The sequence below is a fragment of the Vigna umbellata genome, chromosome 5 (assembly GCF_029865625.1).
Source record: "Vigna umbellata cultivar VRB3 chromosome 5, Vumbellata_1.0, whole genome shotgun sequence".
NCBI lineage: Eukaryota > Viridiplantae > Streptophyta > Magnoliopsida > Fabales > Fabaceae > Vigna > Vigna umbellata.
In genome coordinates, this window is record NC_142169.1 from 45,547,403 (window position 1) to 45,691,581 (window position 144,179).

The window sequence follows — 144,179 nt, forward strand, 5'->3', positions numbered from 1 at the left end:
TGATTCAATCATAGAAAACCTGGGCAAAACCATTCATGCTTTCAAAGTAATAGCATTCAACAATAACAACTCTGGAGCTCAAAATCTCACATATAAGCTCATTCACATTTGACATACACATCCTGCTTAATTTCACAATCACAATCATAATATCATGCATTTGTTCACAAAGCTTGTGAATCACCTGTATAAGCATTTAATGTGCACATCTATCTCAACATCAATCAATCATAAGCATCATTCAGCATTACTTATCATACAATCACAGTTAATAGCAAACCATCACAAGAAACCAGGTTTCAAATAGAGTACATCAAACCCTAATCTAAAAACAAAAACAAATAAGTTCAGAAAACTTAAACCACAAAGTATAAGCACATGATAGCATTCATCAGTAAATGCTATCTCAACTCCTCATCAATCTGAGCTGTCCTCTGTATCTTTCTCTTCCTCCTCATCTTCATCATCTTCAAATGCATCATCCTCATCAGCTTCATCTTCTTCCATCTCTCTAGCTGAAGCTTCAGCTGCTCCAGCTTCTCCTTCATGCACTGGCTCCTCTGGCCATGCTACCACATTATGGAATTCATCCATAGTCCACCTGTGGGCTGGAGGTGTATCATACATCCTCACAATCATCTCAGCAGTGGCCACCTACCCTCTGTGAATGGACTGCAACTGAGCCCCTATAAGAGACATATACATGTCCCTCATCTGGAATGGCTCTGCTTCATGTGTCTCAGCAGAAGTCTGGCTCTGTGCTGGCCCTCTCTCTCTACGAGCACGGCGTGGTGGAACTGGCTGAGCTGCATCATCACCTCCACAGTACTGTCTATAGTAGGCCTCATCAATAGCTTTTCTTGGCCTCTCAAAAGGTGGAGCAAAAGTGTCCACCCCAGCTATCTTGCAAAGGTGCGTGATCAAAGAAGGATGTCCTAGTGGTGCTTTGTTGTTTGAAGTATTGGCGCACACACTAATCTCATCAGCTATCACCTGCCCAATATTAACATTCAAGTTTCTGATAGCACAGTAAATGAAGAATGCCCTGCTGAGAGTAATATCTGACACATGTGAACATGGCTGAATGTTGGCATGAGAAAACGCCATCTAATACTTTGCAAGAGGAGTCAAATCTGTCCTCCTAATGTTAACCACTGAGCCAGATCGATTCCTTTGGAAGTGTCCTCCAGGTATACACAGTACTCTCTCCACATCCTCATAATCAGCACCTTCCTCCATGCAAAGAGCAAACTGGCACTGCTCACCAGCCCATACAGTGTCCAGGAAGTTATTGATAGAATCAGGATCATACCTGATAGCATGGCCTCTAACATAGCCCAAATAATTCTCAGCTGGATAATCACCAATCTTCTTTGCATTGGTGTAAAATTCCTTAACCACAGCTATGTTGGCAGGTGCAGGATAAGTGGCTAGCTTTCCCCAATCATTCCCTAAAACTTGCTCTCCAAATTGAGGAGCAAGGTTAGGTATCATTCCAACCTTTCTCTCCATCAGAAGTCTCCTGTCCTGAACCACTTTAAAGTGCTTCTCATGTTTCCTAGAGAGGAACCTGCTAGAGTGGGGTTGCTCTGGTTCCTTTTCCTTTCTCTTGGTTGCCATGGTTTTCAATCTTTTTCCTGATGAGGATGCCATTCCTACATTCAAAACATAAACAAAACCACAGAACATGATGTTAATCATTAGTAAAACACAGAACACAACTCCTTTCGAAGCTAAACCACCGCTGAGGGCCAGAATTCCCCCTCAGCGCCACCAATATCACATTCCAGATCACACAAAACCAGAAAAATCAAATCTGGCAGAGTGTCGCTCAGCGGCAGTTTACCCCTCAGCGGTAACTCTGCAGATTTTTGAAAAACCTGTTTTAAAGCTTTCCTAACTCCACCCAAATGCAATTTTCAGTTTTCCAGTTCATAATCATGCAGTTTAATCGGTTCAAACATCAAATATATCATCAAATCATGCCAAGAAATCAAAACCCCTAAACCTTCATGCTTTGACAATCATATTCAAAATCAAAAACCCTAGAATGAACAAAATGCATTTTACTTACTTGGGTGGAGATACTAGATGCAATGAGAATGCTTCCAAGCTAGAATGCTCTCTTCCAACCCCAAACTTTGATGGCACACTAGTGAAAAAATGAGTGGAAGAGAAATTTTCTTAAGAGGGAAGAGTGAAAAGATGTGGAAAACCTTGGAGAAGGTATGTGGGAGTGTTTGTGCAAAGAAAAGTCTGAAAGTGTGAAAGAATGCGCAGCTTAGGGTTTAAAAATACCCTAATGGGCTCGGGTCCCGCTAAGGGGAACTAAAACCCTATTCTGCGAGAGTACCGCTCAGCGGTAAAGTACCGCTCAGCGGCACTTTCGTGAAATGCTCTTCTCCTTCTTTTCTTAACCTACGTGCCTCCTAGACATGCCCCTCACTGGCTCCCTGCAATTCAATGTTCAAAATGTTTATGCAAACCCTAACTAAAACAAACAAACAGAAATATTCAATCAACTGGGTTGCCTCCCAGGTAGCGCTTGTTTAACGTCACGAGCCTGACCCAAAATCCACCAACACCCATCAGTAGGTGTTACAGCCATTGTATCCTTCAGTAGATACTTAACCACCTGGCATCCTTCAGTAGATGCTATATCCAACAAAATAATTACAAAAATAATGTTCACAAATTAAAAATTACAAAACCAAATCAAAAGTTTTTAAATTCACTGGGTTGCCTCCCAGCAAGCGCTCTTTTAATGTCATTAGCTTGACCCAATAAAGTTCAAGTTCCATCTTCTTTGTAGTTGATGTTGTCATTCCACCAACTCCTCAGCTGTTTCCTTTGAACTGTTTTGGCTCTTCGAGAATATGGAGACTCTATCTCTATCATCTCCTTCTCTTTAAAGCCCTTCACAACCCACAACTTGTTCTTGATTCTAACAGGTGTGCCAAGTTGGAGTCTTCTTTTCTTCCAGTCTCTAGGAATTTCTTCTCCTCTTCCAATCTCTTCTTCCTTGGGTACCTGAAACAACAAACAATGGTTACCTGAAACCTCAAGATTTTCATCTTTACGGCTAGTCATGGGTGCATCTCGAAATGCAGCTTTATAACTAGCTTCTTCCTCCTCCTTTGCTTGCATCTCATCTTTGAAGACATCTACCACCACTCTCTCTTCTCTGTCCTGGAGCACCACTATACCTTCATTTACATCTATGATAGCCCTGGCCGTTTTCATAAACGGTCTTCCAAGTATGATAGGTATCTTCTCAGTCTCCATCTTTATCACCACAAAGTCTGCCAAGAACTGAAGTTTGCCAACACAAACTATAATGTCCTCTACAATCCCACATGGCTCCTTTGAAGATCCATCGGCCATTACTATTTTAATCTTTGCATGTTTCATTTTAACATTGCCGATTTGCTCCAGTAAAGAATAAGGTATCAAGTTAACACTTGAACCTAAATCAAGGAGAGCTTTCTTTACCTTTTTCTTCCCTATAGTACAAGGGATAGAAAAACTGCCTGGATCTGACGCTTTAGGAGGGAATGACTCTTTCTTAACAGTTATACACTCTTTTGCCTCATCATCTCTACGTCTCTTCTTTGTAGAAATTTCTTCATCAGATTTTGTGTAAACTGCAATTTTCTGTAAAATCTGTTCCCAGGGTGCTTTATTATCCACCATTCTGAATAATTCTGTGAAATCCATTTGTTTCTCTTGATTTATTGGAAAAGGAAAATTGTTTTTGCTCTCTATTTCTCTTCTTTCTTCTGTTTCTCCTTCTTCTAACTCAATTATCTCTTCATTCACACTCTTTACCACTTTGCACTCTTCTCTAGGGTTAACCTCAGTATTAGCCCCAAAATTTCTATTTGGCCTTTCTTCCAATTGCTTGGTAATCTGACCCATTTGAATCTCCAAATTCTTTATAGCAGCTTCAGTGCTCTTGTGAGAAGATTCGGTTTTCTGTATGAATTGCTGAAGAGTTTCTTCCAACCTTGTTGATTTTTCATTAAGCATAGATAACTGTTGCCAAAAGGTTGGTTGCTGCTGCTGCTTATTATATTGATTTGCTTGCCCAGTTTGTCCTTGACCAATGCTTGGATGTGGTTTCCACCCTTGATTGTAATTCCCTTGACGGTATGGAAATTGATTAGCCATGAAATTAACATCCTCCAAGGCTTCCACTGGAAAAGCACATTGACCATTGATATGATCACCTCCACATAATTCGCACAACTGGGTTTGTACCTGTGCAGCAGTTTTCAACTCTTTAGGTAATTGTGCAAGAGTTTTAGTCAGAGTCTCCAGCTGTTGAGTTAGAATTTTATTTTGAGCTAGCAAGGCATCATGGGTCTGTAATTGGAGAACCCCTTTTTGTTGCATAGGAACTCCTCTTTCACTGTTGAGCTCATTATCACTAGTAGCCATGTTGTCAATGATTTCTATAGCTTCCTCTGGAGTTTTCCATTTAATATTGCCTCCTGCTGAGGCATCAAGCATCATCTTGGTTTGTGAACCAAGCCCCCCAAGGAAAGTTAAGACTACTTCCTGTTCTTCAAAGCCATGCGTGGGTGTTTTTCTTAGCAGACTTTTGTATCTATCCCATGCATGCCCCAGTGATTCTTCCATGCCCTGCTTAAATGAAGATATCTCTTGCTTGCCTTTTGTCACCTTTGATTGTGGAAAGTATTTGTTCAAAAACTTTGTTACCACTCCTTCCCACTCTGTGAAACTTCCTTCTGGAAAAGAGTTCAACCAAAGCTTAGCATTGCCTCCCAATGAGAAAGGAAACAAACTAAGTTTGATTGCTTCGTTTGGCACCCCATTGATTTTCACTGTGTTGCAAATTTCATTAAATGTAGTAAGGTGCTCATATGGGCTTTCATGAGATAACCCATTAAATTGATTACTCTTCACCAGTTGGATCAGTGCTGGTTTGACATCCATATTGGCTGCATTGACTCTAGGTCTAGCTATGCTGTTAAAGTGTTAAGGTCCAGCTATGTTGGTGTAATCAGCAAGAGTTCTTCTGATATTATTATTCTCCATATTTTCTGTGCTATTGTCAGAACCTTGTGGTGATGGTTGCAACAGAGTTTCCGGAGGAGGGAAAAGTTCTCTAGATGTTCTGATTCTTCTCCTCCGTCTACTGTCTTCTAATCCTTCAAGCAGAGGTTCTGTTGTTTTCTTGCTCCTAGTTCGAATTGCCTCCTGCATACACAAGAACACAAAACCCTAGAAAAAAAATTTGGTTAGCACAAAAAGATATAAGAGAAGATATAATATTCAGAAAATAAAAAAAACAGAAAAATAAAATAAAAATTCGAAATTTAAAAATAAAATAAAATAAAAATAAATAAAAAAAATAAGTCAAAGATAATCAATAATCACACAAATTAACCAGTTAAACCACGAGTCCCCGGCAACGGCGCCAAAAACTTGATGGACAAATTTATGAACACCAAAATATGATGTCACAAACTTGTTTTTCAATCGGCAAGTATGACCGAATCGTTCAAGTAATAAAACTTGGTAAGACCAAGTATCGTTCTTCCCAAAGGACTCACGGCCTAGTTTAGTTATGTGGTTTCTTGATTAACTAAGACTTACAAACGAAATATTCGGGGTTTAAAATGCAAGACAGAAAATAAACATGTATGCATGAATTTTGATCAATGGCAAAAATCAAAAGATAAACACTTTCAATGAAATATAGATATGAATATGTTGTTGGGGTTCAATTTCATCTTATCCGCTCTCATATATTTTAAGGAATTCAACAGTCAAATCATCATTGTTAATGCCACTCTCTAATGTACCTTTCCAGAAGGCTTCTCCCTAATCACGAGTTCATACAATTCCTAGCATTCCTAATGATCAGTTCATAAGTACAGGAGCTTAACGACAACCAATATAAAATTGGGAGAAATTCCCCGGATCTAGACTTCCCCGTACGTGCCCGTATCGACAAAACCAATAATCATGCATCGAATGAGTTAAACAATGCAAGCATTAAGATGTAAAAACAGATTCCATATATGAGAGTTTCACAAGACTACATTGATTCCCCAACAAACATACAGAGTTTAGTTCACCATATTCATGGTGAACCCAAATGAATTACAATGAAAGAATGAAAGAATACCCCCTAAAAAGGTGAAGAGGAAGCCTCCGCATCCAAGATCCTCCTTCAAAGGGGTGGAAGAGAAAGTGTTTGCTTCGTTCCAGCCAGAGATACCTAACCCTAGGAAACCCTAAAGCTTATGTATCATTCGTAAATTACAAAAAGTCAAGTCCAAGCCCATTAAAGTGCCGCTCAGCGGTAAACTACCGCTCAACGATGAGTGCGTGACTTGTTTTCTCCCCTCAGCGGCCATTTTGCCCCTCAACGGACCTCCCGCAAGCTCCTGAGTGCCGCTCAGCGGTAAACTGCCGCTGAGCGGTGACTTCGGCTTCTCCTTTTGCACTTTTTATTGTCTTTTCTGATTTCATCTCTCTCCTTCTTCACTTCTTTCACCAAATTCACCTTAAAACCTGCACAAAAACACTAAAATCAAGCATAAACCTGTCCAGCTCTCTTATTTCCAAAAATATAAAGAAAAGCATGATTTCAAGCTAGTTTCTAAGTGTAAAGGTTGCTTTTAGTGTCAATTTTAATCATAAAAATAACAGTTTTTCAACTGTTATCACCATGGTTTTCAATCTTTCTCCTGAAGAGGATGCCATTCCTACAATCAAACACAGATGCAAAACCATAGAACATGATGTTAATCATTAGTAAAACACAGAATACAACTCCTTTCGAAGCTAAGCCACCGCTGAGGGTCAGAGTTACCCCTCAGCGCCACCAGTGCCACATTCCAGAACACAAATTTTCAAAACTTTCAGGTCTGGCAAAGTGCCGCTCAGCGGCAATTTACCCCTGAGCGGTAACTCTGCAGAGTTTTGAAAAACCTCTTTTTAAGTTGTCCTAACTCCACCCAAATGGAATTTTCAGTTTTCCAGATCAAAATCATGCAGTTTAATTGGTTCAAACATCAATTATATCATCAAATCATGCATAGAAATCAAAACCCCTAAATATTCATGCTTTGACAATCACATTCAAAATCAAGAATCCTAGAATGAACAAAATGCTTTTACTTACTTGGGTGGAGATACTAGATGCAATGAGAATGCTTCCAAGCTAAGATGCTCTCTTCCAACCCCAAACTTAGATGAAACACTAGTGAGCAAGTGAGTGGAAGAGAAATTTTTCAAAAGAGAAGAGGTAAAAGATGTGGAGAACCTTGGAAAAAGTATGTGGGAGTGTTTGTGCAGAGAAGAGCCTGAAAGTTAGAGCATTTGCGCAGCTTAGGGTATAAAAATACCCTAATGGGCTCGGGTCCCGCTAAGGGGAAACTAAAGCCCACTTTACGATAGTACCGCTCAGCGGTAACTTGCCGCTCAGCGACACTTTCGTGAAGTGCTCTTCTCCTTCTTTTCTTAACCTACGTGCCTCCTAAACATGCCCCTCACTAATTCCCTGCAATTCAATCCTCAGGTTACTTATGCACAACCCTATTATACTACTACAATGAAACAAACAGAAACATTCAATCAACTGGGTTGCCTTCCAGGTAGCGCTTGTTTAACGTCACGAGCCTGACCCAAAATCCACCAACACCCATCAGTAGGTGTTACAATCTTACCAACACCCATTAGTATGTGCAAAATTTTCTTACCAACACCCATCAGTAGGTGTTACAGACTTACCAACACCCATCAGTAGGTGTTACAAACTTAGTATCCTTCAGTAGATACTTAACCACCTAGCATCCTTTAGTAGATGCTATATCCAATAAAGTATTTACAAAAATAATGTCCACAAATTAAAAGTTACAAAACAAAATCAAAAGTTTTTAAATCACTGGGTTGCCTCCCAGGAAGCGCTCTTTTAACGTCATTAGCTTGACCCAGTAAAGTTCAAATTCCTTCTTCATAGTTGATGTTCTTGTCCCACCAACTCATCAGTTGTTTCCTGTGTACTTCTTTGATTTTTCTAGAATGTGGAGACTCTATCTCTATCATCTCCTTCTCTTTATAGCCTTTCACAACCCACAACTTGTTTTTGATTCTCACAGGTGTACCAAGTTGGGGTCTTCCTTTATTCCAGTCATCAGGAACTTTTCCTCCTCTTCCAATCTGTTCTCCTTTATGCACCTGAAACAACAAACAATGGTTACCTGTAACCTTGGGCTTCTCTTCTTTATGGCTAGTCATGTGTGCATCTTGAAATGCAGCTTTATAACTAGCTTCTTCCTCCTGTGTTTGCGTCTCATATTTAAATACATCTACAACAACTATCTCATCTCGGTCCTGGAGCACCACTATACCTTCGTTTACCTCAATGATAGCTTTGGCCGTTTTCATAAACGGTCTTCCAAGAATGATAGGTATCTTTTCTGTCTCCATCTTCATCACCACAAAGTCTGCCAAGAACTGGAGTTTGCCAACACAAACTATGATGTCCTCTGCAATCCCACATGATTCCTTTGAAGATCCATCGGCCATTACTAAATTAACCTTTACAGGTTTAATATTAACATCGCCGATTTGCTCCAGTAAAGAGTAAGGTATCAAGTTAACACTTGAACCTAAATCAAGAAGAGCTTTTTTAATCCTTTTCTTCCCTATGGTACAAGGGATAGAAAAGCCTCCTGGATCTGTTGCTTTTGGAGGGAATGGCTCCTTTTAAACAGTTTTACACTTCTTTGCCTCATCATCTCTACGTCTTTTCTTTGTAGAGACGTCTTCATCAGATTTAGTGTAAACCGTAATTTGTTGTAGAATCTGCTCCCAAGGTGCATCATTGTCCACCATCCTGAATAATTCTGTGAAATCCAGTTGTTTCCCTTGATGTATTGGAAAAGGAGAAGTATTTTTGCTCTCTATTTCTCTTTTCTCTTCTGTTTCTCCTTTGTCTAACTCAACTATCTCATTTTTAGCACTCTCTACCACCTTGCATTCTTCTCTGGGGTTAACCTCAGTATTAGCCCCAAAATTTCTATTTGGCCTTTCTTCCACCTGCTTGGTGATCTGCCCCATCTGAATCTCCAAATTCTTGATAGCAGCTTCAGTGCTCTTTTGGGTAGACTCAGTTTTCTGTATGAAATTATTAAGAGTGTCTTCCATCCTCATGGACCTTTCATTCAGCATAGAAATCTGCTGCCATAAGGTGGGTTGCTGCTGCTGCTTATTAAATGGACCAGCTTGCCCAGTTTGCCCTTGACCAATGCTTGGGTGTGGTTTCCACCCTTGATTGTAGTTCCCTTGACGGTATTGATTGGTCATGTAATTCACATCCTCCACGGCTTCTGCTGGAAAGGCACATTGACCATTGATATGGTCGCCTCCACATAATTCACACAACTGAGATTGTACCTGTGCAGCAGTTTTCAACTCTTTAGGCAATTGTGCAAGTGTTTTAGTAAGAGTCTCCAACTGTTGAGTTAGAATTTTATTTTGTGCTAGCAAGGCATCATGTGTCTGTAATTGTAGAACTCCTTTCTGTTGCATAGGAGCTCCTCTTTCACTGTGGAGCTTATTATCACTAGTAGCCATATTTTCAATAATTTCTGTTGCTTCCTCTGGAGTTTTCCATTTAATGTTTCCTCCTGCTGAGGCATCAAGCATCATCTTGGTTTGTGAACCAACACCTCCAAGGAAGGTAAGGACTACTTCCACTCATCGAATCCATGCATGGGTGTTTTTCGTAGCAAGCTTTTGTATCTATCCCATGCATGACCCAGTGATTCTTCCATGCCCTGCCTGAATGAAGAAATCTCTTGCTTGCCTTTGTTCACCTTTGATTGTGGGAAGTATTTATTTAGAAACTTGGTTACCACTGCTTCCCATTCTGTGAAACTTCCCTCTGGAAAAGAATTTAACCAAAGCTTAGCATTGCCTCCTAATGAGAAAGGAAACAAGCTAAGTTTGATCGCTTCATCTGGCACCCCATTGATTTTCACTGTGTTGTAGATCTCATTAAATGTAGTGAGGTGCTCATATGGGCTTTCATGAGATAACCCATTGAATTGATTGCTCTTCACCAGTTGGATCAATGCTGGTTTGACCTCCATGTTAGCTGCATTGACTCTAGGTCTAGCTATATTGTTAAAGTGCTGAGGTCCAGCTGTATTGGTGTAATCAGCAAGAGTTCTTCTGATATTATTGTTCTCCATATTTTCTGTGCTATGGTCAGAACCTTGTGGTGATGGTTGCAACAGAGTTTCCGGAGGAGGGAAAAGTTCTCTAGATGTTCGGATTCTTCTCCTCCGTCTACTCTCGTCTAAACCTTCAAGAAGAGGTTCTGCAGTTATCTTGCTCCTAGTTCGAATTGTCTCCTGCATACACAAGAACACAAAACCCTAGAATATTTGGTTAGCACAAAAAGATATAGGAGAAGATATAAGATTCAGAGAATAAAATAAAATAAAATAAAATAAAATAAAAACAGAAAAAATAAAAACAGAAAAATAAAAACAGAAATTCAAAATTAAAGTCAAAGATAATCAATAACCACACAAATTAACCAGTTAAACCACGAGTCCCAGGCAACGGCGCCAAAAACTTGATGACAAATTTATGAACACCGAAATACGGCGCCACAAACTTGTTGAACAATCGGCAAGTATGACCGAATCGTTTCAAGTAATAAACTCGGTAAGACCAAGTATCGTTCTCCCATAGGACTCACGGCCTAGTTTAGTTATGTGATTTGTTGATTATTTAAGACTTAAGAACAAAATAAGTGAAGTTTAATATGCAAAACAGAAAATAAACATGTATGCATGATTGTGATCAATGGCTAAAACAAAATACAAATACTTCAATGGAATATATGGATGAGTATGTTGTTGGGGTTATCAATTTCATCTTGTTCACTCTCATATACTTTAGGAATTCATCATTCTTTTCATCATTGTTAATGCCACTCTCTAAATTACCTTTCAAGAAGGCCTATCCCCAATTACGAGTTCATACGATTCCTAGCATTCCTAATAATTAGTTCTTTTAGCGCAGGAGCTTAACGGCAACCAATATACTATTGGGAGAAATTCCCCGGATCTAGACTTCCCCGTACGTTCCCGTATCGACAAAATCAATAATCATGCATTGAATGAGTTAAACAAAGCAAGCATTGAGTAAAGAGGAAAAACCCTAACTAATGATCAAAGAAAGCATGTATCTCAAATAAGATGTTTAAACACAAATTCCATATATGAGAGTTTCACAAGACTACATTGATTCCCCAACAACAATACAAGGTTTAGCTCACCATATTCATGGTGAAACTAGATGAATAATAATGAAAGAATGAAAGATAAAACCCTAGAAAGGTGAAGAGGTAGCCTGAGCATCCAAGATCCTCCTTCAAAGGGGTGGAAGAGAGAGTGTTTGCTTCGTTTCTGCCAAAGATACAAACCCTAGGACGTCCTAAAGCTTATATACTATTCTAAAATTATAGAAAATTTAGGCCCAAGCCCATAAGTGTGCCGCTCAGCGGTAAGTGCGTGAGTTGGTTTCTTCCCCTCAGCGGCCATTTTGCCCCTCAGCGGATCCCCCGTGAGCTTCTGAGTGCCGCTCAGCGGTAAACTGCCGCTGAGCGGCAGTTGCGGCTTCTCCTTTTGCACTTTTTGATGTCTTTTCTGATTTCATCTCTCTCCTTCTTCACTTCTTTCACCAAATTCACCTTAAAACCTGCACAACAACAGTGAAATCAAGCATAAACCTGTCCAGCTCTCTTATTTCTGAAAATATGAATAAAAGCATGATTTCAAGCTAGTTTCTAAGTTTTAAAGGTTGCTTTTAGTATCAATTTCAAGCATGAAAATAACAATTTTTCAACTGTTATCACATGCTTATGAACCTTGATCGACCCACCAGTATGCAGGGTGCCATCCTTTTCAGAAGCTTTGTTCCTCTACGATGTAGCACACTTATTGCAAAACTCTGCTGAATTCCAATGAGCGAGTAAAGAGTTCCAAATTTGCTCGCCCAACCAGTAAGGACGCTCCCTTGCATGGCGGGCATTCCTAAACATCTTTGACAGCTGATGAGATGTGGAAATTTCTTTGTATTTAAGTTGCATGTTCAGGTTTCCACTGCACCTTCATCTATAATAATAAACAAAACAAACATTGATTAATGAACATACTAAAATAAGAATGACAATTAGTTTAATTGTTGTTCACCTTAAAACACTCCTAGAATGGCTTTTTGTAATCTACAGGTATTGCTCCCCAAGTAGCCCATGGACTCAAATATTGTTGCTTAATGGATCGTGTGATGGCCTAATCAACCCTGGATGGAATAAACCTGCATATAAAGAAATAAAAGTCATTTGAAGTAAGACAATCTTTAAACATCAAAATGGTTAAAAAAGGGATTAAAGTCTTACCCTTTACCATATGGCTCAATCCACAGTCGATCATGGAGGGGCGGGTAAACACCATTACCATCACCAGCTGAATCTGGATCAACAGATGATGTGGCAGTCTCAGAAGGCAGTATAGAAGATGAGGAAGGTATAGAAGTAGGGTTAGGGGGAGCAGTGGGGGTAATAATCACAAGAGAAGGAGTGGGGGTAATAATCATAGGAGGAGGAAGAATGTCTACTGCAGGGGTAGGAGGAAGGTGTACTGCAGGGGTAGGAGAAGGCCCTATTGATGATGGACTGGGGGCAACAGTGATAGGTAGTGTAGCAGGCACCCTAAGTACATACTTTGGTGCCTGTCGTTGCCTCTTTGTAGGCCTTGCTACCCCCTTTTCTTTATCACGATGTTCTGAACCTTCTCCTGTCATGACTACATTGAAATGGTTACATATAAAGCAAAACAATAGAAAAGTCTAAGGAAGGATCAGTACAAATTAAAGTGAATGTAAAATAATTGCATACAACTTTTTAAGATGGTATTTTTCATAACTCAATTGGAATGTTTTTGAAATGCTAGTTAAATTTTCTAATAGATGTCCAACATTCAATCATCGTCATCATGATCTTCATATTCTTCTTCTTCTTCATCATCATCATCATCATCATCATATTCTTCTTCTTCTTCTTTATCTTCTTCTTCTTCTTCTTCTTCTTCTTCTTCTTGTTCTTCTTCTTGTCCTCCTTGTATTAGTGCTTATAAATCATATCCATCACCATCAGGGTCGTGCAATGAGGTTATATGCTCAACTTCAATAATTTGTTGTGCTTGTGACATTTGGTCAAGTTGGTAGGCGACATCTTCCTCAACCTCATTTGAGTCAATGCGACCTCTAGGCTTGGTTTCTATTACAATAGCCCAACCACGTTTGTCAATATTTCGGAATGGTGGATATGGAACATAATAAACCTGTCTGACATTAGTTGGTAGAATGAAAGGATCAAACGGTCGATATCATAATCTCAGGTGGAGTTCGACAATGTTAAACCTAGGATCCACTCTAGTACCACCTCTAGGAGGATCAAACCATTTACAATAAAAAACTACTACTATGTTTGGAGAAGTAGTGATGTTGTACTCTAGGGCATATATTTTATGAATGATGCCGTAGAAATCATCATAAGAACCCTCTGTAAGGCCCTTGACATACACACCACAATTTTTTGTTTTCTTTCCTTTAGACCATTCATGTGTATGGAATTTGTAACCATTGGTGAAGTAAGTGTGTCATTCTTTCACACATCTCATTAACTCTTGAACTATGGGAGTTAATGCCTGAATAAAACCTACAAAGATTGCAACAAAATTTCAATGCAAGAGTCAAATTAACCTTGCTCAAAACATGGGAAAAAGTACGGACCTGATTTTTGAACCATTAAGGAAACTCTGAGTGTATTCGAGCAGAAGTATTTCCTTTTGCGACTTGCTCAGCCATAAGAAATGAGCTGGTACGAGTGAAATGAATTAGTGTATAACAATTTAAGCATTGAAAAGGTAAGAGTTGGATGATGACATACTCAAGGTACGACTTAACTTCACTACAATTGATTAATACATGGACATGAGCAGAGTTGAATTCAACATCAGTTAACCAATGAGTAAATTCTTTCCCTGCATGACGACCTGATTGTCGAAAAACTGACAATTTAACTTGACATGGTTCAGTTTGCCATTGCATTTCATTTCTGACAGTAGTGGGGACAACATGAAGTTTTTGAAATAATGTGAACAAAAATACGTTGTCTCTTTGTGCAAGTTAGCTGCACAAATTGATCCTTTTACTCTAGCTTTATTTTTAACTGAACGTTTGGATTCTCCCATAAACCTTTCAAAGGGATAGATCCACCTATATTGCACCAGTCCCCCAAGCCAAGCTTCATATTCAAGATGAATTGGAAGATGATCCATTGAATCAAAGAATGCAGGAGGGAATATTCTTTCTTTTAATTTGCAGAGAATAATTGGAATATTTTCTTCCATCTTTGTTAGGGAATTTTCCTTTAGTGTCGTGCGGCACAAATCTTTAAAAAAGTTACTGATTTCTATCAGTGGATTTAACATGTGCATTGACAAACAACTGAACGCAAGAGGGATGAAAGTCTCCATGAATACATGACAATCATGACTCTTCAACCCTTGAATAGTAACATTCTGAACATTGGCACATTTGGACAAGTTAGAAGAATATACATGTGGCATTCTAAGATCCTTGGTCCATCCTCAAACTATTCTTGCCTCGTCTTTTGACATGGTGTAATTTGCTTTTGGTTTTAACAATCGGCCGTTAGCTTTCGCCTTCAACTCTAAGTCTTTTCGCCCACAATACAAAGGTAAATCTTTTCTTGCTTTGTCATTATCTTTTGTCTTCCCAATATATGTCAAAGCAATTTTTTTCTATGTGCAGGACATCGAGGTTATGTCTCAGCAAGTTGTCTTTCCAATAAAGAAGATCCCAAAATACGTTTCTTTTAGTCCAATTATGTCACTCCCCAAACCCCTCTATCATATTCTGACCACATTTAGTGACTTTTGGAAAGTCTTTTACTCTTCCCCAAACGTATGATCCAGTCAACTTCGGCGGGGGCATATCCGTTTCAACTTGACATTTGCAAAATTCCTTTTTGTTTCTTCTAAAGGGGTGATCAATGACTAAGAATCGTCGATGGCAGTCAAACCAACTACTTTTCCGACCATAACTCAATTTGAATGACTTTGTATGCTCTGCGCAATGTGGACAAGCTATAGGTTGGGAAGTCGTTAATAGTCCACATCAAAGCTGCCCTCATAATGAAATTTTGCTTCATTGAAACATCATACGTCCAAAAACCATTCCATAGCTTCTTCAAATCATCAATAAAAGGCTCCAAATATACATCAATCGCTGATTTGGGATTAGATGAACTTGGTATTATACACGTTAAAAACATATAAGGCTTTTTCATACACATCATGTTGTAGATTGTATGGGGTAACTATCATTGGCCAACATGAATATGGTGATGCAAACGCCTGAATGTACGGCGTAAACCCATCAAAGCATAGACCAAGTTTCACATTACGCGATTCACTAGCAAAGGATGGATTTTTACGATTGAAGTGCTTCCAAGCTTCACCATCAGAAGGATGACGCAAAACTCCTTCAGTTTTGTTACCATCATGCCATGTCATGTGTTGTGATGTTTGCATTGAAGTAAACCTTCTTTGTAATCTTGGAATTAGAGGCAAGTAGAACATGGACTTTAAGGGAATTGCTTTTTTTTTTCCTCCGTCCTGCATTCAACCAACAATGCATCATTTTTTCCACTGTCATTGTCATAGAATAACATACATCCATTAACACAACAATAAATCTTCTTGGCTTCCAATCCAAGCTTTGAAACACATATCTTTTGGCTTGATAATAATTCTTCGGCATACAATTGTTTGGTGGTGTCAGATCTAACATCAATATTTAAAGAAGTCCAATGCTTGATTGGGAAAGTTCCAATTAGATTTACCAGCCATTAGTCTAATGCATACTGACAATTTTGACTCAGATGAACCTTCAAATACAGGTTGATTTGCCTCTATCAGTAAATTGTAAAACCTCTGAGTTGTTTCATTTGGAGACTCTTCATCATGACTATCATTTTCTTCTTGTTCATCATGTCGATGAAGAGCGTTATCGACCATCTCTTGCATATAGGCAAATTGATCTATCTCAGATGTATGTACAATATTATTCCAACCTGATGCAAGCCGTTTTTCAGCTGTAGTGGAGGTAGAAGAAATTTCTTCACCATGAAATGTCCAAACCGTGTAATTAGGCATGAACCCTTTCTGGTATAGGTGAACTTTGACGACTTCATCTTTCAAAATCCTTGTACATTCGCACTTGATGCATGGGCATCGAATCCCTCTATCAAGAGCATAATATTGATATAGTCGAGCCGTCTCCAAAAACTCTTCAACTTCGATGACAAAAGCTTCCTTCAAACCTCTTCTTTCGCTATAACAACGGTCGTACATCCATCCACAGTGGTTGGGAAAATGGGCCATGTTCTGTGACAAGCTGTATACCGAATCGGCAAGTGTACCGCATCACACAAGTAATATAAAATGGTAAGACCAAGCGTCATATCCCAAACGATTCTCGGCACTAGACAGTCGTGTGATAACTTGATTAATTAAGACTTAAAGAAAATAAGATAATTGGTTTCAGATGCAAAGACAGAAAATTAAATATGAATGCAGTTTGATCAATAGCAGAATAACACAGTGATGAACGGATGTTGTTTAGTGAGATGAGTATGTTGTTAGGGTTAGATTTCACCAAGTTCCCTCTCATGTATGTAAGATTTCTTCTTTATGCATTAATGTTAACGTCACTCACTAAATCACTGAAACCCGATCCCTCGGCGAAATAAGCCTGTCCTTAATCACCAATTCATGCTATTCCTAACATTCCTAGTAATTAAATGTGAAGATCAAGAGTTTTAAGACGACCAAGACTCATACCCTCATCCTGAGAAATATTACTCCTGGGAGTAATTCAACAAGAACCTGAATTGTAAGGAACCTCCTGACACTTATGCAATTCATACATCACGCTATGAGGGAGTTAAACAAAGCATGTAATAATCACAGATGAATTACTCTAACAATTAATGAAAAAGCATATATTATTAAGAATCAATTCAAATACATGAGAGTTCACAAAGTTACATCATTCCCTAAAAACAAATAGAGTTTAGTTCACCATCAACATGGTGAAACTAGATGAACAATGGAGAAGAATGAGATAGAAAAACCCTAAAAGTAGAAGATGGAAGCTCCCGCATCCAAATCCGCCTTTAGAGGGTGAAAGAGTGTGTTGTTGTACTCCTCAAGCCAAAGATACAAAACCTAGGACGTCTGGATCCTTTAAATAGAGCAGAAACAGAAGATAAACGAAGTTTGGCCCATGTCGTCGGCGCTCAAGCGCCCTAGGTGGGGCGCCCGGGCATCGAACAACACTTTCTAGCACTTAAGAGCCCAAAAGGGGCACCCAAGCGGTGTGCGGTGCAATTCTAGCGCTCAAACGCCCTTGAGGGGCGCCCGAGCACGGTGAGGGAAGAAAACTGACACTTTGGACTTTTTTGCACTTTGGTTGACTTTTCTCATTTTGACTCCTTCATACTTTGACTCCTCTTCCAAATCATTTCATTAACCTACTAAAACAAGAGAATTTAGTCATAAAATTATTAAGTTCAACCTCAACTCTCTTATTCAGACAACTTAACAAAAAAATCATGATTTCAAGTAAGTTTCTAAGCAGAAAAGGGTGCATTTAGTATCAAAATTACATCACAAATAACTGTATTTTCAACCGTTATGAGTTGACGAAGAGCATTGTCGACCATCTCTTGCATATAGGCAAGTTGATCTATCTCAGATGTATGTACAATATTGTTCCAACCTGATGCAAGCCGCTTTTCAGCTACAGTGGAGGTAGAAGGAATTTCTTCACCATGAAATGTCCAAACCGTGTAATTAGGCATGAACCCTTTTTGGTATAGGTGAACTTTGACGACTTCATCTTTCAAAATCCTTGTACATTCGCACTTGATGCATGGGCATCGAATCCCTCCATCAAGAGCATAATATTGATATCGTCGAGCCGTCTCCACAAACTCTTCAACTCCAATGACAAAAGCTTCCTTCCAACCTCTCCTTCCGATATAACAACGGTTGTACATCCATCCACGGTGGTTGGGAAAATGGGCCATGTTCTGTGACAAGCCAAACAAAGATAAACTTAGCAAAAACAACAACACTCCATGTGACATAAGTAATCAACCTATTACTATTTAAGTCGAACATGGAAGGCAATTTGACCACTACTGTCATAGGCATACAATAAGGGCATGCAAAGAGAATTCCTCAGTATTGAAATGCCTTAGACATCCTAAGTACTCTTTTAGTACTCTTTTTTAGGTCAATTGGTCTACTTTAGGTCAATTGGCAACTTCTAACCCTTTTAGTACTCTTTTTTAGGTTCAAACTACTCAAACAATGAGTTTTAGGTACTTTATTGCTTTTGAGTAGTTTCCTAGCTTCATTTCACAACTTTAGAATTGTTAGGATGTGTAGAATACACACTCTAATCTTACTTTAGGAGAATTCCCAATGTCTCACCAATTTAGTACACTGTTTTATGTTTTAAGTAGTCAAATTTTAAGATATTGGTACTTGACCCAATTTGACATCTCTCTTAGCTTCATTGAATTACTTTAAAATTGTTAGCATCAAAACATTGTACTTTCTTAGGTTATATTAGGGGAAATTCGAAATTTTTACCTATTTAAAACACTTTTTACGTTTTAAGTACATAACATTTGAGATTTATGTACTACTTCCAATTTCACATGATTATGGGTTTCATCTAAGTACTTCAAAGTTGTTAAGATGTCAACATTGAACATTGTTAGGTGATTGTAGGTGAATTCCCATTTTCTCACCTATTTATTACTCTTTTTAGGTTTTAGGTAGTCAAATTTTGAGATATTGGTACTTGATCCAATTTGACATCTTTATTAGCTTCATTTAAGTACTTTAAACTTGTTAGGCTAAAAAGATTACGCATTGTTAAGTTAGTTTAGGTGAATTTTGAAACTGTCACCTATTTAGAACACTTTTTAGGTTTTAAGTACTTTAATTTTGAGATTTAGGTACTTCTTCTTGTTTGATATGTTTCTTAGCTTCATTTAAGTACTTTAAAGTTGATAGGATATGAAGATTGCACATTGTTGGGTTACTTTAGGTGAATTCAAATTTTCTAACCTATTCGATACTCTTTTTAGGTTTTAGGTAGTCAAATATTGAGATATTGGTACTTGATCCAATTTGACATCTTTATTAGCTTAATTGAAGTACTTTAAACTTATTAGGCCAAGAAGATTACACATTGTTAGGTTAGTTTAGGTGAATTTCGAAATTGTCACTTATTCAGAACACTTTTTAGGTTTTAAGTACTTCAATTTTGAGATTTAGGTACTTCTTCTTGTTTGATATGTTTCTTAGCTTCATTTAAGTACTTTAAAGTTGATAGGATATGAAGATTGTACATTGTTGGGTTACTTTAGGTGAATTCCCATTTTCTCACCTATTCGATACTCTTTTTAGGTTTTAGGTAGTTAAATTTTGAGATATTTGTACTTGATCCAATTTGACATCTTTATTAGGTTCATTTAAGTACTTTAAACTTGTTGGGCTAAAAAGATTACACATTGTTAAGTTAGTTTAGTTGAATTTCGAAATTGTCACCTATTTAGAACACTTTTTAGGTTTTAAGTACTTCAATTTTGAGATTTAGGTACTTCTTCCTGTTAGATATGTTTCTTAGCTTCATTTAAGTACTTTCAAGATGATAGGATATGAAGATTGCACATTGTTGGGTTACATTAGGTGAATTCCCATTTTCTCACCTATTTGGTAATCTTTTTAGGTTTTAGGTAGTCAAATTTTGAGATATTGGTACTTGATCCAATTTGACACCTTTATTATCTTCATTTAAGTACTTTAAACTTGTTATGGTAAGAAGATTACACATTGTTAGGTTACTTTAGGCGAATTTCAAAATTGACACTTATTTTGAAAATTTTTAGGTTTTAAGTACTTCAATTATAAGATTTAGGTAATTCTTCTTCTTTGATATTTTTCTTAGCTTCATTTAAGTAGTTTAAAGGTGATAGGATATGAAAATTATACATTGTTGAGTTACTTTAGGTGAATTCCCATTTTCGCACCTATTCAATACTCTTTTTAGGTTTTAGGTAGTCAAATATTGAGATATTGGTACTTGATCCAATTTGACATCTTTATTAGGTTCAGTTAAGTACTTTAAACTTGTTGGGCTAAAAAGATTACACATTGTTAAGTTAGTTTAGTTGAATTTCGAAATTGTCACCTATTTAGAACACTTTTTAGGTTTTAAGTACTTCAATTTTGAGATTTAGGTACTTCTTCTTGTTTGATATGTTTCTTAGCTTCATTTAAGTACTTTAAAGTTGATAGGATATGAAGATTGTACATTGTTGGGTTACTTTAGGTGAATTCCCATTTTCTCACCTATTCGATACTCTTTTTAGGTTTTAGGTAGTTAAATTTTGAGATATTTGTACTTGATCCAATTTGACATCTTTATTAGGTTCATTTAAGTACTTTAAACTTGTTGGGCTAAAAAGATTACACATTGTTAAGTTAGTTTAGTTGAATTTCGAAATTGTCACCTATTTAGAACACTTTTTAGGTTTTAAGTACTTCAATTTTGAGATTTAGGTACTTCTTCCTGTTAGATATGTTTCTTAGCTTCATTTAAGTACTTTCAAGATGATAGGATATGAAGATTGTACATTGTTGGGTTACTTTAGGTGAATTCCCATTTTCTCACCTATTCGATACTCTTTTTAGGTTTTAGGTAGTTAAATTTTGAGATATTTGTACTTGATCCAATTTGACATCTTTATTAGGTTCATTTAAGTACTTTAAACTTGTTGGGCTAAAAAGATTACACATTGTTAAGTTAGTTTAGTTGAATTTCGAAATTGTCACCTATTTAGAACACTTTTTAGGTTTTAAGTACTTCAATTTTGAGATTTAGGTACTTCTTCCTGTTAGATATGTTTCTTAGCTTCATTTAAGTACTTTCAAGATGATAGGATATGAGATTGCACATTGTTGGGTTACATTAGGTGAATTCCCATTTTCTCACCTATTTGGTAATCTTTTTAGGTTTTAGGTAGTCAAATTTTGAGATATTGGTACTTGATCCAATTTGACATCTTTATTATGTTCATTTAAGTACTTTAAACTTGTTATGCTAAGAAGATTACACATTGTTAGGTTACTTTAGGTGAATTTCGAAATTGTCACCTATTTAGAACACTTTTTAGGTTTTAAGTACATAAATTATGAGATTTAGGTAATTCTTCCTGTTAGATATGCTTCTTAGCTTCACTTAAGTACTTTAAAGTTGATAGGATATGAAGATTGTACATTGTTGGGTTACTTTAGGTGAATTTCCATTTTCTCATCTGTTTGATACTCTTTTCATGTTTGAGATAGTGAAATTTTGACATATTGGTAATTGATCAAATTGTAATTCATCTTGTTAAGGTCCACTAATGTGAAACCTTTGTCATCTGTCATGACACCGAAATTTATATCAACCCATTGACACTTCATAACTTGGACTCTAAAACTACCATAATCAACTTCTCATATTTCTTGTATTATTCCAAAATAATTCATGGATACTATGATTGAATTTTTGTCTTTAAAAGTAGCAAAGACTACAGCCTCAGCTTGTAGTGCAACCCACTATTTTGAATTCTACTTTTGTCATCTTCTACCTTTGTCTAAAAAGAAATATTATTTACACAGTACCCACCATATGTAATGACATCTGTGTTCGGCCCCCGACATAGCCTCAATAGACTTTCAGAAACATCTAGAGTCGCATAAATCTTTTCCTTATACCATTGTAAGAAGGTTTTGACATGTTCATTAAGATGCAATTTTTCACTCATTTTCTGGTGTGCTGCCTTTATTTCATTAACATGTTCAGAAATGTAAGGAATCACATCAACTGTGTTGTTTAAGATGTACAGATGAGCTTGATCAACTTATTTTCTACTAACACTTTCAATTCTCACACCTCGAACACCCTTACCTTCACATTTTTCTTTATGTCTGCTTTTACGAAGACCCACTGGTTCACAACTTGGCATATAACTTAAACAAAATTCAATGGCTTCTTTTGCAACGTACCACTCTATGATTAAAGCTTCTGGTCGATACTGATTCTTGACATATCCCTTTAAGATCTTCATGTATCTTTCAACAGGGTACATCCACCTTAAGAAAACTGGCCCACATATTCGAATTTCTCTTACTAGAGCAACAATCAAATGAACCATGATATCAAAAAAAGAAGGTTGAAAATACATCTCCAATTCACACAGTAGTCTTATTCCTTCGTTTTCCAATTGATTTAAACCTCAAGGATCAACAACTTTCTTGCAAATGTCATTAAAGAACAAACTCATATGTGTTAGAATACCTCTAACAGAAGCAGGTAATATGCCTCGAATAATAACTGGTAACAATTGTTGCATCAATACTTGACAATCGGGAGACTTTAAACCAATTAAGTTTAACTCTTGCATAGAAACAAGGTTACTAATATTTGAAGAATAACTTTGTGGAACCTTCACACTTCTTAAAGAGTTACAAAAACTTAGTTTTTCTTTTTTAGAAAGAGTGTGATAGGCTGGGGGCAGATAGGTTCGTCTTCCAATTGACTGTGGATGTAACTTACAACGGATTCCCAAGTCAGCCAAATCTTGTCGTGCTTTAATTCCGTCTTTGGTATTCCCTTTCACATTTAATAAAGTTCCAATGACACTATCACAAACATTTTTTCAACGTGCATCACATATATACAATGTCTAACATCAAGTTTACACCAGTATGGAAGATTAAAAAATATTGATCGTTTCTTCCAAATGTTTTTTGCAAAGGTAGTTTTATGATGTTTTCCAAAGACAATGTCAATGTTTTTGACTTCATTATACACTTCTTCACCATTGTAGGGTCTAATCACAACCTTATCCTCAACACTTCCATTAAATGCTTTTTTCAATCTACGGTAAGGGTGATTACGAGGAAGGAATTTTCGATGTCTTGTATATATTGTCTTTTGACCATGCTTCAATTGAAGGTTTCAAGTAAACATCAATGTCATTTCCAGGTTGTCTAGAACCTAATATCATCATGGACAACATCACATATTTTCTCTTCATGCACAACAAAGGAGAAAGATTGTATATCATCAACATAATTGGCCATGAACTGTGTTTGCTACTTATGTTGTCATAAGGATTCATACCATCAGTTGCAAGTGCAAGTCTTAAGTTTCTTGGATCTGCACCAAATTCTGGAAATGTTTCATCGATCTTCTTCCATGTGGTGAATCAGTTGGGTGTTGAAGAAGATTATCACACTTTCTTCCGGCAACGTGCCATTTAAGGTTCTTTGCATCTTCTTTAATAGAGAACATACGTTTCAACTTAGGTATTATAGGCAAATACCACATCACCTTAGCAGGTGCACCATCATTACCTTCATCAACAATGATTCTATCATTTTTCTTTTTAAAACGAGATAAACCACATGTTGGACAATACTTTAGCGAAGCAAACTCCTTTATGTACAAAACACAATCATTAGGACAAACATGTATCTTTTGATATTCGAGACCCATTGGACATAAAATTTTCATTGCCTCGTAATTACGAATAGGTAGAGTATTATTTTCTGGAAGCATCTCCTTCAACAACTCCAACAACTCTATGAAACTTATCGGTCCATTCATTCCTTGCTTTTAAACTAAACAACTTCAAAGTTGCAGACAAACGTGTAAAGTTCGAGCATCCTGGGAACAACAGTTGCTCTGAATCATGTATAAAAGAATCATACAAATTAGCTCTTTCAAAATTATCTTCACCAACATAACATATCATGTCCTCTAAATGATCACTCAACCATTCTTCCTCATAATTCGTTCCTCGTGACGTGGTAGGCTGGTCCAGTACTTCTCCATGCCAAGTCTAAAGGGTCTAAGTTCTCATTATGCCGAACATGAATAGAAGATGGTCACGCATATTGCCTAAGTCTTGGAGTCTTGGATTAAGACAACGAACACTAGGACAATAAAATGTCCCGTTCACAGACTTTGCATCTTGTTCAACATAGTGCAAGAACTCTGAAACACCCTTCTCATATTCGTCACCAATGCGATGTTCATTCATCCAACTTCGATCCATACTATGTTCATAACATACTTCATCAGTTTCAATTTTTTAAGTCTTACAAGGTTAGGCCCTACCCATTCAGAAAAATTATTTTTCATAATTTGCTAAGACACGTGCAAAGAAGTCTAACATGATAAGTTTGATAAGATTTCGGCAGCATTTCGCATTGGTCTCCGAAATACACGAAATGAGAGTGGTCAGGAATGACCATAATCAAATAGCATCCGGAGAAAAAAATGACTTTTAGAATTCTGTGTTGACCATTTTGGCGTCTCATAGGATGAATGGGACGTCTAAGGCCTATTTAGACGTCCGGGTATTACGGTCGGACGTCTAAATGTCGTCAAAAAAATGCTTTTGGGATTTGGGCCCGACCATTTTGGCGTCAAATGGTGTAATCAGACGTCTAAATAGGAATTAAACGTCAACGACTCTTAAGTCGGACGTCTAAAAGGAACAAAAAATTAATTTCTACCATATTTTTGGCATCCATTTTGGGGGAGCTGGAGTTTTAGTCAATTTAGACGTTAGGGGTCCCCGAAATTGGATGTCCAAATATGAATTTTATTAACAAAAATGCCATCGGTCATTTTTTACGTTGGATATTTGGTGGTCAGACATATAAGGGGTGACATTAAAGGTCATTTCTACACTAGTGAAAAACTTGTGTTGTAGGACCTAGCTGTGAGAACGTCACTCCCCAAAGGCAATTTGAGTGAGACAACATGTTGTCAACTTTGACCTTTGCTGAATATTTTAATGATAACTTTTCCTACTGACCTCTAAATGATGCGATTCTTTTTTTTATTAGAAACTAGATTCAAAAAGCTTTCTATTGACTACTAATTTGTTGATTCTTGTTTTGTTGGAATCTATACTCAAAGAGCTTTCAAATGACTACTAACCCATAATTTTTAGACCATTGTGCTAGATGCAGTTAATTTCCCAAAAACAACGTTTTTCTAAGCTACCTAAATGAGTTTACTTTCGAGTTATTGTTTCATGCACTAGTACAGTAAAGAGAAACGATAGCGGTTATTTTCGTCTATCCGTAACGGTTCTGCAACCGAGATATATACAGGCAATACAAAAAGTGGTAGGCCTTTTGCCTCGGTTCTATACCGAGGCAAAAAGATGAATGTTTTTGCCTCGGTTCAAATGCAACCGAGGCAGTAGAGGGTGTTCCTTTTTTAATTATTTTTTTGCCAGACTTTTGAACTCAGTTGTTAGTGAACCGAGATAGAACTCGGTTGTTAGTGAACCGTTGTTAGTGAACCGAGATAGTATTGAGAAATTTTATGCCTCAGTTTAGAGTTGAATCGAGGCAATAGAGGTTTTTTTTTTAACAATGGGTCATATGAGTTCTTTAATGCTTTGCATGGCCACAAGTTCTGAGAGATTATAGGCTTTGCACCTTGGATTGAAAACTTTGGTATTGAAATTAATTTGAGAGGGTCTTTTAGTTGGAGCAAACGTGCAATTGAGGAAAACAAATTACTTAATCATAATACAAACATCATCATTAAACTCAAAAGAAAAGTGCAGTGAAATTATCTTAACCATTTGTGAAAATTATCCTTAATTCACCATCACAGAACTACGTAAATTTTGCGGTGCTTAGGTAGCTAAAATGTTTTAAACTCGAATCCTGTGTCTTGCTTTTATTTAGCTATTATAATGGAAAGAGGATATGAATGAGAAAAGAAAGGGTGAAACCTCCAAAGCGTGTTTGTAACGTTGAGATCTTCGAAGCTCTTTGGAAATATCTCGAAGCTGAGAGAGTGTAACAGGATTCCCTTGAAGGACCCATTTCTGAAAAATGTTTGTGGCGCTTCGCTTGGGGAGCCTTAGCCTTAAGATTCTGCTCCTTAGGTCATCACCTTCCACACTCTCTTCAACTAAATCACTTCTCACAGCACCCGAAAACGCAAATCTTGTTCTGTTCTGAACATAAGTAAAGCGGCTACTTCTGCAAGATGAGAAGATGCAATTTTCAGATAAATTACCCATACCCAAACACTCAATTATGATGGTTGACAAGAAAGTATGATCAGAAAAATCAGTTAAGATGCAGAATCATAAAAGATTGGTAGAGAATAGAATTGAAATTTATGATGCAGACTTCTCACTATCACAGGCTTTATTATTGAAAAATAAACAAGACACGAATAGCTTTTATGCCCACATAATTAGCAAATATGATGGGTGAGATATGCAAGAGAGGGGTTTAAAACCTACTTAAACCGACAATAAAGTAATTAATATAGTACCTCTTACATATGCAGTATGATATGCAGACACACGTAACAATTTGCAGAGACACGTATCATATGCAGTATCATATGCAGAAGGACATATATAAGTGTAAGGATCAACATTTGATGAGCACGAGACACATAACAATTTCAGACGAGCTACTTATACTTGCTACAATTTCAGACGTGCACGTAACAATTGTGAGTGTAAGACCCATGAAAAATATTTACAATTTTATTACTAGTAAAAATATATTTCTTTAGGAATGGAAAATATAATAAGTTTATAATATAAAATGTGGAAAGTTAAATAAGAAATTTTGGTAGCTTAATTGGTAGAAAATTTTGGTGATGGGTTCAAACTCTTTTCTACCTTTTTGTAAAAAAAAAAAAAAGAAGTAAAATAAAATTTAAAATATTGATAATGGAGAAAGCATTCAGATTTGAAGGCATTATTGAGGAATCCATTATGGAAGTGGTGATTAAGAAATTAATATTGTAAAGTAATATTAAAATAATAAATAATATTAAAAAAATTGATGAATAGTGAAATATTTGGACTATAAATAGCCATGAGGGGGAAGGCTATTTTGCACAAAGAGAGGAAGAATCAAGTGAGAAACCTTGAGAAATAGAGAGTTAGGAAGAAATTTTTAGTTGCAAGAAGAGTAGAGGCTCTGGAGGATTTTTTGGGGAAACAAATTCGGAGCAAGAGAAGTCTGGAATAGAGGTAAGGGGAACTAGTTATGTTTTGTTTGAACTATATGATGCGTATGCTTGATAATATATGATTATTTACTGTTGAGTTATATTTTTGTGGATAGCATGTTGATTTGTATTTTTTGAATATGTGAAAGTTGTGTAACCATGGTATACTGAGTATTCTCTGACTTGGATGAGCTTGTTGGTTGTATTGGATTACTGGTTTGGAGTAAGAATGCTGTAAAATAGTTAATATGGATGGTGAATGGGTGTACGAATATTGTTTTCGGTTACTAAGAAGGAAAGTGAAGTATTGTAATTGGTCAATAGGACTCTAGAACACCATAGGACAGTTTGGATGACTTAGATAAATAAATGGTGACTTATTGAGAGTAGTTTGTTGGTAGGATAGAGGAACCTTAAAAACTTGAGTTGGCACATCCCTGATCATAGACCAGCCCTGGTCTGATCCAGTCAGTTGTGACTAGTCATATGTGCTGGCGTCGAAGGTGAGTTTGATGCGTTCAGACACTGGGTTCTTCTCCGATGACCAATTGGGCAAGTTGGGCTAGTCTAGATGAGTAAATTAGAACTCGTTAGGGTCAAAAAACTGAGTAAAGTCATTAGCAACAAGGTAGAATTGAAATTGGGTCCTTAGTTTAATAACATTAGAGTTTTAATGAAAAGTTTGGTAGTGATCACTTTAGAATCATGTTAATGTCACTTTAGGAGCGCTTAGACAAGTTTAACGAGGTATGAAATATGAGTTAGGGGCATTAGAAATTGGAAGAAAGGTCTAGAAGTGGTAAGGAATGGTTGAGTAGATAATTCTGCAGAAATTTCGTTCTACTGATTATGTAGAGTCGCTATGCGAGTTGTCTCGCATAGCGAGACCCTGTAGAGGGAGCTCACTGTTTGGGAAATTCGATGTGCGACCTGCGTGCGCTATGGGAGAGGTTTGAAGTCTGATGTATGCTGCGACTTAATTCGCTATGCGAATTAAGGTGTGCGCTGTGCGAGATCCTCCTGTCTCGCCTTGCGAATAGGATGCGATGTGCGACTCCTGTTGGGTCAAGTCTCTTCTTTTGATATCTTTGATTGGATCAATTGCTTGGAATGCATAATATGATGTGATTTATGTGGGAAGTATGGGAATGTATGAGATATGTTGGATTCACTGTGATAATATGATGGTATCTGGTTATTCATGTCTTGGGTTAAGTTTCAAAGTGACAGTATGGTTCATGGACGTAATTCCATGATCCTCAAGGAGAGGATACATGGTGGTGCCCTGGTGGTGTGTAGAATGATTCACATGGTAGCTCAGTCTTGGGGGTTTTCTTGACGCTCCAATGGTCTTTCATTCTCAAGTAGAGAGGATTGATCCATGTGGTGAGGAGTAGCAGGAGGTCCTAGTCTTGGGTGCTTCCAGTATGGCCCAAGGTGAGTGATAACGGACTAACCTCGTGAGTGTGGTAGGGTGAAACCCATTGGCAATGGCTTTGCAAAGCAGTAGAGGCCACCATGAGTGCATAACCCGCCATAGCTCGGTAATCATTCTAGTCTGGACGAGTCAGTTTATAAAGTAACAAGTCTTGTGATGTCAGTTTACCGTGTTTGGTTGACTTTTGTATGTCGTGTGAGGTTGTATAACATGCTTTTTATATCTAGCACACCCTTGCTTGTTTGTGTTGCTTGTGTATGTTTCTTTTGTGGTGATCATCCACTTGGATGAGAGCAGATGGTGACGAAGATACTTTGGAAATAGCTCTTGTGGAGATGGCAGCGCTGCAGCTTAGAACGTTAGCTTTTATTTGCTAGCTTTGAAGAACTTTTGTGCATCTAAAGTTTTAAATTCTCCATAATTTCCAGGGAGAAATTCTAATACTCTAGTTGTCAATTCCACACTATTCTAAGGATGACTGTAATCCTTAATTACTCTTGACTGCTTTTCTATATTATGCAATGATGACGTCTTTATTATATATGCTTTTTATATATAATTGGGATGTCACAGTGAGCACTTGGTTCAATTATAAATAAAATCAAAATTCAAATATTAATTTATACTCCTATCGAAATTCACAAAACGTTATATTTGATAAAATCAAATACAAAATTTGATTTACACACTCATATCTCATCTCTTTATCTGTACAACAATCAAACTCGATTTTACTAGAAAAATCTAATTAACTTAAATATTATATTCACTATTATTTTAATCAATCAAATAATTAAGAGATTTATTGGAAAAAATGGCAATAAAGGAATATAAAGCCAACTTGAAACGATACACAAGCATATGCAACCAAAATCAATTTCAGTTACTTTTACTTTGATAAAGTAGAAAAAAGTTCAATATTCAATACGAGTTAAGGTCAACTTTTAAAAATAAGATTAATGATGCACTATAAATATCTTTCCATTAATATATGAAAAGGTCTTTTCTCGATAATATACCAAACATCTTAATTTATTAATATAATTCTTCTCAAATAAATCTATTTTTATAGAAATTTAAGCAAATAAATTTGTTCAAACTTCATTTATATAAATCAACTCATTTAGTATTTCACATGTTAATTTTGACCTATGAATCATGTACATCTATCTATAACCATGTGTTGAGAGGGTCGCACCTCACACAAAAGTTGATTGCAAAATTAATGCAGTATAGTTACTAGGAAGTGACTCCTAGGTCGTCTCTCAAGGACCAAATGTGGGTTCAGTCTCAGATCAAACACGAAGTGGGGGGGGGGGAGTTTTGAAAAGTTTGTGAATGCAAATGAACTACATTAAAACACGAATATAAACACAAATGTAAATACATAATTAAAACGATTGGTCACTAAAGTTAACATTACAACTAAATTAAATGAAAACACTAAAATAAAACATTCAATGTAAAAGTGCGTGAACTAAGTGTAATGCAATAAATAAATAAGAAAACTCATCTACTTAAATTAAAACACAATGCGTTAACACTAGAAACCCAATGCAACGGAAATAAAATAAAAACAATGCTGAATGCAACTTAATATATAGAATAAAAAAAACTGGGCATCTTAGTTCAAGCAAGAAGAAGAAAGAAAATCAGGAAATCTTCTAGAACAAACCGTGTGCACCTTCTCCTAAATTGAATCAGCATTTCCTAAATGAAAGAAAATAAAATAAAATGACTTCCTAAGGAGTAGCAGCTGCACTCCCCAATAACGAAGCACTGCTACTGCTCCCAACGTGCTTCACGCACAATTCCCGTGCACCACAAAAATACCAAACTCCTAAAAGCATTCACCGCATTTGCAAGTCACTGTGTGCTTCTCTCCATGCCGTGACAGCACTTCTTTTCTTGAAATCACCGAGCTTTATCTAAATTGAAAGGTGAATCAGCACCTTTTCCATTCATCAAACCACTCTCCTATTCCCGTGATGAACATTGCACATGCTTCATTCTCCAAGACATATGAATGAAATTTCTTCTCTCCAAATTATCACCGTACACCTACCCCATCTAATCACTTCTTCATTCTCAAACAAATGAAAAAAACAATTCTCTTTTCTTCCAGCAGCCGTGAATCATGCTCCCACTACCTACTCCCATCAAATCAACGAGCTCCTTGCTTAAATCAAAAACCATTCTCTATTCTTCTAGCAGCTGTGACCCCTACTACCATGACACCTACGTGCTGCTACTTCCCCTCTCCAACTCAGCGTCCGTGCCTCTTCTTCTATCTAAGGTGAATGAACGGCTACATTCTCCACGCAAAAATCAAGCCTCTCCGTGATGGAACACTGTTGTTCTTGAATGAAAACTCCAATAAAAAAAAATGCTAAAACCAAAAGAAATGAAAAGGGCCATGTATAATCAATAACATAAAATCAAAGTAGATGCTTTTCATTCAATCGTAATAGCGTTTTCAAAATAAGAAATGGAGAAGTAAAAATGTGCTTTCATTTTCTCATCCCCCGTGACAGTGTAAACTTGTTCCAGCATAAGCATCGAAGCTCTCCAAAAAAAAATGTTTAAAAGTAAAAGCCTCCAAGAAAAATCTGTGAGTGAGTGGCGGCTTGAAGCATCTCCAAGGCCGTGAGTTTCTTATAATGAGGGTGGGGTCCACACAATAAAACCCTTGGGTGCCAAGTCATCCACCGTCATTTTTTGTCTAGTTCATTTTGCCAAAAATTGGCTAAATCTACTAAAGTTAATCCAAAAACATTCTACATTACTAAATTACAATTTAATTAATTCTAGATGCATATGTGGAGAGTCTTGAATTTATTTGTTTTCTTCTTGATGTCTCAAAATGTATCTCCAAAATTCTTCCTGTAATCAAAAATGCACTTAATCAGCTCAGAAAACCCAAATTAGCACAATTACAAATTTCCGACCAAATTAAGCAGAATTCGGAAAACAGGGAAATAACAAATAATTAAACACAATTCTCTGGTTTATTTAAGAAATAACGACTCATCAAAATAGACCACACTTAGTCTTTTGCACTCCTGGGCAAAACCAAGACGAAAACCAGGGAACTACTCAAACATCAGGGAGGTGACACAGACTCGACAGACAGACAACAAAGACTCCAAAACAGGAACACAGTTGCACAATTCTCACAAAATCTGGACATTAAAAGGTATTGGCAAAATCCCACACCGAGTCAATGAAAGCAGATACTCAAAGAATCATCCAAACAGTTAAGTACAAGGAAAACAGTCAATCAGTTCAAGAGATGAATCAAAAGCAACAGAGCCTCACAGATGCACACAATCAGTGTTTCTCTCAAGTGTTTAAGGTAAATCAATGTCACTCAATGCACTCAAGAAAGCAAACACAAATAGAGTTGGCAAGCCTCTAATATCAACACTCAAGCGCATACGCATGTTCAAATAAAAAGGTCTTTTTCATTGTTGTAATGGGGCCAAGGACAAGGGAGGATATATCTGGATAAGAAGCTACAAACCATAAGGAACAGAGGAGCAATGGGGAACAACAAGTGTAAACACATTCAAACACACCCACAACCTCTAATTCCATCCTCTTCTTGACTCCATTATTCACAATTATTCACAATTTTTTTTTTCATTTTTTACTGTTTTTCTGCTCTCTTTTTTTTTTCTTTAGCACGCAACTGTAAGAGACAATATATAAATCATATTTCTAAACACAAAACAAGAAGAGGAACCAACCAGCCAATTCATCAGAAACTCCCAGGAGACCACACTTATTCCCAAAACAATTCCCAAAGCTCCAAAATTCCCTAAGGCTAAGGTAATAATGGTTTTTCACTTAGGGCTAGTGTATGAGCTTTAAAACAAAGAAATGAGGGAAAGTATAGGCTCAAAAGGGGTTATCAAAGGATCAAAACAAGGTAAGCTTATTTGGCTAGAGAGGCTCAAGAACAAAATGACTTTATCACTTTCAAACATGCGTATCAATCAAGAATCATCAAAAAGAGTCAAGCCAAGACCTATGTGCAAGCAATCAAGAGACATATCACGCACAAGAAAGATCATCAAATGGTTCAAATCTCACAGGTAATATGGTCACCATCAATTCAACTCTTCAAACATCATGATCATCTTCCAAGCAAAGAAAAACAAGGATTTCAAACCAAGTATCAATGAAGTGAAGGACATATCTACAACCTACACAAAGTCCAGAAATCAAGAGAAACATGCAAATTGTACACAAAACAAAACAAACACTACCTAGAAAAGAAAAAAAATAAATTTAACCAAGAAAACAAAAACTAACAAAGAAAAATAAAAATCTCCCCCAATAGACCACACTTAAACTACACAGTGTCCTCAATGTGTCATAAGCATAAGATTAGAAATCAAATCAGTGAACAGATCATGGACAAGTGCAATAAAAGTAGGAAAAGGGGCAGAAGAGAGAAAGAAAACTCCCCTGGTTATGGTGGCAGTTGCCAATTTTGGACTATCAGGGAGATGTCGTCCACCACAGGATCCAGCAAGGAAGTTTTGAGGAGGAACACCTTCATGAGTACTGCCATATCATCCAAAACGAGATGTTTCTTCTTTCTTCTCCCAGCAAACTGTTCCATCAGTAGCTTTCCTTCTACTGGCAGTTGTTGAGTGTGTGTGTTGAGAGGGTCGCACCTCCCACAAAAGTTGTGCATAAAAGAATGCAGTATAGTACTAGGAAGTGACTCCTAGGTCGTTTCTCAAGGACCAATATTGTGGTTCAGTCTCAGATTAAACACGTAGTGGGGGGGTTTGTAGTGTTTTTGGTTGCGGATAAAATTAAAATTTGAAATCAAACACAACCTAATACGACTGAAAACATTAAAATGAAAATTGCTTAGAACAAATTAAACTTGCAACAAAGAGCTGAACAATTTTAATGCAACCTGAGAGTGGCGGCAATTGAATTGAATGAGAACATTTATCATTGAATGCTTGAATGAGTAAGGAAACATAAAACCCCTTCCGTGACACCATTTCTTTTCTCCTTAGGATTTAATGTACCGTATGCTTGATGGACAAATTTATGAACACCAAATTATGATGTCACAAACTTGTTTCACAATCGGCAAGTATGACCGAATCGTTCAAGTAATAAAACTTGGTAAGACCAAGTATCGTTCTTCCCAAAGGACTCACGGCCTAGTTTAGTTATGTGGTTTCTTGATTAACTAAGACTTACAAACGAAATATTTGGGTTTAAAATGCAAGACAGAAAATAAACATGTATGCATGAATTTTGATCAATGGCAAAGACAAAAGATAAACACTTTCAATGGAATATATGAATGAATATGTTGTTGGGGGTCAATTTCATCTCATCCACTCTCATACATTTTAGGAATTCAACATTCAAATCATCATTGTTAATGCCACTCTCTAAAGTACCATTCTAGATGGCTTCTCCCTAATCAAATAGTTCATACAATTCCTAGCATTCCTAATGATTAGTTTATTTTGCGCAGGAGCTTAAGGCAACCAATATACTATTGGGAGAAATTCCCCAGATCTAGACTTCCCCGTACGTGCCCGTATCGACAAAACCAATGATCATGCATTGAATGAGTTAAACAATGCAAGCATTAATCAAAGAGGAAAAACCCTAACTAATGATGAAAGAAAGCATATGTCTTAATTGAAAGATGTAAACAACAGATTCCATATATGAGAGTTTCAAAAGATTACATTGATTCCCCAACAAACATACAAGATTTAGTTCACCATAGTCATGGTGAATCTAGATGAATAACAATGAAAGAATGAAAGAATAAACCCTAAAAAGGTGAAGAGGAAGCCTCAGCATCCAAGATCCTCCTTCAAAGGGGTGGAAGAGAGAGTGTTTTTCTCGTTTCTGCCAAAGATGCCTAACCCTAGGAAATCCTAAAGCTTATATATCATTCGTAAATTACAAAAAGTCAAGTCCAAGCCCATTAAAGTGCCGCTCAGCGGTAAAATACCGCTCAGCGGTGAGTGCGTGACTGGTTTTCTCCCCTCAGCGGCCATTTCGCCCCTCAGCGGACCTCCCGCAAGCACCTGAGTGCCGCTCAGCGGTAAACTGCCGCTGAGCGGTGACTTCGGCTTCTCCTTTTTGCACTTTTTGTTGTCTTTTCTGATTTCACTTCTCTCCTTCTTCACTTCTTTCACCAAATTCACCTTAAAACCTGCACAAAAACACTGAAATCAAGCATAAACCTGTCCAGCTCTCTTATTTCTGAAAATATCAATAAAAGGCATGATTTCAAGCTAGTTTTTAAGTGTAAAGGTTGCTTTTAGTATGAATTTTAAGCATGAAAATAACAGTTTTTCAACTGTTATCACAACCCCAAACTTAGAACTTTGCTTGTCCTCAAGCAAACAAGATGTAACTCCATCTTCAACCAATTCATATGATGGTTCACTCATTCAAAAATCCTCTTTTTCAAGATAAGTAACAACTTCACTCAAACTTATGACCAAGAGTTCAATCAAGAAGTGCACATGCTTTAGTGTTCACAAAGTCATTTAAATTCCAACAAATGTTATTTTTCATGAATGATCAATCAATTAAGCATGGATGTTCATGTGTTAATGGAATATCTCCTCACTAGGTAAAGTGTTTCACTCACACATAAGTGTATAAGAGGTAATCACTCATTCACTCTACTATTACAATGTCACATGAATTAACTTTGCCTTTCATTTTACCACAATCAAAAACATTCACAAGCATGCATCATCTCAAGGACTTTTCTATGGCTTATAATGTGGCTGGGCTAACAAGAAAATTGGTTTTTCTGGATCACAAAATCCTTGAGTTAAGAGAATCATAACAACACAATCATCTTATTCTTTCCCAACTTTCTTTTGCCTTTGCATTGAGCTTTGCTTCTTTTTCTTTTCTTTTCTTTTTCTTTGCACATTCTTACTTTTTAGCTCTTAGCTCAATGCTTTTCATGTTTTCCCAACAACCCCAAACTTGAACATTTAACAATACTACACAAGATCTTCTACTTAACTCAAGGTAAGATTTTCAATCAAGGGTTTCAGTGTATGTTCAAGGCTAAGGGTTCAAAGGATAGAACACAAAGTGTTCTCTTTTAGTGGGCTAATTTTACAAATTTGGCCAATAATAAGGTTTCCAACAAACGGCCTTGATCATATGATGCAAAACAAGCAATTGATTCAATCATAGAAAACCTGGGCAAAATCATTCATGCTTTCAAAGTAATAGCATTTAACAATAACAACTCTGGAGCTCAAAATCTCACATATAAGCTCATTCACATTTGACATACACATCCTGCTTAATTTCACAATCACAATCATGATATCATGCATTTGTTCACAAAGCTTGTGAATCACCTATATAAGCATTTTAATGTGCACATCATCTCAACATCAATTAATCATAAGCATCATTCAGCATTACTTATCACACAATCACAGTTAATAGCAAACCATCACAAGAAACCAGGTTTCACATAGAGTACATCAAACCCTAATCTAAAAACAAAAAAAAAAATACTTACAAGATACTAGGTTGCCTCCCAGTAAGCGCTTGTTTAACGTCCCGAGCCTGACCCAAACTTTCAAGGATCAACCAACAACATCATTGTGGAAAATTGTTGCACCTCTCCCCCTAGATAAGGCTTGAGACGTTGACCATTTACCACCCAACTTCTCTGTGGATCATCAGCAGATGGATTAAATATTTCAATTGCTCCATGCGGATGCACTTCTTTTATCACAAATGGTCCTGTCCATTTTGACTTCAGCTTCCCAGGAAATATCTTCAATCTTGAATTGAACAATAATACCTGTTGTCCTGGGTTGAAAACTCTATTCACCAACTTCCTGTCATGATAAAATTTCATTTTGTCTTTGTAAGCCTTGGATGAATCATATGCATGTAAACGCATTTCTTCAAGCTCCAAAATCTGCCGTCTGCGTGTACATTGAGTGTCATAAGGATCAAAATTCAAAAATTTCAAAGCCCATAATGCTCTATGCTCCAATTCGACTGGCAAATGGCATGCTTTCCCATAGACTAATTGAAATGGTGATAATCCCATAGACGTCTTCATTGCTGTCCTATAAGCCCAAAGAGCATCATCCAATTTGAGAGACCAATCCTTTCTTGATGAAGTCACAGTCTTTTCCAGGATTCTTTTTATCTCCCTGTTAGACACCTCAGCTTGTCCATTGGTTTGTGGATGATAAGGTGCAGCTACCTTATGCTTTACTCCATAGTGTTTGAGTACTTTCTCTAGCTGATAATTGCAAAAATGAGATCCTCCATCACTGATCAACACTCTCGGAGTGCCAAAACGTGAAAATATCTGCCTCTTCAGGAATTTAATTACCGTGCTAGCATCATTTTTAGGACAAGCCAATGCTTCCACCCATTTACTCACATAATCCACTGCTACTAAAATATATTCATTGTTGAAAGATGGAGGGAAGGGTCCAACAAAGTCAATACCCCAACAATCAAAAACCTCAACCTCTAAAATACCTTGTAAAGGCATCTCATGACGTTTAGTGATTGTCCCTGCTCTTTGACATTTATCACAATTCCTGGCATGATTATGGGCATCTTTAAATAAAGTTGGCCAATAAAACCCTGATTGAAGGACTTTTGCTGCTGTTCTTTCTCCATTAAAATGTCCTCCATAAAGAGAATCATGACAATGCCAGAGAATTCCTTCTGCTTCTTCATTTGTAACACATCTCCTTAGAAGATTATCTGCTCCAATTTTGAACAAATACGGATCATCCCACACAAACTGCTTGGCATCATGCAGAAATTTCTTTCTCTGTTACCAAGTTAAGTCTTCTGGCATGACTCTTGCAGCTTTGAAATTTGCCATATCAGCAAACCAGGGCCTCTGCTGAATATACATGAGTGATTCCCAGATTTCAGACTCCTTGCTAGTAACCTCATTGTTGACTAACCGTGACAAATGATCAGCAATTAAGTTCTCACTTCCTTTCTTATCACGGATTTCTACATCAAATTCTTGCAACAGTAGTACCCATCTAATCAGACGTGGCTTAGAATCTGGTTTTGTCAACAAGTATTTGATAGCTGCATGATCTGTATAGACAATCACCTTAGACCCAATAAGATAAGGTCTAAATTTCTCTAGAGCATATACAATGGCAAGAAATTCTTTCTCTGTGGTAGCATAATTCAATTGAGCATCATTCAACACCTTGCTAGCATAATAAATTGGATGAAACTTTTGTTCTTTCCTTTGACCAAGGACAACTCCTATTGCATAATCACTTGCATCACACATCAATTCAAAATTCTGATTCCAATCTGGTGCTACAATTACTGGAGCTGACACTAGCTTCTGCTTCAATATATCAAAAGCTTTCAGGCAGTCTTCATTCATCACAAAAGGAGCATCCTTCATTAAAAGATTACTCAATGGTTTAGCAATTTTTGAGAAATCTTTGATGAATCTTCTATAGAACCCAGCATGACCAAGAAAACTCCTAATCCCCCTTACATTTGTTGGTGGAGGCAGTTTCTCAATGACTTCTACTTTGGCTTTATCCACCTCAATTCCTTTAGCAGAGATTTTATGCCCCAGTACAATCCCTTCAGTTACCATGAAATGACATTTCTCCCAATTCAAAACCAGATTTGTCTGAACACATCTTTTGAGGACAGTGTTCAAATTAGCTAAACATCTTTGGAAAGAATTTCCAAAAACTGAGAAGTCATCCATGAATACTTCAATGCATTTTTCTAAAAGATCAGAAAAGATTGCCTGCATACACCTCTGAAACGTAGCTGGAGCATTACATAATCCAAAAGGCATCTTTCTATATGCAAAGATACCAAAAGGACAAGTAAAAGCCGTCTTCTCCTGGTCTTTTGGATCTACCACAATTTGATTATATCCAGAATATCCATCTAGGAAACAATAGAAAGCCTGCCCTGATAACCTTTCTAGCATCTGATCCATGAAGGGAAGAGGAAAATGATCTTTCCTAGTAGCTTTATTCAGCTTCCTGTAATCAATGCACATACGCCAGCCAGTAACTGTCCGAGTAGGAATAAGTTCATTCTTATCATTATAAATTACTGTCATCCCACCTTTCTTTGGAACCACCTGTACTGGACTCACCCATTCACTGTCAGAGATTGGATAGATGATACCAGCTTCTAGCAGTTTCAACACTTCTTTTCTGACCACCTCCTTCATGACAGGATTTAACCTTCTCTGCGGTTGAGCACTTGGTTTATAATCTTCTTCCATAAAAATCTTGTGCATGCAATAAGTTGGGCTAATACCTTTGAGATCTGATATTGACCACCCAATTGCTTCTTTGTTGGCTTTCAGACTTTCTATCAACTGCTCTTCTTCTTGTAAAGATAAAGAGTTATTGATGATGACTGGCTTTGTTCCATCTTCTTCTAGAAAAACATATTTCAGATGTGAAGGCAATCTTTTTAATTCTGGTATCTGTGCTTTGACTGCTTCTTCCTTATCAATTATTTCGAATTTTGGATCTTCCTCTGGAATCTTTTTCAATGTTTCCAAGTCCATCAGACATTCATCAATCAGTTTCTCTTCTTCTTCATCTAAATCTTCACATGCATCAATGAGAGTTTTTTCCAATGGGGAAATATTTCGCACCATTCTTTCTTGAACCAGACAAACTTCATCAAGTTCATCAAATTGAAAACATGCTTTGTCATCATTTGGATATGTCATGGCCTTGGATACATCAAAAGTGACTTCTTCATCATCAACTCGCAATTTAAGCTTACCATTCTCTACATCAATCAAAACTCTAGCAGTCTTCATAAAAGGTCTCCCCAGAATAAGAGGAACATCACTAGCTCCTTCCATCTCCATCACAATGAAATCTACTGGGAAGACAAATTTGTCAACCTTCACTAAAACATCTTCAACCACTCCATATGGATATTTAAGAGACCTGTCTGCCAATTGAAGAGCCATTCTGGTTGGTTTAATTTCCAGCCCCTGAATTGTTCTGCACATGGATAGCGGCATTAGGTTAATGCTAGCTCCCAAATCAATCAATGCCCTTCCAACTTTCACATCTCCTATGGTGCATGGAATGGTGAAGCTTCCTGGGTCTTTAAGTTTAGGAGGTAATTTCTGTATGATTGCACTGCAATTGCCCTGTATATTGATAGTTTCCTTCTCAATGTACTTGTGTTTCTTTGTGAGAAGTTCCTTCAAAAATTTTGCATATGCTGGCATCTGTTGCAATGCTTCAGAGAATGGTATGGTAATCTCCAACTTCTTAAACAGTTCCATGAATCTTTCCAACTGCTTTTCTTTCTCCTTCCTTGAATAACCCTTTGGATAAGGAAGTGGCTTTTCATACTCTTTTTCTTTCTGTCTCTCTTCTCTCTCATTTTTTTCTCTCCTCTCCTCTTCTTCTTTTCTCTTTTTCTCTCTCTCAACTCTTTCTTTCCACTCACTTGTTTCTTTTTCACTCTCACTCTCATTTTCTTTCTCCTTTCTCTCTTTTTTTCTCTCCTCTAACACTCTACCACTTCTAGTCACAACAGTTTTACATTCCTTTCCGAGATTATCATGTTTAATCTCGTCAACTATTCTCTCAACATAGACCTCCATTTTTTTAAATGCAACATCCACATTATGACAATAGGACGCATTTGTCTTCAAGAATCTCTGGAAAGTCTCTTCAAGCTTTGTTGTTTTCTCAACTGGAGTAAATTGCATCTGCCATTTTTGTTGCTCTTGAACCATTGAGACCTGTTGTATTTCCTGTGGTATTTGAGAAAGTTTCATGGTCACTTCTTCAAGCTGTTGAGAAAGAGTTCTATTTTGAATAAGCAAAGCCTCATTTAATTGTAACAACTCCTTCTGATTAAGGTCTCCTTTTTCAATATTGAATTCGTTGTCACTAGTAGCCATATTTTCAATAATTTCAGTTGCTTCCTCTGGAGTTTTCCTTTTGATATTGCCTCCTGCTGAGGCGTTCAGCATCATCTTAGTTTGTGAACCAAGCCCTCCAAGGAAAGTTAGGACTACTTCTTCTTCTTTGAAACCATGCATGGGAGTTTTACGTAACAAGCTTTTGTATCTATCCCATGCATGTCCCAGCGATTCTTCCATGCCCTGCTTAAATGAAGATATCTCTTGCTTGCCTTTTGTCACCTTTGATTGTGGAAAGTACTTGTTCAAAAACTTTGTTACCACTGCTTCCCACTCTGTGAAACTTCCTTCTGGAAAAGAGTTCAACCAAAGCTTAGCATTGCCTCCCAATGAGAAAGGAAACAAACTAAGTTTGATTGCTTCGTCTGGCACCCCATTGATTTTCACTGTGTTGCAAATTTCATTAAATGTAGTAAGGTGCTCATATGGGCTTTCATGAGATAACCCATTAAATTGATTACTCTTCACCAGTTGGATCAGTGCTGGTTTGACCTCCATATTAGCTGCATTGACTCTAGGTCTAGCTATGCTGTTAAAGTGTTGAGGTCCAGCTATATTGGTGTAATCAGCAAGAGTTCTTCTGATATTATTATTCTCCATATTTTCTGTGCTATTGTCAGAACCTTGTGGTGATGGTTGCAACAGAGTTTCCGGAGGAGGGAAAAGTTCTCTAGATGTTCTGATTCTTCTCCTCCGTCTACTGTCTTCTAATCCTTCAAGCAGAGGTTCTGTTGTTTTCTTGCTCCTAGTTCGAATTGCCTCCTGCATACACAAGAACACAAAACCCTAGAAAAGATTTGGTTAGCACAAAAAGATATAAGAGAAGATATAAGATCCAGAAAATAAAAAACAGAAAAATAGAATAAAATAAAATAAAAACAAAAATAAAACAGAATATAAAATAAAATAAAAATAAAAACAGAAAACAGAAAACAGAAAACAGAAAAATAAAATAAAATAAAATCAAATCAAATACAAACTGAAAAATATAAACAGAAACATAAAATAAAAAAAATTCGAAATTTAAAAATAAAATAAAAAAAGAAAATAAGTCAAAGATAATCAATAATCACACAAATTAACCAGTTAAACCATGAATCCCCGGCAGCGGCGCCAAAAACTTGATGGACAAATTTATGAACACCAAATTATGATGTCACAAACTTGTTTCACAATCGGCAAGTATGACCGAATCGTTCAAGTAATAAAACTTGGTAAGACCAAGTATCGTTCTTCCCAAAGGACTCACGGCCTAGTTTAGTTATGTGGTTTCTTGATTAACTAAGACTTACAAACGAAATATTTGGGTTTAAAATGCAAGACAGAAAATAAACATGTATGCATGAATTTTGATCAATGGCAAACACAAAAGATAAACACTTTCAATGGAATATATGAATGAATATGTTGTTGGGGGTCAATTTCATCTCATCCACTCTCATACATTTTAGGAATTCAACATTCAAATCATCATTGTTAATGCCACTCTCTAAAGTACCATTCTAGATGGCTTCTCCCTAATCAAATAGTTCATACAATTCCTAGCATTCCTAATGATTAGTTTATTTTGCGCAGGAGCTTAAGGCAACCAATATACTATTGGGAGAAATTCCCCAGATCTAGACTTCCCCGTACGTGCCCGTATCGACAAAACCAATGATCATGCATTGAATGAGTTAAACAATGCAAGCATTAATCAAAGAGGAAAAACCCTAACTAATGATGAAAGAAAGCATATGTCTTAATTGAAAGATGTAAACAACAGATTCCATATATGAGAGTTTCAAAAGATTACATTGATTCCCCAACAAACATACAAGATTTAGTTCACCATAGTCATGGTGAATCTAGATGAATAACAATGAAAGAATGAAAGAATAAACCCTAAAAAGGTGAAGAGGAAGCCTCAGCATCCAAGATCCTCCTTCAAAGGGGTGGAAGAGAGAGTGTTTTTCTCGTTTCTGCCAAAGATGCCTAACCCTAGGAAATCCTAAAGCTTATATATCATTCGTAAATTACAAAAAGTCAAGTCCAAGCCCATTAAAGTGCCGCTCAGCGGTAAAATACCGCTCAGCGGTGAGTGCGTGACTGGTTTTCTCCCCTCAGCGGCCATTTCGCCCCTCAGCGGACCTCCCGCAAGCACCTGAGTGCCGCTCAGCGGTAAACTGCCGCTGAGCGGTGACTTCGGCTTCTCCTTTTTGCACTTTTTGTTGTCTTTTCTGATTTCACTTCTCTCCTTCTTCACTTCTTTCACCAAATTCACCTTAAAACCTGCACAAAAACACTGAAATCAAGCATAAACCTGTCCAGCTCTCTTATTTCTGAAAATATCAATAAAAGGCATGATTTCAAGCTAGTTTTTAAGTGTAAAGGTTGCTTTTAGTATGAATTTTAAGCATGAAAATAACAGTTTTTCAACTGTTATCAATGCTTTTCTAATGACCACTTGCTACCATGAATCAACATTCTACCTCTTTTACTGTAAAAGTGTCTCCCAAAAATCAATCAATCATAAGCCCCTTAGTTAAAAACCGTGACCATGTGTGTGATTCAATGCTCCCAACCGTGACATGGTCACTACTAATAATGCTAATGTTATGCTACTCCAAATGAAATGCCTTTCTATTGTTATAGCCAAACGAATCAATCCTCATGTGCTTCCCCTATTTCCGTGAATGACTTTGGAGTAAACCCTTATCACGTGACAGCAGTAGCTCTTCGCGGTGACACCCCTCCATCCAATCTCAAATCATGCAAGAGCTCTCTTTGCTCCCAGCCGTGGCAACTCAAGCTTCCAACACATAACCATGCACACCATATCACCTAACACATTCAACCGTTCACCTCCAATTCATTCTCTGCATGAAGCCAAATTAAAAATTCTATTCTAATGCAAAATCAATGTTGCATTTTCATGTGCAATTCTATACGGCTTTTTACTTCCAGCTACCATTCTCCCATCAAATCAACAAGCTTTACATCCACTAAAGAAAGAAATAGAATAAACAAATGAAACCTTACCTATTAACGTGTTGCACCATGAGCTTCACAAGGGATTAAAATACACTTCTTTTCTCTCCCCAAAAAACCGTGAACTACTCTAAGAAAGGGAATAGGAACCATGCAATATTCAAAGCCAAGACCCACTTCCTTTTCTCTTCCAAAACCGTGACACATACTTCAATTTAGTTTCCACCTTCATTTTTTATTCATCACCATATGAGCTATACTTCTAGACAAACCTTTTTCTCATTTTTTATGCAAATGAATGTTCTTTTCAGCAGGCATGCCGTGACCACTCCTCTCACACATTATACTTTATTCAAGCACACCAAAGACTTATCCCTTCCTAAGACAATTAAACAAATATCATATCCCAACAATTATTGAACATGGCCGTGTAGTGACAGTTGCTGAACGAATAAAATAAGATGCAGCAAAGACGTTAGTGGAATAACATACATAAACACGTTAACAGCAATTCATAGTGGAAATAACATACATAAACACGTTAACAGCAAAGACGATAAAGCTACTTCAATCAATGTTTTCCAACGTGTAGAATAAGATTGGTTCAAGCATTAAGATACAAACAACACCTATTGAAGCTAAGCTCTTTTCCTTCCCTTCTGGACACCGTCTACAATGAAAGCTCAACCAGAAACTCTTCTCAGTGGCAGCCAAACGTCTTCTCCTGCACGTTGCCCTCCAACCAATTCGGTTCTGGAACTCCAGCAGCAAAAGCTTCCCAGTAGCTTTCCAAAACGTTCCCTAGAGAGTGTGTGTATCCGTGAGTGTCTATAACTAAGAGTAGTGTCCAGACTCCCAGTTGCCTTCCATTTTCCGTCACAGCTGCTGCCTTCTCTGTTCCAGCCGTCCAGCCCTCAAGAAAAAGTTCCGAATACAATCGTCTCCCCAAAACTCAAAAGACCTAGAGCGTAAAAAAATGTGTGGCAAGTGGCGGCTGACTCCCTCCCTTAGGCCGTGAGTTCCCTTTTAATAAGGGTGGGGTCCACACAAAAACCCTAAGATGCCAAGTCATCTTTCTCTACTTTTGGGTCTAGTCTACTTTACCAAAAATTGACCCAAAATGTAAGAGTTGATTCAAAAATTCTAAACTACTGAATTACAATTTAATTAATTCTAAAATATCTGTGTGGAGAGTCTTGAATTTAATTGCATTTTTCCTCATGTCCCAAAATGTATCTCCAAAATTCTTCCTGTAATAAAAAATGCACTTAATCACCTCAGAAAACCCAAATTAGCACAATTACAAATTTCTGACCAAATTAAGCTGAATTCGGAAAATGGGGAAATAACAGACAATTAAACACAATTCCCTGGTTTATTTAAGTGCAATAAACTAAATATAATTCAAGAAATAACGACTCATCAAAATAGACCACACTTAGTCTTTTGCACTCCTGGGCAAAACCAAGACGAAAACCAGGGAACTACTCAAACATCTGGGAGGTGACACAGACTCGACAGACAGACAACAAAGACTCCAAAACAGGAACACAGTTGCACAATTCTCACAAAATCTGGACAGTAAAAGGTATAGGCAGAATCCCACACAGAGTCAATGAAAGCAGATACTCAAAGAATCATCCAAACAGTTCAGTACAAGGAAACAGTCAATCAGTTCAAGAGATGAATCAAAAGCAACAGAGCCTCACAGATGCACACAATCAATGTTTCTCTCGAGTGTTTAAGGTAAATCAATTTCACTCAATGCACTCAAGAAAGCAAACACAAATAGACTTGGCAAGCCTCCAATATCAACACTCGAGCACATACGCATGTTCAAATCAAAAGGTCTTTTGAAGGTTGTAATGGGGCTAAGGACAAGGGAGGATATATCTGGATAAGAAGCTACAAACCATAAGGAATAGAGGAGCAATGGGGAACAAGTGTAAACACAATCAAATCACATCCAAAACCTCTAATTCAATACTCTTCTTGACTCCATTATTCACAATTTTTTTTTCATTTTTCTGTAAATGTTTTTTTTCTTTTCTTATCTTGTCTATTTTTCTTTTCTCTCTTTTCAGAACAAAATTATAAAAGACAAGATACACATATATTTACAACAACAAAACAAGAAGAGGAACTAACTAGCCAATTCATCAGAATCCCCAAGGAGACCACACTTTCCAAAACACTTCCAAAGCTCCAAAATTCCTTAAGGTTAAGGTAATCATGGTTTTTCACTTAGGGCTAGTGTATGAGCTTCAAAACAAAGTTCAAAAGGGGTTATCAAAGGATCAGAACAAGGTAAGCTTATTTGGCTAGAGAGGCTCAAAAACAAAACTGCCTTTATCACTTCCAAACATGCATATCAATCAAGAATTATCAACAAGAGTCAAGCCAAGGCATATACGCAAGCAATCAAGAGACATATCACACACAAGAAAGAACATAAAGTGGCTCAAATCTCACACAGGGTAATTCTGTCACAATCAATTCAACTCTCAAACATCCTGATCATCTTCCAAGCAGAGAAAAGCAAGAATTTCAAACTAATCAGAGTATCAATGAAGTGAAAAAAAAAACTACAACCCAAACAAAGTCCAGAAATCAAGAAAAGCATGCAAAACTGTACACAAGGCACAACAACTACATAAAAATCGAAACATGAACAAAGAAACAACCTCCCCTAATAGACCACACTTAAACGACACAATGTCCTCAATGTGTCACAATCAACAGATCAAACAATCAGAACAGTCATCAGATATCGATAAAGTGCAATAAAAGTGAGGAGGGAAGGAGAAAAGAAACTCCCTAAGTCAGATGGAAGGGTAGGTGGGGTGAGTGGTGAGAGGGTCGCACCTCCCACAAAAGTTGTGCATAAAAGAATGCAGTATAGACTAGGCAGTGACTCCTAGGTCGTCTCACAAGGACCAATATTGCGGTTCAGTCTCAGATCACACACGGAAAAAGGGGGGGTTTTGTGATTTTGTTTGCGGATAAAAATTACATACAACTGAATATAAATGAAAGCATTAAAGTGCATGAAAACTTTTAAAGAAAACAATACAATAGATAAATATTCAAACACAATTCACCACCAAAAAGAAGAAAATCATTTCAACATATAATATAAAATATTTTAAGGCAAAAGAAATAAAAGAAAATAAACTTCTCTACCATTAACCACTCATTTTTGCAAAAGGAATTTAAAGCAATTAAAATTGATGCTATCACCGTACCTTGCTACTCCTAAGTTATCCATTCATGCTAAAAAAAATAAAGGAAATGCATCCAATACCCGTGGACCACTCTTCCAGCCATCACCGTGCACACCACCAATTTTTGCTACTTTTTTTCATTCTCACACAATTGGAAAAACAATTCTCTTTTCTTCTAGAAGTCGTGCCCTCGCTACTGTGATGCTTCCTCCCTTTAATGCTTCCAGCCGTGCCCTCTCTTTTCTTCTCCGTTCCAGCAAGAAACACTTGAAGCTTTAATAACAAAAAATATTGGAATGTGTGCATCCTAGAATGCCTCCGTGACACCACATCCTTTTTCATTTTAGATGATTAAACATTGCTGCCAACGTCCCATCTTCTCCCACCTAATGTACTTCTCATTTCATAAAAACAAAGATCATTCTCTTTTCTTCCAGCAGGACCGTGCCTCATCTTCCAGGATGTTGCTTCCAGCTCACACGTGAACATGCTTATCTTCTCCCATTAAAATAAAATAAACTTTGCTAAAAGCATGTGCTGCTCCAGATTCCCATCCCAAGGCTGCGTGTTTCTCCCACGCTGTGACACCTACTGCTACCATTCCTTTTGCTGCTGCATCCAACACATTACCACTTCACTCTTTATCCGAGAAAATCAATACACCGTGTGCTTACTTCCATCCGTGTCACTTCCAGCTTCAATGCTTCCAATTAAAATGTTTGAACTAAAAAGAAAATAAAAATAAAGGCCCATGTGCAATCAGCAAAGTAAAAAAAAATGAAACCTTTTCTTTCATTCATCATGAAAAATTCGTAAACATCCCCCTCCCCCAGGATCACAAGCCGGGAGAAAAACTAGTAAACAGTGCAAAAAAAAAAAAACTAGCATGAGTGTGAATAAATCTGTAACAGTGCACAAGCAAAGCAAAAACCGAGAATCATCATTTCATTCTTGCTGGCGTAGCTGGCCTCCTCTATGCTTCCTTCTTTTTCATCCTCCCAAAAATGTTCAAGCAAAAGGCAATAAAATCCAAAACCGAGAGCCTCCTCGAAGTGAGTGGCAAGTGGCGGCTGGACCCTAGACTATCCAGCCCTCGGTCGAGACACCTCAACACAGCTGGAGCTCCCTTGCTGGATGCCACCTCCTAAGTGTGGGTCGTGTGCTTCAATTCCCGTGGAGACCTAGTTTCGTGTGTGTTCTTCTCTTCTTGCTGGATCAAGGCCGTAAGTGCCTCTTCCCAAATGAATCCAGCTTCTATGTGCACCCCTTGCTGCCAGTGTGTGGGCTGTGACACTTCCAAGAAAACGTGGCAGCACCTCCAATTCATTTTCTTGGCTGGACCATGTGCTTCTATGTGGGCCCTTCCATTTTGCTTCTTAAAATTCAAGAATTAAAGGACTTGGTTAAGAGTGTTGGGAGGTCTTAGCATCATCCAATGATCAATTCCAGCCACCACAATTACTAAACAACAAGCAAACAATGCAACAGATTAGAAATCACTCAAACAACAAGCATTGGAATGACATAGGGGAGTAAAAAAAATACTGGGAACAACACAGAACGAATTTGAACAAAATAAAAACTATACGTTAAAATAGACATCCAGACGAAACTATGAAAAAAAATTGCATGGAAAACGGATAAGAATTGAACTCAAACGAAGACACACAAGTTGACACAACATTCACGCGGCAGCCAGCGAAAATAAAAATGGCTAAGATGCATTGGCTCAATTTCCATTTCTCATTTAGCTTTCTAATGTCCCAAAAAGTTATCCAAAATTTTCCCATAATTAATAATGCAAAACAATAAGCTCAGATAATTCAAATTAGTTAAAATAAGAATTTCCGATCAAATTAAGCACAATTAGGAAAAAACAGGAAAATACCGGACGTTTAAGCATAATTCCCCGACTAATTCTAGCACATTAAACTAAGTGAAGTGAGGAAAATATTGGTTCATCAAAATAGACCACACTTAGTCTTTTGCACTCTTGGGCAAAATCAAGACGCAAATCAGGGAATAGTTCAAAGGGCTTTTAAGAAGGTGACACAACGTCGACACACAGAAAATAAAGACTCACAAGGAAACAAACAGAATTACACATTCCTCAAGAAATCTGGACAAAGAAAAGAAGTAGACAATATCCAACACAAAATCAAAGAAAGTAGATACTCATGAAACTATCCAAGCACTTCCAAGCATGACAAAATAATCAATCAGTTCAAGAGGTGAATCAAAAGTAACAGAGCCTCACAGATGCACACAATCAGTGTTTCTCTCAAGTGTTTAAGGTAAATCAATGTCACTCAATGCACTCAAGAAAGCAATCACAAATAGACTTGGCAAGCCTCTAATATCAACACTCAAGCACATACGCATGTTCAAATCAAAAGGTCTTTTCATGGTTGAAATGGGGCCAAGGACAAGGGAGGATAAATATGGATGAGAGCTACAAACCAAAAAGAATAGAGGAGCAATGGGGAACAAGTGTAAACACAATCAAACTCACCCACAACCTCTACTTCCATCCTCTTCTTGACTCCATTATTCACAATTATTCACAATTTTTTTTTTCATTTTTTTTTTACTGTTTTTCTGCTCTCTCTTTTTTTTTTTTTTCAAAACAGAACTGTAAAAGACAAGATACACGTATATTTACAAAAACAAAACAAGAAGAGGAACCAACTAGCCAACTCATAAGAATCCCCAAGGAGACCACACTTGTTCCCAAAACACTTCCAAAGCTCCAAAATTCCCTAAGGTTAAGGTAATCATGGTTTTTCACTTAGGGGTAGTGTATGAGCTTCAAAACAAAGAAATGAGGAGAGTATAGGCTCAAAAGGGGTTATCAAAGGTTTAGAACACGGTAGGCTTATTTGGCTAGAGAGGCTCAAAAACAAAACTGCCTTTATCACTTCCAAACATGCATATCAATCAAGAATTATCAACAAGAGTCAAGCCAAGGCATATGTGCAAGCAATCAAGAGACATATCACACACAAGAAAGAACATCAAGTGGCTCAAATCTCACACAAGGTAATTTATGTCACAATCAAATCAACCTCTCAAACATCATAATCATCTTCTCAAGCAGAGAAAAGCAAAGATTTCAAACAAATCAGAGTATCAATGAAGTGAAAGATACATCTACAACCTAAACAAAGTCCAGAAATCAAGAGAAACATGTAAAACTGTACACCAGACACGACAAAAATAACCTAGAAAAGAAAAAATTTAACACGAAAAACAAAAACTAACGAAGAAAATTAAAAATCTCCCCCAATAAATAGACCACACTTAAACTACACAGTGTCCTCAATGTGTCACAATCAGCAGATCAAACAATCAGAACAGTCAACAGATCATGGACAAGTGCAATAAAAGTAGGGAAAGGGGGAGAAGAGAAAAAGAAAACTCCCCTGATCATGGTGGCAGTTGCCAATTTTGGACTTTCAGGGAGATGTCTTCCACCACAGTATCCAACAAGAAGGTTTTGAGGACGAACTGCTTCATCCTCCAGATTTGATCTAGCAGGGAGATATCATCCACAGCTGGATTTAAGAAGCAAAGATTGTTGATGAGCAGGTTCAGCTGGTGCCTATTGATCTTGAAGCTTTTGTCAGTGTTAGCACCTTTATTTTCCACTGTGGGTGTTTGTCTATCAAATTCATGTGTACCTCCTGCAACATGGTTAGTGCGATGTGTTTCCAAAGAAATGATATGCAGGGGTATAACACCCAATCCCAGTGTAACAGGCTGAACAACAGATATACTCTCAGAACATGAATCAATTTCAAATTCAAAAGCAATATCAACAACAGACTCAGATTCATGTTCAGTGCATGGAGAATAAACATTTGGATGTGATAGCAAAAAGTGGTTCTCATCATGCAGAGAAGGACAATTAAGAACAGACTCATCAACAATATAATCATCAACACACCTATCAACATCATAATCATGCATCGCACAATCATCAACAGAATAATCAATTTGAGGTATGTTTACCTCCACTTCCCTAAAGATTGGAATAGTGGTGGAGGATGAAAGTGGTCTACCTGGCTCAAAATTGCTGCTTATACCTGCCTGCTCCTCAAAATACTCATCACTCTCCTCAGGTGCAAGAGTAGGGACATAGGATGATGGGAAAGTAGATGGCACCATAGTAAGTTCATGACTCTTCTCCCCATCTTCTATGTTGATGCCACTATCATCATCATCTGGAATCTGAACAGTCTGAAATGGTAACTCTGAATCTTGAGACTGTTCCTCAGTGAGTTGAGTGGCCATCTGCCCTATCTGATCAGTCATACTCTGAATGGCAGCTCCTATTTCTTGCTGGAACTGCATGTTCTCTTGCCGAAACTGAAGGTTCTGCATGGTCATCTGCTCCAACAACTCCTGCAATGTAGGCTCAGAAGTAGAAGGCTGAGGAGTTATTTGGGCAGGAGCATCATATTGCTGACTTTGGTATTGCTGGACTGGTGGAGGCATAAAAGTACTCTGGAATGGTGGTTCTTGATATTGATGCTGTGGAGCATCATACCATCCCAATGTAGGGTCATTCCATCCAAGACCGTTGCTGTAAGCATATTGCACAGGGGAAAATTTGCTCAGAAACTGGTGCTCAAGATATCCCCAATCGGTAACGGACCTCAGAGGAAGAGAGTCTTTCCAATCCTTAGCTGCTCCTTGTAATGAATGCGGAAATGCGCTCAAGAAAATGTAATCAAGAGGGACATCTGGAGGCTTCATTGAAGAGCACATGATGTGAAGCTCCTCCAAATGTCTGTGTGGGCATTCTCCTGCAAAACCATGAAACTTAGGCAGCAAATGTATCAGTCCAGGGGTGAGATCGCAATGAAGATCATCCTCCTTAAGTGAAACCGGCTCACAAAGAGCACTCTCATAAATTAGAGGATGAGTCATATTGTTCTCAACATAGAAATCAGCAGAATATGAATTACAATCAGAGTAACATGCAGAAGGAGAATCATAATCAGAGGCACTAGCAAAACAAGCAGTATTCACGAAATCAAAATAGGTAGACATGGAAAAAGAATAATACTAAAAATCACGAAACAAATAAAACACAACACATTTATACATGCAACACACACACACAACAGAACATCACGTCACGTCACATCACAACACAAGACAAAACACAACACATACTAACACAACAGAAAGACCTAAGACCGAACCATTGGTCCCCGGCAGCGGCGCCATTTTGATGAGAGGGTCGCACCTCCCACAAAAGTTGTGCATAAAAGAATGCAGTATAGACTAGGAAGTGACTCCTAGGTCGTCTCTCAAGGACCAAATGTGGTTCGGGACTTAGATCAAACACGTAGTGGGGGGATTTTGGAAGTGTTTTTGAATGCGGATAAATTTAAATTTAAAATGAAAATTAAACTCAACCGATTTAAAAGCGTTGAAGTGAAAGCAAACCGTAAAAGCAAAAATTAAAACATTAAAAACACAAACTCGCGGGAACTAAAAGAAAATATGCAAAAAGCGCTTGAACCAATTTTAAACGAGGAAAATACATTTAATCATAAAATGCACGTGCTAGCTAATAATAAAATGTAGATTGCGGTTTTGAAGCACAACAGCTGAAATCAAAATTTAATGCAATAAAATAATGCTTGAACCAAACTAAAGTAGCGAGAACTAACTTCAAGAAAACTCATTCAATGCTATTAGAATTCAACTTTTGAGCTAGAAGTAAAATGTCATTTTGCAGCAGTCATCAATGCCATTCATTCGGCAATAATGCAAAGACAAGAAAAATGTAAACACTTCAGGAATCAAAATCAAATAAGTGGCAGCCAGCGAAAATAAAAATGGCTAAGATGCATTGGCTCAATTTCCATTTCTCATTTAGCTTTCTAATGTCCCAAAAAGTTATCCAAAATTTTCCCATAATTAATAATGCAAAACAATAAGCTCAGATAATTCAAATTAGTTAAAATAAGAATTTTCGATCAAATTAAGCACAATTAGGAAAAAACAGGAAAATACCGGACGTTTAAGCATAATTCCCCGACTAATTCTAGCACATTAAACTAAGTGAAGTGAGGAAAATATTGGTTCATCAGTGAGCCAAAGACATCTCCTCCACCACTGCATCCAACAAAGAAGGATTGCTGAGGAAAGGCTTCAGTCTGTGCCTGTTCACCTTGAAGCTTTTAGCTGCAGATGGACCTTGGATCTCTGCTGCACCATAAGGATAAACATTAGTCACAACAAAAGGTCCAGTCCACTTTGATCTCAACTTACCACCCATGAGGCCGAGTCTAGAGTTATACAACAAAACCTGTTGGCCAACCTCGAAGTCCTTTCTAACAATGGAGCTATCATGGAACCTCTTGGTCCTTTCCTTGTAAAACTTCGAGTTCTCATAGGCATCCAATCGGATCTCATCCAATTCACTCAATTGCAACTTTCTTTCCTCTCCAGCTTGGTCCATGGAGAAGTTGCAAGTCTTCACAACCCAATATGCCCGATGCTCAATCTCAACTGGTAAATGACATGCCTTTCCGAAGACAACCCGATAGGGAGACATCCCAATGGGTGCTTTGTAGGCAGTCCTGTGGGCCCAAAGAGCATCGTCCAACCTATTACTCCAATCTTTCCTGTTGGGCTGGACAATCTTCTCCAAAATCCTCTTAATCTCTCTGTTGGAGATCTCAGCCTGCCCATTTGTTTGGGGGTGGTAAGGTGTAGAAACTCTGTGCGTCACTGATGGACAAATTTATGAACACCAAAATATGATGTCACAAATCTGTTTTTCAATCGGCAAGTGTGACCGAATCGTTCAAGTAGTAAACTTGGTAAGACCAAGTATCGTTCTTCCCAAAGGACTCACGGCCTAGTTTAGTTGTGTAGTTTCTTGATTAGCTAAGACTTAAAGACGAAATATTTGGATTTTATATGCAAAAGACGAAAATTAAATATGTATGCATGAAGTTTTGATCAATGGCAAAAAGCAAAAGATAAACACTTTCAATGAAATATATGTATGAATATGTTGTTAGGGGTCAATTTCATCTTATCCACTCTCATATACTTTAGGAATTCAACATTCAAATCATCATTGTTAATGCCACTCTCTAAAGTACCTTTCAAGAAAGCTTCTCCCTAATCACGAGTTCATATAATTCCTAGCATTCCTAATGATCAGTTCATAAGTGCAGGAGCTTAACGACAACCAATATGATATTGGGAGAAATTCCCCGGATCTAGACTTCCCCGTACGCGCCCGTATCGACAAAACCAATAATCATGCATCGAATGAGTTAAACAATGCAAGCATTACGCAAAGAGGAGAAACCCTAACTAATGATGAAAGAAAGCATAAGTCTTAATTAAAAGATGTAAAAACAAATTCCATATATGAGAGCTTCAAAAGATTACATTGATTCCCCAACAAACATACAGAGTTTAGTTCACCATATTCATGGTGAACCTAGATGAATTACAATGAAAGAATGAAAGATAGAACCCTAAAAAGGTGAAGAGGAAGCCTCAGCATCCAAGATCCTCCTTCAAAGGGGTGGAAGAGAGAGTGTTTGCTTCGTTCCAGCCAAAGATACCTAACCCTAGGAAACCCTAAAGCTTATATAGTATTCGTAAATTACAGAAAATTAGGTCCAAGCCTATTAAAGTGCCGCTCAGCGGTAAGTGCGTGTCACGTTTCTTCCCCTCAGCGGCCATTTTGCCCCTCAGCGGTCCTCCCGTGAGCTCCTGAGTGCCGCTGAGCGGTAAACTGCCGCTGAGCGGTGACTTCGGCTTCTCCTTTTGGACTTTTTGATGTCTTTTCTGATTCCATATCTCTCCTTCTTCACTTCTTTCACCAAATTCACCTTAAAACCTGCACAAAAACACTGAAATCAAGCATAAACCTGTCCAACTCTCTTATTTCTGAAAATATGAAGAAAAGCATGATTTGAAGCTAGTTTCTAAGTATAAAGGTTGCTTTTAGTATCAATTTTAAGCATGAAAATAACAGTTTTTCAACTGTTATCACAACCCCAAACTTAGAACTTTGCTTGTCCTCAAGCAAACAAGATGTAACTCAATCTTCAACCAATTCTTATGATGGTTCACTTATTCAAAAGTCTTCTTTTCAAGATAAGTAAAAACTTCAATCAAACTTATGACCAATATTTCAATCAAGATGTGCACATGCTTTAGTGTTCACAAAGTCATTTAAATTCCAACAAATGTTATTTTTCATGAATGATCAATCAATTAAGCATGGATGTTCATGTGCTAATGGAATATTTCCTCACTAGATAAAGTGTTTCACTCACACACAAGTGTATAAGAAGTAATCACTCATTCACTCTATTATCACAATGTCACCTGAATCAACTTTGCCTTTCATTTTACCACAATCAAAAACATTCACAAGCATGCATCATCACAAGGACTTTTCAATGGCTTATAATGTGGCTGGGCTAACAAGAAAATTGGTTTTTCTGGATCACAAAATCCTTGAGTTAAGAGAATCATAACAACACAATCATCTTATTCATTCCCAACTTTCTTTTGCCTTTGCATTGAGCTTTGCTTCTTTTTCTTTTCTCTTCTTTTTCTTTGCATATTCTTATTTTTTAGCTCTTAGCTCAATGTTTTTCATGTTTTTCCCAACAACCCCAAACTTAAACAATTAACAATATCACACAAGATCTTCTACTTAACTCAAGGTAAAGATTTTCAATCAAGGGTTTCAGTGTATGTTCAAGGCTAAGGGTTCAAAAGATAAAACACAAAGTGTTCTCTTTTAGTGGGCTAACTTTATGAATTTGGCCAATAAAAAGGGTTTCCAACAAACGGCCTTGATCATATGATGCAAAACAAGCAATTGATTCAATCATAGAAAACCTGGGCAAAATCATTCATACTTTCAAAGTAATAGCATTCAACAATAACAACTCTGGAGCTCAAAACCTCACATATAAGCTCATTCACATTTGACATACACATCCTGCTTAATTTCACAATCACAATCATGATATCATGCATTTGTTCACAAAGCTTGTGAATCACCTGTATAAGCATTTTAATGTGCACATCATCTCAACATCAATCAATCAATAAGCATCATTCAGTATTACTTATCACACAATCATAGTTAATAGCAAACCATCATCAAACCAGGTGTTCAATAGAGTACATCAAACCCTAATCTAAAAACAAAAACAAATAAGTTCAGAAAACTTAAACCACAAAAGCATAATCATATGATAGCATTTATCAGTAAATGCTATCTCAGCTCCTCATCAGTCTGAGCTGTCCTCTGTATCTTCTTCTTCTTCCTCATCTTCAGCATCTTCAAATGCATCATCATCATCAGCTTCATCTTCTTCCATCTCTTTAGCTGAAGCTTCAGCTGCTCTAGCTCCTCCTCCATGCACTGGTTCTTCTGGCCAAGCTACCACATTATGGAATTCATCCATAGTCCACCTGTGGGCTGGAGGTGTATCATACATCCCCACAATCATCTCAGTAGTAGCCACCTGCCCTCTGTGAATGGACTGCAACTGAGCACCTATAAGAGACATATACATATCCCTCATCTGGAATGGTTCTGCTTCATGTGCATTAGCAGATGTCTGGCTCTGTGCTGGCCCTCTCTCTCTACGAGCCCGGCGTGGTGGAACTGGCTGAGCTGCATCCTCACCTCCACAGTACTGTCTGTAATAGGCCTCATCAATAGCTTTTCTTGGCCTCTCAAATGGTGGAGCAGAAGTGTCCATCCCGGCTATCTTGCAAAGGTGCGTGATCAAAGAAGGATGTCCTAGTGGTGCTTTGTTGTTTGAGGTATTAGCACACACACTAATCTCATCAGCTATCACCTGCCCAATATTAACATTCAAGTTTCTGATAGCACAGTAGATGAAGAATGCCCTGCTGAGAGTAATATCTGACACATGTGAACATGGCTGAATGTTGGCATGAGAAAACGCCATCCAATACTTTGCAAGAGGAGTCAAATCCGTCCTCCTAATGTTAACCACTGAGCCAGATCTATTCCTTTGGAAGTGTCCTCCAGGTATACACAATACTCTCTCCACATCCTCACAATCAGCACCTTCCTCCATGCAAAGAGCAAACTGGCACTGCTCACCAGCCCATACAGTGTCCAGGAAGTTATTAATAGAATCAGGATCATACCTGATAGCATGGCCTCTGACATAGCCCAAATAATTCTCAGCTGGATAATCACCAATCTTCTTAGCATTGGTGTTAAATTCCTTTACCACAGCTATGTTGGCAGGTGCAGGATAAGTGGCTAGCTTTCCCCAATTATTCCCTAACACTTGCTCTCCAAATTGAGGAGCAAAGTTAGGTATCATTCCAATCTTTCTCTCCATCAGAAGTCTCCTGTCCTGAACCACCCTAAAGTGCTTCTCATGTTTCCTAGAGAGGAACCTGCTAGAGTGGGGTTGCTCTGGTTCCTTTTCCTTTCTTTTGGTTGCCATGGTTTTCAATCTCTTTCCTGAAGAGGATGCCATTCCTACATTCAAACACAATTACAAAACCACAGAACATGATGTTAATCATTAGTAAAGCATATAACACAACTCCTTTCGAAGCTAAACCACCGCTGAGGGCCAGAATTTCCCCTCAGCGCCACCAGTACCACATTTCAGATCACAAAAAACCAGAAAAACCAAATCTGGCAGAGTGCCGCTCAGCGGCAGTTTACCCCTCAGCGGTAACTCTGCAGATTTTTGAAAACCTTGTTTTAAAGTTGTCCTAACTCCACCCAAATGCAATTTTCAGTTTTCCAGTTCATAATCATGCAGTTTAATCGGTTCAAACATCAAATATATCATCAAATCATGCATAGAAATCAAAACCCCTAAATATTCATGCTTTGACAATCACATTCAAATTCAAGAACCCTAGAATGAACAAAATGCATTTTACTTACTTGGGTGGAGATACTAGATGCAAAAAGAATGCTTCCAAGCTAGAATGCTCTCTTCCAACCCCAAACTTTGATGGCACAATAGTGAAAAATGAGTGGAAGAGAAATTTTCTTAAGAGGGATGAGTGAAAAGATGTGGAAAACCTTGGAGAAGGTATGTGGGAGTGTTTGTGCAGAGAAAAATTCGAAAGTGTGAGCAAGTGCTCAACTTAGGGTTTAAAAATACCCTAATGGGCTCGGGTCCCGCTAAGGGGAACTTAAAACCCATTTTGCGAGAGTACCGCTCAGCGGTAAATTACCGCTCAGCGGCACTTTCGTGATGTGTTCTTCTCCTTCTTTTCTTAACCTACGTGCCTCCCATACATATGCCCCTCACTGGTTCCCTGCAATTCAATGTTAAAAATGTTTATGCAAACCCTAACTAAAATAAACAAACAGAAATATTCAATCAACTGGGTTGCCTCCCAGGTAGCGCTTGTTTAACGTCACGAGCCTGACCCAAAATCCACCAACACCCATCAGTAGGTGCAAAATTTTTTTTACCAACACCCATCAGTAGGTGTTACAACCCTAGTATCCTTCAGTAGATACTTAACCACCTTAGCATCCTTCAGTAGATGCTATTTCCAACAAAATAATTACAAAAATAATGTTCACAAATTAAAAATTACAAAAACCAAATCAAATGTCTTTAAATCCACTGGGTTGCCTCCCAGCAAGCGCTCTTTTAACGTCATTAGCTTGACCCAATAAAGTTCAAGTTCCATCTTCTTTATAGTTGATGTTGTCATTCCACCAACTCCTTAGATGTTTCCTTTGAACTGTTTTGGTCCTTCTAGAATATGGAGACTCTATCTCTATCATCTCCTTCTCTTTAAAGCCCTTCACAACCCACAACTTGTTCTTGATTCTTACAGGTGAGCCAAGTTGGAGTCTTCTTTTCTCCCAGTCGCTATGAATTTCTTCTCCTCTTCCAGTCTCTTCTTCCTTAGGTACCTGAAACAACAAACAATGGTTACCTGCAACCTGGGGATTTTCATCTTTATGGCTAGTCATGGGTGCATCTCGAAATGCAGCTTTATAACTAGCCTCTTCCTCCTTTGCTTGCATCTCATCTTTGAAGACGTCTACCACCACTCTCTCCTCTCTGTCCTGGAGCACCACTATACCTTCATTTACATCAATGATAGCCCTGGCCGTTTTCATAAACTGTCTTCCAAGTATGATAGGTATCTTCTCTGTCTCCATCTTCATCACCACAAAGTCTGCCAAGAACTGAAGTTTGCCAACACAAACTATAATGTCCTCTACAATCCCACATGGCTCCTTTGAAGATCCATCGGCCATTACTATTTTAACCTTTGCAGGTTTCACTTTCACATTGCCGATTTGCTCCAGTAAAGAATGAGGTATCAAATTAACACTTGAACCTAAATCAAGGAGAGCTTTCTTTACCTTTTTCTTCCCTATGGTACAAGGGATAGAAAAACTGCCTGGATCTGATGCTTTAGGGGGGAATGGCTCTTTTTTAACAGTTATACATTTCTTTGCTTCATCACCTCTACGTCTTTTCTTTGTAGAGATGTTCTCATCAGATTTTGTGTAAACTGTGATTTTCTGTAGAATCTGCTCCCAAGGTGCATCATTATCCAACATCTTGAATAATTCTGTGAAATCCTATTGTTTCTCTTGATTTATTGGAAAAGGAAAAGTATTTTTGCTCTCTATTTCTCTTCTTTCTTCTATTTCTCCTTCTTCTAACTCAATTATCTCTTCATTCACACTCTTTACCACCTTGAACTCTTCTCTGGGGTTAACCTCAGTATTAGCCCCAAAATTTCTATTTGGTCTTTCTTCCAATTGCTTGGTAATCTGACCCATTTGAATCTCCAAATTCTTTATAGCAGCTTCAGTGCTCTTTTGAGAAGATTCAGTTTTCTGTATGAATTGCTGAAGAGTTTCTTCCAACCTTGTTGATCTTTCATTAAGCATAGATAACTGTTGCCAAAAGGTTGGTTGCTGCTGCTGCTTATTATATTGATTAGCTTGCCCAGTTTGTCCTTGACCAATGCTTGGATGTGGTTTCCACCCTTGATATTAATTCCCTTGACGGTATGGAAATTGATTAGCCATGAAATTAACATCCTCCATGACTTCCACTGGAAAAGCACATTGACCATTGATATGGTCACCTCCACATAATTCGCACAACTGGGTTTGTACCTGTGCAGCAGTTTTTAACTCTTTAGGTAATTGTGCAAGAGTTTTAGTCAGAGTCTCCAGTTGTTGAGTTAGAATTTTATTTTGAGCTAGCAAGGCATCATGTGTCTGTAATTGAAGAACCCCTTTTTGTTGCATAGGAGCTCCTCTCTCACTATGCAGCTCATTATCACTAGTAGCCATATTGTCAATGATTTCTATAGCTTCCTCTGGAGTTTTCCATTTGATATTTCCTCCTGCTGAGGCGTCAAGCATCATCTTGGTTTGTGAACCAAGCCCTTCAAGGAAAGTTAAGACTACTTCCTGTTCTTCAAAGCCATGCGTGGGTGTTTTTCTTAGTAGACTTTTGTATCTATCCCATGCATGCCCCAGTGATTCTTCCATGCCCTGCTTAAATGAAGAAATCTCTTGCTTGCCTTTTGTCACCTTTGATTGTGGAAAGTACTTGTTCAAAAACTTTGTTACCACTGCTTCCCACTCTGTGAAACTTCCTTCTGGGAAAGAATTCAACCAAAGCTTAGCATTGCCTCCCAATGAGAAAGGAAACAAACTAAGTTTGATCGCTTCATCTGGCACCCCATTGATTTTGACTGTGTTGCAAATTTCATTGAATGTAGTAAGGTGCTCATATGGGCTTTCATGAGATAACCCATTAAATTGATTACTTTTCACCAGTTGGATCAATGCTGGTTTGACCTCCATGTTAGCTGCATTGACTCTTGGTCTAGCTATGCTGTTAAAGTGCTGAGGTCCAACTGTATTGGTGTAATCAGCAAGAGTTCTTCTGATATTATTGTTCTCCATATTTTCTGTGCTATGAACAGAACCTTGTGGTGATGGTTGCAACAGAGTTTCCGGAGGAGGAAAAAGTTCTCTAGATGTTCGGATTCTTCTCCTCCGTCTACTGTCTTCTAATCCTTCAAGCAGAGGTTCTGTTGTTTTCTTGCTCCTAGTTCGAATTGCCTCCTGCATACACAAGAACACAAAACCCTAGAAAAAATTTGGTTAGCACAAAAAGATATAAGAGAAGATATAAAATTCAGAAAATAAAAACAGAAAACAGAAAAACAGAAAACAGAAAAATAAAATAAAATCAAATAAAATACAAACTGAAAAATATAAACAGAAAAATAAAATAAAATAAAAAAATTCGAAATTTAAATTAAAAATAAAAAAAATAAGTCAAAGATAATCAATAATCACACAAATTAACCAGTTAAACCACGAGTCCCCGGCAACGGCGCCAAAAACTTGATGGACAAATTTATGAACACCAAAATATGATGTCACAAATCTGTTTTTCAATCGGCAAGTGTGACCGAATCGTTCAAGTAATAAACTTGGTAAGACCAAGTATCGTTCTTCCCAAAGGACTCACGGCCTAGTTTAGTTGTGTAGTTTCTTGATTAGCTAAGACTTAAAGACGAAATATTTGGATTTTATATGCAAAAGACGAAAATTAAATATGTATGCATGAAGTTTTGATCAATGGCAAAAAGCAAAAGATAAACACTTTCAATGAAATATATGTATGAATATGTTGTTGGGGGTCAATTTCATCTTATCCACTCTCATATATTTTAGGAATTCAACATTCAAATCATCATTGTTAATGCCACTCTCTAAAGTACCTTTCAAGAAGGCTTCTCCCTAATCACGAGTTCATACAATTCCTAGCATTCCTAATGATCAGTTCATAAGTGCAGGAGCTTAACGACAACCAATATGATATTGGGAGAAATTCCCCGGATCTAGACTTCCCCGTACGCGCCCGTATCGACAAAACCAATAATCATGCATCGAATGAGTTAAACAATGCAAGCATTACGCAAAGAGGAAAAACCCTAACTAATGATGAAAGAAAGCATAAGTCTTAATTAAAAGATGTAAAAACAAATTCCATATATGAGAGCTTCAAAAGATTACATTGATTCCCCAACAAACATACAGAGTTTAGTTCACCATATTCATGGTGAACCTAGATGAATTACAATGAAAGAATGAAAGATAGAACCCTAAAAAGGTGAAGAGGAAGCCTCAGCATCCAAGATCCTTCTTCAAAGGGGTGGAAGAGAGAGTGTTTGCTTCGTTCCAGCCAAAGATACCTAACCCTAGGAAACCCTAAAGCTTATATAGTATTCGTAAATTACAGAAAATTAGGTCCAAGCCCATTAAAGTGCCGCTCAGCGGTAAGTGCGTGTCACGTTTCTTCCCCTCAGCGGCCATTTTGCCCCTCAGCGGTCCTCCCGTGAGCTCCTGAGTGCCGCTCATCGGTAAACTGCCGCTGAGCGGTGACTTCGGCTTCTCCTTTTGCACTTTTTGATGTCTTTTCTGATTCCATATCTCTCCTTCTTCACTTCTTTCACCAAATTCACCTTAAAACCTGCACAAAAACACTGAAATCAAGCATAAACCTGTCCAGCTCTCTTATTTATGAAAATATGAAGAAAAGCATGATTTGAAGCTAGTTTCTAAGTATAAAGGTTGCTTTTAGTATCAATTTTAAGCATGAAAATAACAGTTTTTCAACTGTTATCAGTCACCCCATATTTCTTGAGCAAAGCTTGCATGGATCTGTTGCAAAAATGGGTTCCCTGATCACTAACAATTGCTCTGGGTACTCGAAACCTGCAAAAGAGGTGAGATCTAACAAAATCTACAACAACCCGAGCATCATTAGTCTTGGTGGCTCTAGCTTCCACCCATTTTGAAACATAATCCACAGCAAGGAGAATATAAGAGAAACCAAAAGAAACAGGAAAATGACCCATGAAATCTATACCCCATACATCAAACACCTCACAAAACAGAATAGGCTGTTGAGGCATCTCTTGTCTCTGTGAAATGGATCCTCCTGCTCTCTGACAAGGCTCACAAGTGCTGCAAATCCTCTCCGCATCTTTGAAGATGGAAGGCCAATAGAAACCACAGTCAAGAACTCTGCGAGCTGTTCTCTGTATCCCCAGATGACCACCAGGTGAGGAGGCATGACAAAACTGCAGGACCGAGTCAATCTCATGGTCCGGAATGCATCTCCTAGTAACCTGGTCACTGCACAACTTCCACAAATATGGATCATCCCAAACATAATACTTAGCATCACTCTTAATTTTAGCAATCTGAGCACGTGATGCTAAGGGAGGAAAAACAGAAGCAACCAAATAATTTATAATGTGTGCAAACCAAGGAGTGGGGTGAGAATAAGAAATCATCAACAAACTCTCGTCAGGAAAGGCATCTTGGATGGGCAACACATCAGCTTCATTCCCAGCTCTCTCAATCCGGCTGAGGTGGTCTGCAACCAAATTCTGTGCTCCACTCCGGTCTTTGATCTGCAAGTCAAACTCCTGGAGCAGTAGCATCCACCTGATCAATCTAGGCTTTGACTCAGCCTTTTTCAACAGAAACTTTAGAGCTGCATGGTCAGTATACATAATAACAGGTGATCCAAGCAAATATGACCTAAACTTATGAAGGGCAAAAACAATTGCCAACAACTCTTTTTCAGTGGTCGTATAATTTGCTTGGGCAGCATCCAAAGTGTGTGAAGCATAGTAGATCACTCTCGTCAGCTTGTCAATTTTCTGTGTCAAGACAGCCCCCAATGCATAATTAGACGCATCACACATTAGCTCAAATGGGGCTGTCCAATCTGGTGCCTGAATGATAGGTGTGGTGGTCAAAGCTTCCTTCAGGCAATCAAACGCCTGCTTTCATCTGTCATCAAAAGCAAAGTCAATATCCTTCTACAGTAGTCTGGACAAGGGGAGCGCCTTCTTGCTGAAATCTTTGATGAAGCGCCTGTAGAAACCTGCATGTCCAAGAAAAGATCGCACCTCTCGCACGCAAGAGGGGTAAGGCAACTGCGAAATCACAGATATCTTAGCAGGGTCTACCTCTATTCCCTTTTCAGAAATGATATGCCCTAGAACCAAACCTTGTTCAACCATGAAGTGACATTTCTCAAAATTGAGAACATGGTTTGTTTCTATGCATCTTTTCAAAACTTTTTTCAGACTGTCTAAACATGCATCAAAAGAGGATCCATACACGGTAAAATCATCCATAAACACCTCTATGCAACTCTCAAGAAAGTCGCTAAAAATTCTAAGCATACACCGTTGGAAGGTGCCAGGGGCATTGCATAGACCAAAGGGCATCCTCCTATAGGCAAAAGTGCCAAAGGGGCATGTGAATGTGGTTTTCTCTTGATCCTCAGGCACAATATTTATTTGAAAGTAACCAGAAAAACCATCAAGAAAACAATAATGAGATTTACCTGCCAGGCGCTTCAGCATCTGATCAATGAATGGCAGGGGGAAATGATCCTTCCTGTTGCTTGGTTGAGCCTCCTATAGTCAATGCAAACTCTCCAACTGCTCTGCACTCTAGCTGGGATAAGCTCATCCCTCTCATTCTTCACCACAGTGAGGCCAGTTTTCTTGGGCACAACATGGATGGGGCTCACCCACTGACTGTCTGAAATAGGGTAGATGATCCCAGCTTGCAAAAGCTTGGTCACCTCCTTCTTGATGACGTCCATGATCACGGGGTTTTGCCTTCTTTGTGGCTGTCTCACTGGCTTTGCCCCATCTTCCAAAAGAATTCTATGCATGCATGTGGATGGGCTAATACCAGGTATGTCAGCCAAACTCCAACCAATGGCCTTCTTGTGCTTCCTCTGCATACCAATTAACTTCTCCTCTTGAACAGAATCAAGGGAGGTAGAAATGATCACCGATTTCTTCTCATCATCCTCCAAGTAAGCATACTTGAGGTTATCTGGAAGCTGTTTCAACTCAAGAGTAGGTGCCTGCAAGTCAGATTCATTCGTACTTCCTACAAAGTGGTTAGTGCATTCTGACTCCAAGGAATTCACAAGTAAAGGCGGAACACCTATCTCATCAGGCTCCAATTCCATATCCATGACCATTACATTATCAACATCATCAATATCAAGAACTTCATCAACATCATTCTCACATTCAGATTCAATGCATGTATGTAGAGAAGATAGAAAAGAATGCTCTTTCTCATGCAACGAATCAAACTCATCAACAGCATATTTATCAATAATGTCATCCAACATGTCAATCTTAAAAACAGAATGGTCCTCAGCTAGGAACTTCATTGCATCAAGAATATTAAAGTGAACCATAATATCAGCAAATTCCATGGATAAAGTTCCAGCATACACATCAATCTTGGTTCGGGCAGTTTTCAAAAAGGGTCTGCCTAAGATTATGGGAGCGGATCCATGAGAGAATCCCTCCTCCATTTCCAAAACATTAAAGTCGGCAGGAAAAATCAGCTCACCAACCCTAACCAAGACATCCTCTATGTAACTTGTTGGGTGGGTAACACTCCTGTTTGCCAACTGAATGACCACACCCGTAGGTTGTAAAGGGCCAAGAGACAAAGATTTAAAAATTGAAAGAGGCATGACATTTATGGAAGCACCCAAATCAAGCATGGCATTTTCAAATTTACTATTTCTAATCATACAAGGAATGCAAAACGTACCTGGGTCCTTCCACTTTTCAGGAACGTGCGGGACCGACTTACCAATGAGCGCGAATACATTCCTGCCCATGCTGATTCTTTCATCTCCTTTCATTTTCCTCTTATGCGTGCACAGGTCCTTCAGGAATTTTGCATATCTAGGAATCTGCTTTATGGCATCAAGTAGAGGTATGTTCACCTCTACCTTCCTGAAGGTCTCCAATATTTCTTTGTCCACCTCTTCCATCTTTTTGCTAGGCATCGCCTTTGGAGGGAATGGAAGAGGAATCTGGTGGGGCAAGGTAGGAGATGTGCTGGTGGTGGTAGAAGAACAAGAACCACCGGAAGTAGAAGGTCCACTTGCCTCAAATGTCTTGCTTGGACCAGCCTGGTCCTCTTTTATGTGGGAAGTAGCAGGTTTAAGTTTAGGAGGTTCAGGTGCCTGAGATGGCATGGTGGGCACAAAAATTTGCTTCCCAGATCTGAGGGTGATGGCACTAACATTCTTAGGATTCTGCACAGTTTGGGACGGCAATTTATCAGAATTCTGAGACTGTGCCTGATTCAGCTGTGTAGCCATCTGCCCCATCTGATTCGTCAAGCTCTGGATGGAAGCTTTTGTCTCCTGCTGAAATTGCATGTTTTGAATAGTCATCTGCTTCACCAACTCCTCCAAGGTAAGCTCAGAAGAAGAAGTGGAAGGTTGGGAAGATGGTTGGGCAGGAATCTCTTGCTGCTGTTGTTGATGTTGCCTCTGGTGTTGTTGCATAGGTGGAGGCACATATCTGTTAGGTGCTCCAGCATGCTGGAAAGGTGGCGCCTGCTGCTGATGCTGTGGCGCATTGTTCCATCTAAGATTGGGGTGATTCCTCCACCCTGGGTTGTACCTGTTGCTAGACAAGTCATGATTTTGCTGTTGTGGCTGCCTGTTAGTGTAGATTTTCGTAGCATAAGCCTGAGGCGCATCAGAGGCAGCAGGATGCTGCAAAGAAGGACATGCATCTGTATAGTGGTCACTGGAAGGACAAATAGCACATAGTCGTGCAACAAATGCAGATGGAGCTGCAGATCTCTGGTTGGTAGTCAACTGTGTCACCAACTTCGTAAGAGAGTCAATCTTGCCTTCCAACTTGCTTTCAACAGCTGATAAAGACTGGGCAACAACAACATGTACGCCCCTCACCACAATGGCATCATTCCTGGTGCTAAATTGCTGGGAGTTGGAAGCCATCTTCTCAATCAATTGCCTAGCCTCAGCAGGTGTGGTGTCTCCAAGAGCTCCACCACTGGCAGCATCAATCATACCTCGATCCATGTTGTTCAAACCCTCATAGAAATACTAGATAAGGAGTTGTTCAGGTATCTGATGGTGGGGGCAGCTAGCACAAAGTGTCTTGAATCTCTCCCAATACTCATACAAGTTCTCTCCACCAAGCTGCCTAATCCCAGTTATGTCTTTTCTGATAGCTGTGGTCCGGGATGCTGGGAAAAGTTTATCCAAGAACAGCCTCTTCAGATCATCCCAGCTAGTGACGGATCTAGGCGCCAAACCATACAACCAATCCTTAGCAACATTTTCCAATGAATGAGGGAATGCTTTCAAGAAGATGTGCTCTTCAGGAACATCATGTGGTTTCATACTGGAACAGACAATGTGGAATTCCTTCAAATGCTTATGAGGACTCTCACCTGCAAGACCATGAAACTTGGGCAACAAATGGATCAGTCCAGTCTTGAGAACAAATGGAACGTCCTCATCAGGATATTGGATGCACAAGCTTTCAATATCGAAATCAGGTGCAGCCATCTCCCTAAAAGTCCTCTCACGAGGTGGAGGTTGTGCCATATTGTTCTCAGTGTGAAAAACAACAGAATCAGAATCAAAATCAAGTGCAGATGCAACAGATGTAATAGATGCAGTATGCACAAAGTACTCAACAGTGGGATGCACAGTATCCAATGGAACAGACTCAAAAACAGACTCTAAAGATAAATTTCTAGAATGTCTAGCTAACCTATGAAAAGTTCTATCAATCTCAGGTTCAAAGGGTGGTATAGGCCCAGGATTTCCCCTAGTCATGCACTAAGTCACAACACCCTAAAATCATGGAATGATAACACAAAAATTTCGAACACACAAAACAACCTAAGCAAACAAATCACACATACTCAAACATACAAGACAAAACAGATACAAACACTCAAACAACACATTAACAACACAAAAAACCTAAAACCGAACCGTTGGTCCCCGGCAGCGGCGCCATTTTGTTGAGAGGGTCGCACCTCCCACAAAAGTTGTGCATAAAAGAATGCAGTATAGTACTAGGAAGTGACTCCTAGGTCGTTTCTCAGGGACAAATATTGTGGTTCAGTCTCAGATTAAACACGTAGTGGGGGGGTTTGTAGTGTTTTTGGTTGCGGATAAAATTAAAATTTGAAATCAAACACAACCTAATACGACTGAAAACATTAAAATGAAAATTGCTTAGAACAAATTAAACTTGCAACAAAGAGCTGAACAATTTTAATGCAACCTGAGAGTGGCGGCAATTGAATTGAATGAGAACATTTATCATTGAATGCTTGAATGAGTAAGGAAACATAAAACCCCTTCCGTGACACCATTTCTTTTCTCCTTAGGATTTAATGTACCGTATGCTTTTCTAATGACCACTTGCTACCATGAATCAACATTCTACCTCTTTTATTGTAAAAGTGTCTCCCAAAAATCAATCAATCATAAGCCCCTTAGTTAAAAACCGTGACCATGTGTGTGATTCAATGCTCCCAACCGTGACATGGTCACTACTAATAATGCTAATGTTATGCTACTCCAAATGAAATGCCATTCTATTGCTATAGCCAAACGAATCAATCCTCATGTGCTTCCCCTATTTCCGTGAATGACTTTGGAGTAAACCCTTATCACGTGACAGCAGTAGCTCTTCTCGGTGACACCCCTCCATCCAATCTCAAATCATGCAAGAGCTCTCTTTGCTCCCAGCTGTGGCAACTCAAGCTTCCAACACGTAACCATGCACACCATATCACCTAACACATTCAACCGTTCACCTCCAATTCATTCTCTGCATGAAGCCAAATTAAAAATTCTATTCTAATGCAAAATCAATGTTGCATTTTCATGTGCAATTCTATACGGCTTTTTACTTCCAGCTACCATTCTCCCATCAAATCAACAAGCTTTACATCCACTAAAGAAAGAAATAGAATAAACAAATGAAACCTTACCTATTAACGTGTTGCACCATGAGCTTCACAAGGGATTAAAATACACTTCTTTTCTCTCCCCAAAAAACCGTGAACTACTCTAAGAAAGGGAATAGGAACCATGCAATATTCAAAGCCAAGACCCACTTCCTTTTCTCTTCCAAAATCGTGACACATACTTCAATTTAGTTTCCACCTTCATTTTTTATTCATCACCACATGAGCTATACTTCTAGACAAACCTTTTTCTCATTTTTTATGCAAATGAATGTTCTTTTCAGTAGGCATGCCGTGACCACTCCTCTCACACATTATACTTTATTCAAGCACACCAAAGACTTATCCCTTCCTAAGACAATTAAACAAATATCATATCCCAACAATTATTGAACATGGTCGTGTAGTGACAGTTGCTGAACGAATAAAATAAGATGCAGCACATAAACTAAACAATCCAATACAATTCATAGTGGAAATAACATACATAAACACGTTAACAGCAAAGAGGATAAAGCTACTTCAATCAATGTTTTCCAACGTGTAGAATAAGATTGGTTCAAGCATTAAGATACAAACAACACCTATTGAAGCTAAGCTCTTTTCCTTCCCTTCTGGACACCGTCTGCAATGAAAGCTCAACCAGAAACTCTTCTCAGTGGCAGCCAAACGTCTTCTCCTGCACGTTGCCCTCCAACCAATTCGGTTATGGAACTCCAGCAGCAAAAGCTTCCCAATAGCTTTCCAAAACGTTCCCCAAAGAGTGTATGTATCCGTGAGTGTCTGTAACTAAGAGTAGTGTCCAGACTCCCAGTAGCCTTCCATTTTCCGTCACAGCTGCTGCCTTCTCTGTTCCAGCCGTCCAGCCCTCAAGAAAAAGTTCCGAATACAATCGTCTCCGCAAAACTCAAAAGACCTAGAGCGTAAAAAAATGTGTGGCAAGTGGCGGCTGGCTCCCTCCCTTAGGCCGTGAGTTCCCTTTTAATAAGGGTGGGGTCCACACAAAAACCCTAAGATGCCAAGTCATCTTTCTCTACTTTTGGGTCTAGTCTACTTTACCAAAAATTGACCCAAAATGTAAGAGTTGATTCAAAAATTCTAAACTACTAAATTACAATTTAATTAATTCTAAAATATCTGTGTGGAGAGTCTTGAATTTAATTGCATTCTTCCTGATGTCCCAAAATGTACCTCCAAAATTCTTCCTGTAATCAAAAATGCACTTAATCAGCTCAGAAAACCCAAATTAGCACAATTACAAATTTCCGACCAAATTAAGCAGAATTCGGAAAATGGGGAAATAACAGACAATTAAACACAATTCCCTGGTTTATTTAAGTGCAATAAACTAAATATAATTCAAGAAATAACGACTCATCAGTGTGACACCGGAATGGAGATCTCTGGCTTAGTCAAAGAAGTAGCAATACACTCTCCTTCATTAATCATGATTTCCTTAATGTCAGCACCTGTATTTTCATTTAATTCTGCAGCATGGTCATCAAACTCACAATTAATAGCATCTGTTATATGCTTAGAATCTGTCTGTAACACATAATCAATTTCAATACAAATCGGGCAAGAACCAGATTCACAATCACATTCAAAGTTCTTAGAGAACTATGTCGGATCAAAGTTCTGTCCTAACTCCATAGAGTTATTAGATTGCACAGTGTCTACCTCAAAATCAATATTGATATATGCATCATCAACAGAATCAAAGGTCAGTTCAAGGCTATTATCATTCAAAATTTCATCACGGCAATCATGTCCATTCAAAACAACCTTTATACCAATGGGTTCAATGGCTGATACTGAATCAAAAATTTTAGAATGGTGATGGACAAATTTATGAACACCAAATTATGATGTCACAAACTTGTTTTTCAATCGACAAGTATGACCGAATCGTTCAAGTAATAAACTTGGTAAGACCAAGTATCGTTCTTCCCAAAGGACTCACGGCCTAGTTTAGTTGTGTGGTTTATTGATTAGCTAAGACTTAAAGACGAAATATTTGGATTTTTATATGCAAAAGACGAAAATTAAATATGTATGCATGAAGTTTTGATCAATGGCAAAAAGCAAAAGATAAACACTTTCAATGAAATATATGTATGAATATGTTGTTGGGGGTCAATTTCATCTTATCCACTCTCATATATTTTAGGAATTCAACATTGAAATCATCATTGTTAATGCCACTCTCTAAAGTACCTTTCAAGAAGGCTTCTCCCTAATCACGAGTTCATACAATTCCTAGCATTCCTAATAATTAGTTCATAAGTACAGGAGCTTAACGACAACCAATATAATATTGGGAGAAATTCCCCGGATCTAGACTTCCCCGTACGTGCCCGTATCGACAAAACCAATAATCATGCATCGAATGAGTTAAACAATGCAAGCATTAAGCAAAGAGGAAAAACCCTAACTAATGATGAAAGAAAGCATAAGTCTTAATTAAAAGATGTAAAAACAGATTCCATATATGAGAGCTTCACAAGATTACGTTCATTCCCCAACAAACATACAGAGTTTAGTTCACCATATTCATGGTGAACCTAGATGAATTACAATGAAAGAATGAAAGAATAAACCCTAAAAAGGTGAAGAGGAAGCCTCAGCATCCAAGATCCTCCTTCAAAGGGGTGGAAGAGAGAGTGTTTGCTTCGTTCCAGCCAAAGATACCTAACCCTAGGAAACCCTAAAGCTTAAATACCATTCGTAAATTACAAAAATTTAGGTCCAAGCCCATTAAAGTGCCGCTCAGCGGTAAGTGCGTGTCTTGTTTTCTCCCCTCAGCGGCCATTTTGCCCCTCAGCGTATCTCCCGTAAGCTCCTGAGTGCCGCTCATCGGTAAACTGCCGCTGAGCGGTGACTTCGGCTTCTCCTTTTGCACTTTTTGATGTCTTTTCTGATTTCATCTCTCTCCTTCTTCACTTCTTTCACCAAATTCACCTTAAAACCTGCACAAAAACACTGAAATCAAGCATAAACCTGTCCAGCTCTCTTATTTCTGAAAATATGAAGAAAAGCATGATTTCAAGCTAGTTTCTAAGTATAAAGGTTGCTTTTAGTATCAATTTTAAGTTTAAAAATAACAGTTTTTCAACTGTTATCAAATGGTCAATCAAATCTGTATCAGTATCAGTCATGAATCCTATAGAATTAGTGTGCATCAAATCACAAGCATTTGAATGTATAGGCAAATCAGGTAAAGTGTTTGGAATTTCAAGTTCAGAATAAACCTGTTTTTGCTCATTGAAAATTTTCTTACCAATCTCCAAGTCATCAGCTGCATCCTCAAGGCTATCATTTAAATCAAGATCAGTGCAAGGATAGTGAACATCAGGTATGTCAATGTGCTCTACAGGGAATAATGAATCCACAACATGAGTGTGCACATGTATATCAATATCAGAATCCATAACAGGCTTAAATGGTTCAAGTTTTACCAATTCAAAAACATTAAAATTTACTTGAACCTCAGATACATGAGTAGGGATTCCAAGTTTACAGTAAACCTGCTCAGGTTTTTCCTTTACTACCTCACTTGGATTTTGACCCGCCAGCTTGCAGAGCAACTTCTTTGCCTCTGTTGGAGTTCTGTCCATCAAAGATCCACCAGCAGCTACATCCACTAATATCCTTTCAATGTCCAGGAGCCCTTCATAAAAGTAAATCAAGAGCAAATGCTCTGAAATTTGGTGGTTTGGACAGGTTGTGCAGAGCCTGTTAAACCTCTCCCAATAATCTGCCAGGCTTTTTTCTTGAAATTGTTCAATGGCAGTGCTCTTCCTCCTAATGCTGACTACCTTTGCTGCTGGAAAGAACTTGTTGAGGAATCTCTGTTGTGTTTCCTGCCAACTATCAAAAGAATACTGGTATAGGAACTAGTCTCTTGCTGCACCTTGAAGGGACATTGGAAACACTTTCATCAACACTGTCTCCTTCAGGCCTCATCGACAAACACACCAAACAAAACTCCTTGAGGTGCATGTATGGATCTTCATGTGCCAACCCATGGAATTTGGGAAGACTCTTGATCAGCTCGTATATCCAGTCTTGAGAATTTGTCATCTCCTCTATTGTAGTGCAAAACCTGTCTCAGACCTGGACTTCCACTTCAAACAAAGATTAAACCAAACATATAGAAACATAACATGGGGGAAAACCATTATTTACATAATTTGAAACTTCCAGAAACAACAACTAAATGCACAAAATACAAAAATGATAAAAATCTAAACACACAAAAATTGATAAAAGAAGTAAACCCAAACAAGACTAACTAAACATCCTAAAACACATCACACAACACAACACTAACACAACAAAAGACCTAAGACTGAACCGTTGGTCCCTGGCAACGGCGCCATTTTGTTGAGAGGGTCGCACCTCACACAAAAGTTGATTGCAAAATTAATGCAGTATAGTTACTAGGAAGTGACTCCTAGGTCGTCTCTCAAGGACCAAATGTGGGTTCAGTCTCAGATCAAACACGAAGTGGGGGGGAGTGTTGAAAAGTTTGTGAATGCAAATGAACTACATTAAAACACGAATATAAACACAAATGTAAATACATAATTAAAACGATTGGTCACTAAAGTTAACATTACAACTAAATTAAATGAAAACACTAAAATAAAACATTCAATGTAAAAGTGCGTGAACTAAGTGTAATGCAATAAATAAATAAGAAAACTCATCTACTTAAATTAAAACACAATGCGTTAACACTAGAAACCCAATGCAACGGAAATAAAATAAAAACAATGCTGAATGCAACTTAATATATAGAATAAAAAAAACTGGGCATCTTAGTTCAAGCAAGAAGAAGAAAGAAAATCAGGAAATCTTCTAGAACAAACCGTGTGCACCTTCTCCTAAATTGAATCAGCATTTCCTAAATGAAAGAAAATAAAATAAAATGACTTCCTAAGGAGTAGCAGCTGCACTCCCCAATAACGAAGCACTGCTACTGCTCCCAACGTGCTTCACGCTCAATTCCCGTGCACCACAAAAATACCAAACTCCTAAAAGCATTCACCGCATTTGCAAGTCACCGTGTGCTTCTCTCCATGCCGTGACAGCACTTCTTTTCTTGAAATCACCGAGCTTTATCTAAATTGAAAGGTGAATCAGCACCTTTTCCATTCATCAAACCACTCTCCTATTCCTATGATGAACATTGCACATGCTTCATTCTCCAAGACATATGAATGAAATTTCTTCTCTCCAAATTATCACCGTACACCTACCCCATCTAATCACTTCTTCATTCTCAAACAAATGAAAAAAACAATTCTCTTTTCTTCCAGCAGCCGTGAATCATGCTCCCACTACCTACTCCCATCAAATCAACGAGCTCCTTGCTTAAATCAAAAAGCATTCTCTATTCTTCTAGCAGCCGTGACCCCTACTACCATGACACCTACGTGCTGCTACTTCCCTTCTCCAACTCAGCGTCCGTGCCTCTTCTTCTATCTAAGGTGAATGAACGACTACATTCTCCACGCAAAAATCAAGCCTCTTCGTGATGGAACACTGTTGTTCTTGAATGAAAACTCCAATAAAAAAAATGCTAAAACCAAAAGAAATGAAAAGGGCCATGTATAATCAATAACATAAAATCAAAGTAGATGCTTTTCATTCAATCGTAATAGCGTTTTCAAAATAAGAAATGAAGAAGTAAAAATGTGCTTTCATTTTCTCATCCCCCGTGACAGTGTAAACTTGTTCCAACATAAGCATCGAAGCTTCTCCAAAAAAAAATGTTCAAAAGTAAAAGCCTCCAAGAAAAATCTGTGAGTGAGTGGCGGCTTGAAGAATCTCCAAGGCCGTGAGTTTCTTATAATGAGGGTGGGGTCCACACAATAAAACCCTAGGGTGCCAAGTCATCCACCCTCATTTTTTGTCTAGTTCATTTTGCAAAAAATTGGCTAAATCTACTAAAGTTAATCCAAAAACATTCTACATTACTAAATTACAATTTAATTAATTCTAGATGCATATGTGGAGAGTCTTGAATTTATTTGTCTTCTTCCTGATGTCTCAAAATGTATCTTCAAAATTCTTCCTGCAATCAAAAATGCACTTAATCAGCTTAGAAAACCCAAATTAGCACAATTACAAATTTCCAACCAAATTACGCAGAATTCGGAAAACAGGGAAATAACAAATAATTAAACACAATTCCCTGGTTTATTTAAGTGCAATAAACTAAATATAATTCAAGAAATAACGACTCATCACCATGCCAATCAAATCAATTATTACAGTTGGAATTGATATTTATGGTACAATGCTTCCAATTATTCATGCAAAAAAGCAATTAAGACAAATGTTCAACCACATCAATAATTGATCAATAGTGAAAAGATGCATGGACTTTTCAAATCATGGGAAAAAGAAGTATTGTTCTTCCAATTCGGTTAATCCAAGGCTTTTAGATTCCGGAACAGGGACGCATGCAATAGCACTTATATAAGACCATAGTTTTCGAAACATCATCCAATTCAATTCAATCAAATCACCCAAAACATTCACAAACTCTACATAACACATAAGCCCTTGTTATTTCCAATTAAAATTTCAACTTATACGAATTAATATGGCTTTTGCTTCATCCAAATGAAACTACCAATAACATAATCCTGAAAGCAAACCATAAAAGTTCTCAAAGCAGTGGTGAACAAAGAATCATACCAGGGTCATCAAAGAAGCAATCAATTTCGGTTGTTGAGATTCTAATAGCATGTGCTTCAAGGTACAACACCTATCCAAGAACTCCAGTTTCCAAAAATAATCGTGGATACATCTAGACATTCTTTTCACGCAAAGTAGGTTCCATACGGGCCAACATACCAAGGCTGAAGCAACCATCACTTGCAATGTCCTTCAAGAACGTGATACACTTTTAAAACAGGATATACAATATTCGTGGAGTATCAGTTCAGATTCTAATTAGAAATAAGACTGATATTAGTGTTATACAATTAATGGTATAATATCATATTGTACATTAGACTTATCAATATATAGAATCAATCAAAAGCTAAACCAATTTTGTACCTCAACCAGTAGATCTTAAGATAATAAAGCACAGAAATAAGTCAAAGCTTTGATACCCAGATACACAAATCCCATACTATGATGTTATTAGGAATAAACAACAGTCTGTTCACTTATTCAGTAGAGACAAAACTACCAGACAACATGTGATAATTGTGAAGCGGAAGGATATATTATTACTTTATACAAACCAAATAAACTGTGTTTAAATAATAATTCCTACTTCAAAGCAAAATCCAAATTTAACATAGTTATCTATTAAAAACAGTAGCATAAACCCTGACTTTCATCCTAATAAAGACATCTCTCATCTCCTCAATGACTATGTTTCATTTCACAATCTAACTAGAAAACTATTTGATCATGTCACTAGTACAAAAACAACGTATTACGTCGGTTATTTTTGGCTTTTAACGATGAATTCGCGACCGACATCATAGCGGGTGACGTAAATTTTACGTCGAATATCACCGGGTGACGTTAATAAGACAATTTGACATAAGTCTAACGTCGCTTTTGTGCAACGACGTGAGGTTACGTCCTTTAGTAAAGAGAATGACGTCCAATATTTGAATAAATATTTACATTTATAGTCAGATTTGTCGTCTGACGTACGAGGGAAGTGACATAAAGTTAACGTCGATACGGAGGATAAAGGACGTAATGTTCACGTCGAAGTTCGAAGAGAACGTCAATTTTTGAGTAATATTTGAATAAATATTTATATTTAAAGGAATATTTGACGTCAAGTATAAGGGAATGGACGTAAGGTGAACATCGAACGGTGTATACTTCGACGTTACCTTCAGTGTTTTTTTTTTAAATTTCATTCGGTTTAGCTCATTTAACCAAACCTGAAATACAGAAACCAGTTTTCCAATTCATATATATTCACAGAATTAATTAATTTAAACGATGCTACCATCAATTAATCAATTCCAGTTAAATAGTAAAACTAAAAGACGTTAATGCTATCATCAAAACTTAAAAGAACCTAGTTTTCCATTCATCTATTCACAATAATCTATTCACAATTTAAAAGCTGCACAAGTAAGCAAATGCTACTATCATGAAAGGAAAAACCTAAAGCTATAGCTATTTAAAATGTTTATTCAAATATCCTGCCCAATCCTCTCTTATCGTCTTTATTAATGAAGTGGACAATGAAGAGGTAGTGTTGAACCGCTGCATAATCAAGGAAACTTTACTATTATATTCATTTTAATGTCAAAAGTTTATTGATATTTGTAAGATTTTTAAATGTAAATTTCTACCTCAGTCCATTCCCCTCTGATTTCTGCTCAGATGATTGCCTTTATCCATGACATGATGTAGTAGCCACATGCCCAGGAATCATTCTGCCTATTACACTAAACATGTGAAAGAACTTAGTCAAATGTAATGGTTTAAATTTGACTACAAAAATTAAAGGTTAAAGATCAACGAATTCCAACCTTAGGATATATAATTTCAAGTTGTGTTCCTCTGGTCCTAGTCACAACTCTAAACAAATGTGAAACATTTGAAACATTAGAAATATAAGTTAATATATTAATATCATAATGAATTGAAAAGAATGAAGAGAACAAAACCATACAACTTGTGCTTTTTTCAGAATGGTCACCATGAGTTGCCAATGGCCCCTATCATGTACCAACAACTAGTGAGTTAGTTTATTGATTAAAAATTGATAAAAGTTGACAATATTGGGAAACACATACGCATCAATCTATGGCGCGATATATATATCTCTTTTAGACTCAGTCATCCATGTTTGAATATATGATTTTCTGGAATCTAATGTGTTTCTAGATGGTTAAATGGTCTGAGGTTTAAGAAAGCCATAAACTAACGCCCGACCTGATTCCACTACGATGGTGTCCATGTACCTGTACGAATAAAGTTAAGTATATTTATTAAAAAGTAATAATACTAATATACAAATTGGAAAATAACACATAAAAAACTTACATGCACCATAGTTGTATGTGATAAACAAAGTTTTAATCCTCGGCAATGGCGCCAAAAACTTGTTAACCCTTGGCAAGTATACCGAATCGTATCAAGTAATAATAAAATGGTAAGACCAAGTATCGTTTCCCAAAGGACTCACGGCCTAAACAGTTATGTGATTTGTTGATTAGCTTAGACTTGTAACCGAAAATATTGTTATTGAACTATGAAAAATAAACATGAATGCAAAGTTTTGAAGAATATGAATGATTATGTTGTTGGGGTTTCCGATTCATCCTATCCACTCTCATGCAATTGAATGAGTTAAACAAAGCATGCATAGAGTATAGAAGAAAAACCCTAACAATTAATGAAAGAAAACATATAGATTAAAGAACCAATTCAATACATGAGAGTTTCAAAGGATTAGATCGGTTCCCCAATGATGAGAGGGTCGCACCTCACACAAAAGTTGATTGCAAAATGAATGCAGTATAGTTACTAGGAAGTGACTCCTAGGTCGTCTCTCAAGGACCAAATTGGGTTCAAGTCTTAGGTCAAACACGAAGGGGGGTTTTGGAAATTTTGTTTTGATACGAAAAAAATTTAATTAAACTGGAAATTAAATAAAACCGTAACCAGAATTGAAAGCATTAAAGTGCATGAAAACATTAAACTGAACACTGCAACAGATGAATATCCAAACACAGTTCAAACTATAGAAATGCAACATTCAAGCTAAAACATCAAATGCACAATGTTGTAAGCTAAACATAAACATAAAAAAAAAAAACAATTCATCACAGAAATAACAAGAAGAAACGCTTGGAGATAATTAAAATTAAACCGTGTGCTTCCAAAATGAAAAACCTAATAAGCCCTTAAATGCCGTGACATCTCTATTGCTGGAACGTAATGTACTTCTCATACTCAAGCAATTGGTTAATGTGCTCCCCATTCCAGCAAAGATAATCTACTTCATCATTTCTCAAAGTAAATAAATCTTCACAATGTTTAATCCAAATAAAATGAAAGTGGGGTAGCCTTTCTCTGTGGCCTTCCCGTGGCAGCAACTTTCAAATCAGCTTTCTCCTCTATTCTCTATCAATCAATACACTCCCTTTCCTTACTCCACTAAAACAAATCAACCTTCTCCTCTTTGCTTCCAGCCGTGGCAGTAGCTTTCAACACGTAACCGTGCACACCACTCTCTCCCTCTCGGTGGCTATTGGAGCACACCTTATTCCATCCAACAATGCCTCCCAAAATTACGTTACCATCCTATTCTAAAGAAAAGAAGAATTGAAAAAAAAATGAAAGCTTTTATTTATGAATGACCTTGTATTTGTAACGTGCAGCGCTGGACCATCTCCAATTTAAAGCAAAATGAAATCACCGCTTCTTCACTCTAATAGAAAAGTAAATGCATCGTGCAACGCTTCTCTTCCAGCATGTGCGAAAATGAAATTGCTTATTCAAAAATGCGTGACAGTAAAAAGAGAATAACTACTAGCTTGCAATCAAACATTCAGTAAACAATGTGATGAGAGGGTCGCACCTCCCACAAAAATTGTGCATAAAAGAATGCAGTATAGACTAGGAAGTGACTCCTAGGTCGTCTCTCAAGGACAAAATTGGGTTCAGTCTCAGATCAACACGTAGTGGGGGGGGTTTGAAAAATGTTTTTGGTTGCGGATAAATTAAAAATTGGAATTCAAGCATAATCGACTAAACATGAAAACATTAATTTGAACACTATAACATATAAATATGCAAACGTAAATTACCAGCAAAAAGAAGAAATTCAATACACAAAAAAAAAATTGCTTCTGAAAGTCCTCTGCCGTGGCTCTTCAAGCTTCCCACACGTAACCCTACACACTACTTCACCTACATACATCCAACCAATTACCTCCAAGGTATTCTTCCCAATCAAACCAAAATGAATATTCTATCCTAATGCAAAAAGTTGATGTCACATCTACACGGCTTTTTCTTCTTCCAGCCACCATCCTCCCATCACCTCTTGGTTTTGTTTATTTTGTTATGGAAAGCAAATAGAAATTTCTATCCACCTAAACCATCAACGTAGCTTAACACTCATGGGAGCCGTGCCTTCTTCATACTTCTCATTCTTCAACCGAAAAGAATAAAACTTGAAGCATTACATTCAATAAAAACGTTAAAACCAATCCTAATCCCTGTAAGAAAACCGAAAAGAAGAAACTAGTCTTCCTTCAATTACCCATCAAGTTGCAGCTGGTCTTCCACTAAGAAAGAATAAAAAAAAACAATTTAATCTCTACCCCAAAACCAAAACCGTGACACCTACTCTAATTTGGTTTCCACCTTCATCACTTTTTAAATCCATCACGGCATGTGAATCTAAAGAAAGAAAGAAAAAAAAAACTAGTTTTGCACGTTGCTACCCTATGAAATCAGCGCTTCCATTCTTTAAAAGCAAATAAAAAAAACGAATTCTCCTCCTAATAATGCTAGACGTGACAGCCGCTGGACCATCCATGATTAAAAGCCAAATGAAATTAACACTTTTCCAAAGCAATTGAATCATCACTTTTTAATTCCTAAAAATAAAACTTTCACCGCTTATGCATAAAGGAAGAAAATTGTATCACTTTTTCTCTCAAAGCAAACGAAGGTGCTTCTCCCATGCCATCATCATTAAGCCATCAACGTGTTGGAATCAAAAGAAGACAACAGACATTCAATAAAAAGTATTAAACCAAAATTACAGCAGCATCCTCTGTGTGCCTCCACGTGCTGCTGTTGCTCCCTTTCCCCGAAAACAGTGTTCAAAAGCCAAAGAAAATAAAACAGTAACCAGTGGCGGAAACCAGAGAAGAGTGGCAGCTGCACCAGCTCCAGGCCGAGAGCTTCTAAAAGAATTCACCTAATGTGCTGCTGCTAAGAGCCATCTGAGAGAGTGGCGGCTGGATTCCCCCCCTCCTTTTTTTTTTCTTTAATATAACATGCCCTATTCACTTTGGACACGTCACTCCTGCTGGATGCTTCTCCTAGACGTGTTGGACCTGCACCGAGAGGAAGCTCCTGGACGCGTGGTGATGGAGGCCGTGAACTCCCAATTGCTGCTACGTGGCTCCTCCAAATTGCTGTGCACACCCCCTGCTTCTCATGTGCTACTGGACTCCCGTGTGCGTGGACCGGTTTCCCATTTCTCTCCCCGCACCTCCTAAGATGATTCCCAAGAACTCCTTTAACCATTGTGGGCCGTGTGCACCCCCAAAAATAAATCCATACCTCCTTTCTCTTTTTAGCTTAAAATAAAATTTTTAGCTTAAAATAAAATGGATGTGGCATTTCTCTAAATCCCAAAATATTGTCGAAAATTTCCCTACAATCAATAATGCAAATAATTAGTCTCAAACAACTCAAATTAATTAAAATAAGAATTTCTGATCAAATTGAGCACAATTAGGAAAAATGGGGAAATAGTGGACATTTAAGCACAATTCCCTGATTAATTCTATCACACTAAACTAAGTGAAGTGAATAAAATATTGACTCATCAAAATAGACCACACTTAGTCTTTTGCACTCCTGGGCAAAATCAAGACGCAAATCAAGGAATAGTTCAGAGGACATCCAGGGAAATGACACAACTCAGCAAACACAAAACAAAGACTAACAATGACAGAAACAGAATTACACAGTTCTCAAGGAATCTGGACCAAGAAAGGAAGTAGACAATATCCAACACAAAATCAAAGAAAGCAGATACTCATGAAATCATCCAAGCAATTCAAAACATGGCAAAATGATCAATCAGTTCAAGAGGTGAATCAAAAGCAACAGAAACTCACAAATGCACACAATCAGTGTTTCTCTCAAGTGTTTAAGGTAAATCAATGTCACTCAATGCACTCAAGAAAGCAATCACAAATAGACTTGGCAAGCCTCTAATATCAACACTCAAGCACATACGCATGTTCAAATCAAAAGGTCTTTTCATGGTTGTAATGGGGCCAAGGACAAGGGAGGATATATCTGGATAAGAAGCTACAAACCATAAGGAACAGAGGAGCAATAGGGAACAAGTGTGAACACATTCAAACACACCCACAGCCTCTAATTCCATCCTCTTCTTGACTCCATTATTCACAATTTTTTTTTCTCATTTTTCTCTATTTTTTTTTCATCCTGTCTCTTTTCTTTTCCCTCTTTTCAAAACAAAATTGTAAAAGACAAGATACACATATATTTACCAAAACAAAACAAGAAGAGGAACCAACTAGCCAACTCATCAGAATCCCCAAGGAGACCACACTTGTTCCCAAAACACTTCCGAAGCTCCAAAATTCCCTAAGGTTAAGGTAATCATGGTTTTTCACTTAGGGCCAGTGTATGAGCATTCGAAATAAAGAAATGGGGGAAAGTATAGGCTCAAAAAGGGTTTTCAAAGGATTAGAACAAGGTAAGCTTATTTGGCTAGAGAGGCTCAAAAACAAACTGCCTTTATCACTTCCAAACATGCATATCAATCAAGAATTATCAACAAGAGTCGAGCCAAGGCATATGTGCAAGCAATCAAGAGACATATCACACACAAGAAAGAACATAAAGTGGCTCAAATTCTCACACAGGGCATTTGTGTCACAATCAATTCAACTCTCAAACATCATGATCATCTTCCAAGCAAAGAAAAGCAAGGAATCCAACATCTCAGAGTATCAATGAAGTAAAGGAAAACTGACAACCTGACCACAATCCAGAATTCACGAAAAGCATGCAAAACTGTACACAAGACACAACAAAAACTACCTAGAAAAGAAAAAAATAATTAACCAAGAAAACAAAAACTAACAGAAAAATCAGAATCTCCCCCAATAGACCACACTTAAACTACACAGTGTCCTCAATGTGTCATAAGCATAAGATCGAAAATCAAAACAGTGAACAGATCATGGACAAGTGCAATAAAAGTAGGGAAAGGGGGAGAAGAGAGAAAGGAAACTCCCCTGATCATGGTGGCAGTTGCCAATTTTGGACTTTCAGGGATGTCTTCCACCACAGGATCCAGCAAGGAAGTTTTGAGGAAGAATTGCTTCATCCTCCAGATTTGATCTAGCAGGGAGATATCATCCACAGCTGGATCTAAGAAGCAAAGATTGTTGATGAGCAGGTTCAGCTGGTGCCTATTGATCTTGAAGCTTTTGTCAGTGTTAGCACCTTTATTTTCCACTGTGGGTGTTTGTCTATCAAATTCATGTGTACCTCCTACAACATGGTTAGTGCAATGTGGCTCCAAAGAAATGACGTGCAGAGGTATAACACCCAATCCCAATTTATCAGACTGAACCTCAGATACATCCTCAGAACATGAATCAATTTCAAAATCACAAGCAATATCAACTATAGACTCAGATTCATGTTCAATGCATGGAGAATAAACATTCGGATGCGACAGCAAAAATTGGTTCTCATCATGCATAGAGGGAAAATTAAAATCAGACTCAACAACAATATAATCATCAGCATACCTCTCAACAACATAATCATCAATATAATCATCATTGACATAATCATACTGAGGTATGCTTACCTCCACTTCCCTGAAGATTGGAAGAGTGGTGGAAGCTGATGATGGTCTACCTTTCTCAAAAATGTTGCTCATATATGCCTGGTCCTCAAAATCTTTCTCGGTCTCCTCAGGTGCAAGAGTGGGACCATCTGAAGGTGGGAAAGTATGTGGCGCAGTAGTAAGCTCATGACTCTTCTCCCCATCTTCTATGTTGATGCCACTATCATCATCATCTGGAATCTGAACAGTCTGAAATGGTAACTCTGAATCTTGAGACTGTTCCTCAGTGAGTTGAGTGGCCATCTGCCCTATCTGATCAGTCATACTCTGAATGACAGCTCCTATTTCTTGCTGGAACTGCATGTTCTCTTGCTGAAACTGAAGGTTTTGCATGGTCATCTGCTCCAACAACTCCTGCAATGTAGGCTCAGAAATAGAAGGCTGAGGAGCTGTTTCGGCAGAAGCATCATATTGCTGACTCTGATATTGCTGGACTGGTGGAGGCATGAAAGTACTCTGGAATGGTGGTTCTTGATATTGATGCTGTGGAGCATTATACCATCCCAAGGTAGGGTCATTCCATCCAAGACCGTTGTTGTAAGCATATTGCACAAGGGAAAATTTGCTCAGAAACTAATGCTCAAGATATCCCCAATCGGTAACGGATCTCAGAGGAAGAGAGTCTTTCCAATCCTTAGCTGCTACTTGTAATGAATGCGAAAATGCGCTCAAGAAAATGTAATCAAGAGGACATCTGGCGGCTTCATTGAAGAGCACATGATGTGGAGCTCCTCCAAATGTCTGTGTGGGCATTCTCCTGCAAAACCATGAAACTTAGGCAGCAAATGTATCAGTCCAGAGGTGAGATCGCAATGAAGATCATCCTCCTTAAGTGAAACCGGCTCACAAAGAGCACTCTCAGAAATTAGAGGATGAGTCATATTGTTCTCAACATAGAAATCAGCAGAATATGAATTACAATCAGAGTAACATGCAGAATGAGAATCATAATCAGAGGCACTAGCAAAACAAGCAGTATTCACGAAATCAAAATAGGTAGACATGGAAAAAGAAGAATACTAAATATCACGAAACAAATTAAACACAACACATTTATACATGCAACACGCACACACAAAACAGAACATCACATCACATCACATCACAACACAAGACAAAACACAACACACACAAACACAACAAAAAGACCTAAGACTGAACCGTTGGTCCCCGGCAACGGCGCCATTTTGATGAGAGGGTCGCACCTCCCACAAAAATTGTGCATAAAAGAATGCAGTATAGACTAGGAAGTGACTCCTAGGTCGTCTCTCAAGGACCAAATTGGGTTCAGTCTCAGATCAACACGTAGTGGGGAGGGTTTGAAAAATGTTTTTGGTTGCGGATAAATTAAAAATTGGAATTCAAGCATAATCGACTAAACATGAAAACATTAATTTGAACACTGTAACATATAAATATGCAAACGTAAATTACCAGCAAAAAGAAGAAATTCAATACACAAAAAAAAAATTGCTTCTGAAAGTCCTCTGCCGTGGCTCTTCAAGCTTCCCACACGTAACCCTACACACTACTTCACCTACATACATCCAACCAATTACCTCCAAGGTATTCTTCCCAATCAAACCAAAATGAATATTCTATCCTAATGCAAAAAGTTGATGTCACATCTACACGGCTTTTTCTTCTTCTAGCCACCATCCTCCCATCACCTCTTGGTTTTGTTTATTTTGTTATGGAAAGCAAATAGAAATTTCTATCCACCTAAACCATCAACGTAGCTTAACACTCATGGGCCGTGCCTTCTTCATACTTCTCATTCTTCAACCGAAAAGAATAAAACTTGAAGCATTACATTCAATAAAACGTGAAAACCAATCCTAATCCCTGTAAGAAAACCGAAAAGAAGAAACTAGTCTTCCTTCAATTACCCATCAAGTTGCAGCTGGTCTTCCACTAAGAAAGAATAAAAAAAAAACAATTTAATCTCTACCCCAAAACCAAAACCGTGACACCTACTCTAATTTGGTTTCCACCTTCATCACTTTTTAAATCCATCACGGCATGTGAATCTAAAGAAAGAAAGAAAAAAAAACTAGTTTTGCACGTTGCTACCCTATGAAATCAGTGCTTCCATTCTTTAAAAGCAAATAAAAAAAACGAATTCTCCTCCTAATAATGCTAGACGTGACAGCCGCTGGACCATCCATGATTAAAAGCAAAATGAAATTAACACTTTTCCAAAGCAATTGAATCATCACTTTTTAATTCCTAAAAATAAAACTTTCACCGCTTATGCATAAAGGAAGAAAATTGTATCACTTTTTCTCTCAAAGCAAACGAAGGTGCTTCTCCCATGCCATCATCATTAAGCCATCAACGTGTTGGAATCAAAAGAAGACAACAGACATTCAATAAAAAGTATTAAACCAAAATTACAGCAGCATCCTCCGTGTGCCTCCACGTGCTGCTGTTGCTCCCTTTCCCCGAAAACAGTGTTCAAAAGCCAAAGAAAATAAAACAGTAACCAGTGGCGGAAACCAGAGAAGAGTGGCAGCTGCACCAGCTCCAGGCCGAGAGCTTCTAAAAGAATTCACCTAATGTGCTGCTGCTAAGAGCCATCCGAGAGAGTGGCGGCTAGATTCCTCCCCTCCTTTTTTTTTCTTTAATATAACATGCCCTATTCACTTTGGACACGTCACTCCTGCTGGATGCTTCTCCTAGACGTGTTGGACCTGCACCGAGAGGAAGCTCCTGGACGGGTGGTGATGGAGGCCGTGAAATCCTAATTGCTGCTACGTGGCTCCTCCAAATTGTTGTGCACACCCCCTGCTTCTCATGTGCTACTGGACTCCCGTTTGCGTGGACCGGTTTCCCATTTCTCTCCCGCACCTCTTAAGATGATTCCCAAGAACTCCTTTAACCATTGTGGGCCGTGTGCACCCCCAAAAATAAATCCATACCTCCTTTCTCTTTTTAGCTTAAAATAAAATTTTTAGCTTAAAATAAAATGGATGTGGCATTTCTCTAAATCCCAAAATATTGTCAAAAATTTCCCTACAATCAATAATGCAAATAATTAGTCTCAAACAACTCAAATTAATTAAAATAAGAATTTCTGATCAAATTGAGCACAATTAGGAAAAATGGGAAAATAGTGGACATTTAAGCACAATTCCCTGATTAATTCTATCACACTAAACTAAGTGAAGTGAATAAATATTGACTCATCACAATGCAAAAGTGAACTTCCTGATGATGAGCATTNCTTCTAGTCACAACAGTTTTACATTCCTTTCCGAGATTATCATGTTTAATCTCGTCAACTATTCTCTCAACATAGACCTCCATTTTTTTAAATGCAACATCCACATTATGACAATAGGACGCATTTGTCTTCAAGAATCTCTGGAAAGTCTCTTCAAGCTTTGTTGTTTTCTCAACTGGAGTAAATTGCATCTGCCATTTTTGTTGCTCTTGAACCATTGAGACCTGTTGTATTTCCTGTGGTATTTGAGAAAGTTTCATGGTCACTTCTTCAAGCTGTTGAGAAAGAGTTCTATTTTGAATAAGCAAAGCCTCATTTAATTGTAACAACTCCTTCTGATTAAGGTCTCCTTTTTCAATATTGAATTCGTTGTCACTAGTAGCCATATTTTCAATAATTTCAGTTGCTTCCTCTGGAGTTTTCCTTTTGATATTGCCTCCTGCTGAGGCGTTCAGCATCATCTTAGTTTGTGAACCAAGCCCTCCAAGGAAAGTTAGGACTACTTCTTCTTCTTTGAAACCATGCATGGGAGTTTTACGTAACAAGCTTTTGTATCTATCCCATGCATGTCCCAGCGATTCTTCCATGCCCTGCTTAAATGAAGATATCTCTTGCTTGCCTTTTGTCACCTTTGATTGTGGAAAGTACTTGTTCAAAAACTTTGTTACCACTGCTTCCCACTCTGTGAAACTTCCTTCTGGAAAAGAGTTCAACCAAAGCTTAGCATTGCCTCCCAATGAGAAAGGAAACAAACTAAGTTTGATTGCTTCGTCTGGCACCCCATTGATTTTCACTGTGTTGCAAATTTCATTAAATGTAGTAAGGTGCTCATATGGGCTTTCATGAGATAACCCATTAAATTGATTACTCTTCACCAGTTGGATCAGTGCTGGTTTGACCTCCATATTAGCTGCATTGACTCTAGGTCTAGCTATGCTGTTAAAGTGTTGAGGTCCAGCTATATTGGTGTAATCAGCAAGAGTTCTTCTGATATTATTATTCTCCATATTTTCTGTGCTATTGTCAGAACCTTGTGGTGATGGTTGCAACAGAGTTTCCGGAGGAGGGAAAAGTTCTCTAGATGTTCTGATTCTTCTCCTCCGTCTACTGTCTTCTAATCCTTCAAGCAGAGGTTCTGTTGTTTTCTTGCTCCTAGTTCGAATTGCCTCCTGCATACACAAGAACACAAAACCCTAGAAAAGATTTGGTTAGCACAAAAAGATATAAGAGAAGATATAAGATCCAGAAAATAAAAAACAGAAAAATAGAATAAAATAAAATAAAAACAAAAATAAAACAGAATATAAAATAAAATAAAAATAAAAACAGAAAACAGAAAACAGAAAACAGAAAAATAAATAAAATAAAATCAAATCAAATACAAACTGAAAAATATAAACAGAAACATAAAATAAAAAAAATTCGAAATTTAAAAATAAAATAAAAAAAGAAAATAAGTCAAAGATAATCAATAATCACACAAATTAACCAGTTAAACCATGAATCCCCGGCAGCGGCGCCAAAAACTTGATGGACAAATTTATGAACACCAAATTATGATGTCACAAACTTGTTTCACAATCGGCAAGTATGACCGAATCGTTCAAGTAATAAAACTTGGTAAGACCAAGTATCGTTCTTCCCAAAGGACTCACGGCCTAGTTTAGTTATGTGGTTTCTTGATTAACTAAGACTTACAAACGAAATATTTGGGTTTAAAATGCAAGACAGAAAATAAACATGTATGCATGAATTTTGATCAATGGCAAACACAAAAGATAAACACTTTCAATGGAATATATGAATGAATATGTTGTTGGGGGTCAATTTCATCTCATCCACTCTCATACATTTTAGGAATTCAACATTCAAATCATCATTGTTAATGCCACTCTCTAAAGTACCATTCTAGATGGCTTCTCCCTAATCAAATAGTTCATACAATTCCTAGCATTCCTAATGATTAGTTTATTTTGCGCAGGAGCTTAAGGCAACCAATATACTATTGGGAGAAATTCCCCAGATCTAGACTTCCCCGTACGTGCCCGTATCGACAAAACCAATGATCATGCATTGAATGAGTTAAACAATGCAAGCATTAATCAAAGAGGAAAAACCCTAACTAATGATGAAAGAAAGCATATGTCTTAATTGAAAGATGTAAACAACAGATTCCATATATGAGAGTTTCAAAAGATTACATTGATTCCCCAACAAACATACAAGATTTAGTTCACCATAGTCATGGTGAATCTAGATGAATAACAATGAAAGAATGAAAGAATAAACCCTAAAAAGGTGAAGAGGAAGCCTCAGCATCCAAGATCCTCCTTCAAAGGGGTGGAAGAGAGAGTGTTTTTCTCGTTTCTGCCAAAGATGCCTAACCCTAGGAAATCCTAAAGCTTATATATCATTCGTAAATTACAAAAAGTCAAGTCCAAGCCCATTAAAGTGCCGCTCAGCGGTAAAATACCGCTCAGCGGTGAGTGCGTGACTGGTTTTTCCCCTCAGCGGCCATTTCGCCCCTCAGCGGACCTCCCGCAAGCACCTGAGTGCCGCTCAGCGGTAAACTGCCGCTGAGCGGTGACTTCGGCTTCTCCTTTTTGCACTTTTGTTGTCTTTTCTGATTTCACTTCTCTCCTTCTTCACTTCTTTCACCAAATTCACCTTAAAACCTGCACAAAAACACTGAAATCAAGCATAAACCTGTCCAGCTCTCTTATTTCTGAAAATATCAATAAAAGGCATGATTTCAAGCTAGTTTTTAAGTGTAAAGGTTGCTTTTAGTATGAATTTTAAGCATGAAAATAACAGTTTTTCAACTGTTATCAATGCTTTTCTAATGACCACTTGCTACCATGAATCAACATTCTACCTCTTTTACTGTAAAAGTGTCTCCCAAAAATCAATCAATCATAAGCCCCTTAGTTAAAAACCGTGACCATGTGTGTGATTCAATGCTCCCAACCGTGACATGGTCACTACTAATAATGCTAATGTTATGCTACTCCAAATGAAATGCCTTTCTATTGTTATAGCCAAACGAATCAATCCTCATGTGCTTCCCCTATTTCCGTGAATGACTTTGGAGTAAACCCTTATCACGTGACAGCAGTAGCTCTTCGCGGTGACACCCCTCCATCCAATCTCAAATCATGCAAGAGCTCTCTTTGCTCCCAGCCGTGGCAACTCAAGCTTCCAACACATAACCATGCACACCATATCACCTAACACATTCAACCGTTCACCTCCAATTCATTCTCTGCATGAAGCCAAATTAAAAATTCTATTCTAATGCAAAATCAATGTTGCATTTTCATGTGCAATTCTATACGGCTTTTTACTTCCAGCTACCATTCTCCCATCAAATCAACAAGCTTTACATCCACTAAAGAAAGAAATAGAATAAACAAATGAAACCTTACCTATTAACGTGTTGCACCATGAGCTTCACAAGGGATTAAAATACACTTCTTTTCTCTCCCCAAAAAACCGTGAACTACTCTAAGAAAGGGAATAGGAACCATGCAATATTCAAAGCCAAGACCCACTTCCTTTTCTCTTCCAAAACCGTGACACATACTTCAATTTAGTTTCCACCTTCATTTTTTATTCATCACCATATGAGCTATACTTCTAGACAAACCTTTTTCTCATTTTTATGCAAATGAATGTTCTTTTCAGCAGGCATGCCGTGACCACTCCTCTCACACATTATACTTTATTCAAGCACACCAAAGACTTATCCCTTCCTAAGACAATTAAACAAATATCATATCCCAACAATTATTGAACATGGCCGTGTAGTGACAGTTGCTGAACGAATAAAATAAGATGCAGCAAAGACGTTAGTGGAATAACATACATAAACACGTTAACAGCAATTCATAGTGGAAATAACATACATAAACACGTTAACAGCAAAGACGATAAAGCTACTTCAATCAATGTTTTCCAACGTGTAGAATAAGATTGGTTCAAGCATTAAGATACAAACAACACCTATTGAAGCTAAGCTCTTTTCCTTCCCTTCTGGACACCGTCTACAATGAAAGCTCAACCAGAAACTCTTCTCAGTGGCAGCCAAACGTCTTCTCCTGCACGTTGCCCTCCAACCAATTCGGTTCTGGAACTCCAGCAGCAAAAGCTTCCCAGTAGCTTTCCAAAACGTTCCCTAGAGAGTGTGTGTATCCGTGAGTGTCTATAACTAAGAGTAGTGTCCAGACTCCCAGTTGCCTTCCATTTTCCGTCACAGCTGCTGCCTTCTCTGTTCCAGCCGTCCAGCCCTCAAGAAAAAGTTCCGAATACAATCGTCTCCCCAAAACTCAAAAGACCTAGAGCGTAAAAAAATGTGTGGCAAGTGGCGGCTGACTCCCTCCCTTAGGCCGTGAGTTCCCTTTTAATAAGGGTGGGGTCCACACAAAAACCCTAAGATGCCAAGTCATCTTTCTCTACTTTTGGGTCTAGTCTACTTTACCAAAAATTGACCCAAAATGTAAGAGTTGATTCAAAAATTCTAAACTACTGAATTACAATTTAATTAATTCTAAAATATCTGTGTGGAGAGTCTTGAATTTAATTGCATTTTTCCTCATGTCCCAAAATGTATCTCCAAAATTCTTCCTGTAATAAAAAATGCACTTAATCACCTCAGAAAACCCAAATTAGCACAATTACAAATTTCTGACCAAATTAAGCTGAATTCGGAAAATGGGGAAATAACAGACAATTAAACACAATTCCCTGGTTTATTTAAGTGCAATAAACTAAATATAATTCAAGAAATAACGACTCATCAAAATAGACCACACTTAGTCTTTTGCACTCCTGGGCAAAACCAAGACGAAAACCAGGGAACTACTCAAACATCTGGGAGGTGACACAGACTCGACAGACAGACAACAAAGACTCCAAAACAGGAACACAGTTGCACAATTCTCACAAAATCTGGACAGTAAAAGGTATAGGCAGAATCCCACACAGAGTCAATGAAAGCAGATACTCAAAGAATCATCCAAACAGTTCAGTACAAGGAAACAGTCAATCAGTTCAAGAGATGAATCAAAAGCAACAGAGCCTCACAGATGCACACAATCAATGTTTCTCTCGAGTGTTTAAGGTAAATCAATTTCACTCAATGCACTCAAGAAAGCAAACACAAATAGACTTGGCAAGCCTCCAATATCAACACTCGAGCACATACGCATGTTCAAATCAAAAGGTCTTTTGAAGGTTGTAATGGGGCTAAGGACAAGGGAGGATATATCTGGATAAGAAGCTACAAACCATAAGGAATAGAGGAGCAATGGGGAACAAGTGTAAACACAATCAAATCACATCCAAAACCTCTAATTCAATACTCTTCTTGACTCCATTATTCACAATTTTTTTTTCATTTTTCTGTAAATGTTTTTTTTCTTTTCTTATCTTGTCTATTTTTCTTTTCTCTCTTTTCAGAACAAAATTATAAAAGACAAGATACACATATATTTACAACAACAAAACAAGAAGAGGAACTAACTAGCCAATTCATCAGAATCCCCAAGGAGACCACACTTTCCAAAACACTTCCAAAGCTCCAAAATTCCTTAAGGTTAAGGTAATCATGGTTTTTCACTTAGGGCTAGTGTATGAGCTTCAAAACAAAGTTCAAAAGGGGTTATCAAAGGATCAGAACAAGGTAAGCTTATTTGGCTAGAGAGGCTCAAAAACAAAACTGCCTTTATCACTTCCAAACATGCATATCAATCAAGAATTATCAACAAGAGTCAAGCCAAGGCATATACGCAAGCAATCAAGAGACATATCACACACAAGAAAGAACATAAAGTGGCTCAAATCTCACACAGGGTAATTCTGTCACAATCAATTCAACTCTCAAACATCCTGATCATCTTCCAAGCAGAGAAAAGCAAGAATTTCAAACTAATCAGAGTATCAATGAAGTGAAAAAAAAAACTACAACCCAAACAAAGTCCAGAAATCAAGAAAAGCATGCAAAACTGTACACAAGGCACAACAACTACAAAAATCGAAACATGAACAAAGAAACAACCTCCCCTAATAGACCACACTTAAACGACACAATGTCCTCAATGTGTCACAATCAACAGATCAAACAATCAGAACAGTCATCAGATATCGATAAAGTGCAATAAAAGTGAGGAGGGAAGGAGAAAAGAAACTCCCTAAGTCAGATGGAAGGGTAGGTGGGGTGAGTGGTGAGAGGGTCGCACCTCCCACAAAAGTTGTGCATAAAAGAATGCAGTATAGACTAGGCAGTGACTCCTAGGTCGTCTCACAAGGACCAATATTGCGGTTCAGTCTCAGATCACACACGGAAAAAGGGGGGGTTTTGTGATTTTGTTTGCGGATAAAAATTACATACAACTGAATATAAATGAAAGCATTAAAGTGCATGAAAACTTTTAAAGAAAACAATACAATAGATAAATATTCAAACACAATTCACCACCAAAAAGAAGAAAATCATTTCAACATATAATATAAAATATTTTAAGGCAAAAGAAATAAAAGAAAATAAACTTCTCTACCATTAACCACTCATTTTTGCAAAAGGAATTTAAAGCAATTAAAATTGATGCTATCACCGTACCTTGCTACTCCTAAGTTATCCATTCATGCTAAAAAAAATAAAGGAAATGCATCCAATACCCGTGGACCACTCTTCCAGCCATCACCGTGCACACCACCAATTTTTGCTACTTTTTTCATTCTCACACAATTGGAAAAACAATTCTCTTTTCTTCTAGAAGTCGTGCCCTCGCTACTGTGATGCTTCCTCCCTTTAATGCTTCCAGCCGTGCCCTCTCTTTTCTTCTCCGTTCCAGCAAGAAACACTTGAAGCTTTAATAACAAAAAATATTGGAATGTGTGCATCCTAGAATGCCTCCGTGACACCACATCCTTTTTCATTTTAGATGATTAAACATTGCTGCCAACGTCCCATCTTCTCCCACCTAATGTACTTCTCATTTCATAAAAACAAAGATCATTCTCTTTTCTTCCAGCAGGACCGTGCCTCATCTTCCAGGATGTTGCTTCCAGCTCACACGTGAACATGCTTATCTTCTCCCATTAAAATAAAATAAACTTTGCTAAAAGCATGTGCTGCTCCAGATTCCCATCCCAAGGCTGCGTGTTTCTCCCACGCTGTGACACCTACTGCTACCATTCCTTTTGCTGCTGCATCCAACACATTACCACTTCACTCTTTATCCGAGAAAATCAATACACCGTGTGCTTACTTCCATCCGTGTCACTTCCAGCTTCAATGCTTCCAATTAAAATGTTTGAACTAAAGAAAATAAAAATAAAGGCCCATGTGCAATCAGCAAAGTAAAAAAAATGAAACCTTTTCTTTCATTCATCATGAAAAATTCGTAAACATCCCCCTCCCCCAGGATCACAAGCCGGGAGAAAAACTAGTAAACAGTGCAAAAAAAAAAAACTAGCATGAGTGTGAATAAATCTGTAACAGTGCACAAGCAAAGCAAAAACCGAGAATCATCATTTCATTCTTGCTGGCGTAGCTGGCCTCCTCTATGCTTCCTTCTTTTTCATCCTCCCAAAAATGTTCAAGCAAAAGGCAATAAAATCCAAAACCGAGAGCCTCCTCGAAGTGAGTGGCAAGTGGCGGCTGGACCCTAGACTATCCAGCCCTCGGTCGAGACACCTCAACACAGCTGGAGCTCCCTTGCTGGATGCCACCTCCTAAGTGTGGGTCGTGTGCTTCAATTCCCGTGGAGACCTAGTTCCGTGTGTGTTCTTCTCTTCTTGCTGGATCAAGGCCGTAAGTGCCTCTTCCCAAATGAATCCAGCTTCTATGTGCACCCCTTGCTGCCAGTGTGTGGGCTGTGACACTTCCAAGAAAACGTGGCAGCACCTCCAATTCATTTTCTTGGCTGGACCATGTGCTTCTATGTGGGCCCTTCCATTTTGCTTCTTAAAATTCAAGAATTAAAGGACTTGGTTAAGAGTGTTGGGAGGTCTTAGCATCATCCAATGATCAATTCCAGCCACCACAATTACTAAACAACAAGCAAACAATGCAACAGATTAGAAATCACTCAAACAACAAGCATTGGAATGACATAGGGGAGTAAAAAAAATACTGGGAACAACACAGAACGAATTTGAACAAAATAAAAAACTATACGTTAAAATAGACATCCAGACGAAACTATGAAAAAAAATTGCATGGAAAACGGATAAGAATTGAACTCAAACGAAGACACACAAGTTGACACAACATTCACGCGGCAGCCAGCGAAAATAAAAATGGCTAAGATGCATTGGCTCAATTTCCATTTCTCATTTAGCTTTCTAATGTCCCAAAAAGTTATCCAAAATTTTCCCATAATTAATAATGCAAAACAATAAGCTCAGATAATTCAAATTAGTTAAAATTAAGAATTTCGATCAAATTAAGCACTAATTAGGCAAAAACAGGAAAATACCAGGACAGTTTAAGCATAATTCCCTGACTTAATTCTAGCACAATAAACTAAGTGAAGTGAGGAAAATATTGGACTCATCAAAATAGACCACACTTAGTCTTTTGCACTCCTGGGCAAAATCAAGACGCAGATCAGGGAATAGTTCAAAGGACTTAGCCAGGGTATGACACAACTTAGACACACAGAAAACTAAAGACTCGCAAGGAAACAAACAGAATTACACAGTCCTCAAGAAATCTGGACAGAGAAAAGGAAGTAGACAATATCCAACACAGAATGAATCAGAGAAAGCAGATACTCATGAAATCATCCAAGCAATTCAAGACATGGCAAAACTGATCAATCAGCTCAAGAGGTGAATCAAAAGTAACAAAATCTCACAGATGCACTATCAGTGTTTCTCTCAAGTGTATAAGGTAAGCAATTTCAACTCAATGCACTCAAGAAGAGCAAAGCAACAACAGACTTGACAAGCCTCTAATATCAACACTCAAGCACATACGCATGTTCAAATCAAAAGGTCTTTCATGGATGTAATGGGGCCAAGGACATAGGAGGATAACATATGGATGAGAAGCTATAAACCAAAAGAAATAGAGGAGCAATGGGGAACAAGTGTAAACACATTCAAATCACACCCACAACCTCTAATTCAATCCTCTTCTTGACTCCATTATTCACAGATTTTTTTTTCATTTTTTTTCTATCTTTTTTTTCTCAGCCTGTCTCTTTTCTTTCTCTCTTTTAGGACACAACTTATAAGAGACAAGATACACAACATATTTACAAACATAAAACAAGAAGAGGAACCAACCAGCCAATTCATCAGAAACCCCAAGGAGACCACACTTGTTCCCAAAACACTTCCAAAGCTCCAAAATTCCCTAAGGTTAAGGTAATCATGGTTTTTCACTTAGGGCTAGTGTATGAGCTTCAAAACAAAGAAATGGGGAAAGTATAGGCTCAAAAGGGGTTATCAAAGGATCAAAACAAGGTAAGCTTATTTGGCTAGAGAGGCTCAAGAACAAAACTGCCTTTATCACTTCCAAACATGCATATCAATCAAGAATTATCAACAAGAGTCAAGCCAAGGCATATGCTGCAAGCAATCAAGAGACATATCACACACAAGAAAGAACATCAAGTGGCTCAAATCTCACACAGGGTAATTTATGTCACAATCAAATCAACCTCTCAAACATCATAATCATCTTCCCAAGCAGAGAAAAGCAAGGGATTTCAAACCAATAAGTATCAATCAAGTGAAATGAAATGACGAGTCTACAACTTAAACAAAGTCCAGAAATGAAGAGAATCATGCTAAAACTGTACTACAAGACACGACAAAAACTACCTAGAAAAGAAAAAATTTAACCAAGAAAACAAAAACTAACAAAGAAAAATAAAAATCTCCCCCAATAGACCACACTTAAACTACACAGTGTCCTCAATGTGTCATAAGCATAAGATCAGAAATCATAACAGTCAACAGATCATGGACAAGTGCAATAAAAGTAGGAAAGGGGGAGAAGAGAGAAAGAAAACTCCCCTGATCATGGTGGCAATTGCCAATTTTGGACTATCAGGGAGATGTCTTCCACCACAGTATCCAGCAAGAAGGTTTTGAGGACGAACTGCTTCATCCTCCAGATTTGATCTAGCAGGGAAATATCATCCACAGCTGGATTTAAGAAGCAAAGATTGTTGATGAGCAGGTTCAGCTGGTGCCTATTGATCTTGAAGCTTTTGTCAGTGTTAGCACCTTTATTTTCCACTGTGGGTGTTTGTCTATCAAATTCATGTGTACCTCCTGCAACATGGTTAGTGCGATGTGTTTCCAAAGAAATGATATGCAGGGGTATAACACCCAATCCCAGTGTAACAGGCTGAACAACAGATATACTCTCAGAACATGAATCAATTTCAAATTCAAAAGCAATATCAACAACAGACTCAGATTCATGTTCAGTGCATGGAGAATAAACATTTGGATGTGATATCAAAAATTGGTTCTCATCATGCATAGAGGGAAAATTAAAATCAGACTCATCAACAATACAATCATCAGCATACCTCTCAACAACGTAATCATCAACATAATCAAATTGAGGTATGCTTACCTCCTCTTCCTTGAAGATTGCTAAAGTGTGGGAAGATGAAGGTGGTCTACCTGGTTCAGGATCACTGCTTAATTCTGCCTGCTCCTCAAAATACTCATCACTCTCCTCAGGTGCAAGGGTAGGGACATAGGATGATGGGAAAGTAGATGGCACAATAGTAAGTTCATGACTCTTCTCCCCATCTTCTATGTTGATGCCACTATCATCATCATCTGGAATCTGAACAGTCTGAAATGGTAACTCTGAATCTTGAGACTGTTCCTCAGCGAGTTGAGTGGCCATCTGCCCTATCTGATCAGTCATACTCTGAATGGCAGCTCCTATTTCTTGCTGGAACTGCATGTTCTCTTGCCGAAACTGAAGGTTCTGCATGGTCATCTGCTCCAACAACTCCTGCAATGTAGGCTCAGAAAGTAGAAGGCTGAGGAGCTGTTTCGGTAGAGAGCATCATACTGCTGACTCTCGTATTGCTGGACTGGTGGAGGCATAAAAGTACTTTGGAATGGTGGTTCTTGATATTGATGCTGTGGAGCCATCATACCATCCCAAGGTAGGGTCATTCCATCCAAGACCGTTGCTGTAAGCATATTGCACAGGGGAAATTTGCTCAGAAACTGATGCTCAAGATATCCCCAATCGGTAACGGATCTTAGAGGAAGAGAGTCATTCCAATCCTTAGCTGCTCCTTGTAATGAATGCGGAAATGCGCTCAAGAAAATGTAATCAAGAGGGACATCTGGAGGCTTCATTGAAGAGCACATGATGTGGAGCTCCTCCAAATGTCTGTGTGGGCATTCTCCTGCAAAACCATGAAACTTAGGCAGCAAATGTATCAGTCCAGGGGTGAGATCGCAATGAAGATCATCCTCCTTAAGTGAAACCGGCTCACAAAGAGCACTCTCATAAATTAGAGGATGAGTCATATTGTTCTCAACATAGAAATCAGCAGAATATGAATTACAATCAGAGTAACATGCAGAAGGAGAATCATAATCAGAGGCACTAGCAAAACAAGCAGTATTCACGAAATCAAAATAGGTAGACATGGAAAAGAATAATACTAAAAATCACGAAACAAAATAAAACACAACACATTTATACATGCAACACACACACACAACAGAACATCACGTCACGTCACATCACAACAAAGACAAAACACAACACATACTAACACAACAGAAGACCTAAGACCGAACATTGGTCCCCGGCAAGCGGCGCCATTTTGATGAGAGGGTCGCACCTCCCACAAAAGTTGTGCATAAAAGAATGCAGTATAGACTAGGAAGTGACTCCTAGGTCGTCTCTCAAGGACCAAATGTGGTTCGGGACTTAGATCAAACACGTAGTGGGGGGATTTTGGAAGTGTTTTTGAATGCGGATAAATTTAAATTTAAAATGAAAATTAAACTCAACCGATTTAAAAGCGTTGAAGTGAAAGCAAACCGTAAAAGCAAAAATTAAAACATTAAAAACACAACTCGCGGGAACTAAAAGAAAATATGCAAAAAGCGCTTGAAACAATTTTAAACGAGGAAAATACATTTAATCATAAAATGCACGTGCTAGCTAATAATAAATGTTAGATTGCGGTTTTGAAGCACAACAGCTGAAATCAAAATTTAATGCAATAAAATAATGCTTGAACAAACTAAAGTAGCGAGAACTAACTTCAAGAAAACTCATTCAATGCTATTAGAATTCAACTTTTGAGCTAGAAGTTAAAATGTCATTTTGCAGCAGTCATCAAGCCATTCATCGGCAATAATGCAAAGACAAGAAAAATGTAAACACTTTCAGGAATCAAAATCAAATAAGTGGCAGCCAGCGAAAATAAAAATGGCTAAGATGCATTGGCTCAATTTCCATTTCTCATTTAGCTTTCTAATGTCCCAAAAAGTTATCCAAAATTTTCCCATAATTAATAATGCAAAACAATAAGCTCAGATAATTCAAATTAGTTAAAATAAGAATTTTCGATCAAATTAAGCACATTAGGAAAAAAACAGGAAAATACCGGACGTTTAAGCATAATTCCCGACTAATTCTAGCACATTAAACTAAGTGAAGTGAGGAAAATATTGGTTCATCAGTGAGCCAAAGACATCCCTCCCACTGCATCCAACAAAGAAGGATTGCTGAGGAAAGGCTTCAGTCTGTGCCTGTTCACCTTGAAGCTTTTTAGCTGCAGATGGACCTTGGATCTCTGCTGCACCATAAGGATAAAACATTAGTCACAACAAAAGGTCCAGTCCACTTTGATCTCAACTACCACCCATGAGGCCGAGTCTAGAGTTATACAACAAAACCTGTTGGCCAACCTCGAAGTCCTTTCTAACAATGGAGCTATCATGGAACCTTTGGTCCTTTCCTTGTAAAACTTCGAGTTCTCATAGGCATCCAATCGGATCTCATCCAATTCACTCAATTGCAACTTTCTTTCCTCTCCAGCTTGGTCCATGGAGAAGTTGCAAGTCTTCACAACCCAAATGCCCGATGCTCAATCTCAACTGGTAAATGACATGCCTTTCCGAAGACAACCCGATAGGGAGACATCCCAATGGGTGCTTTGTAGGCAGTCCTGTGGGCCCAAAGAGCATCGTCCAACCTATTACTCCAATCTTTCCTGTTGGGCTGGACAATCTTCTCCAAAATCCTCTTAATCTCTCTGTTGGAGATCTCAGCCTGCCCATTTGTTTGGGGGTGGTAAGGTGTAGAAACTCTGTGCGTCACTGATGGACAAATTTATGAACACCAAAATATGATGTCACAAACTTGTTTTCAATCGGCAAGTATGACCGAATCGTTCAAGTAATAAACTTGGTAAGACCAAGTATCGTTCTTCCCAAAGGACTCACGGCCTAGTTTAGTTGTGTGAGTTTCTTGATTAGCTAAGACTTAAAGACGAAATATTTGGATTTTATATGCAAAAGACGAAAATTAAATATGTATGCATGAAGTTTTGATCAATGGCAAAAAGCAAAAGATAAACACTTTCAATGAAATATATGTATGAATATGTTGTTAGGGGTCAATTTCATCTTATCCACTCTCATATACTTTTAGGAATTCAACATTCAAATCATCATTGTTAATGCCACTCTCTAAAGTACCTTTCAAGAAGGCTTCTCCCTAATCACGAGTTCATACAATTCCTAGCATTCCTAATGATCAGTTCATAAGTGCAGGAGCTTAACGACAACCAATATACTATTGGGAGAAATTCCCCGGATCTAGACTTCCCCGTACGCGCCCGTATCGACAAAACCAATAATCATGCATCGAATGAGTTAAACAATGCAAGCATTACGCAAAGAGGAAAAACCCTAACTAATGATGAAAGAAAGCATAAGTCTTAATTAAAAGATGTAAAAACAAATTCCATATATGAGAGCTTCAAAAGATTACATTGATTCCCCAACAAACATACAGAGTTTAGTTCACCATATTCATGGTGAACCTAGATGAATTACAATGAAAGAATGAAAGATAGAACCCTAAAAAGGTGAAGAGGAAGCCTCAGCATCCAAGATCCTCCTTCAAAGGGGTGGAAGAGAGAGTGTTTGCTTCGTTCCAGCCAAAGATACCTAACCCTAGGAAACCCTAAAGCTTATATAGTATTCGTAAATTACAGAAAATTAGGTCCAAGCCTATTAAAGTGCCGCTCAGCGGTAAGTGCGTGTCACGTTTCTTCCCCTCAGCGGCCATTTTGCCCCTCAGCGGTCCTCCCGTGAGCTCCTGAGTGCCGCTGAGCGGTAAACTGCCGCTGAGCGGTGACTTCGGCTTCTCCTTTTGGACTTTTTGATGTCTTTTCTGATTCCATATCTCTCCTTCTTCACTTCTTTCACCAAATTCACCTTAAAACCTGCACAAAAACACTGAAATCAAGCATAAACCTGTCCAAGCTCTCTTATTTCTGAAAATATGAAGAAAAGCATGATTTCAAGCTAGTTTCTAAGTATAAAGGTTGCTTTTAGTATCAATTTTAAGCATGAAAATAACAGTTTTTCAACTGTTATCACAACCCCAAACTTAGAACTTTGCTTGTCCTCAAGCAAACAAGATGTAACTCAATCTTCAACCAATTCTTATGATGGTTCACTTCATTCAAAAGTCTTCTTTTCAAGATAAGTAAAAACTTCAATCAAACTTATGACCAATATTTCAATCAAGATGTGCACATGCTTTAGTGTTTCACAAAGTCATTTAAATTCCAACAAATGCTTATTTTTCATGAATGATCAATCAATTAAGCATGGATGTTCATGTGCTAATGGAATATTTCCTCACTAGATAAAGTGTTTCACTCACACACAAGTGTATAAGAAGTAATCACTCATTCACTCTACTATCACAATGTCACCTGAATCAACTTTGCCTTTCATTTTACCACAATCAAAAACATTCACAAGCATGCATCATCACAAGGACTTTTCAATGGCTTATAATGTGGCTGGGCTAACAAGAAAATTGGTTTTTCTGGATCACAAAATCCTTGAGTTAAGAGAATCATAACAACACAATCATCTTATTCATTCCCAACTTTCTTTTGCCTTTGCATTGAGCTTTGCTTCTTTTTCTTTTCTCTTCTTTTTCTTTGCATATTCTTACTTTTTAGCTCTTAGCTCAATGTTTTTCATGTTTTTCCCAACAACCCCAAACTTAAACAATTAACAATATCACACAAGATCTTCTACTTAACTCAAGGTAAAGATTTTCAATCAAGGGTTTCAGTGTATGTTCAAGGCTAAGGGTTCAAAAGGATAAAACACAAAGTGTTCTCTTTTAGTGGGCTAACTTTATGAATTTGGCCAATAAAAAGGGTTTCCAACAAACGGCCTTGATCATATGATGCAAAACAAGCAATTGATTCAATCATAGAAAACCTGGGCAAAATCATTCATACTTTCAAAGTAATAGCATTCAACAATAACAACTCTGGAGCTCAAAACCTCACATATAAGCTCATTCACATTTGACATACACATCCTGCTTAATTTCACAATCACAATCATGATATCATGCATTTGTTCACAAAGCTTGTGAATCACCTGTATAAGCATTTTAATGTGCACATCATCTCAACATCAATCAATCAATAAGCATCATTCAGTATTACTTATCACACAATCATAGTTAATAGCAAACCATCATCAAACCAGGTGTTCAATAGAGTACATCAAACCCTAATCTAAAAACAAAAACAAATAAGTTCAGAAAACTTAAACCACAAAAGCATAATCATATGATAGCATTTATCAGTAAATGCTATCTCAGCTCCTCATCAGTCTGAGCTGTCCTCTGTATCTTCTTCTTCTTCCTCATCTTCAGCATCTTCAAATGCATCATCATCATCAGCTTCATCTTCTTCCATCTCTTTAGCTGAAGCTTCAGCTGCTCTAGCTCCTCCTCCATGCACTGGTTCTTCTGGCCAAGCTACCACATTATGGAATTCATCCATAGTCCACCTGTGGGCTGGAGGTGTATCATACATCCCCACAATCATCTCAGTAGTAGCCACCTGCCCTCTGTGAATGGACTGCAACTGAGCACCTATAAGAGACATATACATATCCCTCATCTGGAATGGTTCTGCTTCATGTGCATTAGCAGATGTCTGGCTCTGTGCTGGCCCTCTCTCTCTACGAGCCCGGCGTGGTGGAACTGGCTGAGCTGCATCCTCACCTCCACAGTACTGTCTGTAATAGGCCTCATCAATAGCTTTTCTTGGCCTCTCAAATGGTGGAGCAGAAGTGTCCATCCCCGGCTATCTTGCAAAGGTGCGTGATCAAAGAAGGATGTCCTAGTGGTGCTTTGTTGTTTGAGGTATTAGCACACACACTAATCTCATCAGCTATCACCTGCCCAATATTAACATTCAAGTTTCTGATAGCACAGTAGATGAAGAATGCCCTGCTGAGAGTAATATCTGACACATGTGAACATGGCTGAATGTTGGCATGAGAAAACGCCATCCAATACTTTGCAAGAGGAGTCAAATCCGTCCTCCTAATGTTAACCACTGAGCCAGATCTATTCCTTTGGAAGTGTCCTCCAGGTATACACAATACTCTCTCCACATCCTCACAATCAGCACCTTCCTCCATGCAAAGAGCAAACTGGCACTGCTCACCAGCCCATACAGTGTCCAGGAAGTTATTAATAGAATCAGGATCATACCTGATAGCATGGCCTCTGACATAGCCCAAATAATTCTCAGCTGGATAATCACCAATCTTCTTAGCATTGGTGTTAAATTCCTTTACCACAGCTATGTTGGCAGGTGCAGGATAAGTGGCTAGCTTTCCCCAATTATTCCCTAACACTTGCTCTCCAAATTGAGGAGCAAAGTTAGGTATCATTCCAATCTTTCTCTCCATCAGAAGTCTCCTGTCCTGAACCACCCTAAAGTGCTTCTCATGTTTCCTAGAGAGGAACCTGCTAGAGTGGGGTTGCTCTGGTTCCTTTTCCTTTCTTTTGGTTGCCATGGTTTTCAATCTCTTTCCTGAAGAGGATGCCATTCCTACATTCAAACACAATTACAAAACCACAGAACATGATGTTAATCATTAGTAAAGCATATAACACAACTCCTTTCGAAGCTAAACCACCGCTGAGGGCCAGAATTTCCCCTCAGCGCCACCAGTACCACATTTCAGATCACAAAAAACCAGAAAAACCAAATCTGGCAGAGTGCCGCTCAGCGGCAGTTTACCCCTCAGCGGTAACTCTGCAGATTTTTGAAAACCTTGTTTTAAAGTTGTCCTAACTCCACCCAAATGCAATTTTCAGTTTTCCAGTTCATAATCATGCAGTTTAATCGGTTCAAACATCAAATATATCATCAAATCATGCATAGAAATCAAAACCCCTAAATATTCATGCTTTGACAATCACATTCAAATTCAAGAACCCTAGAATGAACAAAATGCATTTTACTTACTTGGGTGGAGATACTAGATGCAAAAAGAATGCTTCCAAGCTAGAATGCTCTCTTCCAACCCCAAACTTTGATGGCACAATAGTGAAAAATGAGTGGAAGAGAAATTTTCTTAAGAGGGATGAGTGAAAAGATGTGGAAAACCTTGGAGAAGGTATGTGGGAGTGTTTGTGCAGAGAAAAATTCGAAAGTGTGAGCAAGTGCTCAACTTAGGGTTTAAAAATACCCTAATGGGCTCGGGTCCCGCTAAGGGGAACTTAAAACCCATTTTGCGAGAGTACCGCTCAGCGGTAAATTACCGCTCAGCGGCACTTTCGTGATGTGTTCTTCTCCTTCTTTTCTTAACCTACGTGCCTCCCATACATATGCCCCTCACTGGTTCCCTGCAATTCAATGTTAAAAATGTTTATGCAAACCCTAACTAAAATAAACAAACAGAAATATTCAATCAACTGGGTTGCCTCCCAGGTAGCGCTTGTTTAACGTCACGAGCCTGACCCAAAATCCACCAACACCCATCAGTAGGTGCAAAATTTTTCTTACCAACACCCATCAGTAGGTGTTACAACCCTAGTATCCTTCAGTAGATACTTAACCACCTTAGCATCCTTCAGTAGATGCTATTTCCAACAAAATAATTACAAAAATAATGTTCACAAATTAAAAATTACAAAAACCAAATCAAAATGTCTTTAAATCCACTGGGTTGCCTCCCAGCAAGCGCTCTTTTAACGTCATTAGCTTGACCCAATAAAGTTCAAGTTCCATCTTCTTTATAGTTGATGTTGTCATTCCACCAACTCCTTAGATGTTTCCTTTGAACTGTTTTGGTCCTTCTAGAATATGGAGACTCTATCTCTATCATCTCCTTCTCTTTAAAGCCCTTCACAACCCACAACTTGTTCTTGATTCTTACAGGTGAGCCAAGTTGGAGTCTTCTTTTCTCCCAGTCGCTATGAATTTCTTCTCCTCTTCCAGTCTCTTCTTCCTTAGGTACCTGAAACAACAAACAATGGTTACCTGCAACCTGGGGATTTTCATCTTTATGGCTAGTCATGGGTGCATCTCGAAATGCAGCTTTATAACTAGCCTCTTCCTCCTTTGCTTGCATCTCATCTTTGAAGACGTCTACCACCACTCTCTCCTCTCTGTCCTGGAGCACCACTATACCTTCATTTACATCAATGATAGCCCTGGCCGTTTTCATAAACTGTCTTCCAAGTATGATAGGTATCTTCTCTGTCTCCATCTTCATCACCACAAAGTCTGCCAAGAACTGAAGTTTGCCAACACAAACTATAATGTCCTCTACAATCCCACATGGCTCCTTTGAAGATCCATCGGCCATTACTATTTTAACCTTTGCAGGTTTCACTTTCACATTGCCGATTTGCTCCAGTAAAGAATGAGGTATCAAATTAACACTTGAACCTAAATCAAGGAGAGCTTTCTTTACCTTTTTCTTCCCTATGGTACAAGGGATAGAAAAACTGCCTGGATCTGATGCTTTAGGGGGGAATGGCTCTTTTTTAACAGTTATACATTTCTTTGCTTCATCACCTCTACGTCTTTTCTTTGTAGAGATGTTCTCATCAGATTTTGTGTAAACTGTGATTTTCTGTAGAATCTGCTCCCAAGGTGCATCATTATCCAACATCTTGAATAATTCTGTGAAATCCTATTGTTTCTCTTGATTTATTGGAAAAGGAAAAGTATTTTTGCTCTCTATTTCTCTTCTTTCTTCTATTTCTCCTTCTTCTAACTCAATTATCTCTTCATTCACACTCTTTACCACCTTGAACTCTTCTCTGGGGTTAACCTCAGTATTAGCCCCAAAATTTCTATTTGGTCTTTCTTCCAATTGCTTGGTAATCTGACCCATTTGAATCTCCAAATTCTTTATAGCAGCTTCAGTGCTCTTTTGAGAAGATTCAGTTTTCTGTATGAATTGCTGAAGAGTTTCTTCCAACCTTGTTGATCTTTCATTAAGCATAGATAACTGTTGCCAAAAGGTTGGTTGCTGCTGCTGCTTATTATATTGATTAGCTTGCCCAGTTTGTCCTTGACCAATGCTTGGATGTGGTTTCCACCCTTGATATTAATTCCCTTGACGGTATGGAAATTGATTAGCCATGAAATTAACATCCTCCATGACTTCCACTGGAAAAGCACATTGACCATTGATATGGTCACCTCCACATAATTCGCACAACTGGGTTTGTACCTGTGCAGCAGTTTTTAACTCTTTAGGTAATTGTGCAAGAGTTTTAGTCAGAGTCTCCAGTTGTTGAGTTAGAATTTTATTTTGAGCTAGCAAGGCATCATGTGTCTGTAATTGAAGAACCCCTTTTTGTTGCATAGGAGCTCCTCTCTCACTATGCAGCTCATTATCACTAGTAGCCATATTGTCAATGATTTCTATAGCTTCCTCTGGAGTTTTCCATTTGATATTTCCTCCTGCTGAGGCGTCAAGCATCATCTTGGTTTGTGAACCAAGCCCTTCAAGGAAAGTTAAGACTACTTCCTGTTCTTCAAAGCCATGCGTGGGTGTTTTTCTTAGTAGACTTTTGTATCTATCCCATGCATGCCCCAGTGATTCTTCCATGCCCTGCTTAAATGAAGAAATCTCTTGCTTGCCTTTTGTCACCTTTGATTGTGGAAAGTACTTGTTCAAAAACTTTGTTACCACTGCTTCCCACTCTGTGAAACTTCCTTCTGGGAAAGAATTCAACCAAAGCTTAGCATTGCCTCCCAATGAGAAAGGAAACAAACTAAGTTTGATCGCTTCATCTGGCACCCCATTGATTTTGACTGTGTTGCAAATTTCATTGAATGTAGTAAGGTGCTCATATGGGCTTTCATGAGATAACCCATTAAATTGATTACTTTTCACCAGTTGGATCAATGCTGGTTTGACCTCCATGTTAGCTGCATTGACTCTTGGTCTAGCTATGCTGTTAAAGTGCTGAGGTCCAACTGTATTGGTGTAATCAGCAAGAGTTCTTCTGATATTATTGTTCTCCATATTTTCTGTGCTATGAACAGAACCTTGTGGTGATGGTTGCAACAGAGTTTCCGGAGGAGGAAAAAGTTCTCTAGATGTTCGGATTCTTCTCCTCCGTCTACTGTCTTCTAATCCTTCAAGCAGAGGTTCTGTTGTTTTCTTGCTCCTAGTTCGAATTGCCTCCTGCATACACAAGAACACAAAACCCTAGAAAAAATTTGGTTAGCACAAAAAGATATAAGAGAAGATATAAAATTCAGAAAATAAAAACAGAAAACAGAAAAACAGAAAACAGAAAAATAAAATAAAATCAAATAAAATACAAACTGAAAAATATAAACAGAAAAATAAAATAAAATAAAAAAATTCGAAATTTAAATTAAAAATAAAAAAAATAAGTCAAAGATAATCAATAATCACACAAATTAACCAGTTAAACCACGAGTCCCCGGCAACGGCGCCAAAAACTTGATGGACAAATTTATGAACACCAAAATATGATGTCACAAATCTGTTTTTCAATCGGCAAGTGTGACCGAATCGTTCAAGTAATAAACTTGGTAAGACCAAGTATCGTTCTTCCCAAAGGACTCACGGCCTAGTTTAGTTGTGTAGTTTCTTGATTAGCTAAGACTTAAAGACGAAATATTTGGATTTTATATGCAAAAGACGAAAATTAAATATGTATGCATGAAGTTTTGATCAATGGCAAAAAGCAAAAGATAAACACTTTCAATGAAATATATGTATGAATATGTTGTTGGGGGTCAATTTCATCTTATCCACTCTCATATATTTTAGGAATTCAACATTCAAATCATCATTGTTAATGCCACTCTCTAAAGTACCTTTCAAGAAGGCTTCTCCCTAATCACGAGTTCATACAATTCCTAGCATTCCTAATGATCAGTTCATAAGTGCAGGAGCTTAACGACAACCAATATGATATTGGGAGAAATTCCCCGGATCTAGACTTCCCCGTACGCGCCCGTATCGACAAAACCAATAATCATGCATCGAATGAGTTAAACAATGCAAGCATTACGCAAAGAGGAAAAACCCTAACTAATGATGAAAGAAAGCATAAGTCTTAATTAAAAGATGTAAAAACAAATTCCATATATGAGAGCTTCAAAAGATTACATTGATTCCCCAACAAACATACAGAGTTTAGTTCACCATATTCATGGTGAACCTAGATGAATTACAATGAAAGAATGAAAGATAGAACCCTAAAAAGGTGAAGAGGAAGCCTCAGCATCCAAGATCCTTCTTCAAAGGGGTGGAAGAGAGAGTGTTTGCTTCGTTCCAGCCAAAGATACCTAACCCTAGGAAACCCTAAAGCTTATATAGTATTCGTAAATTACAGAAAATTAGGTCCAAGCCCATTAAAGTGCCGCTCAGCGGTAAGTGCGTGTCACGTTTCTTCCCCTCAGCGGCCATTTTGCCCCTCAGCGGTCCTCCCGTGAGCTCCTGAGTGCCGCTCATCGGTAAACTGCCGCTGAGCGGTGACTTCGGCTTCTCCTTTTGCACTTTTTGATGTCTTTTCTGATTCCATATCTCTCCTTCTTCACTTCTTTCACCAAATTCACCTTAAAACCTGCACAAAAACACTGAAATCAAGCATAAACCTGTCCAGCTCTCTTATTTATGAAAATATGAAGAAAAGCATGATTTGAAGCTAGTTTCTAAGTATAAAGGTTGCTTTTAGTATCAATTTTAAGCATGAAAATAACAGTTTTTCAACTGTTATCAGTCACCCCATATTTCTTGAGCAAAGCTTGCATGGATCTGTTGCAAAAATGGGTTCCCTGATCACTAACAATTGCTCTGGGTACTCGAAACCTGCAAAAGAGGTGAGATCTAACAAAATCTACAACAACCCGAGCATCATTAGTCTTGGTGGCTCTAGCTTCCACCCATTTTGAAACATAATCCACAGCAAGGAGAATATAAGAGAAACCAAAAGAAACAGGAAAATGACCCATGAAATCTATACCCCATACATCAAACACCTCACAAAACAGAATAGGCTGTTGAGGCATCTCTTGTCTCTGTGAAATGGATCCTCCTGCTCTCTGACAAGGCTCACAAGTGCTGCAAATCCTCTCCGCATCTTTGAAGATGGAAGGCCAATAGAAACCACAGTCAAGAACTCTGCGAGCTGTTCTCTGTATCCCCAGATGACCACCAGGTGAGGAGGCATGACAAAACTGCAGGACCGAGTCAATCTCATGGTCCGGAATGCATCTCCTAGTAACCTGGTCACTGCACAACTTCCACAAATATGGATCATCCCAAACATAATACTTAGCATCACTCTTAATTTTAGCAATCTGAGCACGTGATGCTAAGGGAGGAAAAACAGAAGCAACCAAATAATTTATAATGTGTGCAAACCAAGGAGTGGGGTGAGAATAAGAAATCATCAACAAACTCTCGTCAGGAAAGGCATCTTGGATGGGCAACACATCAGCTTCATTCCCAGCTCTCTCAATCCGGCTGAGGTGGTCTGCAACCAAATTCTGTGCTCCACTCCGGTCTTTGATCTGCAAGTCAAACTCCTGGAGCAGTAGCATCCACCTGATCAATCTAGGCTTTGACTCAGCCTTTTTCAACAGAAACTTTAGAGCTGCATGGTCAGTATACATAATAACAGGTGATCCAAGCAAATATGACCTAAACTTATGAAGGGCAAAAACAATTGCCAACAACTCTTTTTCAGTGGTCGTATAATTTGCTTGGGCAGCATCCAAAGTGTGTGAAGCATAGTAGATCACTCTCGTCAGCTTGTCAATTTTCTGTGTCAAGACAGCCCCCAATGCATAATTAGACGCATCACACATTAGCTCAAATGGGGCTGTCCAATCTGGTGCCTGAATGATAGGTGTGGTGGTCAAAGCTTCCTTCAGGCAATCAAACGCCTGCTTTCATCTGTCATCAAAAGCAAAGTCAATATCCTTCTACAGTAGTCTGGACAAGGGGAGCGCCTTCTTGCTGAAATCTTTGATGAAGCGCCTGTAGAAACCTGCATGTCCAAGAAAAGATCGCACCTCTCGCACGCAAGAGGGGTAAGGCAACTGCGAAATCACAGATATCTTAGCAGGGTCTACCTCTATTCCCTTTTCAGAAATGATATGCCCTAGAACCAAACCTTGTTCAACCATGAAGTGACATTTCTCAAAATTGAGAACATGGTTTGTTTCTATGCATCTTTTCAAAACTTTTTTCAGACTGTCTAAACATGCATCAAAAGAGGATCCATACACGGTAAAATCATCCATAAACACCTCTATGCAACTCTCAAGAAAGTCGCTAAAAATTCTAAGCATACACCGTTGGAAGGTGCCAGGGGCATTGCATAGACCAAAGGGCATCCTCCTATAGGCAAAAGTGCCAAAGGGGCATGTGAATGTGGTTTTCTCTTGATCCTCAGGCACAATATTTATTTGAAAGTAACCAGAAAAACCATCAAGAAAACAATAATGAGATTTACCTGCCAGGCGCTTCAGCATCTGATCAATGAATGGCAGGGGGAAATGATCCTTCCTGTTGCTTGGTTGAGCCTCCTATAGTCAATGCAAACTCTCCAACTGCTCTGCACTCTAGCTGGGATAAGCTCATCCCTCTCATTCTTCACCACAGTGAGGCCAGTTTTCTTGGGCACAACATGGATGGGGCTCACCCACTGACTGTCTGAAATAGGGTAGATGATCCCAGCTTGCAAAAGCTTGGTCACCTCCTTCTTGATGACGTCCATGATCACGGGGTTTTGCCTTCTTTGTGGCTGTCTCACTGGCTTTGCCCCATCTTCCAAAAGAATTCTATGCATGCATGTGGATGGGCTAATACCAGGTATGTCAGCCAAACTCCAACCAATGGCCTTCTTGTGCTTCCTCTGCATACCAATTAACTTCTCCTCTTGAACAGAATCAAGGGAGGTAGAAATGATCACCGATTTCTTCTCATCATCCTCCAAGTAAGCATACTTGAGGTTATCTGGAAGCTGTTTCAACTCAAGAGTAGGTGCCTGCAAGTCAGATTCATTCGTACTTCCTACAAAGTGGTTAGTGCATTCTGACTCCAAGGAATTCACAAGTAAAGGCGGAACACCTATCTCATCAGGCTCCAATTCCATATCCATGACCATTACATTATCAACATCATCAATATCAAGAACTTCATCAACATCATTCTCACATTCAGATTCAATGCATGTATGTAGAGAAGATAGAAAAGAATGCTCTTTCTCATGCAACGAATCAAACTCATCAACAGCATATTTATCAATAATGTCATCCAACATGTCAATCTTAAAAACAGAATGGTCCTCAGCTAGGAACTTCATTGCATCAAGAATATTAAAGTGAACCATAATATCAGCAAATTCCATGGATAAAGTTCCAGCATACACATCAATCTTGGTTCGGGCAGTTTTCAAAAAGGGTCTGCCTAAGATTATGGGAGCGGATCCATGAGAGAATCCCTCCTCCATTTCCAAAACATTAAAGTCGGCAGGAAAAATCAGCTCACCAACCCTAACCAAGACATCCTCTATGTAACTTGTTGGGTGGGTAACACTCCTGTTTGCCAACTGAATGACCACACCCGTAGGTTGTAAAGGGCCAAGAGACAAAGATTTAAAAATTGAAAGAGGCATGACATTTATGGAAGCACCCAAATCAAGCATGGCATTTTCAAATTTACTATTTCTAATCATACAAGGAATGCAAAACGTACCTGGGTCCTTCCACTTTTCAGGAACGTGCGGGACCGACTTACCAATGAGCGCGAATACATTCCTGCCCATGCTGATTCTTTCATCTCCTTTCATTTTCCTCTTATGCGTGCACAGGTCCTTCAGGAATTTTGCATATCTAGGAATCTGCTTTATGGCATCAAGTAGAGGTATGTTCACCTCTACCTTCCTGAAGGTCTCCAATATTTCTTTGTCCACCTCTTCCATCTTTTTGCTAGGCATCGCCTTTGGAGGGAATGGAAGAGGAATCTGGTGGGGCAAGGTAGGAGATGTGCTGGTGGTGGTAGAAGAACAAGAACCACCGGAAGTAGAAGGTCCACTTGCCTCAAATGTCTTGCTTGGACCAGCCTGGTCCTCTTTTATGTGGGAAGTAGCAGGTTTAAGTTTAGGAGGTTCAGGTGCCTGAGATGGCATGGTGGGCACAAAAATTTGCTTCCCAGATCTGAGGGTGATGGCACTAACATTCTTAGGATTCTGCACAGTTTGGGACGGCAATTTATCAGAATTCTGAGACTGTGCCTGATTCAGCTGTGTAGCCATCTGCCCCATCTGATTCGTCAAGCTCTGGATGGAAGCTTTTGTCTCCTGCTGAAATTGCATGTTTTGAATAGTCATCTGCTTCACCAACTCCTCCAAGGTAAGCTCAGAAGAAGAAGTGGAAGGTTGGGAAGATGGTTGGGCAGGAATCTCTTGCTGCTGTTGTTGATGTTGCCTCTGGTGTTGTTGCATAGGTGGAGGCACATATCTGTTAGGTGCTCCAGCATGCTGGAAAGGTGGCGCCTGCTGCTGATGCTGTGGCGCATTGTTCCATCTAAGATTGGGGTGATTCCTCCACCCTGGGTTGTACCTGTTGCTAGACAAGTCATGATTTTGCTGTTGTGGCTGCCTGTTAGTGTAGATTTTCGTAGCATAAGCCTGAGGCGCATCAGAGGCAGCAGGATGCTGCAAAGAAGGACATGCATCTGTATAGTGGTCACTGGAAGGACAAATAGCACATAGTCGTGCAACAAATGCAGATGGAGCTGCAGATCTCTGGTTGGTAGTCAACTGTGTCACCAACTTCGTAAGAGAGTCAATCTTGCCTTCCAACTTGCTTTCAACAGCTGATAAAGACTGGGCAACAACAACATGTACGCCCCTCACCACAATGGCATCATTCCTGGTGCTAAATTGCTGGGAGTTGGAAGCCATCTTCTCAATCAATTGCCTAGCCTCAGCAGGTGTGGTGTCTCCAAGAGCTCCACCACTGGCAGCATCAATCATACCTCGATCCATGTTGTTCAAACCCTCATAGAAATACTAGATAAGGAGTTGTTCAGGTATCTGATGGTGGGGGCAGCTAGCACAAAGTGTCTTGAATCTCTCCCAATACTCATACAAGTTCTCTCCACCAAGCTGCCTAATCCCAGTTATGTCTTTTCTGATAGCTGTGGTCCGGGATGCTGGGAAAAGTTTATCCAAGAACAGCCTCTTCAGATCATCCCAGCTAGTGACGGATCTAGGCGCCAAACCATACAACCAATCCTTAGCAACATTTTCCAATGAATGAGGGAATGCTTTCAAGAAGATGTGCTCTTCAGGAACATCATGTGGTTTCATACTGGAACAGACAATGTGGAATTCCTTCAAATGCTTATGAGGACTCTCACCTGCAAGACCATGAAACTTGGGCAACAAATGGATCAGTCCAGTCTTGAGAACAAATGGAACGTCCTCATCAGGATATTGGATGCACAAGCTTTCAATATCGAAATCAGGTGCAGCCATCTCCCTAAAAGTCCTCTCACGAGGTGGAGGTTGTGCCATATTGTTCTCAGTGTGAAAAACAACAGAATCAGAATCAAAATCAAGTGCAGATGCAACAGATGTAATAGATGCAGTATGCACAAAGTACTCAACAGTGGGATGCACAGTATCCAATGGAACAGACTCAAAAACAGACTCTAAAGATAAATTTCTAGAATGTCTAGCTAACCTATGAAAAGTTCTATCAATCTCAGGTTCAAAGGGTGGTATAGGCCCAGGATTTCCCCTAGTCATGCACTAAGTCACAACACCCTAAAATCATGGAATGATAACACAAAAATTTCGAACACACAAAACAACCTAAGCAAACAAATCACACATACTCAAACATACAAGACAAAACAGATACAAACACTCAAACAACACATTAACAACACAAAAAACCTAAAACCGAACCGTTGGTCCCCGGCAGCGGCGCCATTTTGTTGAGAGGGTCGCACCTCCCACAAAAGTTGTGCATAAAAGAATGCAGTATAGTACTAGGAAGTGACTCCTAGGTCGTTTCTCAGGGACAAATATTGTGGTTCAGTCTCAGATTAAACACGTAGTGGGGGGGTTTGTAGTGTTTTTGGTTGCGGATAAAATTAAAATTTGAAATCAAACACAACCTAATACGACTGAAAACATTAAAATGAAAATTGCTTAGAACAAATTAAACTTGCAACAAAGAGCTGAACAATTTTAATGCAACCTGAGAGTGGCGGCAATTGAATTGAATGAGAACATTTATCATTGAATGCTTGAATGAGTAAGGAAACATAAAACCCCTTCCGTGACACCATTTCTTTTCTCCTTAGGATTTAATGTACCGTATGCTTTTCTAATGACCACTTGCTACCATGAATCAACATTCTACCTCTTTTATTGTAAAAGTGTCTCCCAAAAATCAATCAATCATAAGCCCCTTAGTTAAAAACCGTGACCATGTGTGTGATTCAATGCTCCCAACCGTGACATGGTCACTACTAATAATGCTAATGTTATGCTACTCCAAATGAAATGCCATTCTATTGCTATAGCCAAACGAATCAATCCTCATGTGCTTCCCCTATTTCCGTGAATGACTTTGGAGTAAACCCTTATCACGTGACAGCAGTAGCTCTTCTCGGTGACACCCCTCCATCCAATCTCAAATCATGCAAGAGCTCTCTTTGCTCCCAGCTGTGGCAACTCAAGCTTCCAACACGTAACCATGCACACCATATCACCTAACACATTCAACCGTTCACCTCCAATTCATTCTCTGCATGAAGCCAAATTAAAAATTCTATTCTAATGCAAAATCAATGTTGCATTTTCATGTGCAATTCTATACGGCTTTTTACTTCCAGCTACCATTCTCCCATCAAATCAACAAGCTTTACATCCACTAAAGAAAGAAATAGAATAAACAAATGAAACCTTACCTATTAACGTGTTGCACCATGAGCTTCACAAGGGATTAAAATACACTTCTTTTCTCTCCCCAAAAAACCGTGAACTACTCTAAGAAAGGGAATAGGAACCATGCAATATTCAAAGCCAAGACCCACTTCCTTTTCTCTTCCAAAATCGTGACACATACTTCAATTTAGTTTCCACCTTCATTTTTTATTCATCACCACATGAGCTATACTTCTAGACAAACCTTTTTCTCATTTTTTATGCAAATGAATGTTCTTTTCAGTAGGCATGCCGTGACCACTCCTCTCACACATTATACTTTATTCAAGCACACCAAAGACTTATCCCTTCCTAAGACAATTAAACAAATATCATATCCCAACAATTATTGAACATGGTCGTGTAGTGACAGTTGCTGAACGAATAAAATAAGATGCAGCACATAAACTAAACAATCCAATACAATTCATAGTGGAAATAACATACATAAACACGTTAACAGCAAAGAGGATAAAGCTACTTCAATCAATGTTTTCCAACGTGTAGAATAAGATTGGTTCAAGCATTAAGATACAAACAACACCTATTGAAGCTAAGCTCTTTTCCTTCCCTTCTGGACACCGTCTGCAATGAAAGCTCAACCAGAAACTCTTCTCAGTGGCAGCCAAACGTCTTCTCCTGCACGTTGCCCTCCAACCAATTCGGTTATGGAACTCCAGCAGCAAAAGCTTCCCAATAGCTTTCCAAAACGTTCCCCAAAGAGTGTATGTATCCGTGAGTGTCTGTAACTAAGAGTAGTGTCCAGACTCCCAGTAGCCTTCCATTTTCCGTCACAGCTGCTGCCTTCTCTGTTCCAGCCGTCCAGCCCTCAAGAAAAAGTTCCGAATACAATCGTCTCCGCAAAACTCAAAAGACCTAGAGCGTAAAAAAATGTGTGGCAAGTGGCGGCTGGCTCCCTCCCTTAGGCCGTGAGTTCCCTTTTAATAAGGGTGGGGTCCACACAAAAACCCTAAGATGCCAAGTCATCTTTCTCTACTTTTGGGTCTAGTCTACTTTACCAAAAATTGACCCAAAATGTAAGAGTTGATTCAAAAATTCTAAACTACTAAATTACAATTTAATTAATTCTAAAATATCTGTGTGGAGAGTCTTGAATTTAATTGCATTCTTCCTGATGTCCCAAAATGTACCTCCAAAATTCTTCCTGTAATCAAAAATGCACTTAATCAGCTCAGAAAACCCAAATTAGCACAATTACAAATTTCCGACCAAATTAAGCAGAATTCGGAAAATGGGGAAATAACAGACAATTAAACACAATTCCCTGGTTTATTTAAGTGCAATAAACTAAATATAATTCAAGAAATAACGACTCATCAGTGTGACACCGGAATGGAGATCTCTGGCTTAGTCAAAGAAGTAGCAATACACTCTCCTTCATTAATCATGATTTCCTTAATGTCAGCACCTGTATTTTCATTTAATTCTGCAGCATGGTCATCAAACTCACAATTAATAGCATCTGTTATATGCTTAGAATCTGTCTGTAACACATAATCAATTTCAATACAAATCGGGCAAGAACCAGATTCACAATCACATTCAAAGTTCTTAGAGAACTATGTCGGATCAAAGTTCTGTCCTAACTCCATAGAGTTATTAGATTGCACAGTGTCTACCTCAAAATCAATATTGATATATGCATCATCAACAGAATCAAAGGTCAGTTCAAGGCTATTATCATTCAAAATTTCATCACGGCAATCATGTCCATTCAAAACAACCTTTATACCAATGGGTTCAATGGCTGATACTGAATCAAAAATTTTAGAATGGTGATGGACAAATTTATGAACACCAAATTATGATGTCACAAACTTGTTTTTCAATCGACAAGTATGACCGAATCGTTCAAGTAATAAACTTGGTAAGACCAAGTATCGTTCTTCCCAAAGGACTCACGGCCTAGTTTAGTTGTGTGGTTTATTGATTAGCTAAGACTTAAAGACGAAATATTTGGATTTTTATATGCAAAAGACGAAAATTAAATATGTATGCATGAAGTTTTGATCAATGGCAAAAAGCAAAAGATAAACACTTTCAATGAAATATATGTATGAATATGTTGTTGGGGGTCAATTTCATCTTATCCACTCTCATATATTTTAGGAATTCAACATTGAAATCATCATTGTTAATGCCACTCTCTAAAGTACCTTTCAAGAAGGCTTCTCCCTAATCACGAGTTCATACAATTCCTAGCATTCCTAATAATTAGTTCATAAGTACAGGAGCTTAACGACAACCAATATAATATTGGGAGAAATTCCCCGGATCTAGACTTCCCCGTACGTGCCCGTATCGACAAAACCAATAATCATGCATCGAATGAGTTAAACAATGCAAGCATTAAGCAAAGAGGAAAAACCCTAACTAATGATGAAAGAAAGCATAAGTCTTAATTAAAAGATGTAAAAACAGATTCCATATATGAGAGCTTCACAAGATTACGTTCATTCCCCAACAAACATACAGAGTTTAGTTCACCATATTCATGGTGAACCTAGATGAATTACAATGAAAGAATGAAAGAATAAACCCTAAAAAGGTGAAGAGGAAGCCTCAGCATCCAAGATCCTCCTTCAAAGGGGTGGAAGAGAGAGTGTTTGCTTCGTTCCAGCCAAAGATACCTAACCCTAGGAAACCCTAAAGCTTAAATACCATTCGTAAATTACAAAAATTTAGGTCCAAGCCCATTAAAGTGCCGCTCAGCGGTAAGTGCGTGTCTTGTTTTCTCCCCTCAGCGGCCATTTTGCCCCTCAGCGTATCTCCCGTAAGCTCCTGAGTGCCGCTCATCGGTAAACTGCCGCTGAGCGGTGACTTCGGCTTCTCCTTTTGCACTTTTTGATGTCTTTTCTGATTTCATCTCTCTCCTTCTTCACTTCTTTCACCAAATTCACCTTAAAACCTGCACAAAAACACTGAAATCAAGCATAAACCTGTCCAGCTCTCTTATTTCTGAAAATATGAAGAAAAGCATGATTTCAAGCTAGTTTCTAAGTATAAAGGTTGCTTTTAGTATCAATTTTAAGTTTAAAAATAACAGTTTTTCAACTGTTATCAAATGGTCAATCAAATCTGTATCAGTATCAGTCATGAATCCTATAGAATTAGTGTGCATCAAATCACAAGCATTTGAATGTATAGGCAAATCAGGTAAAGTGTTTGGAATTTCAAGTTCAGAATAAACCTGTTTTTGCTCATTGAAAATTTTCTTACCAATCTCCAAGTCATCAGCTGCATCCTCAAGGCTATCATTTAAATCAAGATCAGTGCAAGGATAGTGAACATCAGGTATGTCAATGTGCTCTACAGGGAATAATGAATCCACAACATGAGTGTGCACATGTATATCAATATCAGAATCCATAACAGGCTTAAATGGTTCAAGTTTTACCAATTCAAAAACATTAAAATTTACTTGAACCTCAGATACATGAGTAGGGATTCCAAGTTTACAGTAAACCTGCTCAGGTTTTTCCTTTACTACCTCACTTGGATTTTGACCCGCCAGCTTGCAGAGCAACTTCTTTGCCTCTGTTGGAGTTCTGTCCATCAAAGATCCACCAGCAGCTACATCCACTAATATCCTTTCAATGTCCAGGAGCCCTTCATAAAAGTAAATCAAGAGCAAATGCTCTGAAATTTGGTGGTTTGGACAGGTTGTGCAGAGCCTGTTAAACCTCTCCCAATAATCTGCCAGGCTTTTTTCTTGAAATTGTTCAATGGCAGTGCTCTTCCTCCTAATGCTGACTACCTTTGCTGCTGGAAAGAACTTGTTGAGGAATCTCTGTTGTGTTTCCTGCCAACTATCAAAAGAATACTGGTATAGGAACTAGTCTCTTGCTGCACCTTGAAGGGACATTGGAAACACTTTCATCAACACTGTCTCCTTCAGGCCTCATCGACAAACACACCAAACAAAACTCCTTGAGGTGCATGTATGGATCTTCATGTGCCAACCCATGGAATTTGGGAAGACTCTTGATCAGCTCGTATATCCAGTCTTGAGAATTTGTCATCTCCTCTATTGTAGTGCAAAACCTGTCTCAGACCTGGACTTCCACTTCAAACAAAGATTAAACCAAACATATAGAAACATAACATGGGGGAAAACCATTATTTACATAATTTGAAACTTCCAGAAACAACAACTAAATGCACAAAATACAAAAATGATAAAAATCTAAACACACAAAAATTGATAAAAGAAGTAAACCCAAACAAGACTAACTAAACATCCTAAAACACATCACACAACACAACACTAACACAACAAAAGACCTAAGACTGAACCGTTGGTCCCTGGCAACGGCGCCATTTTGTTGAGAGGGTCGCACCTCACACAAAAGTTGATTGCAAAATTAATGCAGTATAGTTACTAGGAAGTGACTCCTAGGTCGTCTCTCAAGGACCAAATGTGGGTTCAGTCTCAGATCAAACACGAAGTGGGGGGGAGTGTTGAAAAGTTTGTGAATGCAAATGAACTACATTAAAACACGAATATAAACACAAATGTAAATACATAATTAAAACGATTGGTCACTAAAGTTAACATTACAACTAAATTAAATGAAAACACTAAAATAAAACATTCAATGTAAAAGTGCGTGAACTAAGTGTAATGCAATAAATAAATAAGAAAACTCATCTACTTAAATTAAAACACAATGCGTTAACACTAGAAACCCAATGCAACGGAAATAAAATAAAAACAATGCTGAATGCAACTTAATATATAGAATAAAAAAAACTGGGCATCTTAGTTCAAGCAAGAAGAAGAAAGAAAATCAGGAAATCTTCTAGAACAAACCGTGTGCACCTTCTCCTAAATTGAATCAGCATTTCCTAAATGAAAGAAAATAAAATAAAATGACTTCCTAAGGAGTAGCAGCTGCACTCCCCAATAACGAAGCACTGCTACTGCTCCCAACGTGCTTCACGCTCAATTCCCGTGCACCACAAAAATACCAAACTCCTAAAAGCATTCACCGCATTTGCAAGTCACCGTGTGCTTCTCTCCATGCCGTGACAGCACTTCTTTTCTTGAAATCACCGAGCTTTATCTAAATTGAAAGGTGAATCAGCACCTTTTCCATTCATCAAACCACTCTCCTATTCCTATGATGAACATTGCACATGCTTCATTCTCCAAGACATATGAATGAAATTTCTTCTCTCCAAATTATCACCGTACACCTACCCCATCTAATCACTTCTTCATTCTCAAACAAATGAAAAAAACAATTCTCTTTTCTTCCAGCAGCCGTGAATCATGCTCCCACTACCTACTCCCATCAAATCAACGAGCTCCTTGCTTAAATCAAAAAGCATTCTCTATTCTTCTAGCAGCCGTGACCCCTACTACCATGACACCTACGTGCTGCTACTTCCCTTCTCCAACTCAGCGTCCGTGCCTCTTCTTCTATCTAAGGTGAATGAACGACTACATTCTCCACGCAAAAATCAAGCCTCTTCGTGATGGAACACTGTTGTTCTTGAATGAAAACTCCAATAAAAAAAATGCTAAAACCAAAAGAAATGAAAAGGGCCATGTATAATCAATAACATAAAATCAAAGTAGATGCTTTTCATTCAATCGTAATAGCGTTTTCAAAATAAGAAATGAAGAAGTAAAAATGTGCTTTCATTTTCTCATCCCCCGTGACAGTGTAAACTTGTTCCAACATAAGCATCGAAGCTTCTCCAAAAAAAAATGTTCAAAAGTAAAAGCCTCCAAGAAAAATCTGTGAGTGAGTGGCGGCTTGAAGAATCTCCAAGGCCGTGAGTTTCTTATAATGAGGGTGGGGTCCACACAATAAAACCCTAGGGTGCCAAGTCATCCACCCTCATTTTTTGTCTAGTTCATTTTGCAAAAAATTGGCTAAATCTACTAAAGTTAATCCAAAAACATTCTACATTACTAAATTACAATTTAATTAATTCTAGATGCATATGTGGAGAGTCTTGAATTTATTTGTCTTCTTCCTGATGTCTCAAAATGTATCTTCAAAATTCTTCCTGCAATCAAAAATGCACTTAATCAGCTTAGAAAACCCAAATTAGCACAATTACAAATTTCCAACCAAATTACGCAGAATTCGGAAAACAGGGAAATAACAAATAATTAAACACAATTCCCTGGTTTATTTAAGTGCAATAAACTAAATATAATTCAAGAAATAACGACTCATCACCATGCCAATCAAATCAATTATTACAGTTGGAATTGATATTTATGGTACAATGCTTCCAATTATTCATGCAAAAAAGCAATTAAGACAAATGTTCAACCACATCAATAATTGATCAATAGTGAAAAGATGCATGGACTTTTCAAATCATGGGAAAAAGAAGTATTGTTCTTCCAATTCGGTTAATCCAAGGCTTTTAGATTCCGGAACAGGGACGCATGCAATAGCACTTATATAAGACCATAGTTTTCGAAACATCATCCAATTCAATTCAATCAAATCACCCAAAACATTCACAAACTCTACATAACACATAAGCCCTTGTTATTTCCAATTAAAATTTCAACTTATACGAATTAATATGGCTTTTGCTTCATCCAAATGAAACTACCAATAACATAATCCTGAAAGCAAACCATAAAAGTTCTCAAAGCAGTGGTGAACAAAGAATCATACCAGGGTCATCAAAGAAGCAATCAATTTCGGTTGTTGAGATTCTAATAGCATGTGCTTCAAGGTACAACACCTATCCAAGAACTCCAGTTTCCAAAAATAATCGTGGATACATCTAGACATTCTTTTCACGCAAAGTAGGTTCCATACGGGCCAACATACCAAGGCTGAAGCAACCATCACTTGCAATGTCCTTCAAGAACGTGATACACTTTTAAAACAGGATATACAATATTCGTGGAGTATCAGTTCAGATTCTAATTAGAAATAAGACTGATATTAGTGTTATACAATTAATGGTATAATATCATATTGTACATTAGACTTATCAATATATAGAATCAATCAAAAGCTAAACCAATTTTGTACCTCAACCAGTAGATCTTAAGATAATAAAGCACAGAAATAAGTCAAAGCTTTGATACCCAGATACACAAATCCCATACTATGATGTTATTAGGAATAAACAACAGTCTGTTCACTTATTCAGTAGAGACAAAACTACCAGACAACATGTGATAATTGTGAAGCGGAAGGATATATTATTACTTTATACAAACCAAATAAACTGTGTTTAAATAATAATTCCTACTTCAAAGCAAAATCCAAATTTAACATAGTTATCTATTAAAAACAGTAGCATAAACCCTGACTTTCATCCTAATAAAGACATCTCTCATCTCCTCAATGACTATGTTTCATTTCACAATCTAACTAGAAAACTATTTGATCATGTCACTAGTACAAAAACAACGTATTACGTCGGTTATTTTTGGCTTTTAACGATGAATTCGCGACCGACATCATAGCGGGTGACGTAAATTTTACGTCGAATATCACCGGGTGACGTTAATAAGACAATTTGACATAAGTCTAACGTCGCTTTTGTGCAACGACGTGAGGTTACGTCCTTTAGTAAAGAGAATGACGTCCAATATTTGAATAAATATTTACATTTATAGTCAGATTTGTCGTCTGACGTACGAGGGAAGTGACATAAAGTTAACGTCGATACGGAGGATAAAGGACGTAATGTTCACGTCGAAGTTCGAAGAGAACGTCAATTTTTGAGTAATATTTGAATAAATATTTATATTTAAAGGAATATTTGACGTCAAGTATAAGGGAATGGACGTAAGGTGAACATCGAACGGTGTATACTTCGACGTTACCTTCAGTGTTTTTTTTTTAAATTTCATTCGGTTTAGCTCATTTAACCAAACCTGAAATACAGAAACCAGTTTTCCAATTCATATATATTCACAGAATTAATTAATTTAAACGATGCTACCATCAATTAATCAATTCCAGTTAAATAGTAAAACTAAAAGACGTTAATGCTATCATCAAAACTTAAAAGAACCTAGTTTTCCATTCATCTATTCACAATAATCTATTCACAATTTAAAAGCTGCACAAGTAAGCAAATGCTACTATCATGAAAGGAAAAACCTAAAGCTATAGCTATTTAAAATGTTTATTCAAATATCCTGCCCAATCCTCTCTTATCGTCTTTATTAATGAAGTGGACAATGAAGAGGTAGTGTTGAACCGCTGCATAATCAAGGAAACTTTACTATTATATTCATTTTAATGTCAAAAGTTTATTGATATTTGTAAGATTTTTAAATGTAAATTTCTACCTCAGTCCATTCCCCTCTGATTTCTGCTCAGATGATTGCCTTTATCCATGACATGATGTAGTAGCCACATGCCCAGGAATCATTCTGCCTATTACACTAAACATGTGAAAGAACTTAGTCAAATGTAATGGTTTAAATTTGACTACAAAAATTAAAGGTTAAAGATCAACGAATTCCAACCTTAGGATATATAATTTCAAGTTGTGTTCCTCTGGTCCTAGTCACAACTCTAAACAAATGTGAAACATTTGAAACATTAGAAATATAAGTTAATATATTAATATCATAATGAATTGAAAAGAATGAAGAGAACAAAACCATACAACTTGTGCTTTTTTCAGAATGGTCACCATGAGTTGCCAATGGCCCCTATCATGTACCAACAACTAGTGAGTTAGTTTATTGATTAAAAATTGATAAAAGTTGACAATATTGGGAAACACATACGCATCAATCTATGGCGCGATATATATATCTCTTTTAGACTCAGTCATCCATGTTTGAATATATGATTTTCTGGAATCTAATGTGTTTCTAGATGGTTAAATGGTCTGAGGTTTAAGAAAGCCATAAACTAACGCCCGACCTGATTCCACTACGATGGTGTCCATGTACCTGTACGAATAAAGTTAAGTATATTTATTAAAAAGTAATAATACTAATATACAAATTGGAAAATAACACATAAAAAACTTACATGCACCATAGTTGTATGTGATAAACAAAGTTTTAATCCTCGGCAATGGCGCCAAAAACTTGTTAACCCTTGGCAAGTATACCGAATCGTATCAAGTAATAATAAAATGGTAAGACCAAGTATCGTTTCCCAAAGGACTCACGGCCTAAACAGTTATGTGATTTGTTGATTAGCTTAGACTTGTAACCGAAAATATTGTTATTGAACTATGAAAAATAAACATGAATGCAAAGTTTTGAAGAATATGAATGATTATGTTGTTGGGGTTTCCGATTCATCCTATCCACTCTCATGCAATTGAATGAGTTAAACAAAGCATGCATAGAGTATAGAAGAAAAACCCTAACAATTAATGAAAGAAAACATATAGATTAAAGAACCAATTCAATACATGAGAGTTTCAAAGGATTAGATCGGTTCCCCAATGATGAGAGGGTCGCACCTCACACAAAAGTTGATTGCAAAATGAATGCAGTATAGTTACTAGGAAGTGACTCCTAGGTCGTCTCTCAAGGACCAAATTGGGTTCAAGTCTTAGGTCAAACACGAAGTGGGGGGTTTTGGAAATTTTGTTTTGATACGAAAAAAAATTTAATTAAACTGGAAATTAAATAAAACCGTAACCAGAATTGAAAGCATTAAAGTGCATGAAAACATTAAACTGAACACTGCAACAGATGAATATCCAAACACAGTTCAAACTATAGAAATGCAACATTCAAGCTAAAACATCAAATGCACAATGTTGTAAGCTAAACATAAACATAAAAAAAAAAAACAATTCATCACAGAAATAACAAGAAGAAACGCTTGGAGATAATTAAAATTAAACCGTGTGCTTCCAAAATGAAAAACCTAATAAGCCCTTAAATGCCGTGACATCTCTATTGCTGGAACGTAATGTACTTCTCATACTCAAGCAATTGGTTAATGTGCTCCCCATTCCAGCAAAGATAATCTACTTCATCATTTCTCAAAGTAAATAAATCTTCACAATGTTTAATCCAAATAAAATGAAAGTGGGGTAGCCTTTCTCTGTGGCCTTCCCGTGGCAGCAACTTTCAAATCAGCTTTCTCCTCTATTCTCTATCAATCAATACACTCCCTTTCCTTACTCCACTAAAACAAATCAACCTTCTCCTCTTTGCTTCCAGCCGTGGCAGTAGCTTTCAACACGTAACCGTGCACACCACTCTCTCCCTCTCGGTGGCTATTGGAGCACACCTTATTCCATCCAACAATGCCTCCCAAAATTACGTTACCATCCTATTCTAAAGAAAAGAAGAATTGAAAAAAAAATGAAAGCTTTTATTTATGAATGACCTTGTATTTGTAACGTGCAGCGCTGGACCATCTCCAATTTAAAGCAAAATGAAATCACCGCTTCTTCACTCTAATAGAAAAGTAAATGCATCGTGCAACGCTTCTCTTCCAGCATGTGCGAAAATGAAATTGCTTATTCAAAAATGCGTGACAGTAAAAAGAGAATAACTACTAGCTTGCAATCAAACATTCAGTAAACAATGTGATGAGAGGGTCGCACCTCCCACAAAAATTGTGCATAAAAGAATGCAGTATAGACTAGGAAGTGACTCCTAGGTCGTCTCTCAAGGACAAAATTGGGTTCAGTCTCAGATCAACACGTAGTGGGGGGGGTTTGAAAAATGTTTTTGGTTGCGGATAAATTAAAAATTGGAATTCAAGCATAATCGACTAAACATGAAAACATTAATTTGAACACTATAACATATAAATATGCAAACGTAAATTACCAGCAAAAAGAAGAAATTCAATACACAAAAAAAAAATTGCTTCTGAAAGTCCTCTGCCGTGGCTCTTCAAGCTTCCCACACGTAACCCTACACACTACTTCACCTACATACATCCAACCAATTACCTCCAAGGTATTCTTCCCAATCAAACCAAAATGAATATTCTATCCTAATGCAAAAAGTTGATGTCACATCTACACGGCTTTTTCTTCTTCCAGCCACCATCCTCCCATCACCTCTTGGTTTTGTTTATTTTGTTATGGAAAGCAAATAGAAATTTCTATCCACCTAAACCATCAACGTAGCTTAACACTCATGGGAGCCGTGCCTTCTTCATACTTCTCATTCTTCAACCGAAAAGAATAAAACTTGAAGCATTACATTCAATAAAAACGTTAAAACCAATCCTAATCCCTGTAAGAAAACCGAAAAGAAGAAACTAGTCTTCCTTCAATTACCCATCAAGTTGCAGCTGGTCTTCCACTAAGAAAGAATAAAAAAAAAACAATTTAATCTCTACCCCAAAACCAAAACCGTGACACCTACTCTAATTTGGTTTCCACCTTCATCACTTTTTAAATCCATCACGGCATGTGAATCTAAAGAAAGAAAGAAAAAAAAAACTAGTTTTGCACGTTGCTACCCTATGAAATCAGCGCTTCCATTCTTTAAAAGCAAATAAAAAAAACGAATTCTCCTCCTAATAATGCTAGACGTGACAGCCGCTGGACCATCCATGATTAAAAGCCAAATGAAATTAACACTTTTCCAAAGCAATTGAATCATCACTTTTTAATTCCTAAAAATAAAACTTTCACCGCTTATGCATAAAGGAAGAAAATTGTATCACTTTTTCTCTCAAAGCAAACGAAGGTGCTTCTCCCATGCCATCATCATTAAGCCATCAACGTGTTGGAATCAAAAGAAGACAACAGACATTCAATAAAAAGTATTAAACCAAAATTACAGCAGCATCCTCTGTGTGCCTCCACGTGCTGCTGTTGCTCCCTTTCCCCGAAAACAGTGTTCAAAAGCCAAAGAAAATAAAACAGTAACCAGTGGCGGAAACCAGAGAAGAGTGGCAGCTGCACCAGCTCCAGGCCGAGAGCTTCTAAAAGAATTCACCTAATGTGCTGCTGCTAAGAGCCATCTGAGAGAGTGGCGGCTGGATTCCCCCCCTCCTTTTTTTTTTCTTTAATATAACATGCCCTATTCACTTTGGACACGTCACTCCTGCTGGATGCTTCTCCTAGACGTGTTGGACCTGCACCGAGAGGAAGCTCCTGGACGCGTGGTGATGGAGGCCGTGAACTCCCAATTGCTGCTACGTGGCTCCTCCAAATTGCTGTGCACACCCCCTGCTTCTCATGTGCTACTGGACTCCCGTGTGCGTGGACCGGTTTCCCATTTCTCTCCCCGCACCTCCTAAGATGATTCCCAAGAACTCCTTTAACCATTGTGGGCCGTGTGCACCCCCAAAAATAAATCCATACCTCCTTTCTCTTTTTAGCTTAAAATAAAATTTTTAGCTTAAAATAAAATGGATGTGGCATTTCTCTAAATCCCAAAATATTGTCGAAAAATTTCCCTACAATCAATAATGCAAATAATTAGTCTCAAACAACTCAAATTAATTAAAATAAGAATTTCTGATCAAATTGAGCACAATTAGGAAAAATGGGGAAATAGTGGACATTTAAGCACAATTCCCTGATTAATTCTATCACACTAAACTAAGTGAAGTGAATAAAATATTGACTCATCAAAATAGACCACACTTAGTCTTTTGCACTCCTGGGCAAAATCAAGACGCAAATCAAGGAATAGTTCAGAGGACATCCAGGGAAATGACACAACTCAGCAAACACAAAACAAAGACTAACAATGACAGAAACAGAATTACACAGTTCTCAAGGAATCTGGACCAAGAAAGGAAGTAGACAATATCCAACACAAAATCAAAGAAAGCAGATACTCATGAAATCATCCAAGCAATTCAAAACATGGCAAAATGATCAATCAGTTCAAGAGGTGAATCAAAAGCAACAGAAACTCACAAATGCACACAATCAGTGTTTCTCTCAAGTGTTTAAGGTAAATCAATGTCACTCAATGCACTCAAGAAAGCAATCACAAATAGACTTGGCAAGCCTCTAATATCAACACTCAAGCACATACGCATGTTCAAATCAAAAGGTCTTTTCATGGTTGTAATGGGGCCAAGGACAAGGGAGGATATATCTGGATAAGAAGCTACAAACCATAAGGAACAGAGGAGCAATAGGGAACAAGTGTGAACACATTCAAACACACCCACAGCCTCTAATTCCATCCTCTTCTTGACTCCATTATTCACAATTTTTTTTTTCTCATTTTTCTCTATTTTTTTTTCATCCTGTCTCTTTTCTTTTCCCTCTTTTCAAAACAAAATTGTAAAAGACAAGATACACATATATTTACCAAAACAAAACAAGAAGAGGAACCAACTAGCCAACTCATCAGAATCCCCAAGGAGACCACACTTGTTCCCAAAACACTTCCGAAGCTCCAAAATTCCCTAAGGTTAAGGTAATCATGGTTTTTCACTTAGGGCCAGTGTATGAGCATTCGAAATAAAGAAATGGGGGAAAGTATAGGCTCAAAAAGGGTTTTCAAAGGATTAGAACAAGGTAAGCTTATTTGGCTAGAGAGGCTCAAAAACAAAACTGCCTTTATCACTTCCAAACATGCATATCAATCAAGAATTATCAACAAGAGTCGAGCCAAGGCATATGTGCAAGCAATCAAGAGACATATCACACACAAGAAAGAACATAAAGTGGCTCAAATTCTCACACAGGGCATTTGTGTCACAATCAATTCAACTCTCAAACATCATGATCATCTTCCAAGCAAAGAAAAGCAAGGAATCCAACATCTCAGAGTATCAATGAAGTAAAGGAAAACTGACAACCTGACCACAATCCAGAATTCACGAAAAGCATGCAAAACTGTACACAAGACACAACAAAAACTACCTAGAAAAGAAAAAATTTAACCAAGAAAACAAAAACTAACAGAAAAATCAGAATCTCCCCCAATAGACCACACTTAAACTACACAGTGTCCTCAATGTGTCATAAGCATAAGATCGAAAATCAAAACAGTGAACAGATCATGGACAAGTGCAATAAAAGTAGGGAAAGGGGGAGAAGAGAGAAAGGAAACTCCCCTGATCATGGTGGCAGTTGCCAATTTTGGACTTTCAGGGAGATGTCTTCCACCACAGGATCCAGCAAGGAAGTTTTGAGGAAGAATTGCTTCATCCTCCAGATTTGATCTAGCAGGGAGATATCATCCACAGCTGGATCTAAGAAGCAAAGATTGTTGATGAGCAGGTTCAGCTGGTGCCTATTGATCTTGAAGCTTTTGTCAGTGTTAGCACCTTTATTTTCCACTGTGGGTGTTTGTCTATCAAATTCATGTGTACCTCCTACAACATGGTTAGTGCAATGTGGCTCCAAAGAAATGACGTGCAGAGGTATAACACCCAATCCCAATTTATCAGACTGAACCTCAGATACATCCTCAGAACATGAATCAATTTCAAAATCACAAGCAATATCAACTATAGACTCAGATTCATGTTCAATGCATGGAGAATAAACATTCGGATGCGACAGCAAAAATTGGTTCTCATCATGCATAGAGGGAAAATTAAAATCAGACTCAACAACAATATAATCATCAGCATACCTCTCAACAACATAATCATCAATATAATCATCATTGACATAATCATACTGAGGTATGCTTACCTCCACTTCCCTGAAGATTGGAAGAGTGGTGGAAGCTGATGATGGTCTACCTTTCTCAAAAATGTTGCTCATATATGCCTGGTCCTCAAAATCTTTCTCGGTCTCCTCAGGTGCAAGAGTGGGACCATCTGAAGGTGGGAAAGTATGTGGCGCAGTAGTAAGCTCATGACTCTTCTCCCCATCTTCTATGTTGATGCCACTATCATCATCATCTGGAATCTGAACAGTCTGAAATGGTAACTCTGAATCTTGAGACTGTTCCTCAGTGAGTTGAGTGGCCATCTGCCCTATCTGATCAGTCATACTCTGAATGACAGCTCCTATTTCTTGCTGGAACTGCATGTTCTCTTGCTGAAACTGAAGGTTTTGCATGGTCATCTGCTCCAACAACTCCTGCAATGTAGGCTCAGAAATAGAAGGCTGAGGAGCTGTTTCGGCAGAAGCATCATATTGCTGACTCTGATATTGCTGGACTGGTGGAGGCATGAAAGTACTCTGGAATGGTGGTTCTTGATATTGATGCTGTGGAGCATTATACCATCCCAAGGTAGGGTCATTCCATCCAAGACCGTTGTTGTAAGCATATTGCACAAGGGAAAATTTGCTCAGAAACTAATGCTCAAGATATCCCCAATCGGTAACGGATCTCAGAGGAAGAGAGTCTTTCCAATCCTTAGCTGCTACTTGTAATGAATGCGAAAATGCGCTCAAGAAAATGTAATCAAGAGGGACATCTGGCGGCTTCATTGAAGAGCACATGATGTGGAGCTCCTCCAAATGTCTGTGTGGGCATTCTCCTGCAAAACCATGAAACTTAGGCAGCAAATGTATCAGTCCAGAGGTGAGATCGCAATGAAGATCATCCTCCTTAAGTGAAACCGGCTCACAAAGAGCACTCTCAGAAATTAGAGGATGAGTCATATTGTTCTCAACATAGAAATCAGCAGAATATGAATTACAATCAGAGTAACATGCAGAATGAGAATCATAATCAGAGGCACTAGCAAAACAAGCAGTATTCACGAAATCAAAATAGGTAGACATGGAAAAAGAAGAATACTAAATATCACGAAACAAATTAAACACAACACATTTATACATGCAACACGCACACACAAAACAGAACATCACATCACATCACATCACAACACAAGACAAAACACAACACACACAAACACAACAAAAAGACCTAAGACTGAACCGTTGGTCCCCGGCAACGGCGCCATTTTGATGAGAGGGTCGCACCTCCCACAAAAATTGTGCATAAAAGAATGCAGTATAGACTAGGAAGTGACTCCTAGGTCGTCTCTCAAGGACCAAATTGGGTTCAGTCTCAGATCAACACGTAGTGGGGAGGGTTTGAAAAATGTTTTTGGTTGCGGATAAATTAAAAATTGGAATTCAAGCATAATCGACTAAACATGAAAACATTAATTTGAACACTGTAACATATAAATATGCAAACGTAAATTACCAGCAAAAAGAAGAAATTCAATACACAAAAAAAAAAATTGCTTCTGAAAGTCCTCTGCCGTGGCTCTTCAAGCTTCCCACACGTAACCCTACACACTACTTCACCTACATACATCCAACCAATTACCTCCAAGGTATTCTTCCCAATCAAACCAAAATGAATATTCTATCCTAATGCAAAAAGTTGATGTCACATCTACACGGCTTTTTCTTCTTCTAGCCACCATCCTCCCATCACCTCTTGGTTTTGTTTATTTTGTTATGGAAAGCAAATAGAAATTTCTATCCACCTAAACCATCAACGTAGCTTAACACTCATGGGAGCCGTGCCTTCTTCATACTTCTCATTCTTCAACCGAAAAGAATAAAACTTGAAGCATTACATTCAATAAAAACGTGAAAACCAATCCTAATCCCTGTAAGAAAACCGAAAAGAAGAAACTAGTCTTCCTTCAATTACCCATCAAGTTGCAGCTGGTCTTCCACTAAGAAAGAATAAAAAAAAAACAATTTAATCTCTACCCCAAAACCAAAACCGTGACACCTACTCTAATTTGGTTTCCACCTTCATCACTTTTTAAATCCATCACGGCATGTGAATCTAAAGAAAGAAAGAAAAAAAAAACTAGTTTTGCACGTTGCTACCCTATGAAATCAGTGCTTCCATTCTTTAAAAGCAAATAAAAAAAACGAATTCTCCTCCTAATAATGCTAGACGTGACAGCCGCTGGACCATCCATGATTAAAAGCAAAATGAAATTAACACTTTTCCAAAGCAATTGAATCATCACTTTTTAATTCCTAAAAATAAAACTTTCACCGCTTATGCATAAAGGAAGAAAATTGTATCACTTTTTCTCTCAAAGCAAACGAAGGTGCTTCTCCCATGCCATCATCATTAAGCCATCAACGTGTTGGAATCAAAAGAAGACAACAGACATTCAATAAAAAGTATTAAACCAAAATTACAGCAGCATCCTCCGTGTGCCTCCACGTGCTGCTGTTGCTCCCTTTCCCCGAAAACAGTGTTCAAAAGCCAAAGAAAATAAAACAGTAACCAGTGGCGGAAACCAGAGAAGAGTGGCAGCTGCACCAGCTCCAGGCCGAGAGCTTCTAAAAGAATTCACCTAATGTGCTGCTGCTAAGAGCCATCCGAGAGAGTGGCGGCTAGATTCCTCCCCTCCTTTTTTTTTCTTTAATATAACATGCCCTATTCACTTTGGACACGTCACTCCTGCTGGATGCTTCTCCTAGACGTGTTGGACCTGCACCGAGAGGAAGCTCCTGGACGGGTGGTGATGGAGGCCGTGAAATCCTAATTGCTGCTACGTGGCTCCTCCAAATTGTTGTGCACACCCCCTGCTTCTCATGTGCTACTGGACTCCCGTTTGCGTGGACCGGTTTCCCATTTCTCTCCCCGCACCTCTTAAGATGATTCCCAAGAACTCCTTTAACCATTGTGGGCCGTGTGCACCCCCAAAAATAAATCCATACCTCCTTTCTCTTTTTAGCTTAAAATAAAATTTTTAGCTTAAAATAAAATGGATGTGGCATTTCTCTAAATCCCAAAATATTGTCAAAAAATTTCCCTACAATCAATAATGCAAATAATTAGTCTCAAACAACTCAAATTAATTAAAATAAGAATTTCTGATCAAATTGAGCACAATTAGGAAAAATGGGAAAATAGTGGACATTTAAGCACAATTCCCTGATTAATTCTATCACACTAAACTAAGTGAAGTGAATAAATATTGACTCATCACAATGCAAAAGTGAACTTCCGTGATGATGAGCATTGACAGACGCCAATGAAGAATTAGCAAAGATCAATTAAAAAGTGCTTCTAACTTAGAACGTGGCAGCTGTATGCTTCTCACTTGAAAACTTAGCTAGGGTTTTTCCTCTTTGCTTATTGCTTGCTTTGTTTAACTCATTCATTGCCATGATTATTGATTTTGTCGATACGGGAACGTACGGGGAAGTCTAGATCCGGGGAATTTCTCCCAATAGCATATTGGTTGCCTTTAAGCTCCTGCACTTTAAGAACTAATTACTAGGAATGCTAGGAATTGTATGAACTCGTAATTAAGGATAGGCCTTCTTGCAAGGTGATTTAGAGAGTAGCATTAGCATTGATGATAAGAATGATGAATTCCTAAAAGTATATGAGAGTGGATAAGATGAAATTGATAACCCCAACAACATACTCATCCATCTAATTCATTGAAGTGTTTGTATTCTGTTTTTCTCCATTGATCAAATTCATGCATACATATTTAATTACTGTCTCTTGCATTGAAACCTACAATCAATTTGTTCTTAAGTCTTAAATAATCAACAAATCACATAGCTAAACTAGGCCGTGAGTCCTTTGAGAAAAGGATACTTGGTCTTACCTTGTTTTATTACTTGATACGATTCGGTCACACTTGCCGATTGTTAAACAAGTTTGTGGCGCCGTTTTTCGGTGTTCATAAATTTGTCATCAGTATCCCTTTAAGATCTTCATGTATTTTTCAACCAGGTACATCCACCTCAAGAAAACCGACCCACATATTCGAATCTCTCTCACTAGATGGACAATCAAATGAACCATGATATAAAAAAATGAGGGTGGGAAATACATTTCCAATTGGCACAATAGTCTCATGTCCTCATTTTGAAAATCATCTAACTGTCAAGGATCAACAACTTTCTTGCAAATGGCATTGAAAAACAAACTCAAACGTGTGAAAATACCTCTAACAAAGGCAGTAATATGGCTCGAATAACTACTGGTAAAAGTTGTTGCATTAAGAAATGACAATCGTGAGACTTTAAACCAACCAACTTCAAATCTTTCATAGAAACAAGGCTACTAATATTCGATGAATAACCTTGTGGAACCTTCACACTACGTAAACATTGACAGCAAATTTGTTTTTCTTGTTTTGAAAGAGTTTGACAAGCTGGAGGAAGATAGGTGCGTCTTCCTATGGATTGCGGATGTAACTCAGAACGGATTCCCATGTCAACCAAGTCTTGTCGGGCTTTCACTCCATCTTTTGTCTTTCCTTTAACGTTTAGTAAAGTCCCAACAACACTATCACATACATCTTATTCAACATGCATCACATCTATGCCATGTCGCACATCAAGTTTACACCAATATGGAAGATTAAAGAATATTGATCTCTTGTTCCAAATGTTTTTCTCAACTGTCTTCTTTTTATATTTTTCAAAGACAACATCAATGTTCCTCACCTGGTCGTATACTTCTTCCCCATTACGTGGTCTGCACACTACATCATCCTCTGGACTTCCATTAAACGCGTTTTTCAATCTACGGTAAGGGTGATTTCGAGGAAGGAATCTTCGGTGTCTTGTGTACACAATTTTCTGCCCATGCTTCAGTTGCAGATAGCTATTATTTTCTTCACAAATCGGACATCCAAAATGACCTTTAACACTGTAACCACTCAAGTTCCCATATGCTGGGAAATCATTTATGGTGCAAAACAACATTGCACGCAAACAAAAGTTTTCTTCTGAATATGAATCGAAGACCTCGACGCCGTCTTCCCACAACATTTTAAAATCATCAATTAACGGTTTTAGATAAACATCAATGTCATTTTCAGGTTGTCTAGGACCCGATATCATTATAGACAACATCATGTATTTTCTCTTCATGCACAACATAGGAGATAAATTGTTAATCATCAAAATAACTGGCCATAAACTATGTTTGCTACTTAAGTTGCCATAAGAATTCATACCATCGGTAGCAAGTGCAAGTCTTAAGTTTCTCGGCTCTACACTAAATTCGGGAAATGTGCCATCAATGTTCTTCCATTGTGGGGAATTAGCTGGGTGTCGAAGAAGATTATCACATTTTCTTCCATCAACGTGCCACATAAGATTCTTCGCATCTTCTTTAACAGAAAAGAATCATTTCAACCTAGGTACCATAGGTAAATACCACATGACCTTAGCCGGTGGACCTTCATTGTGTTCATCGTTATTTCCATCAAGTTTCTTCTTAAATCATGACGAACCACATGTTGGACACACCTTCATTGAAGCATACTGATCTATATACAATACACAGTCATTGGGACATGCATGTATCTTTTGGTATTCCAAACCCATTGGACATAGAATTTTATTCCCGTCATAATTACGGATAGGTAACTTGTTCTTTTGTGGTAGCATCTCCTTCAGCAACTCCAACAATTCCGTGAAACTTTTATCAGTCCATCCGTTTCTTTCTTTCAAACAAAACAATTTCAAAGTAGCCGATAACCTTGTAAAATTGATGCTTCCTGGATACAACTCTTGCTCCGAATTGTTCTTAAGACTATCGTATAAATGAGCTCTTCCAAAATTTTCTTCGTCAACGTCACGTACCATTTTGTCTAAATGATCACTCATTCATTCGTCGACGTAATCTGAACCTCTTAAAGTTGTTGGCTTATATAATACTTCCCCATGCCAAGTCCAAATTGTATAACTTCTCATTATTCCATAGATGAACAGATGATCACGGATGTTGTCCAAGTCTTCATATACTTGATTGAGACAACGAACACAAGGGCAAAAATATGCCCCGTTCACTAGTTTTGTGTGTTCTTTAACATATTGTATGAACTCAGAAACCCTTCGCTCATACTTTTCACTAATACGACACTCATGAATCCAGCTTCGATCCATACTACTACATTAAACGAAAAGAATCCACGAAAAAAAAACTAACTTACGTAGAGAAACAAAAATAAATACCTACCATACGTTGAAGGAAAAAAATAAAATATCATAGTATACGTACACGAACACAAATATCTATCATTATACATATATCATACGTCCAAAATTAACAAACATGAACACATATATCATACGTAAGAGATATGGAAGGAAAAAAAAACCAAACTTGAAATGGTGTCACTGGAGAAGATGACGAAGTTCGCTGACAACAAACGAACACAAATATCATCCGTTGAAGGAAAAAAAGAACTATCATAGTATTGTTATACCTATAGATATCATACGTCCAGAATCAACAAACACAACACAAACACGAGCACATACATCATACGTAAGAGTATTTTAAGAAAAAAAAACATATTTCAAATGGTGTCACTGGAGAAGATGATGAAGTTTGCTAACCCTGTACGAAAAAAAGCCTAAAGATAAACGAAAAACAATTGGTCAACCATAGAAATAAGAAACAAATTACATTACAAAGACATAAACGACTTAAAATAACCTTCTTTCTTTATTGCAATTGTCCACCAAGAAGAAAGTTCAAGCAGAAACGGAACCGCGAACAAACAATGAGGCTGTGTTTTGTTTTTAAATTCAATAAAGAACTTTCACGTTGCATATAGCAAAAATTTGACATTATGTTTAAAAACAACGTCGAAGTCCCAAACCATTCGACGTTTTGTCTTAAAACAGCGCGCTTTTTTATTAATTTTTTCTTATAAATTGCAAGGGTTACGTCGAATTTTAAGGGGCTTAGACGTAGTATATGAAGCCAAAAGTTTCTACCTTTTTATTTCTTTATAGTTTTTTCTTTTAAACACGAGAGCATTAATAGAACGTCGAGTTCTGTTGGAATTCGACGTCTTGTTCTTCCGCCATAGAACGTCGTAGGCTGCTCGGCTGGGACATGAAGGGAATTGAAGTACTTGGGAGCATTAATTGTGTGCTTAATAGAGCGTCGTATTTGATGGGGGCTTTGACGTTTTTTTTTCCGCCAATAGGAAAATGTGGCGCTCTTATGATTCTTTTTTTGTTTAAAATCAGACATGAAATTTTTTCTTTTTACTTCTTCCTTAATCGATTCAAGTTAGCAATGTACTGAAATTTGCACTTTTAAACTAGTGATCAGTTTTTTATCAATATCAGAACTGCATAATCTTCTCTTCTCAACTAGATTGAGGGTTAGTCCACAAACAATGCACTCAACATTCACAATTCACATATCGTTTACTAAAATAAATCTTCATTTCATTTCAAAATAAAACCGAAGCAAGACATAAAACCAGATGTGACTTAATGCCATGATTACAAAATATTAAAAAAAATCCACATAGAAAAGTAGTCCATATTCTTACCAAGAAGATTCCATTCAATCTTCATCAATTGACTCATCATCAGAATCTTTAGTTTCAAAGCCAATGTCATTCTTGTTTCCCTTCTTCTCCCATCTCAAAAGAGTATCTTCAACTTTCTCATCCCTTTTAGACTTCTTCCTAAATTGATCAATAACATATTTCTCAAAATCAGTTTGTGGAATGAAGGCAGTATGATCTACCGAAGGAGTAGGTGTACTTCCAATAGATAGCTCATCTATGAAGAACCATCCATTCACAGTCCTTTCCAGCCTAATATAAAACAGACTTAGTATACCAATTTCTTGTGACTTGTTGCACACAAGTCTGACTTCTTGAGATACATCTACTCCTTGGAGTATCAACACCTGACTGATAAATACTCCATATGGCAATTTGTGTGCATATTTATCTCCTACAGCGATCATGTGGTCTTTTAGTATCGCAACCCAGTTGGTTGGGATTCTAGTCTTGATAGCATTCAACAGAAATACATCTTCTGTTAACATTCTGTCCTCAACAAATCTTCCAGGCAGCAGTAGCCAAGTCAGGACATAAGCAATCCGTTTCTCCTCCTTGTTTAAGCCATCATGTAGGTACTGCTTATCCACCGTGTACCTTCGTGGATATCTTAAGCAGTTTATATATATAGCTCTCTTTGTTAGCCATCTGTTTGACTCAGAATCACGGATATGAGAATCCAAACCTTCAGCTGTCAGTCCAGCAATATCTAATCCAACATTATCGTCAATAGTAATGTTAACACCTTTGACCCTTGAGTGAATGACCCCATTTACAACCCTCAGGTTTGTGTAGAAAACCTCTACCAAATCTGGATAGCAATCTCCTTTCATCTGGACAAAGTCAATAAGCCCTTGATATGCAATCCATTCTTGAAAAAGGAACCCTTCTTTCTTGAACAATTGCAAGTCTAGATACTAGTGAGGAACTACATATTTTATAACTCTCCAGAATAAAAACTTTCCTCGGATCTGTTCATCACTTATCCATCCAGATGAGTTTGCGTTTCTTGTAACCTGGGCAACCTCTCTTTTATTCTAGATGATGATGATGAAGAAGCCATGTATGGATAGAATTCTTGGAATGTCTTTCACAATCTAGTAGTTTTTAACTTCTCAACTTCGAAGCTTAAAATATACAATGGTTACGTTGAATTTTACTAGGCTTTGACGTACTATTCGAGGATACGTCATATTCGACGGATATACGACGTTTTCTTCTTCATCCTCGCGCCTCTTTTTTCCTTTTTAAAACCTCTCATAACCTCCCAGTACCATTATATTTTAATATAAGATTTACATTTTAAGATAACCTCCCATTAGAAATGCAACGTTACGGATATTCGAGGTTTTCTTCTTCAGCCTCCCGCCCTTTTCTGTGCTTTTGTCCTTTATAAACCTCCCATAACACACCATTACCTTTATATTTTAAGATAAAATTTACAATTTTTTTTTATTTTTATATTATATAAATTTGTTTAAATTTATCTTGTGATATTTACATATCATAAAATATAAGAACGATTTGTCAGTGAAAGTTAAAGAGAATAAAATTTTGTTTCTTTAAAATATTAATTTTATTTCATATGGAAAATAATAATAATATTGTATTATGAGAATTGTGTTTTAGTTATAGATCACAATAATTAAAATCATAATGAAAATTTTTCTATTATTAAAACTAGGTTTAATGTCTCTGTAGGTCCCTATTTTCGGCGTGAATTTCAAATAGGTCCCTTTTCTTTTCGGCGTCTCAATTGGGTTCTTTTTTGTGTAAAATTGGAGCAATTAGGGGTTTGCCGTCAAATTACACAAACAGTCGTTTAAGTTTGCCTACGTGTTATTAAAAATGATTTTGAATTAATTTTTGTATTAAAAAATTGATTTGTTCTTCGAGGGCAAAAAAGGCAAACTGGGCAAACCCTTTTCTTCTTTTCTTCTTCGATTGGAAGCGCGGTTCTTCTTTTCTTCGAATCCAGCCACCACGCCATCTCTTGACTCCTCTCCCAGCCCAGAACTCCGATGAAGGGGCGTCTTCCCTGCGTGCCGCGAAACCGGCCACCGCGCCACCACCTTCCCTATCTCCCGTCTCCCTTTGAAATCAGCAACCCCAGGGAGGGGTTCGTCCCGTCCGCCGGCTCACGCACACAGGCCGCCGCGTCCTGGAGGCCATCACCACTGCTTCCAGCCACCACTGCGCGCACACTTCCGCTTCTGCCAGACCGACCACCGCTTGTGCCGCCGGAGCCCTCGTCAGCCCGAGCAGAGTCCGCCAGCGCTTTCTCCGATCCCTCTCTGTGCCACGCCGATGCCGCCCTCGATGAGGCCATCCACCGCGAGCCGTGAGCCAAGGTCGTGCCAGTGATGCAATTCCCAGCCACCGTCGCCGACGGTGCACTCCTCTCTCTCCGATGTTCTCTTCTTTGCTGGCAAGGAGGAACTCCCTTTCCCCTTCATTTTTCACACGACACTGCCATTAATCTAGCTCCGACAATTGCCCTCCTTCGCTAGAATTTACTGTCGACAATTGTTCCCATATCTATTTTCTGTTTTGGGTGTTGGGGGTGTTGGGATGAATGTATGTGATGGGAAACATGGTTGAGGTTAGGAACCGAGTGAGTTCCTCTCTGTTTTTCAGGTGTTGAACATGATGGAGGAGAGAATGAAAGATGAATTGATACTGAGGGAGGTGTTTTTCTGTGCGGGTGAGAAATGGCTGTTGTGAGAATAGAGAGGAAACAGTGTGAAAGATGATTATCCAATATTTTTCTGTCTCTGTGTGGAAAAAAACGAAGATGGCTTTGGGGTTTTTGATAGTTGGAAGATGAAGTTGAAGTTGGGTGGGAGAATGAGGTTCTGTGATGCGCGCGCTGGAGGAATAGTTTTTCTGGAGAATGAGGTTCTGTGTTGAAGTTGCCTTTTTTGCCCTTGAAGAACAAATCCATTTTTTAATACAAAAATTAATTTAAAATCATTTTTAATAACACGTAGGCAAACTTAAACGGCCGTTTGTGTAATTTGACGGCAGACCCCTAATTGCTCCAATTTTACACAAAAAAGAACCCAATTGAGACGCCGAAAAGAAAAGGGACCTATTTGAAATTCACGCCGAAAATAGGGACTTACGGAGACATTAAACCTTAAAACTAATTTGAAATGAATGTTTTAGGCTAAAGAAAGGTATGATTATACTAAAAGACTTTGATTGATTTTTAAATTATAATACTTTAAGTTTGAGAAAAAATTAAGTTGACTGATAAACTAAAGGTCAAGATAGAATATCGTAGACAAAAATTGAGATAGCTTAGTTAGAAAAAAAATATTTAGACAAGTTAACAACAGAGATGCATCACACCAAGTCAAAGATCGAGAAGAGACAACATGTATGGAGAATAGTCAGGCAGATCTAGACCAAAAATTAAGACAAAGTGGGTTGGGTCGAAGATGAAGGCAGGTTAAGTTTGACGGTGGAGACTGGTTGACCCAAAATGAATGTGGTCCAGACAAACTAACATAAGTTGAAGGTCGAAACGGGTCGGCCTAAGCCAAAGGTAGGGATGGGCTGACCCGAGGCAAAGGTAGGACGGAGGACTATCTCCTGAATAATAATTAGTATAGGAAATAAAATAAGTTGTATTTTTCTTATCAAAGGTTAAAATCTTTGTGGCAAATATTTCTTTTAGAGTTTCTTAGGTGCCTCAAACATTTATACCTATATATAGGGACACCAAATACATATGTAGACATTTTGGAAGTCATAAATATGCATTACGTTTAGAGAGGATTCTTTTGGTTCTTGGTTTACAACTCTGATTCTTATCAAAGATTAACATCTTTGTGGCAAATATTTCTTTTAGGGTTTCTTAGGTTGCCTTAAACATTTATACCTATATTGTGGTGTTTCCATCTTTGTCTTATGAACCTCAAGAAAAAATTTTAAAAAGTCGAGACAGATGGGCCAGGACATGAAAGAGATGGATCTGTATATTTGAAACGGACCGATCACGACTACCACATAAGCGTTTATAAAAAACTCGAATTTAAAAAGTCGACGTAGATCAAAGATCAAACGAACTCTTAGAAAAACTTGTATTGGCCACATTGAAATAAATTAGTTTGAAGAATTTAATAATTATAATTAGTTATTAGTATAAATGATTATGATATCAAAAAATACTATGATTAACATTATTAGAAAAACAAATTTGACCCCTCTCAGCATTATTTCTTCGCTGTTTAGTATTTTAACAAACGTGTGATCAATATCCAGCCACGTTATCATTAATATGACCATAAATAATCATTAAAAACTCATTTTGTTTTCTTAATTTATAACACTTTGAATCGATTCTTTATTACTTAGAATCGATTATATTAACTTAGAAAAATTGAGAGTGGAATTATATGAATATAGAGTGGCACATCAAACTTTTTAACTTCAAGCCCTCCAAATCTCCCCTTCTTCGCGGGTGATTGAAAAGTAGACAATTTCTGGGGAGCGGGACGTCATTTTGTTTTTAAATGAATCAAACGAAATTTATTGATTTTTTTTAATGATGTTTGAACGCTGAATTCGGAGGGACTTCGACGTTCATAAAAGAAGGTGGAGTGTGGTAGCTACTAAGCATAATTACACGATATACGTCCTCAGTTCATCTATAAATATAGCTTACATTTCACATAATCCCTGCCTCCTATTTCCGTATTGAACATATTAGGATTCATGTTTTTTATCTCCTTTGCATTTTCTTTTTCTTAGATATCTAAGCATTTTTGTTCTTCATATTGAAATTTGATAACTTGAACTTGAAAGTGGTTCATTCATCGTCATTTCATATGAAGGAGTCCTTTCAAGTTCAAGTTAACAAAATGTTTTTGTAGTACAAAAATGGTTAACATATCTTACTGAAAGGGAAGTGCTTAGGAAAAAGAAATATGGTTCACAATATGTTTAATGCTGAAACAATTTTGAGATTTAAAATAATTATATAAAAATGTTGTTCAACTTCATCATTTAAAATTGTATGATTGTTTTTTAAATTGTCCATAAGTTGTACTCCTCCGTTAGATTTCAGAGCTATCTTTTTTCTAAGGGAGGATACAACTTATGGACAATTTAAATTTGGAATCAATTTACACAGTTGACGTCAAATGTTGAGTACCCTTGATGCAAAGACCTAGAGTTTATTCATTGTTCACATCCATTTTATGTGATAAACGACATCCTATACTGATGGCATACCCCTTGCCATGACCTGGCACATTCATGAAGTGTTGGAGGCATCTATGGAAGATGGGCCTAGACTCTTTCTCTTGGGCCATCTTAAGTCATCATGAAGATTTATAAGAGTAAGAATAATTTTGGGCCTTGTATTTTGGGCCAAGTAGTCTAGATTTTATTTGGGCTTGGTATTATGGGCCTAGTAGTGTAGGATTTCAATTGGGCCTTGTATTTTAGGCGAACTAGAATAGGATTTTGACCAAACAAGTCAACAAAGGGCCAAGGCCTAAAGATGACTATGCTTGGATGTCCAAAATGGGTGTGTTGACCAAGGGGTCAACATTTTGGCTAAGCTTGGAGGACAAGGAAGCAATATTTCGTCCTAGAGATGTGGAGGCTTCCCATTGGAAAGTTTTCCTCCTAGTTAGTCACCATGTGTCTGATGACAAATTTATGAACACCAAAAAACGGTGCCAAAAACTTGTTTAACCCTCGGCAAGTGTGACCGAATCGTATCAAGTAATAAACTCGGTAAGACCAAGTATCGTTCTCCCAAAGGACTCACGGCCTAGTTAGTTATATGATTTCTTGATTATTTAAGACTTGTGAACAAATTCTTGAAGTTTCAAATGCAAAAGACAATAAGTAAACATGTATGCATGAGTTTTTGATCAATTGAAAAGAGGAACACAAACACTTGAACGAATTAGATGGATGAGTATGTTGTTGGGGTAATCAATTTCATCTTATCCACTCTCATATATTTTAGGAATTCATCATTCTTTTTATCAATGTTAATGCCACTCTCTAAATCACCTTGCAAGAAAGCCTATCCTTAATTACGAGTTCATACAATTCCTAGCATCCCTAATAATTAATTCTGAAGCACAGAAGCTTAAAGGTAACCAACCCTCATATCCCTATGTCTAGGCAATATGCTATTGGGAGAACAATGCATGCTTTAAGCATTAATCATGACATCGAATGAGTTAAACAATGCATGCTTTAAGCAAAGAGGAAAAACCCTAACTAATGATGAAAGAAATCATGTATCATAAATATGATGTTTAAACACAAAATTCCATATATGAGAGCTTCAAAAGATTACATTGATTCCCCAACAACAATACAAAGTTTAGTTCACCATATTCATGGTGAAACTAGATAAACAATAATGAAAGAATGGAAGAGATAGAAAAACCCTAGAAAGAGAAGAGGAGAGTCGTCACCATCTCCCAATCTACCCCCAAGGGGTGAAAAGTGTGTTTATGCTTCCTCCTAGCCAAAGATACAAACCGTAGGACGTCCTAAAGCTTATATACTATTCTAAAAAATACAGAAAATTAGGCCTAAGCCCATAAAAGTAATAGAAAACCGGTCCAAGCCCATTTAGAATGGGGCTCAGCGGTATTTACCGCTGAGCGGTACTAGCGCATGATCCATTTTGCCCCCCAACTGCTCTTTTGCGCCTCAGCGGTGATTTCGGCACCTGAAAACTGCCACTCATCGCCAAATTACCGCTCAGCGCCACTCGGTCACACTTTTTCTGCATTCTAGTTGACTTTTCAACATTCTGGTT

The 144,179-nt window shown here is 38.0% G+C and overlaps 2 non-coding genes and 3 pseudogenes across 2 annotated transcripts; 2 read left to right on the forward strand and 3 right to left on the reverse strand.

The window, feature by feature from the left end:
* Positions 1-12,347: 12,347 nt before the first annotated feature.
* Positions 12,348-67,419, reverse strand: LOC148198471 (uncharacterized; annotated as a pseudogene).
* Positions 66,935-67,042, forward strand: LOC148198472 (small nucleolar RNA R71). Its single transcript, XR_015780016.1, has one exon. It is a non-coding gene; the product is annotated as a small nucleolar RNA R71 (small nucleolar RNA).
* Positions 67,420-99,366: 31,947 nt separating the features above from the next.
* Positions 99,367-113,786, reverse strand: LOC148198473 (uncharacterized; annotated as a pseudogene).
* LOC148198474 (small nucleolar RNA R71) lies at positions 113,302-113,409 on the forward strand. Its single transcript, XR_015780017.1, has one exon. It is a non-coding gene; the product is annotated as a small nucleolar RNA R71 (small nucleolar RNA).
* Positions 113,787-134,357: 20,571 nt separating the features above from the next.
* Positions 134,358-135,953, reverse strand: LOC148198475 (uncharacterized; annotated as a pseudogene).
* Positions 135,954-144,179: the final 8,226 nt, after the last annotated feature.